Source organism: Sardina pilchardus, chromosome 18 (genome assembly GCF_963854185.1).
Source record: "Sardina pilchardus chromosome 18, fSarPil1.1, whole genome shotgun sequence".
Classification (NCBI taxonomy): domain Eukaryota; kingdom Metazoa; phylum Chordata; class Actinopteri; order Clupeiformes; family Clupeidae; genus Sardina; species Sardina pilchardus.
Window position 1 is genome coordinate 14354784 of NC_085011.1, and position 138519 is coordinate 14493302.

At 41.0% G+C, this 138519-nt stretch overlaps 12 protein-coding genes across 16 annotated transcripts in view; 7 read left to right on the forward strand and 5 right to left on the reverse strand.

Annotated features, from left to right (window-relative positions):
• The window catches only part of pald1b (phosphatase domain containing paladin 1b), an 8751-nt gene extending 7902 nt beyond the window's left edge, over nucleotides 1-849 (reverse strand). The window contains exons 1-2 of the mRNA XM_062519728.1: nucleotides 659-849; nucleotides 164-266 (exon numbers count right to left, since the gene is read on the reverse strand). Coding sequence (XP_062375712.1) covers nucleotides 164-266; nucleotides 659-849 — 294 coding nt within the window. The remainder of the gene's footprint in view (nucleotides 1-163; nucleotides 267-658) is intronic.
• Nucleotides 850-5167: 4318 nt separating this feature from the next.
• eif4ebp2 (eukaryotic translation initiation factor 4E binding protein 2) lies at nucleotides 5168-15219 on the reverse strand. The gene is made up of 3 exons (XM_062519140.1): nucleotides 14923-15219; nucleotides 8543-8719; nucleotides 5168-7734 (listed from the first exon to the last, which is right to left on the reverse strand). Exons 1-3 carry the CDS (start codon nucleotides 15053-15055, stop codon nucleotides 7703-7705), a joined length of 342 nt encoding a protein of 113 aa, XP_062375124.1. The 5' UTR covers nucleotides 15056-15219; the 3' UTR covers nucleotides 5168-7702.
• Nucleotides 15220-15629: 410 nt separating this feature from the next.
• ppa1b (inorganic pyrophosphatase 1b) lies at nucleotides 15630-22775 on the forward strand. The gene is made up of 11 exons (XM_062520422.1): nucleotides 15630-15787; nucleotides 16368-16432; nucleotides 16870-16923; nucleotides 19953-20072; nucleotides 20319-20405; nucleotides 20589-20715; nucleotides 20878-21005; nucleotides 21158-21243; nucleotides 21539-21611; nucleotides 22309-22348; nucleotides 22453-22775. The coding sequence occupies exons 1-11, from the start codon at nucleotides 15727-15729 to the stop codon at nucleotides 22479-22481; spliced, it is 870 nt and encodes a 289-aa protein (XP_062376406.1). The 5' UTR covers nucleotides 15630-15726; the 3' UTR covers nucleotides 22482-22775.
• Nucleotides 22776-24589: 1814 nt separating this feature from the next.
• On the forward strand, nucleotides 24590-29337 carry sar1ab (secretion associated, Ras related GTPase 1Ab). Its single transcript, XM_062520424.1, has 8 exons — nucleotides 24590-24650; nucleotides 24779-24906; nucleotides 25962-26034; nucleotides 26163-26282; nucleotides 26370-26435; nucleotides 27343-27446; nucleotides 27639-27770; nucleotides 28246-29337. The coding sequence occupies exons 3-8, from the start codon at nucleotides 25977-25979 to the stop codon at nucleotides 28360-28362; spliced, it is 597 nt and encodes a 198-aa protein (XP_062376408.1). The 5' UTR covers nucleotides 24590-24650; nucleotides 24779-24906; nucleotides 25962-25976; the 3' UTR covers nucleotides 28363-29337.
• A 2016-nt stretch (nucleotides 29338-31353) lies between these two features.
• Nucleotides 31354-34599, forward strand: tysnd1 (trypsin like peroxisomal matrix peptidase 1). The gene is made up of 4 exons (XM_062520421.1): nucleotides 31354-32636; nucleotides 32835-32965; nucleotides 33108-33293; nucleotides 34098-34599. The coding sequence occupies exons 1-4, from the start codon at nucleotides 31612-31614 to the stop codon at nucleotides 34298-34300; spliced, it is 1545 nt and encodes a 514-aa protein (XP_062376405.1). The 5' UTR covers nucleotides 31354-31611; the 3' UTR covers nucleotides 34301-34599.
• Nucleotides 34599-55088, reverse strand: spock2 (SPARC (osteonectin), cwcv and kazal like domains proteoglycan 2). The gene is made up of 12 exons (XM_062520385.1): nucleotides 54928-55088; nucleotides 53898-53993; nucleotides 52164-52332; nucleotides 50703-50748; nucleotides 45091-45205; nucleotides 44219-44321; nucleotides 42224-42341; nucleotides 41239-41358; nucleotides 40694-40912; nucleotides 39217-39279; nucleotides 37863-38000; nucleotides 34599-37370 (listed from the first exon to the last, which is right to left on the reverse strand). Exons 1-12 carry the CDS (start codon nucleotides 55086-55088, stop codon nucleotides 37216-37218), a joined length of 1503 nt encoding a protein of 500 aa, XP_062376369.1. The 3' UTR covers nucleotides 34599-37215.
• Nucleotides 55089-61017: 5929 nt separating this feature from the next.
• dnajb12a (DnaJ heat shock protein family (Hsp40) member B12a) lies at nucleotides 61018-67547 on the reverse strand. Its single transcript, XM_062519766.1, has 9 exons — nucleotides 67373-67547; nucleotides 66492-66669; nucleotides 65503-65648; nucleotides 65218-65391; nucleotides 64995-65074; nucleotides 63302-63411; nucleotides 62962-63134; nucleotides 61901-62041; nucleotides 61018-61788 (listed from the first exon to the last, which is right to left on the reverse strand). The coding sequence occupies exons 1-8, from the start codon at nucleotides 67503-67505 to the stop codon at nucleotides 61920-61922; spliced, it is 1116 nt and encodes a 371-aa protein (XP_062375750.1). The 5' UTR covers nucleotides 67506-67547; the 3' UTR covers nucleotides 61018-61788; nucleotides 61901-61919.
• A 70-nt stretch (nucleotides 67548-67617) lies between these two features.
• On the forward strand, nucleotides 67618-69360 carry trmt2b (tRNA methyltransferase 2 homolog B). Its single transcript, XM_062519599.1, has one exon. It carries the CDS (start codon nucleotides 67699-67701, stop codon nucleotides 69139-69141), a length of 1443 nt encoding a protein of 480 aa, XP_062375583.1. The 5' UTR covers nucleotides 67618-67698; the 3' UTR covers nucleotides 69142-69360.
• A 2616-nt stretch (nucleotides 69361-71976) lies between these two features.
• Nucleotides 71977-77059, forward strand: scdb (stearoyl-CoA desaturase b). Of its 2 annotated transcripts, none has more exons than XM_062518910.1 (6): nucleotides 71977-72127; nucleotides 72445-72665; nucleotides 73530-73660; nucleotides 73804-74009; nucleotides 74768-75000; nucleotides 75307-77059. In XM_062518910.1, exons 2-6 carry the CDS (start codon nucleotides 72449-72451, stop codon nucleotides 75504-75506), a joined length of 987 nt encoding a protein of 328 aa, XP_062374894.1. In that variant the 5' UTR covers nucleotides 71977-72127; nucleotides 72445-72448; the 3' UTR covers nucleotides 75507-77059. The 2 variants fall into 2 exon arrangements, with proteins under 2 accessions (XP_062374894.1, XP_062374893.1); XM_062518909.1 differs by having other exon boundaries at nucleotides 72062-72219.
• Nucleotides 77060-79774: 2715 nt separating this feature from the next.
• On the forward strand, nucleotides 79775-84976 carry wnt8b (wingless-type MMTV integration site family, member 8b). 2 transcript variants are annotated; one of them, XM_062519543.1, is made up of 6 exons: nucleotides 79775-79845; nucleotides 80400-80433; nucleotides 81240-81378; nucleotides 82149-82274; nucleotides 82536-82678; nucleotides 83878-84976. In XM_062519543.1, the coding sequence occupies exons 1-6, from the start codon at nucleotides 79775-79777 to the stop codon at nucleotides 84439-84441; spliced, it is 1077 nt and encodes a 358-aa protein (XP_062375527.1). In that variant the 3' UTR covers nucleotides 84442-84976. The 2 variants fall into 2 exon arrangements, with proteins under 2 accessions (XP_062375527.1, XP_062375528.1); XM_062519544.1 differs by lacking the exon at nucleotides 79775-79845 and having other exon boundaries at nucleotides 80151-80433.
• Nucleotides 84977-93332: 8356 nt separating this feature from the next.
• Nucleotides 93333-112200, forward strand: hif1an (hypoxia inducible factor 1 subunit alpha inhibitor). Its single transcript, XM_062519779.1, has 8 exons — nucleotides 93333-93739; nucleotides 97547-97797; nucleotides 106929-107077; nucleotides 107983-108128; nucleotides 108346-108452; nucleotides 109655-109718; nucleotides 109916-110026; nucleotides 110651-112200. The coding sequence occupies exons 1-8, from the start codon at nucleotides 93560-93562 to the stop codon at nucleotides 110705-110707; spliced, it is 1065 nt and encodes a 354-aa protein (XP_062375763.1). The 5' UTR covers nucleotides 93333-93559; the 3' UTR covers nucleotides 110708-112200.
• A 955-nt stretch (nucleotides 112201-113155) lies between these two features.
• cuedc2 (CUE domain containing 2) lies at nucleotides 113156-117106 on the reverse strand. 3 transcript variants are annotated; one of them, XM_062520065.1, is made up of 9 exons: nucleotides 116937-117106; nucleotides 116069-116149; nucleotides 115833-115976; nucleotides 115645-115706; nucleotides 115410-115525; nucleotides 115061-115240; nucleotides 114911-114975; nucleotides 114766-114826; nucleotides 113156-114500 (listed from the first exon to the last, which is right to left on the reverse strand). In XM_062520065.1, exons 2-9 carry the CDS (start codon nucleotides 116143-116145, stop codon nucleotides 114354-114356), a joined length of 852 nt encoding a protein of 283 aa, XP_062376049.1. In that variant the 5' UTR covers nucleotides 116146-116149; nucleotides 116937-117106; the 3' UTR covers nucleotides 113156-114353. The 3 variants fall into 3 exon arrangements, with proteins under 3 accessions (XP_062376049.1, XP_062376048.1, XP_062376047.1); XM_062520064.1 differs by having other exon boundaries at nucleotides 116950-117105; XM_062520063.1 differs by lacking the exon at nucleotides 116937-117106 and adding an exon at nucleotides 116508-116889.
• Nucleotides 117107-138519: the final 21413 nt, after the last annotated feature.

Consider the following 138519-nt stretch of genomic DNA (forward strand, 5'->3'; position numbering starts at 1 on the left):
AGTTACTTGCCAAGAATAGTCCTAGATATTTTGGTTTTCTTCCTCCTTTTTTGGGCAAAAGCTTGATGGATGAATGCAGTTTCTAAGCTATTGAGCATGCTATGCAGATCTATGTAGACAGATTGATTTAGACATTTAAGATACATACAGTTTGTGACCTTACCAATATAAGGTAATGTTCTGGCATGGTGTCAGATATTCTGCCCACTGTGTAGTTGGCTGTGAGGAGATCATCATGAATCTGGAACTCCTCTTTACAGTTATACCTGTCAACATAGTGAACATTGTCTATGAGAATGAAAAGTAGTTCAAAAGATGTTGAATCCTGAATAATGCATGACGTCATGATTGTCATTGAAAGATATGATAAGGCATCCAAAGGTACATAATGTTCCTGTTGAATAAGGTCAGATATATTCAGAAGACATGTTTGTGTCTAAGACTGCACTAACCTTGACAAAGGACTAGACATTAGTTATTTAACTTTAGCGGGAACCTCGTTGATTGTGAATTTGTCATGTTACTAGGCTATAACTTTGGAAACTCCAAAGAACTGTGGATGCTGCTGATGACAAATTACCTTTGGGCATCCTGATTCCGGTCATGTTGCAACTGATAACACGCACCGATAACTTATCATAACTTGTGTGATGCTTACGTGATAAAGACTGGCGCCACTTTGTTGGTGATGATGGACTTGGCCTTGCTGTTCAGAAAGCTGACCATCTGAGGGGAACTGTTGCCAGGGGAGCGTCTGTCCGTGGCCATGCGTTTGGCATGTAGGCCTACGATGTCTTTTTGTTTGGGTGAAGAGAATGACTGCTGTGCTGCGCTAGCACTCGTGCCCATAATGCGTGCCCTGTTTTGAAAAGAGAAACATGAAAACAAAACAGTCCAAGACGTGCTAGGTGCGCTAATCAATTCTAATCACATAGGCCTATCACTTCTAAGTGTTAAGAAAAAAAAACGTTTTCATCACATAACATTTCAATGAAACGGTCCAGCGAAGAATAACGCATATAATTGACATCATTGGTCAGACACATGTCATGGGTACACATATCAGTGCAGTGCACCTTCCTTCCTCCCGCGTCCTCCCCACCATGACCAAGTTACATCATGTTGTGGACAGACTAGAGCCCCTGTACTGTGCCGTGCTCAGCTATGAGTCACTGCAGGGCCGTGGGAGTGCGAATGCGAGTGGGCTTCTTCAGCAGAGCGAGCTGCCACATTGAACGCACTGAAGGGTGAAAGAAAAAGAACAGCAACAACCCTAGCAGCAAGGAGAGGACCGCTTTGACAATGCATAAGTGAGGGTCGATAAGCAGTTAACACATCCAACGTTTTTGTTTTTACTGATGAATGATTTCACTGCAGTGTTTCTGTTTGCAGCAACTACAGTTTAGAAACTTAAGTAGCCTTACGAGGTCTTTGTGCTCTCATTTTGTCTTGGTTGTTTTTTCTTGATTTCAGCCATCTTCCAGTGTCCTGTTAACACATCTAAATGCAGTAATTTTTAGATGATGATGATAGGTGTCTTCATATAATCCATATTTCTGTGACAGATTAAAGCATAAACTGGAAACAGCTGAGTAACTAAAAATGGTATGCAGAATGATCCAGATATTCCTTCTATACCTCTCTCTGTATATTCTCTCTCTCTCTCTCTCTCTATAGATATTTTTTTTATTATCTCTGTCTCCGTGGTCTTTGTCTCACGCTACACGTCTCCCCTCTCTTTTATAGCCCTGTCCAACCTCTGTGGGGACATCTGGCAGCCAGACAGTAGAGTGGGTTGGATCAAGTGTTCACAGGGACAGCCTTCTTCTCATGGAGCACACCAGAAATCAACCCCCAAATGCCCCACACCAGGCTATGGAAGTCCCAGATGTTGTGAAGTCACAGATATCACGGTTTGTGATTCTGGTAGAAGATTCAATTGCCAAACAATACATCCTTCCACCCACCTCATGTGTGTTGATTGGGAATTGAAATCCAAACCATTATGGGGTTTCTTTTTGCAGAGCAAAAACTGTACAGTCACCAGAATTGTTTTGAGAGCACACACAAAACAGACAGCTAGAGGTCCATGAACAGCAGTTAGCTGAATTTAACAGAAAGTGTACTGCATTAGAATGGCAGATTGCACCTTTAAGTGTCTTGTAAAAATACAACATGTAGCTAACTGACAAATAAATGTTAGGCTCTAAATTGCGTTATGTCAGTCATGCAAATTAGAACAATTTTAGCCCCTATTTATTAGCCTCCAACACATGCATGTAGCGAGCTGATAAATAGCCCATGTCATCAGATGAGAAACCAGAGGCCTGGAAAAGGATTTCATTATGAGGGTGGACTTTCAGTATAAGGTCAAATTTTATTTTCAATGCTGTCCCTTCTGGGGAAATGTCCTGACATGGATGTAAGTGACACATTACACATCCTTGGTTTATTACAGTTTTGAAAGGCCATGATCATATATTTTTAAAGTAAGTAGAAAAGATTATGGGTCTTAGGACCTATTAACATATAGTCAGTGATAGAATTATGGTTCTCACTTCACGTTTGGTCTGCACAAAGACTGCATTGTTAGACCACATGCACTTTTGCCACGTCATAACAGAGTGAAGAAACAAGATGATAAATCAGAGACCATGCCTTTCACTCGATCTTATTTGTCGTCTTATTTCACACTGTTGTGGGATTGATTTCCCCCTCACAGAGTACATTTCACTTGACTTAAACAGTATGTTCATGTATAGATCAATAAATAAAGAGAGAGAAAGGGAAAAAGAGAAGAATGTATTGGGGGTAGCACATCACCTGTCTCTCTGCTCCGTCTCACACCATCCAGTTGTCCTGTGTTTGGGTGTGCCGGCCGGCCGGCCGGTGGAGGAAGATAAACAGTGGCAGTGCCCGGTAAAATTGGCGACTCACTGAGACATCCTCCTCTGGCCTCCCTCCTCACAGGTGGGCTCCGATCACTTCTACTGCCACCGGCCCCGAGAACAGGCTGTGACCGGACCGGCAGACATGCTGAGGACAGCAGACTGACTGGACGCCTCTAGCGGCCGATGACCGGGGCAAAAAGAGCTGGAGCCTCTGGGAGCCACCTCACCGTTGTGTGTTCTCTTCCACAGACTGACGAGGGACGACTGGGACTGTGAGAGGATGTGTGGGAGAACCTCTCTCTCTCTCTCCATCACACACACACTCACACACACACACACACACACACACACACACACACACACACACACACACACACACACACACACACACACACACACACAACACACATGCCTGGTCAATCACCCACTCAATCGCCTGGCAACAGACCATGTACAAAACAGGAGCTTCAGCAGAAGCTGCTACCACTCTCAAAATCAATAGTTTGCATGACAAGTCTGTTGTAACCATGCAAGCGTATTTATTTGAATGTGTCTAAACATGAACATGATCATGAAAGTGTTACCACATGTAATATTGGTGTTAATTACTTAACTGAATATATTGGTATTGCATGATAATGAAACATGTAGCCACAGTCCTAATTTAAATCAGGTTGTGACAGGGTCATATATGAGATGATTATTGTTTACCATTGAAATTGTGTTAAATCTTTATCCTCTCCAATGAAAAAAACCTCCTTGCAACAACATGAAGGATATATCATTTTAAATACAATAATCCATGGCGACATCAAGGCCATATAGGTTAAGAGGGACAAGAGGGGCATGCATTGATATGCTTGTACAGCAAGATAACTTGAACATGGTTATTTGCTGTAACACAGCTACACTATATTTTAGAGGGAAGGTGGGCAATAGAATAGTCAGCACTTACCAAATTATGTCCACAAGTATAGCATGGTTGTAGGCCCGTTTTTAGCTCAGCAGTAGCTCCATCTCCCATATATTTTGAATACTACACAAGTGGCTATTTATAGAAATTACCTCCCAACTCCTGTGCATCACTGTTTGTCATGAATCCTCTTTCAATATAGCAAACACTCTGTGAAACATTAGTAACCTCGCAAGACATTTATGGCATCAATTGAACTGCTTTCCAAGAGGCTATGTATTTCATGTAACAAAAGGACTGCGTGCTCCAGCTAGGCCCACAGACAGTTTTCCAGTGAGCACAGCCTGTTGCCATGGGTTTCCAAGCAACCGGTCACTCTTCACACAAGTCCTTCATATAGTTTGATAATGCCAAGCTCAAAGGGACCGAAATGACTCAGAGGAAAATAACCTTTAAACGCACCAGTTCCCAGTTTCACTTATACTTGTAGGGTTGTATCTTAAATTATATATATATATATATACCGGTATATAAAACTGTATTTGAATATATAAACTATAACTGTATTTGAAACCTACAGCACAGGGCAGTGACTACTGTAATTATGCCACAAACCTCCATAGGTAGGCCTACAGTACATCACGATACAAGCTGAACCCCCCGTGGTTCACAGGTCTGTTGGACCCACATTATTGGTTCATTGGAACCATATTGGGAGCCACATTATTGGTTCATTGGAACCATATTGGGACCCACATTATTGGTTCATTGGAACTATATTGGGAGCCACATTATTGGTTCATTGGAACTATATTGGGAGCCACATTATTGGTTCATTGGAACCATATTGGATTCAAAGTAACACAATTTCTGCTAATATTTTCAACAGACTGGGTACCAATTTAGCAAGGGGTACCCAATTAATCCAAAACCAACATAAAGGGTCTTGCTCCTTCCTGTGCCGTTACATAGTGCACTGCCATGGCTTACAGGGGTGCATCGGCAGTGGCAGAGAATCCATTCTCTATTTTACACTATTATGACATTGCGTTAAACTGACTTTATCACATCTATTAACAAGAGTGACATTCAGGTTCTCACCAGACATTGAGTGGATTCACTCAAATTAAACAAACATAGTCATAGAGACAAAAAAATGGCCAAGGCCAGGGACTTTAATTGGAAAAAAATAATTCCATGATCCATTTGACATTGAAAACCAATCCTGAACAGCAGACCTAAACACAACAGGAGTCTTAAGTATGAAAGGTAAAGTGTTATTGGAAAAATTGAAAAACTGAATCATCGATCTCCACATGACTAAGGCAGCAATGCCTCAAAAGAAGACTTTAAAACATAAGGGTAGTTTTTATGAAGGAACTTTATTGATCTTGCTGTTACAGTGTCCAATGGCATTGGCATTTCATTGAAAAATAAAAGATAATTCAGGGATTTGAACAAAAACAAATATCTTTTTTTTTCAATCTCATATGCAACATACAAAATCTTTTGGACTTTACGGTGCCCTAGTATGGTTCAAAAATCCATCAATGATATTTCTGACCAAAAAAAAAACAGAAGGCAGCGAATGATTTAGAGTGTATTCACTGAGAGCAGTGGAATTTAAAACAAAAAGACATGATGTGATCATTCAATTACCAAACTAAGAGAGAAAAGTATTCCCTTATTTGCTTTGTAATGGTGTCCCATTTATAGTATTGAGATTGAAATATCACCGGCATGGCTGGCTGTTTTTTTCTTCAGGGGCTAACGATGATTAATAACAAACAATCTGAATATTGTTTGGCTTGTCAATTTTTGACCAAAATGTCAAATGGCTCATAAATGAAATCCTTTATAGAAATCTTAACACAAGAGCTACAAGCAGCTTCAATAATTCACCAAACAAACAACTGCCCATTACACCTCTCATAGTATAACCAGGAAAAAAAAAACATTCGGCCACAGAAAAGTTCTCCAAAAATATAATTTCTCAGATAACAGACACGACAGTGGCTTGATCTTTGCCTCAAAGGAGGAAGACAAGATCCTGGTGAGACAAACAATTCTGGAAAGGAATTCAAAGGAGCCATAAGTCAACAGATGAAATTCACAGCCTCTAAGCTTAGTAAAGTAAGGCATGGACACAGATACTTAGCACAAGTGCAAGAAGAGAAAACATTGAGAAAACATTGAAACAAATGAAATGAAGCACAGAAGGTGATGCAGGTTTTTTTGTTTGTTTTTTTGAAGATGACTGTTGGCCGTTGACCGTATTTAAATAACGGAACTCAATTTGAACTAATTTCATAGATTTTCACACTGAAAAGGTGATGGGACGTAATAAAGGTGAAAATGCATATAGAAGAGTTGGATAAAATTCAAGTTTTTCACAAAAAATGTTTTATCATTTTAATTTAATGAGTGTCAGGTCATTCAGCTTTTATTGTGTGTTGTTGTTGTAATCTCATGATCTTCAACTGCCAATTGATTGGTGGTTTTTCAGTATTATATTAATCTCTACAGATGACCTGACAACATTTCAGTGCTTGCCTACCTCTGACCCAGTATTCAAAGTTTGAATTAAAGTAGACATTCTAATTTAAATGGGCTTTGAATACTGACAGACTTTTGTCAGATAAGTGTGGTAAAGTCTGTAAATGTCATATTTACTTCAAGTGCATTTTAAGGCCAGTTCTTTGTGCCTCCTAACTATAGTGTGTGCCTCACTGGAACACAACTACTGAATTCAACACTCATGAAGTGCCTTCAGTTCAGATTGAATAGATATGAATTTAAAGGTCACTTTACCGTGACACTTAGGATAGTATATTATGTGTGAGAATGGTATTAAAGTATAACAATAATAACAATAATTTAAATTTATCTCATAAAAATAGAGGCAAATCATACATCTAGTGGGACTTCGGTCACATTCACCGTAATTTATGAAACAATCTGTAAAAAATAAGACTTCTATTTGACTAGATACAAAGGCTGACAGAGTGTCTTTGTTCTACATATATTTCAGCATGGAACTTAACAGGGCATGAATGGTGCGCAGTGGAATTGTCTGGAGTTACATGTACATATCACACGCATGAAAGGAGAAAAATGCCCGTAGAATTACAGTATGTTTATGCTGAGATAGAGATGATTCATTGAGCAACATCTTAAATCAAATATGAATAACTGAATATTCCTAGAAATTGATGTCAAACTCACACCAGCAAGTAATGGGCATAATAGGCTTGGAATGACAAATGAATTTGCTGTTGTTCATAGACCAGGAACAGCTGATTAATGCTGATCTCCCAAATTCACCAAATACACCTAACAGACTCCAACAAATAGCTTGTAGATACTTTAGGGTATGGTTTTCAGGTTTTTTTGTTTGTTTGTTTTTTTTGGATGCAATCCGAATTTGTTCATGTGGCAATCCATATCGTGTACCATAAATGTCCACTCAACTCATTCATTCTTCATGGATTAGACAGACAATGTGAGTAGCCAAAGAGTTATCTAGCAATAAAATGCATCCTGATAGTAAAACTGATTCTGTTTCAGATTCCCCCCCCCCCTCTTGAATATGTTACTTCTGGGCACTTCTGTCACCTTGTCACCTATTCCTTTAGTTTGTGGCCATGAAACAGGTTTTCTGCAGAGCCCCTGAAATCTAACCAGATGAAGGCAACATCTACATTAGTTTTCCTGGGCTGCGGCAACCTGACTGAAGTCAACTGTAATCCCCATGGGTGATAAAGAACCCAGCAGCTAAAGAGAGAGAGCAAAAGGAGATGGCTGAGAGGGCTTATGACATTGGTTTCTACAAGCCAAGCCACTGGCACACATGTGCCAGGTTAGTTCTTCTTATTTCTTCATCTAGTTTCTCCTTTGCTTAGATGTCCATCTCAAACTGAGCATCCTCACCTGAAAGACAATATCATTGATGTTGAGGCCCTAATGTAAGACACAGTGACACAGACACTCACATTTGATTGAAATAAGACACTTGGGACAGAAATCGGTTCAGTTAGCAGGACTTGTTAGCATTTAGTGGAACATGGTGGAGGCTAGTCAATGTTTTTTTAAACAAGTTTCACAGATATGGTCAGTCTAGAATAGAATAGAATATATACTTTTTTGATCCCGTGAGGGAAATTCGTTTCTCTGCATTTAACCCAATTTCACCGAATTAGTGAACACACACAGCACACACACAGTGAGGTGAATCACACACTAACCCAGAGCAGTGAGCTGCCTGCCCAACCAGCGGTGCTCGGGGAGCAGTGAGGGGTTAGGTGCCTTGCTCAAGGGCACTTCAGCCGTGGTGGACTGGTCGGGGATCGAACCGGCAACCCTCCGGAAGCCCTAACCAGTACACCACGGCTGCCCACTTTTAAACAAGTTTCACAGGAATGGTCAGACTACTGAGAACGTCCTCCTCTGTGTGCTGACCCACCCATGTTCGCATGAGGTCATGCACATAAAATTTGCTACATGATTTTGCCTGGTAACTAACTTAGCATTAGTTTGTTTGCATGCAACAGTATCAACGTCTTGTCTGATGCATTGCGAGTCAAACAACTTAAGAGTCTTTAACTGAAAGGCCACTTGGCAAATGGTTTGGATCGGCACGTTTCTTACCAGCTGCTAACCTTTGGTTGTAAGAGCACATAAAAATGAATTTCCCAAAGTAGTAAAAAATTGTTTTTTTTTAGAAAATGTGGAGGCTAACCTGTTCCTGGTTTGGTGTCACGGTTGTTAAAGTTATTAGCTTCATTCTTCTTATTTTCATTCAGGACATTTTGGCTGGTTACTCCAGGGATGATGGGCAGGTGCGCTGGTGGGGTCTGGGCTATAGGGGAGTTACGTCTATCCAACAGAAACTTCCGATCATAGATGATCCGGGTTCCTGCAATAAAACACAATATACAGCCCAAATCAAATTATTTCAGTATTGTATTTAAATTATACAACATTTTCAAAAGTCCTTTATTTGTTTACTAAACTGTCATAATACTATTACACTTTAAAGCAACACTAAAGAGTTTTTGTACCTTAAAATAATGTTTCCAACATAATTTCAATGGTTCATCAACTTGTAACAGGATGAACGGCACTCCTGCATTCGTTTCGCAGTCCTCTATCGGCTATTCGCTCTATGTAAGTTTACTAGATCGGGTTGCGGATCTGTAGTTCGATTGAATGAGACATAAGAAACTACAAATTGGACTTGCTTCGATGTCACAATACATGATACTTTCATAAAATCATGCAACATGATCTACCTTGTCTGTTGACATTGTTATTTGCAAAGCCAGCGCTGGATAAACAAATAGTGTGCGTGCGATAAGAGGAAAAGTGCTTTGGTGTTGCTTTAAGAGGCACTGTATCAAATACATACAAGTCAGTTCTTCCGACAACACAATGCTGTGTTCAAGATATTCAAACTCTACACAGAGCCTCATTATGACAGACCAATTTCAAGCAATTACCCATATGCATTCAGAGAAAGCTGTTATTCCATTGCAATTTGACTCTTGGACAGTAATCACTTGACAACAAACATGGGGATTCAAAATTGAACGCCTTTGCCTCGTTCTGAAGAATACAAGTAACAGATTCCATACACTGCCATCAAAATGCAATTCAAGGATTTTCTGTGTCCCAATACCTGTTGCCTAGAAACAGTATACTTAAGTTGGCTCTCAGGGAGGTATTCTGCAGGCCTGGAGTGAGTGATAAATTACCATTACCATTCGTCTTAGTGTATGCAAATGGCCCACAGTCCTCACTTCAGCTGGGCTCAGCTCCAGGGCATAAAACTAAGAGTGGAACTATAGCTGAGCTGAGCTGTAGACCTACAATAAGGGACATTCCACTTCAATCATCAACCATTTTTTAGAGGGGATGCATCCCCTCTATTGAAATCCGGTCGCTTCTTATTATTATAATTACAGTGCATGGAAATGCACTGTATTGTTATTCCTAGGCTTTTTCTTTTTATTATTTTTCTTTTTATTATTGGGTCATTCCACGCCAAATCAACCAGAGCCCACGCACTTGCGTCTCAAAAAAATCTGAAAAAAATACCATGTGTGCCTATGTTACCCAGGAGACACTCTGTAAAATGTTTTTGTGCTAAGATCAATACTTTTCAAGTAACAGCCAGTTTTACAGGGGGAGGGGGGTGTCAAATTTGTTCTGCCTCTTTTTTTTGTCAAAGTTCACAAGCTCATTGCTCAAGAACTAGAATCTGTAGGAGGCTCAAATTTTGCAGGCTGGTGCATAAATAGGAATAGTATGCAGTAAAATCACCACGAGTAGTCTGGATGATCCTGCATGGTCATAGCAGTCCCTCAAAGTTGATCAAAATTTTATTGGAGTTCTTGGCTGGGCTCTGTTTAGGCTTACAGAAGACATATTTTTACTCAAAATAGGCTCTTGATTTTTTTTTCTCTTATTGAGATCAGTAGAAACACTTTCCGAAAAAGCAATGAAGAGAAAAGAAAATCCATCAGGGACTGAACAGCAGACCTCACAAGTTTGAAAAATAATTTTGGATCTCATATTCAGAGCACCCTAACACCTTGTGGGAATATACAAAGATTTTTTTGATTTTTTTTTTGTTAATCTGCATTACCTCTTCTTTTTAAAAACACCAATTTGACTTGTCTTATGCAAATCTTTCTTTTTCATTTTCCACCCTAAACATGGACAAAATGCACCATTGAGATCAATATGTTTTGTCCCCACCCGGCAATTTCAGTGATTCAGTGATTTTAGTGGCACCTAGTGGTTACTCTATACAAAACAAATCTCTCAATAGATCTCTATGGTGCATTTTGCCCTTGTTCAGGGTGGGAAATGAAAAAGAAAGATTTGCATAAGACAAGTCAAATTGGTGTTTTTAAAAAGAAGAGGTAATGCAGATTATAGAAAAAAATATTAAAAAAATCTTTGCATATTCCCACAAGGTGTTAAGGTGCTCTGAATATGAGATCCAAATTTATTTTTCAAACTTGTGAGGTCTGCTGTTCAGTCCCTGATGGATTTTCTTTTCTCTTCATTGCTTTTTCGGAGAGTGTTTCTACTTATCTCAATAAGAAAAAAAACCCAAGAGTCTATGTTGAGTAAAAATGAGTTCTGTTTAGGCCTTCTGAAGGCCTAAACAGAACCCAGCCAAAAACTCCAATAAAATTTTGATCAACTTTGAGGGACTGCTATGACCATGCAGGATCATCCAGACTACTCGTGGTGATTTTACTGCATACTATTCCTATTTATGCACCAGCCTGCAAAATTTGAGCCTCCTACAGATTCCAGTTCTTGAGCAATGAGCTTGTGAACTTTCACAGAAAAAAGAGGCAGAACAAATTTGACACCCCCCTCCCCCTGTAAAACTGGCTGTTACTTGAAAAGTATTGATCTTAGCACAAAAACATTTTACAGAGTGTCTCCTGGGTAACATAGGCACACATGGTATTTTTTTCAGATTTTTTTGAGACGCAAGTGCGTGGGCTCTGGTTGATTTGGCGTGGAATGACCCTATTATTCTTCCAGGCCCTAATTTGACTCTAACCGCTTATCGTAGGAACTTGGTTCAAACGTTGTCACGTAGCTCTTGCATCAAAGTTTCGGCCTATTACTTTTCATATTTCTACGACTCTAACTTTTTTAAATATTAAATAAATACTAAACTTAATTTTGCCATAGACTTAACATTGGCTTTGTGACATCATAATTAGCTTTTAAAGAAATAGAATGGAATCAACTTTGCCAGTGTTCTCTCACTGACTTCAGCAACTTCAATGGAACTTCTTCTCTGTGTGTCTCTCTATTGAACTGGATAGCTCACTTGTCATCTCCACTTTCTTTCACTTCTTTTTCTTCACTTCCTCTCACTTTCTCTATCACTCTCTCTATTTCTCACAATTTTGATAACTTTTCAAAACTATATTTAAAATAACACTTTTTATAGCAAAGCAACCACTATAATTACTTAGTAACAACCTAGCAACCACTTCCATAATGACACCCTGGCAACCACCCTAGCAACCAATGTGATTTCCCTAGCAACCAACCTAGTAACCACTTTTTATAGAATAGTAACCACTTTAATTAACCTAGCAACATCTTAGTAATCACTTTAAGTAGCCTACCCTAGCATAATCCTTGCAATGACTTTCCATGCACGGGTATTTCCTTCAGGAAATGCTTTTCTAGTTAGAGGGGATGCATCCCCTCTATTGAAATCCGGTCGCTTCTTCTTCTTATTATTCTTTTTACCTTTTTGTGCGCGCTATTCAGCCCGAACCGCTTAACGTACAAACTTGGTTGAAACACCGTTCAGTAGATCTTCCAAATATCTACTAGACAATCTATTTGACATTTTTGAGAAGTTTATACTTTTTGAGATATTTGTAATTAAAAGTGTATTTTCCCCCCATTGACTTTAATGGAGAATGTGATGTCATAATGGGCCAGAACTCTCAGTTCCCAGTCTAGTTAGAACACTGCCCTGTGAATCCAACTGTCACTTTTAATCAAAGATTCTAGAACAGAGTTCCACTTTAGAATGTTTGCCTTTAAGCATACAATCTGGCTCTCCCTGAACTACATATCCTATTGAAGTGTTTCCTGTGTGTCAAAATAAAAGTCTACCCAACAGATTGCATCCCCTCGTGTAATTCCTCGGGAATTGCATTTCTAGTTATTATTATTATTCTTTTTACCTTTTTGTGCGCGCTATTCAGCCCGAACCGCTTAACGTACAAACTTGGTTGAAACACCGTTCTGTAGATCTTCCAAATATCTACTAGACAATCTATTTGACATTTTAGAGAAGTTTATACTTTTTGAGATATTTGTAATTAAAAGTGTATTTTTCCCCCATAGACTTTAATGGAGAATGTGATGTCATAATGGGCCAGAACTCTCAGTTCCCAGTCTAGTTAGAACACTGCCCTGTGAATCCAACTGTCACTTTTAAGCAAAGATTCTAGAACAGAGCTCCACTATAGAATCTTTGCCTTTAAGCATACAATCTGGCTCTCCCTGAACTACACATAGTATAGAAGTGTTTCCTGTGTGTCCAAATAAAAGTCTACCCAGCAGATTGCATCCCCTCGTGTAATTCCTCTGGAATTGCATTTCTAGTATTGTTCTGTTCTCCGATTAATCAAGGATCAAGTCAATCAAGTCATGGGAATTATGTATTAGCTTTCACTCCCCTCCCCCAGCTTTAATGTTTTCCTATAGTTAACTTTTAAGGGGTAATATAAAACTATATTTAAATAACCTATATCAATAATATGCAGGATATTCTTCTAGTTATATATAACATGTAGTGTGTGTGTGTTTTTAGGAAAATGACTGTGGATATATATGTGTGTCTGGATTTTATGCAACATATTGGGATATGAATGTGGAGGGGACCCTCTATTCAAATGATGTAAGTGTGAAATCTGTGCACTAAGCTGATCGGACTGTCTCTGAAATCTTGTCATCTAAGAGTGACGTGTGGCACAGGCAAAATGGGCGATTGCCTGAGGTGCAATTTAAAATGTCAAAGAGGTTTGTCTGAGGTGCAAATACAAGTACATGCTTGTGTTGCCCTTTTCCCTCAGAAAAACATTGTCAATCAAACAGTTCACTGCTATGCATAGTCTCTTGGCTGTGCTATTTCATTAGAAAATGACAAAATGTCTAACCAATAAAATGTATGACTTGTTGTGCAGGGATTGGTCTGGATAACTCCATGTGGCTAGCTAGTTTTTCTGTCACATCAACATTCAGAGATTAGCAATATTAATATCTGCCCCCAGTTAAAAGATAGGTTACTGTAAGCCAACACAGCCAACACTATAATGTCTGTAGCACCTAAACAGCTACAATATGTCAGGCATACTTGTTTCTACTCTAGATAATTGTGGTCAGTCCTGCCTAGTTTTATCATTTGCTTGCTATGGTATAGCTACTGCGAACTCTACTATCTTAATAATGCAATTCAGTTTAATTAAGTTTTATTCATATTATAGCACCTTATTATACAAAGGTGCTTTTTAGAGCTCAGCTTGCGTATGAACCTTGATCCTGAGCAACCACTGGCAAGAAAGCAAACAAGCAAATACAAAGGCAATAAACAAAAAAGTCCCTTGAAAGATGGAACTTTGGGCAGAACCACACAAGGGGGGTTGAGGGACTACTGTATGTGAGGCCAGCAACATAGAAAGATGTAGGCCTAGACCTTTACATCAGAGAGGCATGCTAGCATAGGCTACCTAGGCTACAAAATTCATACAGACATACATGCAGAGCTAGTGGAGGAAATGGGGAGAGGTTGCATTCATTTGGCTATAAAAACTCAATGTTTGATTTTATGGTCAAAGTTCAGCAGGCTTGTGGACAATTAACTCATTACCTCATCCAATATCATTTAATTTTTAAAACCCAAGATTTGATTTGCTAAGATGTCATCACTAGCCTATTCAAATCAACATATCTAGAAGAGAATGCAAAGAACAGCGCGAGTGTTCCTCACTGCACACGTTGTGAGGGCTGTAGGCAGAAAGAGCAAAATAATAAACATGTTCTAGCTGAGTAGATAATGACGTAATACAGTATCCGGTATTGCTGGTTTAGTTGGTTAAGAACACAAATTGTGCTGGAGTATGCCTTTAATGTTAACTGTAACTGGTTTCACAAAACCTGACAAATGTCACCTGCAAATGTCGATCTATTGCCAACTTAATATGACAGGCATAGATAGGCCTATAGCCTACTACTACAGGGCCATTTATCGACACAAAACTGCTGAGAGGAATGGTGGTATGACAGGCTTAATATATATCAGACTGTCATCAATTTCATTGTAATAATGTAACAAACAAGCTTCTCAATCACTGCGTTGATGCTTGGCCAATCAGGTTCTTCAAACCGACAGCATAGGCGGCGCAATAATGCTTTGTTTTTGTTTTGAACGAAGCTCGGGTTGTTGGATAAGAGACAGGCCACATAGTTGTGATCCAACAGACTATTTAAGTAAGCTTAACAATCGACAACCAACGCTCCCCGGTTCTCCGACATATCAAATGCACCATATGTTTGCATTACCTCCCGGAGTGGTGGAAAATAAAGTGCCTCCAGGGGTGGTGCAATAATCATGAGGTAGCTGCGTTGTGTCGTTGATCAGCACCGTCCTGGTCGGGATGGCCCGGCTCTCACTAAAATGACGACTGGTCGACATTGCATCGAACAATCACAAAACAAATAATAGCAAACTAAAGATGTTAGGCTATCTTGCGGGAAGTGGTATCCCGGACCCGTCCCCCTCTCTCGTTTCTCTCCAAAAGCCTCCCTTGTTGCTCAGCTCGCTAACCCAGCCTTCAGCACGGTCCCCTCCCTCCACCAGGCAGGAAGCGAAGCGTCTGCGTAGAGGATATGAGGTCATTAGCTGAGGCTTCCAGTGTTGAATTTGCCGTCTTCAACAAGTACTTTTTAATACTAAATGTAAAGCATACCTTTATCATTTGAAACGTTGTGTGCACTACTCGTAAATACAATTTCACGCTGTTAACATATTGCTAAATTATCTGAATGTAGCCCTGCAATATATTTTGATAACTGGCAATGAGTTTGTGACAATAAACACCACGGTATTATTAGACACAAATGTCTAAAATTATTTCCAATCATATCATAAAATGAGGGATAGGCCTACAATGTATCCGTTGAAGCCATAGACCTAAAAGGTTGAAGCCCTAAAAGATAGGTTGATGCAAGTGCACGCCTCTTCCTCTTTCACAACTGCGCATGCGGTCTTAGGTTCTTTCAAAGCCAAGTGCAGCCGTGTACGCTCCTGGTACGCTCACATCATTTACCAGTTGGTAGTCTGAAAACAGCAATAAAGCTAACACTATGAGTTTCACAGTCGAAGAGAGAGGAAATCCAAACACCCTAAGTTTCAGATTGTTTTTCAGTAAGTAGAACCATTTTACAGTGAATCGAGATTTGATTCGTGAGTAGCCAATAGCCTACTGATGGGCCGTAATGTTAAGTTTCCACGTGTCATTCATTATAGTGAAAATCATGTTCAAATCAGTAAATAACCATAGAGATTTGGGCGCATATTGCATCTGGGCGTTCAGTGTGCCTTAGTTGATAATTCAAGGATAAGCATGTTTTCTTCAGCGATATGCTGAGATGTTGCCCGTCCAGTTCAGATGGGATAGGGTGATGTGGACGCCTGTGTTCCTTGACGAGTCAAGGAAGGAAGTGGCGATGTTATCATTTTAATTTGCAGCAGAAACTGCACCTTAACTTTCAGTTTCAAGATGAGAAAGTTCTTTTCGAAATTCTAAAGCAACGGCAGACATTTCATGTCGACATGTCCATGTATGGTGCACACACTTTGCAGTTATTCCAGTGGTCTAAATGAAAGCTCACCAAGAATATTGAATAATGCCTAATCACTGAAGGTCTACGTCACGGTTGGCTACAGGCTCACTCAGATTGAGGGTCGAACGTAAGGTGACTGATATAATTTACCTGTTTTATAGAAAACTCTGAAGGGAAGTACATCTCGCCATTCCATGACATACCTCTCTATGCTGATGAAAGCCAGGTACAGGTTCATGTGTTTAAATTGACTTTTCTTCTTAAGAAGCTGACGGAAAATCTTTTAGTAGCCTACTTTAAAACAACACTCAAGTGCTTGTTTTATTTACCACCTAATGACATTGACCATGTCTGCCAATAGACCATATTGAAATCTTTAGATAAGAGGTCATGTTATAGGGAATGGTAATAAACCTTCCCAGTATTATAATATAACTGATATAACCAGTAGATTGTCTACTTTCTTATCATTTATGATAATATTGACCTTATTGAATAAAGCCACGGACATTATAAGGGATGTGATGTAGCTTACCTATCCCCCATTTAACCAACATTAAGCCGTAGGCCTTTATGGCACAAAAAGTCATTGTATTCTTTGAAGTGTTTGCTGTGCTTGCTGTGCTGAATACAAGGCCTTAACCCACATCACTTTGTCTGTAGAATATTTTCCATGTAGTCATTGAGGTACCAAGATGGACAAATGCCAAGATGGAGGTAAGTGTATCTTTAATACCGTATCAGTAGTAATCACATTGATAGGATGAATAGCCTGGCATTACCTGACAGATATCAGTCCATTGGCTTTTGATTTTGGGGCATGTGACAACTGATACAGGGGAAAATGCCTCTGCACACAATTGGATAGACCTAACCAATCAGAGCAATGAAATATGTGGATCCTGTGGGTAGTACAGCTACAAACATCCCTCTTCTAGACAAATGCATCAATTGCTGTTTTCTGGGTGTTTTTTTCTCCCTTGTTTTAATTATCACACTGCACAACAGATACTCTTACAAAATGTAAACATGTAGGCTAGCTTCTCTAGCCAACAGCCTTTTTCTTTTGTAAACAAAACCATCTCCGGTGACATGAATAAGGCACTGTTGCCCATCTGTGTCCTCTGGTTTGGGCATGGAGACTTTGGGCCAGGTTGTATTCGGGTATTCTCGCGCTCAGAGTTTTTCCTCAATCCTGATGCTCAGTCTCTGCTGCTAAAAAATACCCCTGTAGCATGATTCAGTCACCACCATGTGTCACTGTTGGGTTGTATGGACAGTGCCTGTGTTTTTTACAGACGTGGCTCCAACGTGAGGCCAGCAGTTCCATCTTGGTTTCATCAGTCCAGGGAATCTTCTCTCACTGTCTAAAGAGTTCTTCAGGTGCTTTTTCACTCTGAAAACTCCAATGATCTGGGTTTTGTGGCAGTGATGATGATGATCTCTCCCGTCTTTACACAGGATCGCTTGAGCTCAGAGTGACCTTCAGGTCACCTCTCTTGCTAAAGCCCTTTCCCTCGATTGCTCAATTTGCCTGGGTAGGCAGCTCTAGGAAGTGGATAGTCCTATACTTCTGCCATTTAACAGTTATGGAGGTCACAGAGCTCTTGGCAACTTTCAGTACAACAGAAGGTTTTTTTTTGCAGCCTTCCCCAGATGAGTGCAACAACACATGTCTTAGTTTTGCTGGAAGTTACTTAGACCTCATTGTTTGTTTTTCTCTCTTGTATCTACAGTATTTTCAGCCCTGAGAATTGTAGAAACGTTCTTACCCTTCCAGTTAATGTCCAATCAATTGAATTCACTGAATTAAAAAGTTGAGTAGCATAACAATTGTATTGAGACATGATACAGAAAATACCACACCGTCTTATCTTGGCCTAAAATGGACTGAGGTAACATGGGGGGAAAAAAGGGTGTCTGCTACGCTTGGTGAGCTACTGCTAACAACTGGATGCTTTCGGCTCAGATTTTGAATCTGAATTAAGTTGATGTGCTGTTGTGGTGCGCCAGTTCTGCTTTGCAGTGGACACAATGCACCTTATCTTTTTTTAAAGTTTGAAATGATTAATTCTGAAATTGGTGTGTCAGTAGTAACAGTCAGTATGAAGCAATAATACCTGAGCTGAGCAGGCCACCACATAACGCAAGTGATAGGAATTAAATGAAGCCTGTAGGCGGAGAATTTTTTGTAATCAATTTATTCAAGTTACTTGAGTAATCATTTCAGCCCTAAAAGATGAATACATATTACAAGAACGAAGATACATGCTAAATGTAAAAGTAGCCAGGCAGCACACATTTTACACCACATGGTTATCAGTACTGGATACAAGATAAACACATTCAGTCCAAAGTATTATTCAGGAGCAGCCTGTCGTAGTGTAAGCGAGGTTCAGAGATCAGAGTTCTTGTCTGCGGTTGTGCAGAGCACTGTAGGGTGCGGTGGATTGTGACAAACTGGTATGGAAGGGTTGAAGGCGTGGGAATTTAGCAGCTCGACTGCCTGGGGGGTGACGGAGTTTCGGGGGGCGTGAGTACATTGTTCTGGTAGTTTTCACTTGCTTCCTTCCTTCCTGAGGACAGGAGGTTAAAGAAATGGGATTCATCTCTGCGGGTCTGTGTAGCCAGCGCGTGGTGGTGGTGGTGGTGGTAGTGGTGATTGATAACTGGCCCACCGATGATCTTCCCAGTGGTGTTTATTGCTCTGAAAAGATTGCTGCTTCTGTTGTGCAACTGGTGAGCTACAGTGATGGATGTCTGCACACTTCCAATGGTAATATTCACAGCTAGGATGCAGACGCCCCTGATTTCAGACTGAATATGATACTTGCATTTGAGATCATCTGACTGGTAATAAGGTAGTTTACCATTAAGATGACAATTACTATCAAAGTACACTGCATTTGAGAACTGGTTTTGTTTTCAGCAGATGCACTGGTGATTACAAAGAAAATATAAATAATATGAATATAACATGAAATTTACAACTGAGCTATTTTCCAAAAATAATCGGAAACCTTACCCATGGCTTTTTTGAAGTGCCATGACGATGTGGTATTGGTGCATGGTTTTGGAGAATTTGTATGAATATGAATATACAAGCACCCCCAATGAACGAATCTGGGCACTTTTTCAAGTATGAGAAAATGAACGTCTGGTTGCCAGACCACGTCTCATTTGAGAAGTGGTACAGTAGGTGCTAGCCAGGCTAGCGAGCACCCCAAACCCCTGATATTGAGGCATTCTTAGGATATCTCCCATTCTACGGGGCAGATGCTCTCCAGCTCCGTTGCATTGGAAGGGAAGTGTCTGACCTGCCACCTTCAGGTGTCATCAGACCAAGTTGAGACTAGTTGAAACACTCAAGGACCCTCAGACTGGTCCTGAAGCCTATTGTCCTGGCTACAGTATGTGCTTTGGTTCAAGGTGAACGTCTTATCATCTTACATGGCAGCCTTCATCCTTACTTCGGTTTGGTGTGAGAAACTGAAACCTGAACTATTTTATTTTATCACCTGTTTCTTATTTAATGAGATGTTATTGCAACTATTAACAAGCTGATAATGGATATTGGTTAGTAGTTGGAGTCCTTTTGTGTTTCTAAGGGTTGTTAATATTAGTCCAGTTTCATTTTATGCCCTAGAAGTAGTTGTGCAGATGTGTCAGGTAGGATTGATTTTCTTACCTGGATCTTGTTATGCAGATTGGGGTCAAATAAACAAATAAATTGATAAACTTCTCAGATTGCCACCAAAGATCCTCTCAACCCAATTAAACAAGATGTGAAGAAGGGAAATCTGCGGTACGTGGCCAACGTCTTCCCTCACAAAGGATACATCTGGAATTATGGAGCCATCCCTCAGGTATTGAACGGCTAGACAAAAGGTTCCAACTGAATGGGTCATCTGTGGATGGCATCATGTAATAATGTTAATGAAATGCAAACATTTTTGGAAATAAACTCATGGAACAAACACACACACACACACACACACACACACACACACACACACACACACACACACACACACACACCACCACCACCCACATGCATCAATGGCACTTTTCCACCTTGTCTTTCTTCTGATGACTTTTTGTCCCACTACTAGACATGGGAAGACCCAGGGCACAAAGATAAAGATACCGGATGTTGTGGTGACAATGATCCAATTGATGTCTGTGAAATTGGCAGCAAGGTAATAATGCACCCTCAGATTTTCACCATAAACACACTAGTAAGAGATAATATTTTGATTTAATTGTCACAGATTTGACGCAAATAACGCTGGTATACACCAGTTTTCATCAGTAGTCAGTTAGAGAAAATTTTACTGTGCAACTTTCTTGGAGATAAAATGTCATTGCCTCAAACATTTTAGGTATGCTCGAGAGGGGAAGTCATCAAAGTTAAGGTGTTGGGTGTGTTGGCAATGATTGATGAAGGGGAAACGGATTGGAAAGTAATTGCAATCAATGTTGATGACCCTGAGGCAAAGGACTTCAACAGTAAGTCAATATCAGTGACCTTTTCAGACCACTGTATGAAGTAATGTACAGTATGCATCTAATGCCTCTAAGTTGTTCTAATATTTAAACATGATATTTAAGCATGTGTATATAATAAAGATTGACACCTTTATGCATTGATTTTGTTATTCTGTGCACCAGATATTGACGACGTCCGAAAGCTGAAACCAGGCTATCTTGAAAATACAGTGGACTGGTTTAGACGCTACAAAGTGCCTGATGGAAAGCCTGAAAATCAGTTTGCCTTCAATGGAGAATTTAAAGACAAGGTTTGTATTTCCTTATCTGTAAACTAGGGAAATGAAAAGGTCTTTAAATGTGTATGGATAATGTCATCTCTGTGTATACACTCATTAGATACATTTTTTTTTCTGTATTATAAAACGTTTTGCTTGGTTTGTTTTGTTTTGCCAAATTTCAGGACTTTGCTATTGAGACAATCAAGAGCACCAATGGCTTTTGGAAGGATCTCATCTCTCAGGCGCCCAAAGAAGGGGGGCTGTGCTGGTAAGGAGACAATCATTTTTTACCGCTTTAATTGTGCCTTAGATCATAGCTGGACATATCTTGGCTTATGAAAGTATGTGTTACCATTCAAATGTACACACACTAAGGATGACAAGTTTACATTATATTCATAAAATTACTTCACATATCTATGATTCCTGAATGTGATCTAAAATGTTATGGGCTTGAAATCACGTGTGATCGCTGCACCTTTAAAATATTCCATGTTATTGATTTGTAACATCTTTACGCAGACTGCAGTGTTGATGTCTATTTGTGTCTCTCTTAATTGCAGCAAAAACACATGTGTCTCTGGAGATGGCCCCAACTGTTGCTCCAGCAGTGAAGCCCAAGCCGTTGTTGATGCTGTAAGACCAATTAGCTTTTCTCTTCTTTTGAGCAAACAGACACACACGGACACACACAACCCAAAAGGCTAACTATTTTTGTCTAGATGGCGAGTTTTAAAACCGCCTCCTTCATTTCGATGGTACGGTCAGGCCTGAAACCGTACAAAAATATGAGAATAACATGTTACCAAATATTTTGTGAAAATTCATTAGAAAGTTACACTAGATAGCTTCCATTGATACCTGTTGTACCGTTGTTGGTGTTTGCAAGGTAAGTCTGTTGGTAGTCAGTTAGCTTGTTGGTTTTAGATAAAAACGCCTTATTCACTAAGTGCTTATCCAAAAGCTGTTGGATAAGATACTGGTTGGTTATTTGACCAAGCTCATGAGGAACAGTTTAATTTGCTGATTGATTGAACTTTAACTGAAATGATTCTACACTGTACTTGAATCTCACACATGGGAGGTGGGCATACACGTAGATCAAAACTCCTAAAGCAATAAATCCTCTGGCTCAGACCTGCTTGCCAACAACACTGTTTGCTCCAGGTTTTGTGCTAATTGTAGCCAAATGGGGTGGAATGGGCATTGAATCATGCAGTGTTCAGTAATCTGGCTGTATGAAGAGACCGGTAGGTAGGTAGGTAGGTAGGTAGGTAGATGAGTAGATGGGTAGATGTATAACAATTATTTCTCTGTGTTTGTTCCCTTGCAGACTTCCCCCTGTGGAAAAGAAGAACCCATTCCATGTTCAGGTAAATTTACAGTTGATATAAAGCACTTTTTTCTCATGTGGTGTTTTGTATTTTGTTTTTTTTTTTAATATTATTGAACTGACTTTGTATGTTTCTCATTACAGTTGATAAATGGTTTTACTATAAGAAGTAAATGAAGAAGAGCACTTCGGGGGAACACAAATGGGTTGAACAGATGTACTTGAAAGTAGATTTATTAATCTATATAGAATTGAAGATTGAATGATAAACATATCATTTGTTTAGATATACTGTATGCGAGACAGGAGCCTAACCAATTCTGAAGTGTAATAATAGTTTTCATTTTATTTAACTTTTTGCATAATTAAGCTGTTTACCAGCACAGATAGGCTAATGCACTCTGGGTCACGCTGGCACTCTGTAAGAGAATCTTAATTGCTTTATTAAATAATTTGTTTTGATCGAAGACAGAATTTGTAAAATGTGTTCCATTCTTTTATGAAATCACGTCTGATCGGGTAAAACACATTACTTTTATAAAGCATCACAGAACAGTACAATTATAAAAGAAAACATGGCTACAAAGAAAACTGCATGCATTGCATAGCAGTACAAAATGTGGCCTTGCTCAGTCCTGCAGATTATCTGCATAAATAAATCACATTTGTCAATTTGTCTCTATCCCCTACACTAGCAACTCCTTCAGTGCGTGTGTGTGTGTGTGTGTGTGTGTGTGCTTGCTTCTGTGTTTGTGTACTTCTCTCTCTGTGTGTGTGTCCATAGGGTTTAATACAGGGGTGTCCAAACTTTTTGGCTCAAGGGCCACATTGGGTCTTGGAAATTGACCGGTGGGCCATAACCCCCCTCCCACCCCATTGGACATGTACACAATGCAGTATACATAACGTATATAATTATTTAAAAGATAATAATGACAAGGTCATTTTGTTGTAGAAAATTAATTTGTTAAGAAATACGGTTAATATGATGCTGTTTAATTCATTTAAATGGTGCACTGTCACTTTAAGACTCTTGCCGGCTCCACTCAGGTTGCTGTGCCCTCTCAACATTGCTCAGTAGTGAAACTACTATTGTCTTCGCGTTTTTCTTTTAAACATTACGTTTCTTATAAAAAGGAGATATCAGTTATCAACAATGACAAGCCAGCTGGCGCGCTCTCTCCCTTTCGTGCGCGCTCAAAGGCGTTCCCAATTACGTTATGAGTATGTAACATAACGCAAATTAGATTTGCTGCAATAGAGATTTCAAAGAGTATCATCTCTGTGTAACATGCTGTTTTGATATTGACATTGTAAAAGTTCTCTAAGAAGAGTGTTAAGCAGTTTGCAGTAATGTTAACCACAACGTCGTTGCTGGAAAGAGATAGCGAACAGCCAATGATAAGTGTGGCGGGCCATATCTATAATAAACTAATACATGCTCGGCGGGCCGCATTAAAGTCCCTGGCGGGCCGCAGTTGTGGGGACAAAGAAATCAGAAATGCAGACGTTTTGCTCCACACACTTTTGTTCTCTGCCTTCTAGTGGACACTGTGAATTTTGCTATCCCAGAGGTAGCAATGCAATGCAACTATCCATAGCTTCAATTAACACCCAGATATCTGGGCAAAGATGGCGGGTTTGGGTACTTTTTGTAGGCGAGCTTCAGCAGTCTAAGCAGACTGCATGGTGCCTGAACACACCTGTAGAAAGGTAGGCCTACTGATGAAACCCCAGGGCCAAGCATTCTGGCCAAGCATTCAAGGCAGTGGTGAGGTCTAACTGTAGTGGATATGAGACGTAGCCTATGTGAACTTTTGATCAGGCTCATCTGTGTGATATCAGTAATTATTTTTTAAAGGGCATAGAAGTAGACCTATATGATAAAACAGCTTCCCCTGACCACTCCTAGAAAGGGTTTCTATTTCTGTCATATTTTCCAAAACATGGCCAATATTTCACAAATTCTGCAAGCTAGGTAAACAGCCTATGAGCACAACTATTTCTGAACACAGTACAGTTAAATTCTAGAGGATTTAAGTTTTTTTAAAATATATTAATTATATTATATTAAAGGTCCTTTCAAAGTTTTCACTTAGGCTACTATTAAGCCTAATGATCAAGTACAGCAGCTTGAAGTTTAACGTTATTTGTATTTCAAATGTGTAGGCAACGTATTGAATTCTTTTGACAGATATGACTGTGTTGGAGAATTCTAGTTTAGCGCGCACAAAACTGTTTACAAAACCCGTGGCTCGTATTCTACATCATTCTACTGCTGCGCCTGACAGCCAGAAATAATAACCGTCTCTCATACCACCACCACCATAGACCTAAAACTCGTATGCATTGGGATACAGCTTTTGCAACACTGTAACAACACTGAGTAATTTCACAACGTAAACACGAATACCTGAAGTTTGTAAGCTCATTATAACTTAGCCTACACCACTCGCAACTTTTTGTGCAGGCTCGCGTCAACTTCGCCCAGTCTGGACCTCCCTGTTACGCAGATCCGGTTGAACGTCAAATTCGGACTTGACTGAAGAGGCTGACTGAATTTCGGACGGTGTTTTCTGGTTAGTCCGATAGATCCAGGTAGGCTACGGAAACGAAGTTTATTTCCTTTGATAAAAGTTGTAGACTAGTCGCAAGAAGAGGCTCAACTAGACGAACCACACTCCAGACCGTTATATTTAAGATTTCAGTAGCCTCCGGATTCCCATGCGAACAGTCTAACTTATTTTAGTCGCTCAAATGACCTTATACAGTGATTTTGTCATTTTAAATTTTTCAATTCTATTCCACCGTTTCCAGTATTGTCTGTAAATTACACACAACTATAACAGCATGGACAACGTCTTGTTTTCAGAACTATTGCTAAACGAACTGCACTATGCCGTCTTAGATAACATCATTTGTAACGAACTGCAAAGAGCTGCCCTCAAGCCAACAGTTTTAACTTCAGTGAATTTTCTGAAGCCTAGTTTAATTATTTTGACTTTCTTGATTCGTGTATGCTACCGGGTGCTCAACAGCAGGCCTACTGTTAAGTTGGATAAATCAAAGAGGAGAACATATTTCTGTATTTGTGACATTGACTTCTTCCAAAGCAAGGGACTCTCTGGCTATTGAGTGACAGTTGTGTCTGTGTAGGCTATAGATCCCCTCGGTGTCCAATGTCAAGCAACCACAACTTGTCTATAAAAATAGTCAGTTGCGAGAGACTGTTCACCGGCATACGTAATCATTCACAAAGAAAGTGAATCGCTCTCTGCGCTATAAATTATCTTTCCCATTTGCTTTCGACAAACACTAGGGCAGTACACCAGTGATCAAGAAGCAAAGGCCTACTCAGAGCATAATCCGTAGGCCAAGTCATGCAAAAAGTTTTAAACCTGAGCCTCTGGTTCATTCTGTATTGCGACATATCTCTTGCTGTAAATAAAATGACAAGCCATTTTTCATTAAAGTTTTTTTGAAAACGCCATTAATTTCTGTCCTTTGGAATCTGACCAATCATAGGCCAAGTATCCATGACAAAATACATTGTAAATTTGTTACATTAGCCAAATAGTTATATTTCATCTGGAGTGTTGCATCACTGTAAGCAAGTGGTGCACAAACATGTGTTTGTTTGGGTTTCTTTTCAGGTACCAGCAACAGAAATGTCTTTTATACTTGACTGGCTCTATAGAGGATTCAGCAATGTTCTACAGTTGCTTGGTAAACCAGTACTACATTCATGTTCTGAATGTTTGTCTGTCCTCTTAGTTTGCATTACTTGCAATAACATCAGGAGTTGTTTGTTATATTTACAAATTGACAGTAACTGCATATTTCTTATTATTTAGGTCTCTACAAAAAGACGGGAAAACTTGTATTCCTTGGTTTGGATAATGCAGGGAAAACAACATTATTGCACATGCTTAAGGATGATCGACTTGGCCAGCATGTCCCAACTCTACATCCGAGTAAGTGGTCTCTGCACTCGCCACCGTAGTAAAAACACAACTTAAAGGACATCAGTGTATTTTATCTTAATTTTACTGTTATCATAGCCTCAGAAGAGTTGACCATTGCTGGGATGACATTCACAACATTTGACCTGGGTGGCCATGCACAAGGTAAATATGGTCGTGATCTCTGTGTGTGTGGATGTTTCTGTAACTTGATGTTATTCCAGTGGAAGTGCACACACACAGTGAAATGCTCGCACAGGCTGTTCTGTTGGTGATGTTTTCTCCCACAAAGGTTGCTTTGTTGGTGATTATGTTTTGAATGGTAAATAGGCTTGGTTGTTGATTTGTCGCTGTGGCAGGCAAATCCCTATACCCATCATGCTAGGAATTTAATATCGCTTATGTATGTGTATATCTGAAACATGAATGAAATTAATGCAACGCCCATCCACGCTCATCCATCCAAATGGGGAGTTGACACTTATCAGTGTTGCATAATGGCAATCTTTTTAAAAACCTTTTGCTAATTTGTGTATTTTTTTAAACTCACTACCAGTTCATGGACACGTAACTTTTTCAACTGAGATGCATTTGATATGAGATTATAATGTGAGATATAATGTGATTATATGCCATCTTGCTTCCATAAAATCAGAGGACGACTGAGATATGGTGACCAGTAAATCGGACCAGTACTTTTTAAATTATGTGAGCGGACACACACACACACACACACACACACACACACACACACACACACACACACACACACACACACACACAGAAACACACATCCAGACAAAGATTATACCATCTTTCTCCTTCCAGGCAACCATAATTAACAGGCAAATTATTGCTGTTGCACATTTCATGCTCAAATTTCATGGGAGTCGTGGTGCAATTGGTGGCACAGAACAGGATACTGTTAAATGTTAAGTAACGTGTATTGAATATGAACATTGGATAGATTCATGGGGGGGATGTACAAAACTGAGAAATGGTAGCATTTTTTACTTTCTTTACTCTCTAGGATATGATTCTTTCTTTTAAAATCTACATTTATGTCCCCTAGCAAGACGAGTTTGGAAGAATTACCTACCAGCCATTAATGGAATTGTCTATCTTGTGGACTGTGCTGACCTTGAGCGCCTAGTTGAAGCTAAAATTGAACTTGATGTAAGATTTTTCATTTTGCTATTATTTCTAATAACAGCACCCTGTAATCATTGCACATTCTTTGCTTATACGATAGTAGTTCTTGGCAAGAATGCTCACAAGAATCATCATCTTGTTATCCTGTGTGTGGTAGAATGATATGGAATCTGTAGGCCTACTCGAATGTAAATGATCTCATCACTACATTGGCAGGCCCTCTTAACGGACGAGACCATCTCAAATGTCCCCATACTCATTTTGGGGAATAAAATCGACCGCCCAGAGGCTATAAGTGAAGATGCACTAAGAGGAATGTTTGGCCTTTATGGCCACACAACTGGAAAGGTAAGAAGTCACATCATGATATACTACAGTAGCCACGTTTACATGGACAGTTTTTTTTTTGTCATTCCAATTGAACTATTCCGATTGAAAAATGTGTGCCGTCTGTTTACATGGGGTATGTTCTTTTCCAATCAGGTGCTTTCAAGCGCTGTAGAATCTTTGATCGGAATAGGCTTGTTATCTACTTTTTATTGGGAGGCTATAGCGGACTACGCCACCTCTTTCATTCCAATTCAAATTCTGATTGGATCAGGAATTTTCATTCCAATTGAGGTCTTTTTGTGACCATTTTTATTCCAATTGAGCTGTTGTTCTGTTTCTAATCGGAATAGAAGTGTCCATGTAAACGTGGCTACTGCTTTCTAGATGCCCACATGCCATTGTTGTCTGACCAAACTAAAGTATGAGTATTACACAGTTAATGCAAAAGGAAAGGAAATTGTGTTCACGTTACTGATGGTCTGTGTCTCTACAGGGAAAGGTGAACTTGAAAGAACTGAACTTGAGGCCAATGGAGGTGTTTATGTGCAGCGTGCTGAAGAGACAGGGTTATGGTGAAGGCTTCAGATGGCTTTCTCAGTACATTGATTGATGTTGCCAGATCTAATTGAATTTGTAGCATCTGTCGTATCTTATGTATTTTCCTGAGTATGGAGAAGCCCCTACCTAAAGCAGTATCACATTTATTATTGTATTATAGTACTAATTATTATTGCAAAAAGTTTTAATGATGATGTATATAGCCTATGGCAATTTCTGTACAACCAACATGCAGTTCAGAACTACAACTCTAAGAGTTAATGGAGTGTGCAGCCATCAATGTCATTGTCTATTTACAGGGTAAAACAAATAATCACACCAAGGCAGTTTACATGGCTGGAGTTATTTTTAGGTGTTCATATAGAGTTACAGGGAGACAAGTATCTCACATGCTGTGTAGCTTTTTTCTTTTGTGCCTGTTATGACTGCCAGCACATCACTCGCCCTGCCAAAGACAATTACTGTGCCTTCAAAATATGTATTTTACAACATGCTTGAAATATCTATCTTGATATATACTTGTACTATCATTAGCCTTGTTTGAAAAATTAATTGTTTGAAATAGCATCCCAGTAATATTTATTACTATTTATTTTTGTGACATGGAACAATATACTTAGTATTAAGGTTTTATTTACTCATCCTGTGAATAAGACTTCATTCAATAAGGCCACTGAAAGCCACACAATCCTTAAGATACAACCGGTCAGTGACAACAATATAACGGCGAGGCCTAAACTTAATATGCTGACATGTGTGTCTGCCCATGCTAAAGACCTCATTTTATTCTAGTGACCTAGAAAGGACTCAGGACGAACAGTTAAGTGTTACCTGGTTCCAGGTGCTGTACATGCCAAGCAGTTCTCATTAGTAGGCTATTTGAGTTGAACGTATTCTATTTATTTGTTTATGATGCAAGATTTCTTTTTATATTTATATTTAAATATAATTTTGGTCAAAAATGCTTACTGTACACTGTAAAACCGTGTCTGAACTTCCATAAGCAAAAGTATTGATATATATATATACATATATATATATATATAATTTTTTTGTGTGATGTTAATGTATTGAGTACTTTTTGACTATCAACTGCTTTTGGTATGCAGTTCAGATATGAGAGTACACAAACAATAAATGTTTAACCCTTGACTAAATAAGACAAGGCTTACTTTTTATTTCATAATGCCTGATTAGATGCAGCCACAGCTGTGTGCTAACTTTCAGGGGTGTAGTGGTTAAAAAAAAGACAGTATGAGTAGCCTTATCTGTGAATTTCGTGACCATGGTAAGGTGGAGCACAATGGATAAAACATTCAGAGTATGTTCAATAACGGTGGAGGTTATTGCCTAAGGCTTCAGTTGTTGAACCCCATGAAAACCCTGTGTAATCCTATCACAATAAAGACAGTATGTAATGATGAAAGACAGCATAAAAGAAAAAAATGTAGCCTAGTGTGGTGTCACCACCTACAGTATGGTGTGTGACGGTCACAGTCACAATCAGAGAGAGTGGGCTATGAAAACATGAACGTTCATGAAGTGCACAGGGTAAAAGAACATGAAATAGGCTTATGGAATTAGTAAAGGACCATCTGTAATCTGAAGACAACCAAGAGCAATTTCTCGATTTGCGAGTCCACAAAATGTGATCTGCACCTAGTGGGAACTGAACATTTCAGGTTCAATATTCATCATAGGCTTAGGAGCACAACGTTTAAACAAATTGCTGAAGTTACGATATATGGTCTTTTGGTAACCACACTGTCGATTTCAAGGCAGTGCTGCCTGGAAAGAACAGGGTAGGCCAGAGTTAGGGTAGGCATAGCATTGCTGTTTTGAAGTCGATGGTAGTTTGTTACCTTGATGGTGGGTTCCCAAAAGACCATAAAGGGAAGTTTACATGATAAATCTAACATGGCAAAGATTAGCAGTGTAAAGTGTGTCTATTAACCCTCTGGTTGTGTTATACAGTTACATTTCACAGATGTACAATTTTTTTTTTTTTTTTTAATGAGGCTCCATGACTTTCTTCCCATAGGACATGGATAGTCCTTTAACCAATCAGACCAAAAAGCCTGGTGCACCTGGTGGAAAAGCCAATTTTGTGATTGGTTCCAGCAAATAAGCAGAAGAGATAATGTGCCGGTTTCCAGCCTAAGATGCAGGGCGAAATCCAATTGGCGGCAGATCGGGCTGGGTTTACCCAGTCTGCAAATGTTGATCATTTCCTTAACAATTTGGGTATTTTATTTAACTTTTGAACACCCATGTGAATTCCCTGTCAAAAATGATCAACCATTAGAAGTTAATGGGTGAGACCATTGTCAGTGGATTGAGACTATATTGACCAGACGGACTGTACATGAACTTGTGTACATTCACACCCACCCACATCTATGCCAGCCGCCAACGGGAACCTTTCCCCAATATCATTTCCTTTCCTGAAAACCTTTCCCCCTGTTACTTGTATGATCTTAGGTCAATGAGGCCTGCAGACCATGCACATAGTTCAAACTGGTAATATTCAAGAGGATAAAGGTCTATCGCAACATTAGACAAAATTATATTCTGTACTTCTTATAAATTGTAATGCAACAGCCATTTTTGACAGGGAACACAAAACCAATAAACATGAAACGAACACAAGAGGAGTAAACTGGGGGCTAATCATGGTGCACAATTTCAGTTAGACCTGGCAGGATCTATACAGTAGGCCCGACCTATTGCCAACTTTGTAGAGGCCCTTATACTGTATTTGACAGTGTTATTTTGGTCACTAACACAGACTGGCCAATGATTGCAGATTTTTAGTGGCATGCACACGCCCATTCGTACAGTAGGTTAGCAACAAAGAGAAAACTACCTCAAACGCCCGTTGCACATTTCACAGAATGCACACCGTTGCTGCCACACATTACATTTAAACCGGAAAACATAACCGCAAAATTAGAACATGCCCCAAATTTAACTGGGGACAGCCTTGAAAACAAGCCAATAGGACAACCTCACTCACACCACGTGTCTGATGCGATACCGGAAGAAACCATTCGTTGCAGGTTGTGGAACAGTTCAGACGCGAATGTTTCGAAATATTAGGAAACTTTTACTGTAGGCTACTTTATTCCAAAGTGACCTACAAAATATCGTGACATACAGAACAGAAGTGCTTTACAGCGTCGTTTGTTGAACAGTAGGCTATTGCTACAATGTGTCATCTTTAATTCGTTACAACAGACTAGCAACTGTAACAGCATTACTGTCACTGTAACATTAGTGTTAGACTAGAACACCGAAGGTCATGCAATCTGTTGAGAAGTCGTGTTGTATTATATCAGTGCATAGTTTAGATACAGGAAAGCGTTTGAGTTGCAGCGGTACTGTTATAAGTCGTACAGGGATAGTGGTTTGTAGTGGGGTTCTGTTTAGGTCTCTGGAGAAGGAAAATAGTTTTTCTTCGAATAAGAGCTTTATTTTACCAGGTAGCAGTAGACGTAATCTTGACATACGCGTAGAATATCATGAACCAAATGTTGGAATGAATGAATGTTCAGCCGAGGCTTGTGTCAGAGAGAGACCCGTTTCGAGCCATAATGCTGAACTTTTAATGATAGTCAATTGTCCAGAGTTTCGCTCAGCATTCCGAAATTTATTTAGAGAAACCGAAAAGTGGAGTTTAATAGACAGCGAGGATTCTGAAGCCAGAAACTTTGACGTTTTGTCTTGGTTTGCAGTACTTACCGTGCCACACTGGAATGGCAGCAACATCATTCCTCATGTCACAAGTGGTTCTTTGAAGAAAGGATGCACGGTCATAGCCTGTGGTTCTCCGTTTGGCTCTCAATGCCCCGACCTCTTCATGAGCACCCTGAGCAAAGGAATTGTGAGCAACCTTTGTGGAGAGGACAACGCACTCATACTCACTGATGCGCGCTGTCTACCTGGAACAGAAGGTGGAGGACTATTTGTGAAAGGTGGAAGACATGTTTACCTCGTTGGCCTCATTGTGGCTCCTCTATGCTGGAAGTCCAGCGATTGGATTGGGTTGAGTCTTGTATGCTCTCTTCATGCCATACTCAGAAACATAAAACATTCGGCCTTGGGAAACCAGGCGATCCAGAAAGTTGTTGGAAATATTTCCAGTAATGAGCATCAACTAGGCCCACAGCCCTCTGAAAGTCTGGTCAAAAATCCAACAGTGGCATTGGTGGAGAGCGGCCAGTTTTGGGGATCAGGGATACTCTACACACATCGTTTGGTTTTGACTTGTAGGCATGTGGTGGATGGGGAATCTGTGGTTAAAGTGAAATTTTCTGTGGATGGAAGGTGAGTGCTCTTTGTGGAAAGCAAGAATTGCACTTTAGCACTATTACCAAAGATCCTTCAGTACTATCTGCTCTGCTTTAACCCTCTCTGCTATGACTACAGGACAGCTACAGTACCAACAAAAATAGCCTACTAACTGATAACAAGGTGTTTATAATAATAACCTACTGATAAAGGTTGTGGATCCTCTCCCACCAGATTTCACACTATGATGGGTGATGTGGTGTTCTCCACTAAAGCATCCTCTCCCTATGATATTGCTGTGGTTCAGCTCAGAACTGACCCTCCATATGAATCTGTTCCACAGTTTGCCTCTTTTTTCCAACCAGGTAATCTTCTGTTTCTATCTGATCCTCATCATATCAATGATCCATGATGATCCTTTTTAGTTTCTAAAACTGCAATCATTACATTTGTACAAGCTGTCTTGCAGTTCGACTTTTCTTACCCTCCCCTTGCCATGTCATGTAGGTGAAGATGTCATCGTCATTGGTTACGGTGTTTTCGGTGGGCTGTGTGGGCCGAGCGTGTCCTCTGGGATCCTCTCCAGGGTGCTGACCAATAAGTCCCGGCCTGTGATGCTCCAGACCACATGTGCAGTGCAGGCAGGGGCCAGCGGTGGAGCTGTAGTGCGTGCGGACACAGGAGAGCTCCTTGGTGAGGCACATCACAGGGTGCCTCTCAACATGCCTACTCGATCCTCGATGCTCGATCCTCGAGGGGCGTTCCCACTGATCTATAACTAACACTGGATAGACTATCCCATTGTTTCCCCCCCCCCCATCATTCTTTATGTAGATCAGTGAGGATCGAGGCATCGAGGAGCGAGGGAGGACGTATAAACGCTGCATGAGAGGCACCTACAGCCCCCCAACAATGTAGTGGTTCACCTACAGTGGGAGCATATGTATTTTGAACCCATGCTAAAGTTGACTAAAAAGAGGAATATAAAACCATCTTTTGACGGTTGATCGTAATGCCTTAATTCAAAAAATGAGTAAAAATCGTAAGGACACCAATGCTCTTTGTGATTGAAGAATGTATCGTAAATAAATACATGTTCTTCCTTAACTACAGGGGGCATACGTATTTGACCCCTATGTTAAATTCCCATAGGTGCAGGAGGATTTTTTATATACCGTATATTTATATTTTGTATGTGTCAGTGTCAGCATGGGCTTTTTCCCGGTGTATTTATTTGCTTGTTTGGTAGTTACACCCCAGTTCCATGTCTGAACAGCAGATGGCACTGTGTTAACACATTCTCTGGTCAACAACATGCATTTAGCCTACTCTATATTGATATGATGAAATTCTTTAGTGTTTGTATGTACAGAAGAGTGTTCATTGACACATTGACTCTTTGCATGATGTATTCATTAATTACACTAGTGTGACTTTTGCATACTGAGAGGGGACTTGAGAATTTGATTGGGAATTATTCTCTTTATCTTCCTCCAGGTCTTGTGTCCAGCAACACGCGGAATTTTACGGCTGAAGTGACATATCCACACTTGAATTTCAGCATTCCAGTTACCGTGCTAGAGCCCCTGCTGAAGTGCTTTGCTGTAACAGGCGATACAGAAGTGTTTGAGGAACTCAACAGAGTGGACAAAGGAGTAAGGACTATCTGGAGACTGCAAAATACACAGAGCAAACTATGACCTTGATAATGCCTTCCTCAATTACACGTGCCTTAATATGGAGAACTGACAACTATTTGGAGACGTGAATGGTATTCTTTTATGTCTATATAGTGTACCAGTGTGGTTCACCATACCTTGAAATCAGTGTTGTTCTTTGTGTAATCCATGGCAGACAAAGGACCACAATAATTTAAATACAAACAGTTGATTTATCAGCCTCGCCATGCATTATTGATAATATCTAATATGATATGTAGTCAATCTACCTTATGTGAGAATATTCAATGATACAGAAATGTACAATGACATGTCAAGCCATGGTTCCACTACTCTTTTATTATCAACTGCATAATACTTTGAGTATGACACGGTTACATTGAATTTCAAAGTTTTCAGTAATTTATAGAGTCAATGGAACCAACATAGGCAGGGAGTGAGTATCTACACAAGGAATACTAGACCACCTAAGAAAACATTATGTGCATAATCACACCGTAAACAATGACATGCTGTCTTCATCCACTGATCTCTTGAGTTTCAGACCTCTCCATAGATAACATGCAATATGGTCAAATAACTTCCAGTGATGGAAGAACAGGAAAGAATAGTTTTATCTAAGAGATGCAATAATTCATGCATAGGAATACATTAATAACACATGTTTGGAGATTGTGAGGGGAAACTGTTATTTCCATAAAGCCTTAACAGGCCATTTTACGATTTTACTTTTTTCTAATCCAGTAAACCCTGGAATAGTAACCAATCTGAAGAAATGAGGGTCAGTTCCCTCCAAATATTTGTGGAAAATGTTTTTGTATTCATGCTGGCCAGCACCAGAGCCACCATTGCCTTTTCCAGAGTCTCTGTTTGGATTCCTTTTTGATAGTCAGTTGTATCACATTTCACTTTCATTCATGGTCAGCCAATTACAAAGCTACAAAGCAATACAATGACTTAGACTTCTTTTGTGACACCAGTATCTCAAACACAGATGCCATTTTTGTTGTAGGTGTAAACAAATACAAATAGGAATAATTGGTCCCTTTTTGGTTTCAAAGATTAAACATGTAAATATGAAGCTTTATCTCAAATATGCAGACTCTAATGTTGATATTTTGTTTCAATGCAGAGCAACATGCTGTTATTGAAGTGAAACTGAGATGTGACTAGCTTGCTTTCTATCTGAAAGCAAATAATGGCCTGGGCTGAAGTAGATAACCGAGGATGACTAAAAAGTTACTAATCATTTTGTTTCAGTAGGATATTGATCAAACATTTTGAGACTGATCTTGCAGATATTCTGTACCTGGCACACTGTGTCAAATGAAGAGCTCTTTTCCAAAACGCTATAAATCCATTTTTGAAAATATTAAAAAGTCATGTTATTTAATTGTGTATTTCACTTAATTTCAATAAAAATGCAGATGTTTTGTTTTGATTTAGTAAAGATAAATCCACTAAACATAATCCAATACAGTTTCACTGAAATTACTTGAAAAATAAAATAAAAAAAAATTATTTGTGAAAATGTATTAAAATGGTGGATATAGCGTTTTGGAAAAGAACTCTTCAAATCATTTAGAGAGAATAGCCTCCATGCATGACTTAGATGTATGCACAAGTTTGGAGAGAAAATTCCAGATTTGAGTTGATTGTTGAGGTGAAACAAGTAAATAAAATCCCCTCAATGAAAAACAAAAGTCAAACAAGGATGCTTTCTTCAAATTGTAATGCTATTCTTGTTGTATGAACATAACAACTGAATAAACATAATTCTGGCATTCTACTCAATTTCAAGATTGTTCTCAGGAGTGCCCAGACCTTTGTATACACCTGTATCATTAGATTCATGTTGAGGAAGCCAGCCTGTCAGCACTGGACTTCAACAGAATAATCTGGATTTTAAAATTGATAGCAACATAGAGGTCCACACTGATGTCTGGCTCTTTATTGTAGAGCATAGTGGCAATTCACTTTTGGTACACTAGACGTCAAAATGCAAATGTGATGGATGCCTTTCATGGAAATAGTCATGAAGGTTTGAGACCTTCCCAACCTGTATCTGTGATATTTGCGGTATCATTAACAGGACGTGTAAAGGATATGCTGTGTGTTGGGGTTGTAAATTATGAACTGTGCATACAATGGAGCCCTCCTGTCATAAGACCGGTACTTACACTTTGGTGTCATAGTTATCTAGTCCTCATACACTCTGGAAATGTTAGCCACCACAGAAATATCATTTAAATGTACAGAACTCTAATAGTCTCCAGAATCAATAACAATAGTAAATCTACAAAAACAATTTTTTTCTTCAAAGGTGCTATGTGGAGTCTTTTTTTTTTGTTTAAAACATTCAAAATTACCTTGAAATAGCAACAGAATGTGAAGAAACAACTATTTTGATGTAACGTCAAAAGCACCGATGCTCTGTGTTGTCCACTGAAGTTAGTGGCAGGCCTGCTCTCTTGTAATACCACCGTGGACCATGTGTGGCGCTGTATTGAATACAATGGAAGTCAATGGAAGAGTGCCTCGTAGCTATGTTCAAGACTATTTGAATCCTACGGAATTCCACATAGCTCCTTTGGGAGTGTAAAATATAAGTGTAAGGGTCTGATTCAGTAGTAGAGGCTTCTAAAGACAGCCGCAAGAGCGGAAAACATCTTGCACATAAAATACAATGTAAAGTCATGAAGTTTCACAAGAATTTAAGACAAACATATTGAAGTTCTTTCTCCTGTGTCCTATTTCCACTGTAACTAGCCTATGTCCTGACCTCACACCAACCCGTGCTGCTCTTGAGTGTTGTAGTAGAAAGATGTCCAGACGATCACTTCCCCAATCATCATTTTGTGTCAAGAGATTGAGAGCTGTCCCTGTAATGCTCGCTAACAGAGAGCTTGGTTACGTCAAGCAGCCATTTGGAATTTCTACCAGATGTATCCTCCATCGTCTACTTCTCCCACCTCCTCCTCTTCCTCTTCCTCCTCAGCTTCTTCAGCGTTCTCTTCTGCTTCTTGTTTGTCCTCCTCGTCCTCCCAACCCACCCCACTGCCAAAATCTCCTGAGTACGCCACCACTTCATCTGGAGAAAGAGAGAGAGAGCGAGAGAGAGAGAGAGAGAGAGAGAGAGGGAGAGAGGAGGAGGATGTGGGTAAACAGGATTGTTGCTATTGCAGCAAAAAATATATAATAGCAATAGAAAATGCAATAAGGTCTTTACTCTATACCTAACACACCATGAATTAGCCAGGGGCCAACAGCAAACAAGACTGCATGCCTTTGATTTCGTGGTTTTCAGTCTCAGCTTTTAAAACCTAGCCAGGGGCTTTCATACTCATCACCTGCAGGTCCAGTGCAGCCAGTTGTAATTAATCTTGAAAGAACCTCTTTATCAGAGAGACAACCAGTCTTTTAGGATGCAAATGAGGCTGGCTAAACTGAATGTGGCACTTGGTCCCGCGTTTGACTGCAGAGCGATATTCTGGTGGATAGCCGCCCTGTCCAGAGAAAAAAGGGGGTGTTGTGCTGCCTGCATGGGTCTGTGGGAGGCTGCCCACTGCCCTGCCTGTCTTACCACAGTCGGGGTTGCCATGGACGCGGGAGCCCATTAGCTCCCCTCCGTGCGGGTCCACACACCAGCACTCCCCTCGGCTCTGGTCACACTGCAGCTTACGGTAGTAGCCGTCCTCGTCACAGCTGGGGATGTAGGCTCCTGATCAAAACGCACCCCGCACAACACACACACACTTGTTATTTACAGCAGCATACGCAGACACGCAGACACACACACACACACACACACACACACGCACACACGCACACACGCACACGCACACGCACACATGACTACACATGGATCTGTGACAGATCATATACATACAAGTTAAATATACATAATGCGGTGAGATGTTACGGTGGCTGTCTCCCAGTCTATGAATAAATATGCATAATATACAGTAGATCCGGTGGAGCCTGCAGATGGCTTTGTGTCGTGGTGGAAGTGGTTAATCATGTGACGGCTGCCACTGACGCTGATGACGGGCACACGTGACCTTGAGGAGCCTTGAGGGACAGGAATGAGGTGTGACTACGCTGACACATGCACATGTGCTGGGACATGACAAGCCATTAGCAGCCAGGGTCGTCCTCACTCAAAAACCAAAGCTATCCATCTGGGGGAAAGATCACTGGTCTTGCCCGTGGTTGCCATCAGTGTTTTTATGAAGTATCAGAGAGCATCTCCGTTTGGTGGTGGTGGTGGTGGTGGCGGCAGCGGCGGGCACGGAGGCTGGCGGGGCGGGCGCATCTGTGGCATGTCCTTGGAGAGTCCGGCGCGCAGCCGAGCCAAATATGAGGCGTTGTCGGCCGCTGCCAGCCGCGCACTCTAATCCCCGGGCCTGATTAGGCCATAATCCCAGCCGCGTGCTTGTCATCTGTTTAATGAAACTCCTCCGCCACTGACTCCTGCCAGAGCCGCCAGCTCTCCATCTCTTCGCTTCGCCCTTTCCTATCTCTCTCTCTCTTTCTCTCTCTCTCTTTCTCTCTCTCTCTTTCTCTCTCTCTCTTTCTTTTAGTGCTGTTCTTCTCTTTCACTTGCCTCTCTCCATGTATGCCGCTTATCTCAGTTTCCGGTTTCTGCTTTGTCTAATGTGTTCCATGCCTTTTTTCCTTCCTCTCCCTCTGAAGCCCAGCCGCCTTTGTCTTCCAGCCGTATTCCCAATTCTCCATCTCCATTACGTTCACCTCCATGCTATCTTCCTTCCAACCTCCATTTCTGCGTTGGCCTCCCTCCCCCATATCACCCACACACACAGACACAGATACACACAGACGCCACATTACAAATACACAGGTGTGTTTGTCGTGCCCTAGATTGTGGCTCCTCCTCCATCATGTCCCCATCTCCCCTCTGGGGATTCCGTACTTACCCAGCTTTCTCTTGGCACCCTCTTGCACTTGGAGCCTCTGCAGCTCAGCCAGACAGGGAGGCTCTATGGACGGAAAAACAACCCCAGTGTTCAGAGCAGGGAATCGGCGCACTTCACATATCACCCCATAGGATTTCACTTAGAATTGGTTCACTCTAAAAGACAGGTGAGATGAGTAAGGGCAGTCCGCATAGACTGAATATAGACCTATATACACACACACACACACACACACACACACACACACACACACACACACACACACACAGTATATACTGTATATATATATATTATACAGCCTATGGGGCATTCAACATGAATGAAATAGTTCATAATAAATTGGCTAATAAACCTCCATCCACAGACACAAGTTTTAAAAAAGCGCCATGCGTTAGTTATGCAGTCTTAGCCCTGCTGGTAAAGTCCGATCAGAAACACGGCCAGAATTTCTGCTCCAGTGCCCAGTACAGTCCCCCAGCGAGCTGAGGCAGGGCAGGCTGTCAACAACACACAGGCACGTTGTTGCTCAGCACCGGTGATGTGGCCAAGCCGCCGCAGAATCACACGGGGAATAACGGTACACGACACGAGCGCCGAGGAGCCGTGTCCATCACTGGGCCATGGAGGGAGGACACAAGAGGGGCTGACTGGACACAGAATCACATAAAACACGAGCCCGGACACTAGCCGAGGTCACACAGACATGTTAAGTCCACTCCACGGAGAGTAGGAGTGAGGCATATGTCAGAGATCCACATCACGCTGGGAGACGTGGGCACACATACAAACCCATCTCTCATTTCTCACACGTACGTACAGTACACGTACGCTTACATAAACACAAACACATCCGTGTCTTACGTCGAACGAGGTAAGCAAGCATTGCACACACATATTTGTGTGCACACAGCAAAAACACATTAGTCGGTAAAGCAGATCTCTCGGTAGAAGTGCTTATCTTTTTTCTCAATTGCATGGAGAGTTTTCTCGGAATCACTCACAATAAGAGATCAACAGTCAAAAGTAAATCAAACTGTGCCACATGTCCCGCCCCTTTCCCTATTCTCTGTCTGGAGGGGGTTGGTGTGTGGCAGAAGGAGATGAAAGCACTGGATTACTGTAATCCAAACACACCACATATGGTTCAACTTCTCACTCACTGTTTGAGTATATTTAGAAAACCAATTAAGAGAAATACACTGGAGGCTAAATGAATTCTGCTGATGTGGGGAATACATGTAGTCTCCCCAAAAGTCTTTCAGAGTCGGCATCTACAGTATGACTCATTTCAGGTGAGAGAAATAAAAGCACTCCAACTACTCTTTGTAGCCCTTTTGGCCATAGCTAACCTCTCCCTCTTAAAGGGAGAGCCTCTGAACTCATGTTCTGTGCTGGCTGGCAGTAGAATGTGGGGTTTCAATCAGCTCTGAAAGTGGCATCTTGCAACGTGATTGTTGGCCCTTGGACAGGGACTCACTCTCTCTCCAGAAGCACAGGCACCACTCAGCCAGGGACACTCTGCCGTCGCGGTACGTGTCGCACGAGTTGAAGAAGGGTCGGATGCAGATCTCGTACTTGTCCAGGTTGATGGCCGCCAGCTCGGCCTGATCCAGGTAGAGGTCACCGCTAGTGTCCAGCTTGGAGAACATCCAGCCGATGGAGTCCTTGCAGGTGGCTACCAGACTCCTGTCTATGACTGGAAACAATAGCACTGTCACTGGAAAATTAACCCTGTTACACGTTTGTGACAGCTACAGATTGCTATTTAAGGTTAATCTCAACTTCAATATTTTTATTTAGCTTAGTTTAGATAATTTAGTTTAGCTTAGTTTAGTATGAATGTATGTCTGTAGAACACATTCAAAATTATGACATTGGTGGGGGTTAAACTGCAGGCTATGGCTAGATTCAATGATGGAGTGAGAGGACAGGAAAGAGGCGGAGCAGGAGAGAGGAGGAGGAGGAGGGGGGGCAGAGGACTACTGGCATGGACTGTGTGCTCCGAATGTGTGGGCTTCTCACCGGAGCCAGAGCTGGCTGCTGGGCTGCCCGTCGAGTTCTGTTTGGCGTTGCCCTGGAGCAGCTGGAACCAGTCCCGCAGCCGATCGCCCAAATCAGCCAGGTCCTGCCCTGTACAGCTCTCTGATGGGCGGAGTGGGGAGGGAGACAGGGACACAGAGAGAGAGAGAGAGAGAGAGAGAGTGATAAAACAACAAAAAACCACAGAGCTGTGCGATTTTGTCTGCAAAAAAAGCAAAGGAGACAGAGAGCGTGAGTGCAACAGTGTTTTCCACTCAATTCCACACTCTCTGTTTACTAGTGGGATCTGGGATGCAGGAGGACATGGGGGGGGGGGGGGGAGAACACAGCAGGAGCATGTCCTGGTGCAACCTCAATCTGACACAAGGCTCTACGGCTCCTCGTCGCAAAATACCGGGCCATGAATTTAATATCGTACAAAATCTGCTTAACCATTAAGCTGTGATTGTGTGTATCGTAATTTCAATCTCCCCCGTTGTCAGGGTTCATCTTGTTCCATGAAATTGGACATTGTGGCATTTACAGTTCATCTAGTACATGAGCCACAGTGCTCACAGATATCTCTTCAGACAAGAGACAGAGCTGGAGAGAGGACAAGGAGAAGATGAGGAAGACAAGATGTGTATTAGAGACAGCATAGAGAAGAGGAGGGAGATGTTTGTTTTGGCTCACAGCATTACAGTGTGGCATAGAGTATTACAATACTAGTGTACATTCATAACACATACACTATGTTTTTATCTATATTTTATACATTAAGCAGACCTATATATGCAGAATATGTGCATAATTTATTTTGACTAAAATGAGCACATATTTGAGAAGTCTGCGCTGGGTTGTGATCTGTACAATCTGTTCATAGGCTGCAGGAGAGATACAGTATGCGTATGTGGTCACCACACAGAGGTAACACAGCGGCGATAAGCACATGTCTTCCAGCAGCAGGCCGCTGGTGGCGTGGACTTGCCGTGCTTGCTGCTGTCTGTCTTGTCGGTGGGAGGGGCCGGTGTGGCACAGGGACAGGAACCAGAACACTTCACGCTCAGCTCCTTCCCCATGTGGCAAGCCTGCTGTTCCAGCTTACACTGCAAGTGCACACACACACACACACACACACACACACACACACACACACACACACAGACAAAAGAGCCCACTGTAAACACATACTACACATGTGAAAAGAAGCAAACCTATGCAGAGATGTAGAAAAAACTAAAAAGACATAAAGTCCTCTGCGCTCCTGAGAATCAGAATCACTGTCTGGTGCATCAACGGGAAAGGACAAACTGTAGTGAAGAAACAATGTTCACCGGAGCAACTCAGGTGTGAGGTTTTTGATATTTATTAAGGTGCCAACATAGTGGACTTATGCAGAGGTGTGCTCTAGCCGTGACACCTGACCGCGACCATAATAACAAGTGCCATTAATCCTCCTGAGTGCAGCGCAATGACGTGCAGCTGTAACACGGCTCAAACATTTACAGCGGTTACTGCAGGAGAGAACAGCTCACTTAGACGAGACGAGACGCCACGGCTCACTGATGATGCCGGTGATGAAACATAATGTCCCCTCACCACCTCATGTTTTCAACAAGGTCAGCAGTAGAAGACACGAAACATAAACCAACGACCGCTCTTTGTGCAGTCTCCTCTGCTGCGGTCCAGTCTGACTCACAAATTCAACACAGGACTGCACGCCATCTGCACAAGAAAAAAGCTCTGCGCCTCTGAATCCCTATTGTAACCCCTGCCAAACCTGTCCACATGCTGGATTTGGTTTGTGGGCAATATGGACCAGAGAAAGCCTATACAAATACCAAATGAGCCTTTTGAGACCTGGCCTTCAGCATGTGTGGTCCACAACAAGCCCTCCATGGCAGGCCCAGCGCAGGGGTTTTGTAGGAGTTGTGGGTAAGGGCAACCACAGAGCAATAATATAGTACTGTGGGGTGGCCAGTATAGTGCCCACTGTGGGCCTACCCACCAGTAATATAGTGCCCACAGTGGGCCTACCCACCAGTCATTTGGGTACTGTGAAGAGCATAATATGCTGTCATCGGCTTTTAAAGCAACAGTCTGTAGATGGGTTGGTTATTGGAAGCTATTACACTCTTTTCTACTAAAAGGCTAGATCATTATGAGGGGAGTTTTTTGTAGGCCTACTAGACCCATGTGCAAAGCTATTATGTCTGAGCTTTATGCTTTTCAATGAAATGAGCTTTAACCAAGTCTTTATACATTTTGTTTTCATAGAGATGTAGAGAGCTCACAACCATTAAAGATCTATACAAGGTCCACAAGGGTCTCGGTTTCCCTGGCACTATTTCAATATTGTTTGGAGAATATGCTGATTCACTGGATATTGTAGATAGACAAACAGAGGAAAAGGGCGAGTGAGGGAAAATGATGGCAAATTTATCAGGACAAGGCATGGCTAAGACAAGGCAATGTGCAAGGTACCTGTAATATTACGGGCCCTTATATGAAATGACAGGGAAATTCTAAAATCTAAAATTCTAAAATGTATCACGCGCTTACTGTATATTAGCCCAGCAATGAGAATACAGGCTTTGTCCATATAATATAAACATGTATTTCAGACCAAGATGAGAAAGGTGTGGAGAGGTGTAAAGCGGCATTCATAAGAACAATAACGATAACGATGACTATAACCATAACAATAAAAACGTTCACACTGGCCAATGATAAGAAAAGTTTCTCTTCGTGTTCATGAATGTGATGTCTAAAATATGATGGATTCTGATTGGTTGTTGGCTTTTTATCGTTCTCAAAATCGGTCTGATCGTGATTCCCAACGATATCGTTCTTCATGTCGTTATCATTATAGTTTATGTGTGAACGTCGTCATTAATATTCATAGTTATCGTTATAGTTATCATTCTTTGGATGGGCTCATAAAGAGAGAAAGGGGAGTGTATAGAAAACAGCGGTGCCTTACCTGGGAGGCATAGTTATGGCCATCAGAGCCACACACAGGGGCCGCAGTAGAAACAGGGCATGGGCTACAGCTATGCTCAGACTTCACCAGCGGAACTTTCATTCTGTGGGACACCAGGGAATGAGGAAACAAACACAAAACAGCAGCTCATCAGTACTAAAATGCTGTATCAACACAGCCCACAGAACAGCAAGAAATAGAATGAGCTAAAGCTAAAATTAGGGAAACAGCTAGGACCTATAAAACAATGTTACACCACTATACCACAGGGTGCTTTACTATCTATCACTGCTCACTTTTTTTTATCACAGCTTTAGCTCTGGACATAATCTTCCTATGTCTAATGAGAAGGGGTATTTTGACTTTGGGCAAAACCATCCCATAATTACTCACTCAGTTATATCTCAAGATGGAACCATTATCGAGCAGGGATGCTATGTAAATGAGTTATGTTCTCGGAATATTGACTGTGTAATTAAGAATGAGCAAATACTGAAGGATCCCATGGGCAAGCCTCAGAGGTATTCTAAAAGAGGTAGGCTGTGGGATATTAAAGACCTCAGGGCTGAGTGTAGGAAAAAAGGCTTTAGCTGAGGAGGGGCCGCCACTGGCAGAAATCAGCACCAGGTTAAGATATCAGCGGAAAAGATTGTGTGTGGGTAATGAGCTCTGCCTTCCCTCCTCTTCTGCTTTTTATGTTCCTCTCTCGGCACTCGATGGGTGAGTGTGTGGCTAGTTACGGATTCAGCAGGAGCCGTCTTCCAAGAAAGCACAATCGCCAGCGCCAGCGAGCTCTAATTTACTCTGGATTGATGAGCGTGGACAGCAGTTTACTGTCTGCATGTTAACGCTGACCCACGGATGACACCCACCTGTGCTCCAGCTTCTTGCGGTTCACGCACACGGCGCGCTGGGATCCTTGAACCACGCAGACCTTGTGCTGGCTGCACTTTACTTTCTGACACGGGTCCTTTGTGGTGTCCACGTCTACAGGGAGAGGTAGAGAAAGAAAGAGGGAGAGATTCAGCTTAAGAAAAGCAATCCATTCTCCCTTTATCCATCAGGGACCTGGAAGACTCATCCTCCCCTCCCTTCCTCCCTCTCTCTTCTCCTCCCTCCTTCAGAACTGGAGCGTGTGTAATATGTCAGGGATGCCTGCTGGGAGCTCCAGTGGCAGCGATGCTACGTGCTATACCTCCCACTCTTCAGTCTTCCCTCTTGCGCGAGGATGGTCAATATGGTGCCCTGACGGCGTGTGCTTGTTTGATAACTTGACTCAAATTAGGGATGCAACGGTACAGTTTTGCCACGGTTCGGTTTGTATCACGGTTTTTGGGCCACGGTAACGGTTCGGTTTCAATATATCAATATTATCTTGGCTCTAGCATACAGGAGGTTATATTTGCCTTTTCTATTTCAAATCAACAATGTGCTTCTACTTACACTTGCAGAGAAAATATTAAATGCATAGCCAGACACAGATGAAGCAGAATCACAAAAATGTATTATAAGAAAAGAACACCATCATTGCCTCTGTCATAAACAGGCAATATTATCCATAGTGAAGTGCAGCATAAAGTAATGTGTAATTATTTATTTAGCCTATTATACCACTGCTTGGTCAAATTTCCTATTGTGGTGCGCTATTTGAAACGTGCATTATTTTTCTATATAGGCTACCGCACGGCTATGATGTAGTTCCCTTCTTTTGGGCTTATTACACTTGAATATTAATTCGCCAATGTGAATGTAACGGTAAAAACAGCAATGTTGCATCTAAGACAGCGGCAATATAGTAAATGAAAATGATAGTAGCAGTGGTATAAGCGGGATAATCAACTACGCGCCCTGTGCGTTTCTAAGAAAATAATGCACTTATCGAAGTGTCCGCCTGCGGCGTCGGGTCCGACCTTACCACTTCGAACGTGCATTATTTTCCTATAAACGCACGGCGCGTCGTTCATTATCCCTTACCTGTTGTCTTACAGAACATACAGCCCTTTTGTAATATTAAGTAGGTTGCATAAAATGTAAACTTTAAAAGTCACTTTCAACTTCTCTCTTACACACTTCGTACAGTTCAGGAATCTTACTGCTGAAATGCGTGCCGGAGGGGATATTGAAGCGATGATCGAGAACATTTATCATGTAGCGAAATCCCATACCCAAAACCACCGTATAGGCAGGGCATCATGTCTTTTCCTATGAACACGCCAATCGCATTCGTTATGTCTTTGTGTTTTTGGGAATTATAGGAATATTGTTGCCGAAAGGCTGCAGCAATGGATGGTTGGGTTTTCGGTGGCAAACCAGCTCTCCGTGCTGCTCCACTTAAGGTTACAGCCGGGTGATGATGGCGCAAATGGGCCGACATGTTGGATTTGTTACCTTTATTAGGTGATCGTTGTGAAGCAGTGCTTGCACACTGTTCTTTGTTTACTGACGGTCTTTTTGACTTGTTCGTAAGCTACTTCGAATGTCGCCATGATCGTGCAGCCGCCGGTAAAGTTTGTTTCTTCTCACATGACTCCTTCATTTGCATTTCAACGTGCTTATTGGGTCTTGGGAAATTCAGTAAAATTCTGATTGGTTGTTGCAAGGTTGACGAGAGGCAAGCTGAACAGTCAGAGAAAACTCATCCCCCGGGTCCTAAGCACTCCTTGTTATCGCTCCCAGGCTACGCGCGTGCAATAACCTTGTATTAAATAAAAAGTTTAATGTCGCGTATACCGAAATATTGCGGTTTAGGTGAGTCTATTGAACCGAACAGGCCAAGCCGAACGGTTCAATAAATTATTGAAAACCGTTGCATCCCTAACTCAAATGCGAAAATCTTTACACCAGTGCTCCCAGTTGGGGGGGGGGGGGGGGGGGGGGGGGGGTTCAGACAGCTCAGTGGAGGAAATGGATTCTTTAGGTGGAGCTTCACAGCAGAGGAGGCGACTGCATGTACCCACATCTCATCATTCACACTCTCCCGACCTGAAAATACTCAATCAGTGAATGGGCAAAGTATAGGCTACCCAACAAACAATATATGAGTCTGATATAAACAGCTAGCAGAATCCTTGAAATCCACTAACCATACGGACAGTAGTTTACTGACATCAATCATTTGAATCACATAAAACAATTCAGTAATACTAAAATAATGATGGGATTATCCAAAATGGCAAACCTTCAAAAAGTGAAAATCTGATTTGGGATGTAAATCCGGTTGGAAAAAATGCTGTATACAGCACAAATATTAGAGCTTTTTTCATTTCAAACTCTTGCATAATGCGATTGGAAAGGCCCTGATTTATCCCCAGTGATACTTTTTTTTTTTTTTTTTTTATCTCTTCTGATAGTCTTTGCCAGTGAAGGAAGAGACAACAGGCCTACAGTATGCCTTGTGACTATCCAGTGTGTACAGTAAACAAACTCAGATACCAACCTGACAATTACATCATCTCTCCTAAATGAAAGGCTTTGGGAATTAACCTCTTCTTCTTTTCTGTAAACAACTCAGGATGGTTTGATGGATGAACAAAGTGTCATCGAACGTAAAGAAGAATGAGCCTCATATTAACATAACGGTCTCAAGAGGATTGGAATAAAACAGTATGATGTCGTTACCATAGCAACAGGCATGGCAGCACCACCACCACCACCACTATCTCCAGGCACAGAGAGACTATTTCTGCGAGGTGATTTGTGTGCTCCATCGTGTCTTTTGAAAATAGAGAACCCCTCTCATCACTCTCCCTCTGCTGCTCCCTGTCCCCTGAGTACATCTCGTAAAGCGCACACGCAATGGCTGCCGCTCATAAAGCACATAATTAGGCTCCCTGCACCGTGCGCTCGTGCCAAATCTAGCTTAAGGGGAGTTGGAAATCCCAACAGATTCCGTGTCGACCACCATTTCCACGCCGACCCCTCAACCACCTCCTTCATCCGCTGTTTACACGCGAGCGTCAGTGGCGCGTTGTCAAAGGGAGAATTACCTCTCAAGCGGAGGAAGGTGAAGCTGGCTGGAAAGCCCTACATGATGGGGCTACTGTAAAATGAACTCCAGCTGTTTTAGTGCGCGGTGTAACTTTAGCTCACTGACAGTTCATTAGATATGCTGTGTTCTCTGCCATGCAAGCCCGGGCTTTATTGCATGACCAGAGAATGGGCATGCAATTGCATCAGCCTGATAAACATCCTTAAACCAGCATAATGAGCTTTCATGAGGATCTGTTAAAGCTTTTGTGGATGTAGGACAAGCAACATTGTTGTCAACATCCATAGATGAGGTCATACAGTACAGTGGATGCCTCACACATCTGGTTCCCCAAAACGCACGAGCGATGTGGGACTGTGAGGATGATTACTCTGGACGACGCGAGAGCATGTCAATACTGTAATGGACCCGTAATATGGGGCCATGAGATTCTCTGAAGACAGGGGAAATTCACCACAACAACCACCCTGCCCTGATATGAGTTAACATGAAGACAAAACCAAAATAAAAGCAAAAACAAAATATCAAAGTATCTAACCTCATAGTTTAACAAGAACAGACATGTTTAGTGTCACAGCCATTCATGTACCTGTGATAAAGTGTCTTGCGAAGAGCAGTCTGGCTCTGGAGACCAGAGGGACCACTGAGTCATAATACTGCTGGACACACAGGTCCGGCCCTCCCTCTTCAGATGTGCTAACAAGGCCTGGGGGCCACCGATGTTGGTGGGCAGACTTCAAAGTGCAGACATCACACTCACTTAGTCATGTCTGAACGTGACAAATCTTCCCGCTGCCCTCCTCTGCTGCCTCATTAATTCTGTCATGGAGAAGAGGGGCAGATCAATGGGCTAAGGTGAATGGGTCTCCTTGTGCTGAGCGCTGAGGGGATCAATGCCATTAAAATGCTGCATCCCCAACGGCTCATAGCCTACCGAGCCTTCCCTGCCAGGGCAAATCACTTGAGGCAGGGAAGTGTAGAGAAACTCGGCTATAAGCGGGTAGGCAAAATTAGCTAATATTAGGACTGCAGAAATATTAGAAGGATACAGCTGTTTTTTTTCCCTAATATGGGTTCTCAGAATAGAGGCAACACAACTGTATTACTGGGTGATTCACAGTTTTAAAAATCAAAACCCATTGCAAAGCCTAGAATTTATTCAAAAAAACTTTTACGATGTGCTTGAGACGCCCATACTTGTGAGAGCTTTTGGGAGACTCACAATCTCTCATGTAAGTGGATTTCTGTTTCACAGGAAGAATGCCAGTGTCACTCAGTTCTAAATCATGGCCTCAGGGCTCTTAGCAGGACCTCGCTAGAGCTGGCAATTACCCACTGATTACATCTGAAGATCTTTGCTAATGGACTTCCTCTCTTCTGAGGACTTCATGTTCAGTGTACATCAAGGACAGAGGAGTCTGATTTGAGGTTGGTAACATGGAATTAAAATGGATATTCAACTTGTACAACTTATATCTCTCTATCATAATTCTTACATTTTGTTTTTGTTTACAAAATATCAACTCCTGTAACAATTGTATTTTGGTAATGTATCAGGGCCATTAATACATTTAAAACTGTAAAAAACTGACTTAAAACTGTAAACAAGATCATACATAAAGATGTAAATGGCTATAAATGTCTAAAGAAATATGGACAAATACTTTTATTCAAATAAATATAAAGAAATATATATCTTTTATCAGTCCTTCTGAGTTGTACCCTGGAAATTCAGAGTTCTCGCGAGAGCACAATTTGAATTGTGTCTGCAAGATACTCTGGCAATGAGCAATGATGTACGTTACTTTTACCCCAGGCATCGGGGGGAACCAAAAAAGGAGTGGGTGAGCTAAACTGATGACAACAGCGCTACAACTTTCGTTTTTGGTCGTAGTGTTATCAAATTGCGTGCAGTGTGATTTTCAAATGCATGCTTGCCGCCCCTCGAGTTGGGCCATTTTCATTATTCGTGGCCAGACCCTTAATCTGAAAGATTCCAGGGTCTGGTTTACTACCAGGCTATCTGAGTTGAACTGTTGCTATAGATACGGAGACCTTTTGACCGTTTAATCAACATACACAGCACACTTTACCACTAAAGCTCCACCCATCACTGTGTATTCACTGAGGGACAATACAACTGAATGTGTGAGATTGCTGGTGAGTGTTGATTACTGCTGCAATTACCAGTGAGTGTCAAATTGCCTCATCTATGTCAAAGCACAGTCCTCACCTCTGATGCGCACTGTTATTAAACATCATTAGGTCCTGGTATTCTGTGGCACACACCTCACTCAGCATAACGCTATCCACATCTCTCTCTCCTTCTCTCCCTCTCTCTCGCCCTCTCTATGATTAGAAGGCATAGAAGCTTTCCATTGTTTGCATTCTAAATCCTTTGGCAAACAGGATGAAAATGAGGACAGATTCTGAGCAGGCAGAACACACATGACGGTTAACACAGAAAACAGAATTGGCTCCATACAAAGGACTTACTCTCAGTTGAAACCTGACCTGCATCCCATGATCGAATGTAGTCGTCCTGGGGGAAGGAGAGAAGGAAACACTGACATTCAGACAGTATTGAACACAATGGGAAGCACAGGAAGAAGCAAAGCTGTGCCTGCAGCTCTGCATGTTCTTCTAATTGGAGTACCATAGTTTAATGTCATTTTAGAGTGCTGAACGAATGTTAATATGATATAATATGTAATGCTTATGTGTTGCTGGAGTTTAACAGTAAACCACTGTCAAACATCTGATATAACACTAGCTTCGGTGCCATTTTGTGTTTAGCTATTGTTCAAATGAGAAAAAGAGTCTTCCAAGGTCTTATTATTAAATAGGCTATATCAAAGAACAATGAAGTGATTGAGCATATTTAGAAAATACATATTTACTGACCTCCACTTCCTGAAGAAACGCGAGGCACATGTGAGGAAGACAGAAGAGAGAGATGAGTCATGTATTGGGCACACAAGTCCATTCTTCCCAATAATTCCCTTCCCTAAGGTATTATCATTCTGACTGCTCACACTATTTACACTGTTTTTCCAGGAAATGATGATGGCTGTTTCTGCAAATTATTCTGCTTGTGCAGACAACAGGCTTTACAGGAAGGCTGCTCTTTACACAAAACAGGGTTTTCGACCCTGCAATTGCAAGTTAGAGCTCCTTCCATTAGAAATCGATAGAATTAGACATTGGAAAACAAATACAAACAAGGTGAATAAATGGCTTACTTGGCTTATGTTAGTTACCCCACAATAAATGTAAACCTTTTTAAATATGATGATGTTGTTAACATCACATGAAATACATCACTGAAAAGACCTGCAATAATGCTCGCTCATAAAAAGAGCCATGTTTTAGCATCTTAATACGAAGCCTGTCCATTTGCAAATATCCTTGCATGCACTCCCGGGATCGGATTATGACTTCTTGAGAGGGGAGCACCGAATAACCACTCCGTGTCTCAGACACGAAATATACGAATATCCTATTTGATGGAGAGGATTACAGCTTCAAACTTGTCTGAACAACCCAAAATGATGAGACTGTTCCATGCAGACGATTCAGAAAGTTTAAACTGACACTCACGATGAGCATGGCTTTTGACTCCAAAGCCCAAGAAAGGACATATGATCTCAGATCTGGGATCAGTGCAGTTTGGTGATTGAAGTGAAGATTGAGTGATGAGACCAATGCAAACCAATGAAACTGTTTACACCAACCAAATATAATGCTGAACATAAACACACACAGATCAGACATGTAAGATTTCAGAAGTCTTCACGGCAATATTTGGATGAATAAAAAGTTCCATTCTGTTTCAAGATTCTACCTGTTGTATGCCTACAAAGCAAAATAAAGACATCAGCCTCAGAGGATTTCTGGAGTGCTGTCACTCTTGCACCCCCGAACCCTAACGCCCCCCTCAGCTGTTCTGTGGCTTACGTAGAGTGCAGTGCATGGATGGAGTGTCATTATGATCTCCATAGACAGCAGATGCAGTGGCGTTATATGCAATGCCAACCCAGGCCCTGACAGGCTCAGCTCTGGACTCCAGCCCAGCTCGGAGCAAGCCCGCGGAGGGCTGCGGTTCTGGGGAGCAAGGCAGTCGTGCCTACAGAAGGCAACGGCATTCTCAGTGTGCCAGCAGCACAGAGCCCGCTGCTCATTTGTTAGATTAGCAAGAACAAAACAAAGCACACGGATATATTGTGAAGTCAGTTTGCTGTGAACTCTCACATATCCTGTCTTTACGTGTATTCGTAAGGACTGTTAGGCAACTGCAGTAGTGCTTGAAATGGTTGAGCTAACGACAGGTGGACTAATGACACATTCAGAGGCTATATGCTGCACAGAGGAGCTGATAGCATCTACAGACTCCTTAACAAGGATCTGCATAGCCTCCTGTAGACCCCACCCTTCTCAGCATCAGATATGGCAGACTTTATACCCCCTCGCCAGGCCAGAGAAGGCTGATTGATGATCCTCCAGATCTCCACATGGCACTGAGTGTGTCGAACGGGCTCTCCACAAACTGCACAGGGCCTCAGAGGTCCTGTCAGCATGGGCTTGTGTGCGTAGAGTGCATGGCGTTTGTCATTTTCACCTAACTCTTTGGCTCACAGCTGACGGTGTGTGTAAATAGAGTTTATATGAGTGATTATAGCTCCGCAGAATCTTTGTAATGTGGTTATGTACAGGATAGCAGGATATAATGGAGAGAATATTAAAATAAAAGCCATTGCATGGTTTTGTACAAAAGCCAATAATGTATAAAACATTATTTCCATAAATCATTGCCACTGGTAACTGACATTTTAACCTAACTTTTACATCAACCTCAGACAAATGAAAGGCATTAAGTCCCCAGAATGAACTGTAAATGAGATATTCAAACAATAAATGGTACCGTAGAACCCTAATTCACCCTGCCGAAATTGCCTTTTTCAACATTTACCCGTAAGAGCAATTCTACGTCTTCCCACAGCAACTTGCTCATCACCCTGGTGAACAACACTGGGAAGATGCTTTCTATTCAGTGGTCTTGATCATGACTAAAGTTTTGCAAGGTCTCTTGTGCCCTGAAACAGATGAGTCATTTCTATTTCAGAAAAGCGCCCTCAAACCACCTGCTGGGGCTCGCTCTCACACCATCTCACACACACTCAACTGTTCACACAAGTCATCATCACACACACACACACACACACACACATTTTGTTCTTGGACACTGCGCACATGTTGTTTCCAGTTAACTGAGAAATGTAAAAGGGGGGGGGGGGCACTCTTATATGAATAACTGTGAATGATTTTTATTTCTATGTGAGTTTTATGTGTTTTCTCAAATCATATTTTTTAGTACTAATTTGAATGCATTATGAGGCATCTGGCAGTGTGTTGATTGTATAGCTGCAGTGTCATCTCCAATGTGTGCGGCTCATTCTTTATTGCCAATTGAAAAGCCGTGTTTACAACTACACCCTCACTATCTCATCGTGCCCCAAGTTGCCTTGTGAATGGCGGCAACCCCATTAAAAGCACAGGGTGAAAAAGCACACCATTAACCACTCAGATGCATTTGTGATCACCTACAGTACTCCCCCCCATCTTGAACTTTATGGCCCATACCTGGCACCGGTGCTGAGGTGCTGGCCCAGGGGAATGCCAATTGTGTCCTACAAGGTCATGTCCGACACAAGGACGGAGAGATGGCTCATTCCTGCAGGCCAAAGAGCCAGGCTGAGGGGCCAGAGGCTGACAGTCGGCCCTGGGGGACTAGTGGAGGGGCATGGAGCCAATGACACTGAGCTCAGAGAGCACGTTGCAGTCTTGCATCCCAGTATGCCATCACAATCATAAGAGAGGTATACCATGAGGGATTTTGAAGGATGGATCTTCCTGTACCAATAAACACAATGCAGGTACAGACGTAGTCAAGGCAGACAGACCATAGAATCTGTTGCATTTGGAGGCAAATATTCAATAATTCCTGCAGTGAAAATACTCAAGTTTTACTCCAAAGCAAAATGTAAGGCATGCTTTTTCAGATTAGTTCCAAATGAATGGACCCGTTTTGCCAAGAACAGCAAATTGATTAATCACTAATAATTACTGACAAACACTAATACCTCTATCGTGACATATCCTGTAATGTATACATGGGATAAAAGGAGTCAAAATGTCATGCAGCACACATTCAGTAAGAGTGAATTACTCTCTAAAATCAAAATTAAAGTGCCACTGCTGTGGTATTTAAAATGATTTGTGTTCATTTAACATTCCGTTCAGTACCACCACTGCACCACTACGTTGTCTGTTTAGGTGGAATTCTCTGTTCTTCTTCTTCTTTCAAAGGACACCAGTGTAACTCATTTCCCCTGCACCTTTTTTCCACTAGACTCTTGGATAGATACAAATCTTTCACTTCTCAGAAATCTTTTCTACCTTGATGTTTGGACATTCCAAGAGTCACTGACTGTATGGCAGAGCCAGCCCAGAGCCGTGCCTTTGCAGCAGTCTCCAACTAAGCCTGGCCCACCACTCTCTCCACCTGCACTGCAAAGATAAAGCCTCCCATTGGACAGGAAGTGGCTGTAGCCCTGGAGTGGACGATAAAAGGCCGTTTCCCCCCCCCCCCTCTCTCTACTCAATTAAAGTCCACCTACTCTTTTTGGTGGTTCGCCTAGATGTCCTGCAGCAATGGCTCTACTTGTCTTTGTCAGATGTCATCTGAACAAGCTTTATCTGTCCTCCACATCGAGCCTCCTCATGGAGGCTTGTTCCACGCTTTTCAGCTCGTTCGATCGAGGAGGTCACATCCTTAGCGCTGGCTTTAAAAACAGCTGCACCGCACACATACAACAATGGCATTATGGGACAGCAGCAGTAGTAGTCAATGGCAACAGCTTTCCTTTATGTCCCATTTAGCTCTGCTGAGCAGGAGCGTGAATAATACACGGATACACCACGGCTTTAATAGCAAACTTGGCTGCCTCGTCTTAAATTGCATTATGCCTAATTATCTCCTGGCATGCCGTGGTGAAACAGGGGCCGAGCCACCTCCACTCACACACACACACACACACACACAGCCCACACCGCACTGAGCGCCGCTGTGTTTAAGCACATGCAGGACATGGAGCTCCAGCAAGTACACGTGGCCAGCCCCTGTCAGCAGCTGTGGTCACCCAGCGTTTGACATTCAGAATTGGCCCATCCCACGTCGAGGGTGAGGACAGGCTCCTGTGTGAGTTGAAGCTGCTCTGGCACCCAAGCCTAGCTGCTTAGATGAGCTTTTCGCTTCTTCTTGTAATGGTTTACGTTCGCATGCCACAACTCAACTGCAGCGAGCTGATATGCCGCTACAGCAACAAAGACATTTGAGAAAGACTGTCACACTATTCTGACATCTTGGGAAAAAAACCTTCCCCATCTTAATTAAGAAATCCAAGCAAAGAAAAGTCGTCCCCTTGAGCAACAACAGAAACCCCCCACCCTAATCTCTTCTGTGCTGAATTTTTAATCAGATGATAATGACTGGGGAACCGAGAGACCGTTTGAGCATACTCATGAAACATTTTTGGTTCATTAAAAATGTAGTGGTGGAATAACAGGTGCAAGCCGACACAACCTCTCCTTGGCTGAAGAGAAGCACAGCTTTTTAAATGAGCTCCTGCTGCACAACACACTGCAAGAGAGAGAGAGAGAGAGAGAGAAAGAAAGGGAGAGAGAGAGAGAGAGAGAAAGGGAGAGAGAGAGGATTGGCCGGTTCTGTTGGTTGTTTGTTTTCAGTGGAACAGATGATAGATCCAGTCATGTTTTTGCAAAAATCTTTGTCACAGAGTGGTTAACGTGAGAGGGAGTAGAACTGGATGAAGTTATTCTATCTGAACTGCTGTAATGCTTTTACATTAAGATGATGAGTATGAGATGTTCATTTGCGCTCACTTTCTAGAATGGTACAATAAATATTTATTTCTGTTAAAAAATAACTGGTTCCTTCTGAGTGATCATCACTACTGTACATTCAAAATTCGACGAGAGCATCATGAAAACATAAAATGGCAAATATAAGATACATTTCATAAGAATGTATAAAAGATACAGTATTTTTTTTGCCACAATGACCTTGGTGCCAACCCTGTGAATGCTATAGCCTTGGCTTTTATTTGTTTTTAAATGAAGTGAATATCTACTCCTGGCACAAGTTTCCTTGTTTCATCTTCTTATGGCTGCATACATTAGGGGAAAAAATAGGCTACTGAGAAAGGTATATATTCGGGAGAATATGAGATATGATGAATCTTTAGTTGCTGGACCAACGCTGATTATTTTAGTGAGATTATCTAAAAATGTTAATGAAAAAAAAAAATATCAATAAACAAAGATTTTCAACATTAGCACAGTCTGAATGTAATAAGACTGTATTACATGCTAATACACCATAGCAATTAGCATTTATTTTAGGTTAATGTATACATTCCCTTGCATTTGTTTGTCAGACAGGAGGCTTTTGATGTGCCACATAAAAGTGTTTGTCTGCCAGGAAACATAATGTATACTGTACCCTAAACTGACCTAGTGATGTCATGGTAAATAAATTCAGCGGCAAACCATATAAGGGCACACATTATGTATTCATACTGGAAAAGAATTCCCAAGGCAGGATGATATATGCATGTCTCTATTTTAGGCTCTTGTTGCTTTGCTAGTAATTCAAAGATGCAACAACATGCAACATTCAGTTGTTCCAGGGATTTCAGAAATGTTTGATGTTTGACTATTACGATAGAGATGGGATGAAAGATTTCCTGGGAGAAAGCGCAAAATTATTTCAAACAAACAAACAAACAAAAGATAATAATGCAACCCCGACTGGGACTGACTCATGAATAAGTTTATCAAAAGTTTGACCGATGGACAATGTGCTCTCGGGCACTTTTCAGCCGTAGTCCCAAGATTGTAAGTGATCTTTAGATCAGTTCCATCAGATTATTTTCTGGCCTTTGGGGCTACAACAGAGATGCCACCACCTAGTCATCTGTAAAATGAAGCGCTAAGATCAGATGATCAAAGCAGTCTCTGGAGGAAATGTACTGTATTGTACAGATGGCATGATTCTCCTCTGGAAATCCGCTCTTTTTCCACAGTACACAGACCAGCCTGGATATGACAGCGCTCTCAGGGTCCATCAAAGGAACAAATGCATATCCAACAAGACAACCCCCTCACCTGTGGCATGGCAACCATATAAGAAACAAAGCAATATGTGTCATTCAGTGGAATGCCATGCTGTCTAAGACGGTATCTGTCATCACTTTCTCCAGGAAAAGTCAGCAGCATCCCCCTACATAGGCTACAACGGCCACAGAAAACAACAGCTGCCAAGAGGACAGAGCTCAAAGATGCCTTTGTGAAGACAGACAGCAAGTCAACAATCCATCTTGTTCCCATTCACACTCAAAATCATGTCCTGCATCATTTAACACTCAAAGCTTTGATTATAGGCCTACCTTTCCCCCCCATGGAAGGCCTTTTTGTAATAAATTATGGGCACATAATACTCCATGAAGCCTGCAAATCAACTGTTTTCCTTGAACAAGTTTCAATGAGTAGAACTCACCAAAGCACCTTAATCTTTAAATATCTCCCAATATGATCAATTTACTAGGGGTAGCTTAATCAATGAAAAATAACGATCAACGTGCATCGCTGCACATTGACAATCAAACTGAATCAAACCTACAGCAAAAATCCAAAAGGTCACAGAAATACTATTCACACATCACAGCAGACAGGCTTGAATATCTTGAATTATGTACAGCGTGTCAAAACTTTTTCAAAACAGATTAATTTATGGTTTAAATGTGTGCATGTTAATGGACAGCATTGTCAAAAGCCACCTACTCAGTCTCCATCAATAATGTATCCTTCAAAATAGACACACGGTGTTGTGTTTGACCACAAAGCACTGTTTCCGTTTAGAAGCGCTAATGAACTTGTGGAGATGAACGGTACACTTGATGTGAGGGGATGCTGCCCATCTGAGCACAGCAAAGCTAATGCATATTCGGACAATTCACAGTCAATTTTCTCTCCAATGCACGACGCAAACTTACATCTCTGAAGCGATTCCAGTGTTTGATCTTCCGACTGTATTGGGAAATGGTGGATAGCCACTGCTCATCTCCCATGAAATTCCCCTTTTTCCCGGTTTCTTTCGCTGTCTTCACTTCTCCTTGTGCAGAAGAGGCGTTTATCATTACAACCGCGACCAGAAGGCACCTTAAATTGATGACCTCCACCATCGTTCGGGGCTTGATGATAGCTTGGTCAACAACGAACGCTGGTAAAGATGTTGTTTCAGATGAAGGAGATGGATACTGAGTCCACAGTGAAATGTGACCTGATTACGGGATGCTCTCTCGTAGGCTGCCGTGCACGAGAGAGTCAGAGGTAGAGAGAGAGAGAGAGAGGGAGAGGGAGAGAGAGGGAGAGAGAGAGAGAGAGGGGGGATCAAGTTCTTGAAAACCCCAAACAACAACAACCGTGTCTTATATGCTGTAGGCTATATGTTGATCAGAATCATAGCCTATGAGTCAATGCGCATTGACTACTTTAATGATTACCTATTGGTCACGATAAGAGCATCTCACTCTCAGGGTTGTGTGCCACTGCACTGCGCGGTAGGCTACAGACTGCAGCCTGCGAGATGTTGTGTAGGCTGTTTTGAAATGCCAGTGGATGTAAGTCATTATGTTTCTTGAATTAATCCATTGTCTAATGTTGTTAAGTCTAGATATTGTAAATAAATGCACACATTGTTGGTTCATGTTCCTCTACTGAGCTTGTGTTTCTTGAAATTATTCCAGCAGCTGAATAAGAATGAAACAGGCTAAAAATATTCATATCACATAGCCTACAACAACTGTGGAGGAAGGTTTGATTACTATGATGAAGGCCTATTAACGGATTCCAGCGCTGATGCCATGCTGGTCCATTTCATCCAAAGAGAGCATACAAATAAATTAACTGCTGACAGATTTTTCAGTAGCCTAGGTTCAGCACACATTTGTGAGTGAATAAGACATTTATAAGACAATATAAAATTACTGATTTAAACCATATAAGCTGTAGTAGGCCTACAACAAAGGACTGTTCATGATGTCATGATGTTCCCTTTCCTGGTCCTTTTGCTTTGGGGATCACCTAGTGAGAGGTTTTAGGTTTAAAAAGAGTAATTGTTGAATTTCTTCTCCGCTAATTATATTATCTTATGGACAATTAATTTCGCAAGGCATATAACATGCAGACCTGTGTCACCATGCATCGTTACTTTAAATCCAAAGATATCCTGCAAAATATTGAGCTTATAGGTTCCAGAGCACCACGTCTCCACAGGATTTATCCAACATCACAGCTCTGTCTCCACCTCTGGGAGCAAGGATCCGTTTCTGCCTTCTCCAGCAATAAATCAGGCCCTGAATGCATGCTGCAATGTTTTTGTTAACAAACAAGAACTGAGGCACCTGCCCAGACAGAGACAATAAAATAACACCATGGGGGCTTCCAAAAACCAACTCCGCTAATCATTCTCTCAGGGGGTGCCTCTCATTTGGGCTTTTATACGTCCTCTCTTGCTCCTCGGGCCTCGATCCTCACTGATCTGATGGGGCAAAAACAATGGGATGGTCTATCCAGTGTTAGTTATAGATCAGTGGGAACGCCCCTTGAGGATCGAGGAGGCATGTTGAGAAGCACCTATGGTGATAAGCTGGTGGAACTGTGTAGCCTACTGTAACCTAAAACATTCTAAAAATGATTGGCGGGCCACCTACCAATCATTGATCAGTAATCAGTTGTTTTTCACACTGATGTCAACATTAGCAACAGTGCATGCGGAACTGTAGAGTGCTTGAAAGACATTGCTGTGTAATCCCTGGGAATCGAACCCGTGACCTTGTTGCTGCTACTGACATCTTATCAGCCGAGTTAGAAGGACACTGTTTGGATTCAACGGCAGCCGCAGCTACAGAATAACTAGAAGAGGTCATTTCTCATGGAAGCATGTGGTTTCTATGGTTACAGCTGAAAGCAGCACTGGGACTCCAGTGCCACCTCCCTCTCACGGCGAGGCCCATTAAGAGTCCAGCTTGCCATTTCAAAACACCTCTCTGGCCGGTCATTCAGACACACCTGCACCAACTGCAAAACATCACTGGTCAAGGAGGACGGGTGATTCATCTGCAGAAACTAAAACTGAAGGGCGTTAAAAAATCATCTAAGGTGCACAATCATTAAACAAGCACCAATCCCTTCTAGCATCCAATCACGTTATTGTCCCTTGTCCAGATACATTTCTTTTGAATTAGCCATTTTCTGACTTGATGTCCATATCATCACATCAACACTTGTCTGCAAATATATGTTGAAACTAAGATGATGTGGTTGTAAAATGCAGAGTTTGAGAGAATAAACACGATTGTCCAAGCATCCCTGTGTCAGTGTTACATCTCAGTGGATACATCAAATCAAACATTTAAAGGCAATTCAGCAATCATTCATCATCAGATCAGTGGCTCACTATTGCCCTCTAGTGTCTAGTTGTCATTCTGACACACGCACACACCCCTTACATATGAGAGAGAGAGAGAAAAAACAAAAATGAGAGAGAGAGTAAGGGAGAGAAATAGAGAGATATTTGGACTAAAATGTAAAGAACAAATGATGACCTAGGCAAATTTTGTTTTGGTAATCACACTGTTTGCCAAACAAATAACAGGACTGGACTGCAAAGATCTGGACATCCCAAACATGTACTCTTTATTTGCCAAAAGCTGGCTATGCTAAAACCATACATGTAAAAGTAATGATTCATCAATTCCATTAATACAAAAATGTATTTTATAAAATGTACTTTTCAAGCAAATTTTGTGCAGAACTCCTCATGGATTGGCATCACATGATTATACTCATGAAACTCAAAACAGACTGAATTGAAAACAAAATTAAGATTCAGTGTTAATAAATATAAATTTCAGATTCAGCAATTACCGGTATTTCAAAATTTTGCTAGCTACAACCATGTCCATAGGGGAACAGTTAAACAAGAAATTACATACATTTAATAATTTAATCTCGGTTGCGTCCCTGCAGAGTCCAAACACTGTGTACATAGAGGTCATAAAAATCATATCGTTTCTATTGGCTCCATTGTCCCAGAAGGCATTGTGGTTTGAAGAAAATCTACTACATTTTCAAGAGAGAAATGGTAATATCAAAATGCTTTATTTGAGCAGGCTAATTTACCATCTCAGATGACTGATGCCTATATTATGCGTTCCTCTACTGTAGATCTCCTCAGCAGAGACCAGTTTGTCCATTTCTGAATATGACCGATATCCTCTCACATACTCTCTCTGATTAAAGCAAGGGTTGACAATGCCCACACATGAGCATCACTTGAAGTAAATGATTTCTGTGAACCGCTTCAACGCCTCGCTGAAGGCTTGAATACAGCCAAGGTGTTACCTTAATGCAGTCAACTCAGATGTTGGGAAATATAATCAATCTGTGAAGCAGAAGAGGCATTTAATTACATTTGTATTTTGTATGCCACTTAAGTATTTCAGGCAACATAATACGGAACTTCTACAGTGGTCTGATAACCGTGGAATACATACCTTTATTTCTGTAGCCAGTCTATCCATGTAGCAAAACCTGTACGTCTGAGAGCTTCGAGCAGCTGGGAGTGCCCATTTTCTGGGCTCTTTGGTACAGATCAGAATCTCCAAAATAACGTGCCCTGTAGAGAAGGCCCTCCTCTGAAACATAGACCACAGGTCAGGGTCACAGCAGGCAATGTCAGGGCAACGTGATGTCTACCTGCAGTGGTCAATTATTCCTCTGCTCAACCCAAACATTGTGCTACTTTTTCAGGTTATCATCTACATCTAAAAGATAACATGTCACAATATAGTGTACAGGTATTGCATCAATCAACTGAGATTCTGACACAATCAAGAGGGGGTGAGGCCTTAATGGATAGAAACACACAAAACGGGAGACTCAGCTGGCCATTGCCCTAAGCGGTGAGCTATATGCCGGGTCTCCGAGCTCGTAGTTTTGTAAACGTTGTTAATGTTAATGTTCTTGCCATGTTTTCAGTCTTTAAACCTGCCTCTGTCTGCTTGCATTGTATTTCTCTTACCACATGACCATGCATGATGGCAATGCACCAGATCACAGTAAGAGAACAATTCAACCCAATCTGCCTAATTATGATCTTTTAAGAAACGACCTGTTTAATGAGTTTGACCATGACAGAGTCTATTCATAAAAAGGCACTGTGCTATGTCTATCGTACAATTCAGAATCTAACATAGGCAATGTACAGCATTATCACACCCACAGCCGTCATAACTTCCCACAAACTGTATTCTGAGAAACAAAAAATGTGTCAAAATGCATGCGCTACAATTGTTGTCACTCCTGTGTTTAATACTCTGTAAGGCCTCCCTTTGCCAACAAACCAACTTGTAATCTCACATGGCATCTCATTGAGTCGGAGATTACAAAGTAACCTATGCTGTGTAGACTGACTGTGCAGAACTGAGGCACCTGCCTCTGGCCAAGCTCGAACTCACACACTGCAGTACCTCGGATTGGGAGGCGAGTGAGCAATTATCCTGATAGCTATTCCTCTGAATATAATTGAGATGTTCACATCCTCAACAGGACTTACTCTGTTGCTTCTCCTTCCAGCAGTTGTTCCTTAAGTTCGAGATGTAATCCTCCTCTACACTCCTCTCAATATTCTTACGGTCCTTTCCAGTGTACTCCTCTGTGAACTGGTCAGTCACATAGTAAGGCACCTTCAGAGTGTCAGTCTGTCTCTTGTTTACATGCCCCAAAGACCTGTTAACAGATATATGTTAGTGTCTGAAAAAACAAAACAAAATACATATGCAATAGTCGTGGACAACCGCTCAATAACTGCTACAGCATTTCATCAGAAATCAGGAAACATCAAGTACGTCTACACAAAGAAAGTACATGCAGAAACTCATCAGGTGAAGACTTACGGGCGGTAACTGAGGCTGTAAGGGGGATCGGACACCATCATTTGACTGAGAGTAGAGACGATAATGAGGATGAGGATGGGCATCAGCTGAACAAATAGGGCCAGGCCTCCCTATCGAGGGACAGATTGGTATTTAGTTGGCATCAAAACAGGTAGGTAACCCATACCTAATTTCTCCAGTGGCATGCACATTTTTGGGCACCCCTAGTAAAAATGTCTTCCTGTGAATGCTTATAAGGGAAACGTTTTTTCAAACTGTAAAGAAAAAAAACTGAAAACACAAAATTGTGGAAAAAGTATTTTTCTACTGTACTTTTTAGTTATTAACGTAAACAAAGTATTGACATACACAAGTGTAATTCTTTAGGGATCCTTTACATGTTGTCAGACACTATGAATATTATTTAGAGCCTGTCAATGGTGAAAATATTCAGTTCACTTTGCATGTTTGTCTAACAGGATTCCATTGTAGAAGTGTGTTGTAGTATTCTTTAGCTTTGTTTCTCTCCTGAGAGGCCACAGGTAACAGTGATTTGAGAAGGACTAAAGCCTACCTTAGACTGAGAAGATTTGGGAAAGATTCTTGAAAGATTGTAGTCTTTTAACTAATGCCCCTCATTCAAGCTTTACTCAAAAGACAATCTTTCAAGAATCTTTCCAAATCTTGCCAGTGTAAGGTAGGCTTAAGGGGTGATGTAGGAAACGACATGAAGCGGAGTGCCTAAAACCCGCCCTTAGCTATTCTAAAATCACTGTAACCAACAGTCAGATACACATCAAACTGTTTAGGTACAGGATGTTAGCTTTCGATACAGATGTGTACCAAATACAGACTTTAACAGTCATCAACAGGCAACATTTGTAAGTTTAGTTAATTAACACCAAAAACATATAAACAAAATACTATTCCTGCTTATATGTGTTGAGCAGTATTGACTGTGAATGTTAGGCTAGCAGCAAGCTTACTGTACCAAAAACGAATTGTGACTAGCACGGGTATGTACTGAATTGTGATTTCTGTTTACGATTGCACCCCTATCTAACATGATTACTGCATACAGTATATATGTGCCAAAGCTTCATTAAAGGGATGGTTCGGAGACATTTCACCCTAGGGTCCTTGCACCATGACCTCGAGCCAAACAGCATCCTGAGTGGCTTTTTTCCCTTGGTCATGTTAGTACGATCAGCTGAAAGGCTTAGTGCAGGAACTAATGGACCCAACGATGTATCTCGTAAATTACACCATTATTAAGGCCCAGAATGGTAGCAACCTTCTACAGTAGTACAAATAGGTTCTGTACTCATAAAAGGCATTGGGAAGTTTGTTATGACTTTTTAAGAGCTTCACATCGTGGAGATCTTTGTCTGTGACTATCGTTACCAAGCAACAGGGAGATGCAGCAGTTGACTATGGCTTGGTGAGGTAACACTAATGGAATGCTGTTGCAGGTGTACATTTGCAGAGTGCCACACAATGGCTTTGAGCACTCATAATCCAAGACCATTTTAGAAAACTGCTGCATTTCCTACACTAATTGAACCCTTGATACTAAGTGAACTTCTTTGTATGTGGTGTGCAATGCCCTGATGAAGGTCTAAGGACCGAAAGCTTGGTAGTAAATGCACATTCTTTTTCTGCATGGATCAAAGTGTGCAGAGATTTTTTTCCCTAGAAAACTGCTGCAACCCACCTCTCTCTGGTGCTCTCTTCGGTCCGCTCGGGGCTGATGGCCATAGCGCATCCTGCCATTACTATACACATGAACATTACCTACAATAAAAAAACAGAAATGGCATGTTATAAGTGTAAGAAAGCCTACTACAACCCTAAACCTTTACAACTATGCTTAAGTTTTAAAATGAGAAATTGGCATGGAAAATCCAAAAAGAAATGATTTCTGATTGGAAATTCACCGGACGGAAAGCCACCTCCAAAGAACATATTGAAAAGGTCTTCAGGAGAAATGTCCGCTTCAAATCCACGATGTGAATGTCCATGTCTGGACGGATGTACTTTCTCCTCTCCATACAGGTCATATTGTTTCCTTTTCTCTGCATTACTCAGTACCCCATACGCGTTCCCAATGGCTATAGCAAACAGGAAGAATAAATAACAACGTTATCAGAATACCACATTAAAGATTCTTAGGAAACAGGCATTGCAACTTGGACAAGTGGAACTTGGAAATTGACGTTTACCTTTAAAAGCCTCGGTGGCACCTGGTGCATGATTCTTGTCTGGATGGAATTTCAAGGCAAGTTTTCTATATGCTTTCTTCAGATCATCTTCTGCTGCATCTTTGCTTACTCCAAGGATTTCATAGTAATTTTTACAATTCTTTATTCTGCATTAAGCAAATGACAATGAAAAAAGATGTTAAGTAAAGAGAACACGTGATCATTCAAACACAAAGAGATACCACTTAATGCTAAAGCATATAGACTAATTACATTTTAGGTTTTACAATTACAATTAAAAAATGTGTGGCCGGAATAATTTAGGCTGGCTTCCAGGCTATAGAATATAAAAACTAAGAGAAGAGATCACATTACTTCTCAGGTCAGGGGACCCCAATAATATAACTCAAACGGTAGGACCACATATCTAGTACATCAGTTAAATGTTTAATGTTAAAAGTCTAGAGAACTTGGTTGGTTTCCTTCACAAATTATTCCCATGGAAACGGAAATATTCTTTGTGTGTACCATACTGTACCTCTCGGTGGAAACAAACTATTCAAGCAATTCTCAACATGGCTACTGTACTACTAGTTTGGGACAACCCAGTGTAAACAAACGCATCAACAATTGAAGTGAATTTAAAAATGACACCAAATATTCAGCCATTTAGTTGGTTAGTTCAGCTCATAGACGGCTCTTTAGGTCAAGAGAAAATAATGTGGCTGGCCGCAATGTCGAAACTTGGATGTGGCCAAGTAGTGGTGTCCAGAGTTAAAACCCTACTTTTACCCATTATCCATTCTTATGCTCATTTCCAGAACTAGACACCTCGACTGTATCTGTACCAACTGTACAGAAATACGATTTCATTTAATTTCAGTGTTCAGTTGTCTGTCATATTTTCCCATCTTTCCACTGCTCCATTTCCTATCATCATCTTAAGTTTTATTCCATCACTTGTACATAAAACATAAAGCATACTGAATGCACGATAAATAAACGTGAACCTTTTGACAGAATCAAGCTGTTCTGAAGTGTATGGTTTGGCAGAGTCTGTGGCACTTTCCCCTGAAGTGTTAGCCTCTGTTGCATGGCTCCTGTGTCTCACACCCGTGTCACCACTGTCCCCACAGCTGTTCTCCTGACTGGAAGGTCTACCATTCTGTTCGATTGTTTCAAGTAAAGCTGTAACAAACGGACTTGCTGTTATTCAGCTGCTTAGATTATTACATTACATCTGTGGGCTACCACTCGTGCTAGCTAACATGCTAGCTAAAATGCAGCACTAACCACAAACATCTAGCTTCCTAAATATGTCATTTGAACATATATACAGTACTGCCTACATTAATTTAACATTAGCTAACGTTACCTTTGCTTTAAAAGGAGTGACAAATAGCTTCGAGTTGGATTATTTTGGACAGACATTCGGTATGTGCTGGCCAAGATTACCAACCACATATGGAAAACGTGGATGTCGTGGGCTTAAATATATTTAATTTATGATAAGTATCTTTGGTTATCTGTAATTGAATCTGAGACTACATGAAAGTTACTTAGTGTCAATTTGCTGACGTTAGCCTACCAAACAAAGTAACGTTGGCTAGATTTTGTAACATTATAGCTAGCATAGCTGGGCTGGTAACGTTAATCACACTTGCCCACAGCAAACACAAGACATACACAAACATATTTTCTAAACATAACATTTGAAGCCACAACACATCTTTAACCTCCAATATATGACTTGGTTGAAAAGCTATAACTTTGGTCATATCAACTTAAACACAATTTTCAGGTCGGGTAACGTTAACTTCACTTAGCTGCGCCTGCGCATGTAACAGGAATGACCCTTCTAAAGCTCTATTTCCGTGGTGTCATTACATACATTGAGCTTTGTTGGTAGGAAACAGTCTTTGTGCCTTTTCAAGAAACCTCCGAGCCTTATCTGGATCATCATTCCTCAGTGCTTCGATTGAAATTTCTATGCAGCGTTCAGCTTCGTCCTTGTTTGAATCCATCGCGACAGCGAAACTGTTTACTGGTTGAGGGGGCACCGTAGAATGACGTTCAACTAGCGGCAATGTACGTCATCAATAAGGGACAACTTTTAGGTGGATGAGCATAGGATGAGGCATGTGAGAAGTTTCCAACAGTGCGACAGTGAACCTTCAAATTGATCAGTGACCAGTTTAGTTTTTTGTTCGAGGTAAGATGGCAAATATATCTCAGATGTATGTCAGATGTGGTCATTTCTCCGTTCGAGTAACATGTTCTTTCCTTAAGTGTTTTGGGAAACATTTGCCTCATGTACGTTGGGATTCAAGTCGTTGCATAGGCCTACCGTCTTCCAAAAAGATGAAACGTGCCAAGTCTAGAGAACTCTTGAGATCACAAAGCCTGTCATGGGAGGAAAGGCTGGCTGACACTGTGACCCCCCTGTGGAGGTTGAGTTATGAAGAACAGCTACGAATGAAGCAGGACCAGCAGCAGATGATCTTGCTTGAACTTTCAAAACAGCTATCTGAGATGTCAGGTACATCCCTTAATCTCCCTAGCATACCTCTATTACCTATAATACCATCTCCAGTGAAATATCATTACCGCAACAAATCGACCTTCTCTGTCAATAAAGGAATTGATGGAAACCCAAAGACTGTTGGATACTACATTGGGAGTCGAGGCAAAGTTGTCTGTGTTAATGGAGATCACCTGTTGAACATGCCCGAAAAACACAAATTGGTTGCTAGATGCTATGAGGGCTTTATTCGGCAGTCACCCCTGAATCCTTGTATTATTTTCAATGATGGAGGGCACTGGCGAGAGATTACAGTGAGGACTAATGCAGCAGGTAACACTATGGCCATTGTATATTTTCACCCTCAATGCCTAACCACAGAAGAGATTTGTATTCACCAAGATGCTCTCGTGGAGTACTTCACAAAAGGTCCGGGGTCTATTTGTGATCTGGATTCCTTATACTTTCAGAAGAGCTCCATGACCCGTGTTAGCCACCAGGAGTCCCTTTATCAGCTCCTTTATGGACAGCCACACATCCATGAGGAAGTGTTGGGCTATAAGTTTCGTATTTCTGCAGATGCATTCTTTCAAGTGAACAGCACAGCGGCAGAGTCTCTCTATCAGACAGTAGGGGATATCAGCCATTCCACGAAAAGTGACACTCTACTGGATGTCTGTTGCGGAACAGGTGCCATAGGGATATCCATGTCCTCCAGGGTGCAAAAGGTTATTGGCATTGAGATTATCGAACAGGCAGTGGCAGATGCAAATTATAATGCCATGCTCAATGCAGTGTCTAACTGTGAGTTTTTAGTTGGAAAAGCTGAAGTAGTCCTACCCAAACTCTTACCTTCTTTAGGGTCTGAGGGTGGACTCACAGCAGTGGTTAATCCATCCAGGGCGGGACTTCATTATCGAGTGATCAGAGCCCTTCGTAACCACCCCTCCATTCACAGACTTGTATACATATCTTGCAAACCGGATGGAGAGGCGATGAGAAACTTCCGAGACTTGTGCTGCAGCTCTGAGCCACAGAGGAAACTCACTGGGAAGCCGTTTGTACCCACAGCAGCCATCCCTGTGGACATGTTTCCACTGACGCCACACTGTGAACTGATTCTTGTCTTTGAAAGATGAGACTGGACACTTAGAATTAGCTTATGCTGTAAAAACTTCCCTCTCAACATGACAACCATAACACTTTTAAAGAGGCCTAGAGTAAACTGTGCTGTACTTATTCACAGAGAAGAATGATGATTAAACCTGTGCACAGCTTAACAGGATTGAGAAATTGCTATCTAACCTGTCTCCACATGGCAGGATTTACTTATGTGGATAATAAAGTGTATGACTTAAACTGTGAACCACTGTTTTTTTTAGGAAAAACACATATGTGTTTATTGATTGTATTTGCTGCACCCTCTCAGAAGTTTGTACCTATATTTAGGTTCTAAAACCTACAAAATATTGTTGTTAAATTCCATGTTTTCATACATTTTTGCACGTCCATTCATTTTATGTAAGCCCCTATACGGAAGTGCAGACTGGGGATATTGAGGGTTTTGTAAAGTTTAGCCTACAAACTAGTCGCTTTTCGGCGAAATTCGCCCTTTTTAATCAAAATATAGGCTATGATAGTCTGGAGTGAGATTAAATCGTCGATTCATGAGTGATATACTGAGAAAGCGATAATACGTAATGACAGGCAACACGTGATTGGTCTCTTTGTGCTATTTTTGCAGCTCTACAGTATAGTTTCTTACTTTCTGTTATGTAGCCTGACTGCAGCAGGGAAGTGTTTTTGACCATTGGCACGATGACGCATTGTGGCAACATTTTTCCTCTGATCTCGTTGGGATAAATGAAAGACTTGAGGTGAGCAATAAGTAGGCTACTTGCAAATTCACGCAGCTGGCCGTTTTGAATTATTTTGCGAAACAAAAATGATCCGCACTGGGTGCTATTCTGAATTTCTGAATTCGGCCTAATAGTTTTAACTATTGTCTTAGAAAGTTATTAGGCTACTTGTTCACGAGTTATGTTTTGCCGATACATGACGTTCGCTGAGACCCGCCCTTTTAGATGGATATGTAATCACTGCCTTGTCACGAGAGGTGCAGAAAGACACAATATGTATGAGGGATAGATGTATTTCTTCACAAAAGAGATATCACATAATACTGGATTGAAAAGAGATAGTAATAATAGACCAGCCGTGATCATTAGGCCACATCCACAGTCCCAGCACACCAGTGTTTTTAATTCTTTCACCACATCCCTTTCCAGTGTATTAATCAAGCATGCAGTCTATCATAATCTAGGTGCTTGATTTTATAGACATGTTGAAAGGGATGAAACATGAATAGATTAGGATTTTTTTTTTAGATTGTAAGGTTGGCAACTCTGAAAATGCGTTCTCCAACATGAAGTTAAGTTAGAACTCAAAATATCAAACATTAATACAATATAATATGTTAAGTTAAAAATAGTGATGGATACCACACGCGTACAAAAACTCTTTTTTTCAAAATCTAGGGCCTTGTAGAAAAAATACTGTCTTAATGGTCCTGTCATACTACTGAGAACATGTCTGTCTTCCACCCTATGTTTGGGCTGCCTATAACATTTCATTATATTAATGCCCAAATATGTTGTGTGTGTGTGTGTGTGTGTGTGTGTGAATATTTTACAATTTTTAAAAATCCATTCTTATGGAGCCTACAGACTTTGAACAAAATCTGAGATGGTGCAGCTACAGCTCACATTAACTGGACCTGGACTTCAATCTTTAAGATGTTCGTGCAAATGTCTTTGCTGACTACATGGCCTAAGGGATAGGCCTAGATGTGGAATAGATACCAGATACTACATTGGTCTCAATCACAATCACAGGTTATCAAAAGATAGGCCTAGATGTGAGTAGATATGATCTTAACATTCCTATAGATTTAGCCCAAGTTCCCGATTATAATGTTTTTGAGCTTTGATCTGTAAGGAGGGGTTTTCCTAGAGCTTGTGAAATTATATGGTGGTTGATTGGTTTATACCAGCAAGGTAGTAAAACATTGTATCTCATGTTCAGTTATGGAAATATATCTGAGCAGTGTATTACAATAAGTGGTTACTCAACTGAGATAGTGACTGGAGGATACCCATGGGGTGATTGGTACAGATGAGTCGGAGTGTTTGAGTACACAGTTGGCTAATAATAGAACAACAGCAGACCAAAGAGGGAGTGCAGGAAGGGTTTGGTTCTACTGGACATCATGTGCCCTAGTTTCAGCACTGTTGCTGAATTCCCCTCATAAGTGTTTCAAAATGAACTGAAATAACACTTTGAATGTCATTCACTCAAAGTCAACCCGCTGAAAAGAATTTAGTGCACAGTTTTACCTTATGAGGCCTTGTATGTTAGCCTTTCTTTCTTTGAAGAGGACTAGCCTACATTATGTGGTGACATTGGAAAAAAAGACAAATATTTACATAAATTCTGCATAACATTCTATGATAGGCTAATACAATAACAATTGTTGCCTGTGTGGATTATTTTCACATAGCCTACTCCATTCTACATCCTGGTGACAGCCATATATTTGCATTACATAGTGTAGGCTATTTGAATTGAATGCAATATTTTTGACCAAATAAATGAACAACACAAGGTGGGAATTTACGGTGAACTTACTCCAAGGAAGCGCTTCAAATAAAATATGGACACATGCGGATAGAATAGCTAATTGTATAATTAAGCATAGCCTGTATGTTGTAGACATGCAATGCGTTATTTTGTGGTTAAGTTCATCAGAGTTCAAACAGTTAATCAGCCTAAAATCAACTTTTTGTCTTATCAGCGATTGTTTGCCCATCTTTGGCGAAATCGTTTGGGCCACCTCCTATCTGTGTAAAATTACACAATTTGTGATAACTGCGAGGAGGTGGTCCAAATTAAACACAGACGCAATCGTGAATTGTCCATGCCATCGTCCGAGAGATGTTGTTACCAAAGCCGAACATGAACATCAGATAACCAGGCGACCAATGAAACTGGCAGACCAAGGTGGCATCCATTACGCTTCAACCAATTGCGATCTTTAAAATCGACGTCTGAGGAAGAGAATCGGAGGTAAGCGGAATTCTTCAACAAGGACTGTATAACGTTACTGTGCGTTCGTTGTTGAGTTGTAACGTTATATCGAGCATCTACATCAGCCAAAGGTAGGCCTAGTTGCTTAGCGTTTACAGACTATTTCCACTACTGGTTGAATCGCCAGTATTTAGTCTGCATCCGTGTTGTATGGTAGTCCCCAGGAAGGGGAAAGACCCACCCGTTTCTGACTGTGGTCCTCGCATAGGCTACGTTTCTCTACAGCACTCGTCTAGCTGTTGTATTTCACGTGTATAACCTAATATGTGGTCATTTGTTGCTTCCACAATCCACAGTGAAATGACGAGAAATTCAGAGTTCACTAAGAATACTGAAACAATGACTGAAACCAGGACAGTGGAGGATGTATTTGACGATACTTACATGGAGAAAGAGGGTCCAAAACCCCCACGGCAAATCGTGTGGAGAAATGTTATTTTAATGACATTTCTGCACATTGGAGCTCTGTATGGACTGATAATTGCACCATCTGCTTCCATTCTAACTTTACTTTGGGGTAAGTACGTCACATTCAATCTGTTTTCAATTTTCAAACTTCGATGTTTTAGCCCGTGTGGATCCAGTGTTAAGTACATCTGTTCAAAACTATGCTGAGTAATGTTTAGAAAGAGATGACATGATAGGCTATAATGAAAACGGTTTTGCTCTTACGTCACACTGTTCGAGGAAACACTATAGGCAAACATTTGTTTCATTTTTGGTAGGTTGTTACACTCAGTCTTGCGATGTCTATCAACCAATTAGGGAAACGCAACAGGTTTTGTTTAGTTACATTTGTTTCTCACTGTTCTCAGCCTTACCTTGTAGGCTAATGTAGCCTAACTGAGTGATAAGCCTACCATTCATTTAGATGTTGAGGTTTTGCAAGATGGCATGTAAAACAACTTGGTGGCCATTTACATAGCCTATGCTATACATTTTCTGTTTGAGACTGTTAGAGCAATGTTAGAACAACTGTTCGAAGAATGCACGGGACAGAATGTGACTCGAGTGTCTAAGAAATCATCCTGCCAAAACTGTGTCGCACTGTTTCATACATTTTTGCATTGCCGAACTGCATAATATTTCAGGCTGAGAACAATGAACAATTGCCCATTGCAATAGGCTTTCTATTGTGGGCTTGTCGAGCTCACAACAGTCACAACAGTGAGGCCTTCTTCACTGGTCTGAGGCCTTAAGAGCTCAAAGCAGTGTCTGACCACACATAGAAAGACATTCAGTACATAGAGAGACATTCAGTTGCGAAAGAGGAGACCCCCACCCACACCCACCCCAGTGAAAATGGACATAAATACCCAAGAGACAGCTATGTTGAGAACATTTATGTAAGATATTAATGCTTCTCCCCATCCTCCCACAGCGGTTGTGTGCTTCTTCATCAGTGCCCTAGGAGTGACTGCTGGGGCTCATCGGCTATGGAGTCACAAGTCATACAAAGCCTCACTGCCTTTGCGCATCTTCCTTGCTTTTGGAAATTCTATGGCCTTTCAGGTAATATAAACAAGTTAAACATGCACAGCATCAAACTATAACAACAAATCAAGAACATGTACACAAAACGGCTATTGATACGAAAGTGGTCTGGTAGAACAATGGTGTAACTTTTTACATTTCTGATGTGCTTGACCATCCAGAATGACATCTATGAATGGGCTCGAGATCACCGAGTACACCACAAGTACTCTGAGACTGACGCAGACCCTCATAACGCTGTCAGGGGCTTCTTCTTCGCACATATTGGTTGGCTCTTAGTCCGTAAGCATCCAGACGTGATTGAGAAGGGGCGCAAGCTGAATCTTCATGATCTGAAAGCAGACCAAGTCATCATGTTTCAAAAAGAGTGAGTATGATGTGAGTTGGAACTGTAATGCAGCCATTAAAGTGGTTGTAGTATCGGTTATGAGCCCCTTCTAAAATGCCAGTCAATAAATCAGTCCACACTAGCACTTCAAGTCTTTGAATTAGTACTATCTGAAAAGTGATAGTAACATCTGTTGAGGTTGGCTTTGGCTGTGCGAGTTCTTCGAGTGAGAGAAGCAGTGTGAGATCCTTATTTTCATCTCTTTAAAGAGGAAATGGTCGTTGGGGTCATTATGCACCTCACATTCTGATTCACTGATAAGGCTTATCGCAGCTGTGCCAGAGCAGAGATCAGCCCACAGGCATTCAGAGGGAGGTGCATTGTCACATTGCCTATGCTATCAGATCCTGCCCCGAGTTGGGTCTAAACCTCCCTCGGAAGAGGATTAGCAAGTCTGATGTCAGCAGTCATCAAAACATAATTCATTTGAAAGTACAAATGGTAACTTGTTAGCCACTGCAACTACTCGATTGACTGTGTATTGAACTTCTTCCTGGTATATTGTCGTCATACTTGATGCACAACAGATGCACGGTTTTGATAAGAATCTCTGATTGTTATCAGAATATGTTTCCCACCCCAATGTCTTCTTTTTGGTAAGCACAGTGGCAGAAACTGTACATGGTCTGAATCTGTACCATCATACACAAACACTTGTTACCATGTGACTTTTTTTCTTCTAGACATCTATGGAAAGTCTAATTCTTGACCTATTGTTTTCCTCCTCTCCTGTCAAGGCATTACAAGCTTTCAGTGTTACTGGCATGCTTCGCCGTTCCCATGTTCGTGCCTTGGTACCTTTGGGGTGAATCTCTTTGGGTGGGCTACTTTGTCCCAGGACTCCTGAGGTACACCATCGTGCTCAATTCCACATGGCTGGTGAATAGTGCGGCCCACATGTGGGGGATGAGGCCCTATGATCATCACATCAATCCCAGAGAGAACAAGTTTGTGGCCCTCAGTGCCATAGGTATGACATTAACATTTCATGTATTATTTTTATTCGTGCATTCTTGGCATTATGGTAATATGAAAATGGAATGCTTACATGATTACATCATAAAATATTGCCAAGTGTTGAGAAATGAGTGCTCAGAAACGCCCTTAAAGATGAACAGTTATTAGAACAGCTTATCATAAGTCAGTTAAATGTAACTATAAAAATGTGTCTGTCATCCATCCATTTGTCGTGCGTTTTTAGGATATCCATACTACTGTTTATGAAAAACTTAACTTATAGTGATTTCTAACTGCTTTCCTTCCATTTCATTTCCAGGAGAGGGGTTTCACAACTATCATCACACATTTCCTTTTGACTATGCAACAAGTGAGTTTGGTAGCAAGCTCAACTTCACCACCGCTTTCATTGACTTGATGTGCTTCCTCGGCCTGGCGAGTGACCGCAAGCAGGCCTCCCCAGAGGTAGTCAAGGCCCGTGTTCAGCGCACTGGCGATGGCAGTCACAAGACTGGCTGAGCAATTCTCAGATTTGAAAACTCCTATGCAGTCACAACAGGCCAAAACCATATGTGAAGCTATATATTCACAGAGTTTGTGAATGGATTTCAAACATGCATAGTAATGTCTCCAAATCTTATCTGAGATTAAAAAAAAAAAAAAGAAAAGAAAACAAAAAAAAGGTGAGCCTCACGAACTAATACTGGTAATAAGATATATATATTTTTTGGCATTGAGATTGACAGTGAGAGTGGTTCGTGGAAAGGTGTGGCTCTAAGTCTAGCTCTGGAAAGGCCCTGGAAGTCCGTGGTTAGGAGGCCAGGTGTCTGGAAGTGACACTCTGGTGTATCAGTTCCACTTCGACATAGCACTTTCTTGTTAAGCATTCAAGTCTGTTATGGATGTCATTCCAATGCTATGCAATATATACATTAACATATATGTGCTATTAATCATTTTTGGCACTTTGAAAATGTTGTGAGAGATTAGTAGTTTTACATGTGAAGCTTAACATTGAGAAGCTTTGCATATAGTGTCATTTATTACCCTTATTTGGATAATGGTGTGATACTGGTTTGGATTTTCATTAATCCTTTACATCATCCATGAATAAGGAAGAACTGCAAGTATTGATTTACAGTGAGATTGATTTAATGTTTTTTTTCTTCTTCTATTCAACTGTTGCACCAGTCAACAAACATACGTGCTCAACAGTCAAAGAGAAAGAATATTGCTTGGTGCTCTTAGTCTGTTTGTGATTGGACGGTTGGAATTTATTTATTGATACATTGCACAATACATACCTCTAATTATGGATTGTACCTGATTCAAGCACAACACAAGATGATCAGATTTGAACTGACTTGTCATAGTGCATTGCACCACTTGGCCTTTATGGTCAAATCGAAAACAGAATGGAAGATTTGAATACGGTAATATTTCTTGAAAAAGAAGTATACTAATCTCTGCCTATATTTCACAAAGGGACATAGCCTGTCCTTCGGAGAAATAAAGATGGAAAAGATAGTTGTTTGTCGATATATTTATATGAACATATCCGCAAGAAGTTCTTCCTGTTGCCTTACCAAATAACATATTATTATAGGTGCCTGATTATAGTAATAACAAGAATGATTATCCACCAAAAAGACCTTGGGTCTATATCAGACCAAATTACTTACCATACATTACCAAATGTCTTAATTAGTCCAGGTGAAGGCTGTCACAGATGAAATGACACCGTTTTCACTGAGGTAATGATGTACGCCTACATCATACCTTTACATTTTAAAGGACCACATTGTTATTCTGACACAGTAATGGCAAATGGTTAGTGATTTGTTACTTTTGTATCTTTTTTTCCCTGTAAGAGTAGCCTATTTTTTATAGTGTTGGCTTCTTGAGTTTCCGAATGCCTTAATAACTGGCACATTTTGAAAGAAATGTTGTGTTTATTGTAAGTACCAAAAATAAACAATTTTACATGTAAATCTGTAAAACTTGTATTGTGACTTTTTGCTATTATACAATTAATTATTTACCCTCAATAAATTGCTTACCTTAATTATGCATTTACTGTGTCACTTGGTAAGTTGTCTCCATCTTGTGGTAGAGAAGTGAGTTGCGCAGGTCATAGTCCTGTGGCAAGATATCCTCTACAACCGGCTCTTTTTATATTACACTACTTGTTGAAGAACAGCTCAAGAATGTTGCCTCTGCCTATTGTTCTTTCATTTGTTATTTGGAGTTGAGTTTAAGTTTGATCATTACATGTAGGGGGACTAGAGAAGAGGATACTGATGATCAATTATTTCGCATTAGTTTTTGCTGAATGCTTACACTAAAAATAAATAATTATTAGACTAAAGCTAAAAAAAAAAGTAGATTATTGTAGCAAAAAAGGCATCAACGGCAAGCATGCATGCAACACACAGCATGTTCAATGCTGCACTTAGCTTGCAATTTTGAACCACATTTATTGCAAAGCACTGATCTGTCTAAAGCCAAACTTCATCCGATTAATGAAAATTCCATCATTGATATTAGAAATGCAATATCTAGTTAAGATACAAAAAACCCTCATGAAAACATACACATGACAAGTCATTGAGCATCTATCATTTGACTATAGACCACAGGGGAGCTCACCACTTTTGTTAGAACTTTTGCATACATGGAGAGTATATGGAGAGAGTGAGAGTGCTGGAAGGTGGAGGACAAAAGAACAAAGAAGGCTGCACTGGGGAAATATCACCTTGCGTGCTATTGGTCTGCAAGGATGTACCACCTATACTGTATTCTAGATTACAATACTGCATGTCCAGCAATGACACATCTGGATGCACATTTGCAATAGTTGTGCAGAACAGACCAGAGTCGTGCAGGTTGTTTGTCTTCTGGGATAATGTTGGTGTCCACCAGGCTACTTACTGACTCATCAACCACAGTATACATGCACAGTTGTAGGCTACTCACCCCCTTTCCAATTTTACAAGCTGGCCAAGATATTATTTTCCAGTGTTGTAAAGTACTGTATATGACCACTGTAATCTGTGCAATCTTCCATAAGCCTGCATGAGTAAATATAATATAATAATAATAATAATAATAATATAAAACTAGAGACAGTGTTTTGTACACCGGTGTGTTGTTGCTGATTTGAAGGAATGCAAATGTATGATTTTGTTGCAAGAATGGATCAAAAACCTAAGTTTTGATTGCAGTTTCACTTCGAGAAGTGAGTTGTTTTGCTTTGACTTATCTAGCATGTGTTTTGCGCCAAACTCAGCAGAGCATCAATGAGATGTGGCATAAATGGCGAAGTGTAAATGAGATGTGGTTCCAGGAAAGAGACGTGGTGACAAGTGCAAATCAGACAAAAGAGACCAAATGCAATACGGTAAAATATCACCTGGGTCTAAAATGCAAAACAGGCGCTTGAAGTTTTGGAATCCCTTTAAATGAATTGAAATTCGAATGGATGTGATCCCCGTGGGGTCACAGGCGGATCTGCGTTTGATTTTCTTTAAAATCTGGTGAATCTCAAAAGACTTAATCCAAAAACATCCCGCAGAACCTTGCAAATAACTTTCTCTTAATCCTAATTTGCACACAAGAAGACAGGCGAATGTCAAAGAAACAATTGCTCAAATGAAAGGTCAGACAGGGGAAACCACAAAAAAGGCAAATGACACTTGAATATGCGCTATTTGATATAGATATACGCAAACAAGCATTCTTATCATGTCGGTGATGCACTTTTGAATTTAGCCTATTTGTGACGCTTTAATGTCAGTTCAAATGTTGTGATTGATCTTTCATTTGCTTAGCCTATTTGAGTAGTGACAAAATCCCAAGCCTGAACTAAATAACAATAGCCTATAGCCTAGGCTGAAAGTAGCCAAAGGCCTAGCAATAATAATAATAACAATAATAGTAATAATCTGATGATAATAGTCTATAATAATAATAGGCCTAATGGTAATAATAAACAAATCGATCAAGTAGGCCTAAAATGATGCATGGTGAGTCTCGACTGAAATATGAGTCAATAAACTAGGCTACATATTTTCATTGAGAATGCTAGGTAGTCTGTTTTTATAATAGGCCTAAATAGTTTTAAAGGTTGGACCAAATGGTATTTTGATGTCGAGAAAAGCCCAGCATATCACGTTAAATTGCAGGCTATCGTAGCCCGTGTGCCTAGGCTATGTGAGACGTTCATGCATAAGTTTAACCCGAATGATATCCTCGACTGTTCAATTGGCATAAAGACATTTTTCTATCAGGCATAGCCAATCTTGAATCCACGACGACGAGGTCCGTCTAATTAATTGATGTCTTTCCCACAAGTCTTTAGGCTAGGCTTGCCAATCGAAATAATTTTATGTCAGGCGCAATGGCTGTTGTTGGATAATATATATATATATATTTAAAATAAATTATTAAAAGTTGATATATAACTATTCTGGTTTCATGCCATTTCGATTTAACTGTTAACATATGGACGCTTCCCAGCTATTTCTCTTCTGGAAACCCAGGGTGCCCGTTTGATCATTTCAAACTCTCCGTGCTATAATAGACCTGATTGGCTGAAGGAGTAAGACGGGGAAAATCTTTAATTAAGCAGATAATCTCTTGTTGGGATGAGAGCAGCTCCATTTCAGAACCCCCCTTGGTTCCCACATGCGCCCCTTAGCTTCCTGAGGTCTGCATGTAGGTATATACCCTTCTTGCAGAGCGCTCGGGTTTACGGCACATAGCATTCTAATTCCCTAAATCTCAGGATGCTTATGCATTTAGAAGTCTACTACTACATTTTCATTTTGATGACTCACGTGAGGTCCTGCTGCACCTGGTAAGTAAAATGATGTTCTGTCTGATTTCATTGTTTCTTCACGTCACGATTTTACAGTAGGTTTCATAGATAGAAATACCCGGCATGTGATTGCTCAAGCAGTCGATGATTTGATGAAATATATCCTTTTTTATCCTGTGTTTTTATATTAGGAGACCTAAATCATTATGTGCTGACAAATGACGCGACCTTGTTGTTTTATTGATGAGTTCCATGTTGAGTATTCAGTGAATCAGATTTAGCTTTGTTGTTATTTTACTCAAATATTAATTTACAAAACAATTTTGTTTATAAAATGTGTGTTTTGCCTTTTCTGGCACATGTCCTTCTTTTCTTGTAGCCTATAAGTAAGCAAGTTATCTATTGTTTTAATCAAATCAAGACGTTTGAATATTTCTGTGAGGTCTCTAAACTGGGAGCTATACATTTGACAAGAATTTGAAAGAAAGGGTAGACTATTCACAATGGAAACAAGTAAAATGTTTTGCATCAGTGTTGCTGTCTGAGGATGGGTGAGAAACATTTTTGAGTTAATGGGCTGCTCTGTTTTCCAGGTCAGTGAATAATTTCCTGATGACTGGCCCAAAGGTAAGCCAACTTCTTTTGATCTTCCCTGCTGATCTTTATCTAAAGTACATCCTTCAGATTGCTTCACTCCTTTGAATTTATGTGTGATATCTATTGAGCTTGATCCTCATCCACAAAACAGAGCAGAATTATCTGAAGTCCTGACCTGTACCTCACACACCAAACCCCCATTTGTCCAAACTATAAACCCTAACATTCTTATCCATTCACTGCGGCATGTAAATCATATTCTGGTTTGAAAATGCGGGACCATGACTCTAGGGATTGGATCAGACAGGGCCCTCTTCCTTAAACACACTTGAAATCATTCACTTTATTGCATTCTGAGTTGTAGAATGGCAGGCTAAGACTCCTCTGGTGGGTGGTCATCATTAGCAAGCCAGACACCAGTGAATGAGGTTGAGGTTCAATCCATCCAAGGCCACTTGAGACATATTAGGATATATCTCTCAGACTGAACAAGCAACCTGTCACTCAAGATGAAGCAGAACTCTTGATATTTGGAAAATAATCAGTATGAGCACTTGAGAGTCTCCAAACCCTTATTAAATAATTATGATCTGTACGGTTTTGCGTATTAAATCTGCCATTAAACCAAACCTTTTGGTAATCAGTATAGCAAGGCTTTGAATGATGACAATTAAAGTGAGAATTCAGATGTTCTTTTTGTTTGACCAAACATTTGAAGTAATTCCTTTTGTGTGTGTCTTTATTCTTTAAAGAAATGGCAGTATATCTCTAACAAGACTGATGTTGTTGAGCTAAAGGGCTCTTCTTGTAACCCTTGTGATTGTTCCCCCTTTCAGGCCTATCTGATCTACTCCAGCAGTGTTGCTGCGGGGGCTCAGAGTGGGATCGAGGAGTGCAAGTATCAATTCGCCTGGGAGCGCTGGAACTGTCCAGAGAGAGCACTTCAGCTGTCCACTCACAGTGGCCTCAGGAGTGGTGAGAAAAAGAGCAAGCAAACACATGCTCCCCCATTAATATGGACCTAAAGCTTTGCTTTGCATGCAGGATTATCATACCATTGCATCACTCAGGTTATTGGCCCAAACTGAAGAGCGCATCTCTGGGATATCTTCTATCAAAAGTTTAAAATTGCTCAGAAGAACTGAAGACATTTTCTCACATCTAGTGGGAAAAATACCATTTTTTTGCTATTTGAATGTCCAGCATCCTTAAGACTCAAAGAAAAGTGTATAGTGTAGTTTTGTTTAAGTGTATTTGCTGCGGTCTGAACAAATGTAACAAAGCTCAGTTAATCCAATCACAAATGCAAAAGAACAAACACTGTTTACAGACAACGACAGAACAAGATTATTCCGTCTTTTGAATATTGGTTAATTCCCTCAGGACAAAAAGAAACCAGGGACTAGGAAGGGATATCAGAGAGGCGTGGAAGGTGAAATAGACGCCTCGTCAGAAGATAAGGGGTTTAGGTCAAAGGGCTGCCTCAGGCTCCCTTCAGAGGGCATTCCTGGAGTGCCACGGAGGGCAAAGTGAAGCTGTCACAGTCCAGAGCTGACCTGCTGTCTAATTGTGCTCTTTCCCATCACTTGCACCTTTTGCTATTGCTTTCTCAATTCAAGTGAACATGCCGTGCAACTGCAGCAGTGCAAATGGTCAATGGTGCAATGGTATGGGATAATATAATTGTGTGATTTTGCCTGTGTGCTTTAAGACTGATTTTTATTTAATTTTTTTTTTTTCCACAGCAAACAGGGAAACAGCATTTGTCCATGCTATAAGTTCCGCAGGTGTTATGTACACCCTTACGCGCAACTGCAGCCTCGGGGACTTTGATAACTGCGGCTGTGATGACACAAGAAATGGCCAACGAGGTAAGGAAATTAACTTACATTCGGCAGGTGTACTCAAAATGTATAGCCTACCTTAAATTAACTTAACGGCGAAGCCTAGAAGGCTATTCTATTCTTGATTAGGTTTCTCATTCATTTATCGTCTCTTAAAATCCTTTAAAATTCCTAAAAGAAGCAACACATTAATTATTTCCCGCTGTTTTGTTTCCAGTCGTGTAGTCTAAGAAGCAGATTAAATCAAATCTAACCCAGACTCTCTTTGTGTCCTCCACTGACATGCAGGGGGCCAGGGCTGGCTGTGGGGAGGCTGCAGTGATAACGTTGGCTTTGGAGAGGCCATCTCCAAACAGTTTGTTGATGCCTTGGAGACAGGGCAAGATGCACGAGCGGCAATGAATCTGCACAACAACGAAGCTGGACGCCGGGTAATGTTTTCATATTTGTAAATAATAAAAAATAAAAAAAAACCTTCCAACTCTTCAGACAGAAGGTAGGCTCTCCAGTAGCTTCTATAGCCTGATCTGAAGTCTGGAGAGCCGATTTGAAAGGAAGGCGCGTAATAAGTAGTTGTTAAAACTTAGTCTGAGGTGGGGCCATAGACTTAGGAATCTCACTTGGCCACCAACAGAATGTATAGTGTCCTTTGAATCATTATTTTTCCTTTTCTGAATTATATCCTACCACCCAAGAGTTTTATTCAGTCTGTTATAAGCAAGGTGCCACTCGTCCAAATCACAGTGTGTGCGCTGTACCAGAAGGGCCTATTTACAGATCCTGAATGTCTTTTATGATGAGACCTCAACTCAAGACTCTTGGGATCAGTGATGCAAGCTTAATTAGAAGACCTAAGGGGCCACACATAGCAAAGCTTCTGTATAATGTTGTTCCCAAACAAGTGTTTAGTTTTATTCTTGCAATAAGGTTCTTACATTTATTTTGGCCTTTGTTTCACTTGAGAAACCCAGGGGATCATGGCTATGCAGCTGAAGTGGTCTTTGTTTTTGCTGCCGGCACTGCCTCCTCCGTTTTTGTCAGATCCCCATGGCACCTGGAGCATCATTGTAACAGAAAAAATACCAGAAAGAGACCCTTTTTTATGTCCTCTTCAATGGAATTTCAATTGGGTCCACTCCTAACAGAAAACATGTTGACAATGGTTATACTAAATAAACACGCCCCTTTCCAGAGCAGAACAATCAGACCCAATGTGAATCCTTGATACTTACTCACCTTCAGTGAAAATGCTTTAGTCTGAGAAAAGAAATGTCCTTTTTCAAGTGACAGCTGCTTATAACGACCAAAGTCAGGATATATTGAGTGGGCACAAAAAGCTGAAGAACAGGAGAATTGAACCTTGAACTTGGCCCTCTTTCACACGTTGAATTCATCCTCTTCTCCAGCTTCAAGCCATACACTCAGTTGGAAGCTGTCTTTGTAAAGCAAAATGCATACAACTGAAAATCAAACATTGACATAAAAGCAGTAAAGGCCGTGTAAAATAGTCGTTCACATAGATTTGTACACCTATAGATAGTGGAATCATGAATAGAAAAACATTTTATAGGCACTGGTGCCTTTGTGCCTTTTTTTTTTTTTTTAATACGAGACATGTTTTGTTCTCCAGGCTGTTAAAGGTACCATGCAGAAGACATGTAAATGCCATGGAGTCTCTGGGAGTTGCACCACCCAGACGTGTTGGCTGCAGCTGCCCGAGTTCAAGGAGGTGGGAAACTATCTGAAGGAGAAGTATCAGAAAGCCCTGAAGGTGGACCTGCTCAGAGGAGCCGGCAACAGTGCAGCCAGCCGCAGGGCCATCGCCGAGACCTTCAGCTCCATCTCCCGCAAAGAGCTGGTCCACCTGGAGGACTCCCCTGACTACTGCCTGGAGAACAAGACCTTGGGCCTGCCAGGCACGGAAGGGCGCGAGTGCGTCAAGAAGGGCAAGAGCCTGAGCAAGTGGGAGAAGCGCAGCTGCAAGCGGCTGTGTGGCGAGTGCGGCCTGGCGGTGGAGGAGCGCAGGGCGGAGATGGTGTCCAGCTGCAACTGCAAGTTCCATTGGTGCTGTGCCGTCAAATGCGACCAGTGTCGCAAGACTGTCACCAAATACTACTGCGTGAAGAAGGCCAAGAAGCCCAAGAGTGAGAGCAGCGGCCAAAGGAAAAGTCTCAGGCTCAGAAAAACCCACTAAGCAGCAGCAAGTCGACAGCTTCTGAGCTTTCCATACAAACGTTCCATTTTGTTTCCTCTAAGATAGTATCCCTCGTATATTTCACAAAAACTGTAAAAAAAAAGAAAATATGGGAAAGAGTGTAAACTAAAGGGTATGTTGAAGTTTTGAGAGTATGGGGGAATAAGCCTTAGATATATTGGAAAGCTTTGCATAAATACGAGAAGCATTGCAAATATTAGTTGTTTATAGGTACAATAATCTGAATATATTTAAAAACTATTTTTCTACTTTTCTACAGGACCCCATTTATAGATGTTTACCATTTGAAATGTGGGAACACTTTTTAAAATGTGGGAATTCTCACTCTATAAGATGACACGAATAAACAAACTCTATGGACTAGACGAATAAAAATCCATTTATGTTTCCATTTCCAAAATTGCCATTTTTATAATAATACAGCAATCAGAGCCTCCAATCAATGTGATAGAGGCACCTGCAGGTGCCATAGGGGAGAGAAGTAAGTTGTAAGCCCCTCTACAGTCTGTATTTAAATGTAAATAAAATGAAGCACTTTGTTAATTTATTGCACAGTCTGTAATAGTTTACTTTGTTTCATTCATTTCCAGTTACAACACAAGATCATCAATCCAAAACAATTTAATAAACCTGCTATACAATATTATTTCTGGAGTTATTAAGAATTATTCACATGCTGTTCATTGTTACTCTTACATTTAACTGAATTAATCAATCCGTCTAAATAGTGAATTGACAGTGAACTTACTTAATTGCTGAAGGCTTTATGGAGCAGATACTTTACAGTTTCAGAATTAATTTAAAGGAATAAATGTGTTTCAAAGCAAGTTAAACATATTTATACAGAAGATCATCTGAGTAATACGCATCAAATAATTTCTGCATTGTTCATTTTAGTTTCAGATAACCCTGGGGCAATGACACAATTAGGAGAGAAATGTTTAATTACAGTCTTCCTTTTTCACACCTTTCTCATTTTCACCTTTACAAATTCCTTCTTTTTATGTCATTGTAATCTTTAAAGAACTCTCAATGGCCTGGCTCTTGCTTGCTTCTTCACTGTTTAATACTAGTTTAATTAACTCCGTCGAGACAGAGGGAAAACATGAACCTAGTTGCCCTCAAATCAGCCTGCCTCTAATTTTGTATGCTAATCTCCTTTTTCACTCCACCATCATGGGAAAAGAAAAAAAAATGTTGGGAAAACGTGGTGTTGCCTGCACAGGGCTTCCTGTGGCTGTTTTATTCCTGGCCCACCTATTTGGCTCTTTTCACTCCTCTAGGGCTTCCTTTGCTCGATTTAACAATGAATGCCGAGCTAATCAGCTCCCTCGGAAATGCGCTGCTGCTGGAGAAGCTAATCCCCCCTCTCCTCCTCCTTTCAATGGGGCTGTCGTCTTCAAAAGGACTTTGGGAAAAGGCTTTGCATGGATTCACACTGTTCGCTGAATAGAAGTTAGTTCAAGTATTGTACCAAAACAAGTGGGTATTATAAACAAATACTTGCCAGCAACCAACCCACCTGTAAAAAAAAGTGCCAACCCTTACAGTAGCACATGGCAACACAACCGGAGGCTCTCCAAATGTGATGCAACCTCAAAGAGATTAAAGGCCCATTGAGCTCGGGGCAGCTCATTTCTCCACCACCTTCTTCATCAGAAAGTGTCAAGGAAGCCCCTCGTTGACATCTTATTTAAAAAATAATGGTCAAAATCAAAACCTCCCCTTGACACTATTACATCCATACCCTATAGGTTGAGAGCCATGCAGTCAAAACATTATCACTGTTGCTCCAGGTTAAACAATGTTTCAATTAAACAGATACAACATAGAGATATATCAATGTCTGAAATGTTGCAGTTGTTGAAACTATTCACAATAAACTTAAAGGCTAAAAGACACAACGAATTTAAACAAAACACTAAACACACTATTGTGTGCATTAATTGTTGTCAAAGTGATATAATACGTTCATTCAACAGAATATATTCAAAGGCAACTACTGAGAAATGAAGTATTCAATTAACAAGCATGTGTAACATGCATGCACTTCATGTTTATTTAATTAAGGATATAAGATCTCAACTGAAAGAATTCTGTGAGTTTTGGATTTTAACAAATGCTCTCTCAGGGATGAGTACAACATGTTCATGAGCAAAAACTTGCGACAAGTGACCTTCAACCTTGTGGCTAAACTTCCGTGCCTTCTGCGTCCAGACTGAGGAAGGGTCATTAATAGAAGGTTGGCCTTGCCACTTGCAATTTGCACTCAGGCATGAGGCAGAGGTGACTGAACGAGGTGACACTTTAGATGAGGGGTATAGAAGATTAAGAAAATGTATGTTCAAGACAAGAATGAATTCTTTAGAGATCAGTGGTCAAACTTCCAGGAGTCACAAATTGGAATTAACAGAGCCATGCTACTTAAAGGTCTTCTATAAAATCAACATGCTTGTGGTTGTCTGTTGTGGAATAGATAGCCTAATCTATGCATGCATATCATGTCTCAAAAAGAGTTCACACTATACATCACTTTGGGTAAAAATTTCACTCACCAACCGTCTTTACATCCTCTCAGAAATGGATGTTGTTTTTTTTTTTCTTTTCTTTTCTAAAGGCCTGGTACCCAGCTTCTGGCCATTTACATTATGGAAAATATGTGAATCAATAAATGAAGCAGCCATTTTCTGAGAACATGTTGAAGGTTTATTCATCCAATAATTTGTGACAGAATTGTTAGCTTTTATATTGTATTGTATTTGTTGACACCAGTAGAGAGCATTGAGCAGAGGGCCAGATGTGAAAGCTTCACATTATTGAACATAGAAATCAATGTATCCCAAATAATACAAATGTTATCAATTTGGCTGCAACCTGTGGCAAGTCCACAGAATACAAGGTAAGTCCCTAATATGTTCTATATCCTGATGTCTAAAGACAATCACAAGGATACCATTAGTTCATTGCTATTAGTCATGGTAGAAAACTACCAATGCTCAATGGGCACTTCAGATCCCCATAAGAACCGGAGCACACCAATGTTTATAGAATGTTTAATACGTGCAAATGATGCTTTGCATTTTGAGGTCAAGTGTGTGTGTGTGTGTATGTGTGTGTATGTGTGTGTGTGTGTGTGTGTGTAATTTATGCTGCAACTTTAATGTCTCTCTAGCGGGGGCATAATACAAGCCAGAATTCTGGAAGGAGACATGGAAAGCATGGGGATGGGGTGGCGGGGTATATGGATAGTAAGTTCTAAATAAAGTTGGGATTATGTCTGGTCATCTTTTCCTTAAATTGTTGTTAGAATTACATAAAAAAGCTTAAAATGTTTTACCATGTTGTAAGTCGCTTAGGTTTTGGTTCAGCCAAATGTAATATACAATTGTTAAGTTTGTAAAAATAGCCACCAAAATACATCACAGGAAGAGTGATCAGACAGAATGGCTATCTAGTCATAGAATGTACATGGTTCTAGATATCAACAACTGTTGCATAATTCTGACTGGAGACAATGGGACTTTTGATGTTTTGAAAAAGATATTTTCATCTGCTGATATTGACATTTTCCTCTGTATCTGGACCTAGAATCCAGTGTTTTTCAGTGTTAGTGGTGGTAAAACTAGCAACGGCATATTACATAGCCATAGCACAAGTATATGGATGGGACTTCAGCCAGAACCCCACTAGATTGGAGATTGAATGTGGGTTGACTGGGATGGTTTATAGTGACTTTCACCAAGGCATCGAAACTATGAGCAAGATTAAACAGCACAGATACAAGATCACTAAATACACATGCATCCCTTTTGCCTCTGCTTGGAATGGCAAACCTGGAGGATCTCTCACCACCTTACAAAGTAGCCTATCTCTTGCTTGCCATTTATCCTAGTTGAACTGAAGGAAGTAACTCCAAGCTATAGCTGGTAGATAGCCTTGTGTCCAGTAAGCCAACCATCACCACTCCCCTTAATCTTACAGCACCCTTAAGGCACTGTCCTAAAGAATAGGACACTTACTGAGTTTTTGCTTTGAAGGTTACCCCCTTCCAGCAAGTGTGGCTGCAAATAAGGGGGGTGCTAATTTACCATAACATAGAGGTAATTGTTATAAGTTAGACAAAGGGGGTGGCTGGTCTGGACAACTTGTTTGTTCTTTCATTCTCACACTTCAAATAATACAATACAATAGCTGTCTGAGTAACATGACTTTGAATATCACACAACCAAACTGGTTGATAAAATTCCAGAGCCCTTGATAGCATTGCCATTGGAAGCAAATTCCTATAGGAAAACTACTAGTAAACTGGTCCACACGCATGCTCACAGTCTGGCCTTAGGTGGCACCTAAATAGTGGGCTGCAGAAGTGGAGTGGAGTGGAGGAGTGGAGTTTTCACACGGTTAAGCTCCCAATACTTCAGATACATTAGGTCTAGTCGAGATGTAATGAATGGTAAGAATCACGGTTGTGCTGTGCCTCAACAGTGTAGGCATGCTCACAACGATGAATGCTGAATGTTTTGGGTGTGCATATGCTAACCTCGGATACATTGAGTCATTAATAAATGAATTGATCACTACACTGGCTGCACTAATTCGCAATGGTTTTAATAGGCAGCAACTCTTTTACTACGGGAAGAGGCATGGGACAGTGACTGCAAAGGAGGTCACGTTTGTCTATGTTTATGTTTATATTTCAAATCATTGGCAGATTTTAACCAAGGACCAAACAAAACGCATAAAAAAGGTAACTAACCCCTCCTTTCAGTATTCAGAGAAACTCCACACAGTGTTTAGTTTCTTGTCTGGGTAGCATTATTCATTCACAAAGAAAATTGGTGTCTGTAAAGGTTGGATTTTTCCTCATTTTATTACTTAAGCCATTAAAATCAATTTCCAAAAGATGATTTTATATTTCACTTTTTAGTGAACTTTAGCATGGGTGCCAACAATTTCAGCCATGACTGTAGCTTATTGCGTGGGTGCATGAGTTTCAGTACGAATCCACTGTCTTAGTTTGTAAATGAAGTGACACAAAACAAGGGTGGACAAAGGGGACGTGCAGTAGGCCAAGTTGGTTTAGTTTTAGAACTGGCTATGGCTGACGAGCTTTGAGTATGTTCATGAAAGTGTCATGTGCAGGGGGGCGTGACATTAAACTTTGAGTATGTGCACGAAAGTGGCAATGACTGACATAGGCTACGAGTCTTTCTATCACTGCAACATTCACACTTCCCTTTGCGATTCAATACTTCATGGTATTAGGCCTTATCCTCCTGTGTGCCTGCCTCTCCATGGTGCTGTCACGGTGAGAGCGCGCCCTCTGGTTGGTTTGGAGCACTTCCGTTGTAGGAGCTGTACTTGCAGCGTTTAGTGTTTTGCAGCGTTTCTCTATCAGTAGCACATTTCATAAAGATGCAGCGTTTTGTGTTTTGCATCATTTCTCTATCTGCAGCGCATTTCATAAAGATGCATTTGTCTTTGTTTCTTGCAGTGCGTTTTTTTCCATTTGTACCACGTTTCTCTGTTTGTACTTTTGTTAATTTGCATCGTTTTGTATTTGAAACTGTTTTCTTTAACTGAGCGCGTTTGGCCCTTCTCGGCCACCGTAGAGTGGACACTGTGATCTTTGGTAAGTAAAGACGGCATACTTTGATCTAACTAAAGCCTACCTTGCACTGACAGACTTTGACAAGATTTTAACTGCCCCTCATTCAAGCTTTACTCAAAAGACTGCAATCTTTCAAGAATCTTTTTCAATTAACATCCGGATCTCCTTATATGGACAAAGATGGCAGCTTTGGTTCCTTTATGTAGGTGAACCTCAGAGGTCTATGCCAGACCGAACTTCCCGACCTCAAATGTTGTGGGTGGGGATAAAGTTTGGTTGGCACCTAGGTAGGGATGTAACGATTACCGGTGTGACGGTAAACCATGATAAAAATGTTGATGATAACAATTACCGCGTTCATTTTGAATATCATTATTATCACGGTTGATACTACGGTGTGGTAACCGCGTGTTTAATTCCTCCCAGCTTCATCCGAGCCTGCTTTTGACACAAGCTGGAAGGCTACTATGAAACACAAGTTTACACAAGTTTACCTTACTAATTCTGTTTTCTAATTGATGGATTTAACCATGATTCGGATAAGGCTACACCTGCTTTTAAAGGGCGCAACATTTTCACCCCAAAACGTGCGCTGTATCATGTAGCCACTCTGCGTCTTTTTATGTAGGCCTAGGCTACTACACGTTCACATTAAATCTAGGCTATTCCACTAACGTTATCAGGAGAATGCCGTAAGTTTTATGTTGAGCGCTGGGTGTCACTCATTGGATATAACAGATATACGAAACTCCAAATCATAAGTTAAGCTATAAGCAGCCAACATTTCCAACCAAGGAAAAAGTGAGCACAATGCCACGGTAACCTACCTACAGTAGGCTATGGAATTTAGTTCATTTAGGCCTACTGTAGTGTTTAATTCAATTTCCGAAAAAAGCTACACAGCCTATTGGCAATCTTTTCCATCAACTATCCCGTTAGCTCACGCGTCATGTCTATCATTAGGCTAATGTACAGTAGCCTAGTGCTCACCAAAATCATAGAAGTTAACATTGCAAGACACTTATCTTTTCTATGATCCCAGCAATATTTTCTTTGACTTGTTGATTTTTTGAACATACATTTTATTCAATGAAAACGGATATCCTTGAACTATGCGTGACTACTTTCCTAAAACCGAATGAAGGTTAATATAATTAGGCTACTTCACGTAGGCTATCTCTTAAAGTGACAGGCTCTCAATTAGACCTACACAACACCCCTGTAATGCCATTAAAGACAAGTGTAATAGTTTAAAAATCAATATGAAGTATTCAAATTACTGAATATTTTTATCTATAAGTAATTATGCAGATCCTAACATATTCTAAACTATTAGCAAAATATATAAAGTTTATGAATTCAAAATATGCAATAGAAACAAGACAAGCCATTTTCTGTGTGTGTGGAGGGTTGAGCAGAGACTAGGATTGCCACTGCTGTGAATGATCGGTATCCTGCTGAAGGTAATAAGTAGAGATGCACCGATTGCAATTTTTTGGCCGATTCCGATTTCCGATTTTTCATAGAATTTGACCTGCCGATACCGATTTTAGCCGATTCCGATTTGCATCTTCTAACCACTTTACAGCACACAAAATTATTTAGAGTTATTTTCTATCCTTTCTTTAATACAACATGTTAATATAGAAATGTAATCAACTTATCAATGGCTGGTAAAAAAAATGTGAATAGACAGATTCTTCTTCAAGTCTTCTTCAGCTGCAGTAGGCTAGGCTATTCCCAGTGTGGGACATTCATTTCATACACTACTAATAGAAATGCACTGTAGGACTACTATTTTTTTCTTCTCACATACAATATCCAACTGTAAATATCTTCAGACTACTGATGTGTATAACTGGAAAGTTTGTATAGGTGCTACATAGGCTGAGATGTTGGAAAATTACAAAAAACTGATTTTGAGATAACAGCCTTGAAACACAGCCAATGGCATGCATACTCAGTCTACTACACTCTTCTTTGAACTTTCGCGATTGCTTGCGGATACAAAGGAAGTGTCCATATTTGGATGGCATAACGTCATGGAGGAGAAACACAGCTTTCCAACGACACCACACATGATATGTTTTGTATCACGGTCGCGATAGTGTATGACATGTTAGAATGCTTACTTTTGGCGAATTTAGAAGAAACATACAGGCGTGAGTAGACAAAAGGTAATGAAATAAACCTCTAAATGTGTAAATCGGACTTTGTTGTTGTGTTAGTGTGATAGAATACATGCTAAGGTGGCAAACTGAAGCAAAACAATGTTTATTCCTGCCGTGGCTATGTTGCTGCTTGTTGACAGCGCTTGTGGTTCAGCTGTGAGCACGCAATTAGCGGCAAAGACGGGCGGTGATGTGCGCTGTTTACGTAACCTAGTGACAGCTTAGTAAATTCCACGCAATATGGCAAAGCACAGCGTTCGCTGCATAGAAAAACTCAGCATTAGCGCTTTATCCAGCCCTGGGTGTTAGCCTTTGCTAGCTTCATCAAACTTTGCTAACTCAGCTGTGTGATGTTGTTACAAGTAGGTGCGAGTGCATTTGACCGGCATAAAATCGGCATGTCTCAGACTGACCGGCCGGTCGCCGGTCGTGGCCGATCACGTGAAAATCGGCCGATTCTGATCGGCGGCCGAGCGATCGGTGCATCTCTAGTAATAAGGGTTTGCCTATATTTTTAATGTAAGAAACACTTTTTAAAACTAAAATATTTCAGCTTGTCTACACCCATCAGCGCTTTCTTAACATATTGTACACACAATTTTTAAAATACCGCGATAATACCGAAAACCGTGATAATTTTGGTCACTATAACCGTGGGGTTAAATTTTCATACCGTTACATCCCTACACCTAGGCTAACTGTCTGTATCTTGGAGAATATACCCAAATAGTAAGAGGCTGGCAGACCATGCCAACAGCAGTCCGCTATCTGCTAATCTGATTTTGCTATCTGGGTAGGTCAAAGGTGTCGCCTGACTATCATGGGTAGGCTATGCCTACAATTGGCAACCATTTTTTTCTGAATTTTATGAGACCTGTGTAAATGTCAAATTCAAAATCACTGCATTCTTTACATTAGTAATCATATGCATGTGACAAATAAACATCCTTGTAGCCTATCCTAAATTCTTCAAAATGTTGAATGACTCACTCTTGCACAGGAGAGCTGAGCATGCCTCTCCAAGTATGGTGTACACCCAACCACACGCAAGATGGCGCTGTTCAAGTAAACGGTCTCGAAATGATGGCTGCTCTTTGAGGGCTGAGCTCCCGTTGTTTGGGTTGCTGTAGCAGACTTGTCATTGCTGTGTTTACGCTGGACAGTCAAGTGCAGTGCGGGCGCCGTTCTGTAATAGCCCAGTTGGCGAGACGGGCGCTATAACTGGTCCGCAACTCGCTCTCAGGACAACTGGAGAAAACGAGAAGGTCTATTCACCCTGTTCTGAACTTAAACGTTACCTTCTTACTGTGCAGACATGGCAGCAGCAACTGTGGTTGAAGCTGATCCGACGGCGACCGACGGGGGCACAACGTTTTCTGAGGTCCTCAATTCGAACTGGACAGAAAGTCAATTGCGAAAGTACCCTTTTCAAACGAGACCTATCCCCAGATTATCTCATACAGACCCACGCGCCGAGATGCTAATAGATAATGAGGTACTACGTTCAATGGAGATTTGCTATTCATACTAAGGTTTGATGTAATGACTGCTGTTAGCATGCTAGTTGACCAGCTAGTACTGCTGGCGTTACTTATGGCTTGTCCGCTAATTTAGCTAACGTTAGCCATCTGACATTAGCGAGATGATGACTTGACTCATGATACATAACGTTATTATATTAGGAAAAAGTGTAAGGACTTATGTTTGCTAACAGATAAATGTGATATCCATGCATAGCTGCTATATTTGCTAAAGTTGTTTAGGTAATAACATCGGCGTGATAAGGTGAGGTCCGGAAGAATTCCAATGCTTGACAGGCTAAAACTAGGTAGATAAACAGCAAACTAGTTAGATAAATAGCAAACACTTCCACTGCTATACACATATTTACTTGAATTAAGAACGAAGGGTCTGTGGAATACAGTTCTTGACATATCCATAATGTTTTGATTGCTTTGATAGACGGTCAGACATTTCTGTTATTTGAACACCTAACGTTAACGTGGCCAGCGTTAGCAAAGTTAACCTAACTTGGGATTGTTGTTTACTTTTTATCAGTGCGTTACTGCTATTTGAGTAACGTGAACATACTGTAGGTTTGAAAGAAGACGTTACAAGAGTGGCGTTCATTGTTATACATCCAATTTTGTGTTTATGTGCCTTAACGGGATATCTTTCTGCAGGTCTTATCAGTCTAACGTTACCTGTAAGCTAATATTAACGTTAGTTGTCAAGGTGCATAATAATGGCTCTGCCAACTAGTCAGTTTCTCTGCATGCTTTATAGAATAGCCGGTTCGGTAAACGTATGATATTTATCCAGATGAACCTTTATGAAAACAAATGCATGTGGGCACGGTGACGCATCATAAGCCTAGCACTACCAGTTGTGTTGGTAGCAGCTACCCTGGATGCTGTCACTGCATCATATGCTATTTAGTTTAGTATTGGATTACCAACCACATGCACATGCAAGTCTCCAGCTGGCAGGCGTTTCGGCATTGGATTGCAGGAAGTACGGGCTGTTTGCCTCAGTAAAGAGCAACGGTAGAAGTTTTGAACTGGTAACCTTAGATGTACTTTTGGCACAGTGCAGTAAGCACTACCGAGATGCTCAGAAACACAGAGAATCATCTAAGACCGAACCATGTTTTTTTTTTTCGTGTCATCGTAGCACTAAGGGTACACCTGCGTAGTAATCTGTCACACTGACATATATCTGGACAATGTTCTCGTAAAGCTAGTTGAAGTAGTGTTTGTGTGAGCCATGCTCGTTTGTAGCGCATCTCTGAAGTGGTGGCGTAAAGAAATGCAAGGGATCTTGCCGCTAGATCGCCCACGTGTTGGTGGAGTGTACGTTCCTTTAGTCACGTAGCACTCACTGCTTACTTTTCTGGCGACGTTTGACTGTAGGCCAGAACAAGTAGGCTCATTCGACTTCAAGCAGTGCTGCGCAGATCTAGTTGAGTGTGATGCATGCTGGACTTAAACATAATGCAAGCATGTAGTATAAGTAGTTAGACAAACACAATGGAACGAGTAGTAGGCCTATGTGTTATGAAAGTAGCATACCTTAAGTTTAAATCATTTTAAAAGCTTAAATAATAGGTGAACACCAGCCAAATTCCATTTGAAGGCCTATAGACCTATGTCAGACACTCCCAGCACCACACCCCGTTTTAGGGGAAAACAAACTACTCAGATAGTAAGCACACGTTGGCCCAAATCTGGTATTGGCTGGCAGTGTCAGTGGTGTAATTTCAATTTCACTTCTGTTATCAATGCAAGAAAATATTAGTTTGAGGTGCCCCCCTGTTAGATATTTTTTTTCCCTTTGCTTTCGCTTCTCCATCAAGTTGCATTAAACTTGTGCCGGTCATTTTCTTACAACACTGTATTAAAGACAATACACATTCATTGTCCCCATTGCCCTGTGCCTCCCCTGAGGCTCTTTGGTGCCCCCATGGGGAGGCCTGCCGCCTGTTTGAAAACCGCTGATGTCAAATCAAATCAAATCAAAATCAATGTAGGCTATGTCTATGCTATAGGTTATGTGATTGATTGGTCCGCACACTGGGTATAAGCTCCAAAATACACTTTTTATTTTAATACATAAAAGGGCCTGAGGAAGATCCCACTGGAGGATCGAAACGTTGCCTTTTATGTATTAAAATAAAAAGTGTATTTTGGATCTTATACCCAGTGTGCGGACTAATCAATCTCATTGTCTACCACTTTTGTCCAGCACCTGGATTATTGTTTCTGTGGATGTGCGCACCTCAACCAAACGCCTAAGCTATAGGTTATAACATTACCATGTTTCAATGATGAACATAATCTACTTGTGTTAACTCTCTGCTGTGACTCCGATATGTATGTTGATGTTTTGCGGATTATGAATGATTTACTATAGAAAGGTCAACATCGCAACAATGTTACTCCACCGGCCAAAATGATGTTAGCCCAACGTTAGTAAACATCATGCCAACAGCTGCTATGTCGTTGAGCCAACGTGGGGCCAATGTGTGCTTGCTATCTGGGTAGAGTCTACAGTAAAGGAAAAACAAACACAAAATGCAAGATCAGGAGCAGTCACATTTTATATAGTTTTTAAATTCACAGGAGATTCAGTCTGTTTACTAACGTGTAGATGTGACTGACTCTCTGAAACTGAAACAGAGATCAACCTAATTCGTTTCCAATATACTGTCTAGGACAAAATTAGCTCGTAGCGCATGTTAACCATTTACCATTTACTGTAGCTCCAGTGTAAAACCGTGAGTTTGCTAACTGTGCACCTTCAGTATACATAGCCAATTACCTGGCCTTAGTTGATGAGGTGACATGTAAAGTAAAGATCTTGTGTCAATAACCTGGACACACAGGTAACTCCCACACCAATCATATAGTGTTTATTTATATGTACAAAATCAAGATAGCCAAACATGTTTGTTAGTAGCGCATCTTAACATGCCAAAACCCAGCTTGCCAGGAAATGTAAAGGCATTGGCCATTTATAACAGTTCAACAATGACTTTGTTATACTTTTGTCTTTGTCATTTAACTGGGAAGAGCAAAAAAATAAGAATGTTTTTGTAGTCCAGCATGCATATAGATAACACAAAGTTATATATGTTTATTCGTTTTTGCTCAGAGAGTTTCCTTTGCTCACCTTATGTCGGTGCAGCACAGTTGGTTTATATACAATTGTATATAAATTCCGCTTTCAGGGGAAGGGGAGGTGTTACAAATCAAAATTCCTCGATATGCCAGTCTAACGAAGGTTGGGGGAGATATGGGGAAAAAATGGAATGCCACAACACACAGAGAATTATAATTTACAATTACTTGAACATTGAAGCTTAGTAGCATAGGCCACATCCCGCCGTATCCCACATGTGTCTTTGATGTCAACACATTTTATTGATGGTGTGTAGGTCTAATTGAGTTCCTGTCACTTTAACACTGTCTTGATGGTGTCTAGGTCTAATTGAGTCCCTGTCACTTTAAGACGTTTGTGAGGGAGGAAAGTTTCCTTATTGTTATGGGCTAATGATGTGTGGATGCAATTCATAATGTTTTTTAATGTAATCAGTTAGAATAAAGGTTTGTACATCTCCATTGGAAAAGCCATTTGTAGAATAGTAGCCCTGCATGAGTAGCCTAGTCGATATTGACAAGCAGAAACATTGTTCATTGACTATGTGCTAAAATGTGACACATATCACCAGGATTAATAGAAATAACCCTGCTAGTGTTTGTCTGTTCCAATGAAGCTTAACCTCCTGTTCCACCTGTTTCAGGAGCCTGTTGTCCTTACGGATACCAACTTGGTATTTCCTGCACTGAAGTGGGATGTAAACTACCTGCAGGACAACATTGGAGATGGAGATTTCTCAGTGTATATCGCTGAAAACTATAAATTCCTATATTATGATGAAAAGAAAATGGCTAATTTTGAGAACTTTGTACCGAAGTCCCAACGAGTTGACATGAAATTTTCTGAATTTGTCGACAAAATGCAACAAACTCAACAACATGGAGGAGAAGAAAGGTGCGAGAAGTTAATCTTTTCTTTTTATATCACGATCTTCAAATGTATTGTGTACTGTATTGTCTCTCTCAGAGCATGATATAGCCCATTTGTTATATAACATAGCAACAGCAAAAGCATATTTGGGCAGTAGAATCAACTAAAAATTAAAGCTGCGAGCAGCAATGTGGGGGCCAAGCTTTGGAAATTTGGAAAGACAACCCCCCCTCCGCCCCTCCCCCTGTGACCACCATAGAGGAGTATTTGTGTGCTTTTGTCTGGGCTTGAGAGAGAGAGAGAGAGATGAAAGCGTTACTGAAAAATGAGCTGACTTTCTGTGATTATAGCGCCCCCATAGTGGTCAAAAGACATGACATGGGAGAGTGGGCATGTGCAAATGGAACCCCCCCCCTACGACCACCATAGAGGAGGGTGTGTGTGCTTGTGTCTGGGTTAGAGAGCGAGAGATATGAAAGCATTAATGAAAATTGAGCTGACTTCCTGTGATTCTAGCACCCCCCTAGTGGTCAAAAGACATGAAATGGGAGAGTGGCCGTGTGCAAATGGAACCCCTCCCCCCCTACGACCACCATAGAGGAGGGTGTGTGTGCTTGTGTCTGGGTTAGAGAGCGAGAGAGATGAAAGCATTAATGAAAAATGAGCTGACTTCCTGTGATTATAGCGCCCCCCTAGTGGTCAAAAGACATGAAATGGGAGAGTGGGCGCGTGCAAATGGAACCCCCCCCCCCACGACCACCATAGAGGAGGGTGTGTGTGCTTGTGTCTGGGTTTGAGAGAGAGAGAGATGAAAGCATTAATGAAAAATAAGCTGACTTCCTGTGATTATAGCACCCCCCTAGTGGTCAAAAGACATGACATGGGAGAGTGGGCGTGTGCAAATGGAACCCCCCCCCCCCCTCGACCACCATAGAGGAGGGTGTGTGTGCTTGTGTCTGGGTTTGAGACAGAGAGAGAGTGGATGTGAAGAAAATAGGCAAAATTAATTTCTATTTTTTTTTGTTTTTGTGTGTGTGTCCTTGGGATGTGTTCCTAAGTCCACTTACCAAGTTTGTTGTCGATAGGTGAAAGTGTTGTTTATTATAGCGCCCCTAGTGTTCAAACGTCACCAAATTTAGTGAAGGTCCTCCGGATGTGCTCACAAGTCCACGTACCAAGTTTGGTGTTGATACGAGAAAGTTTTACTAATTATAGCGCCCCTAGTGGTCAGAGTGCACCAAATGTATTGTACGTCCTCAGGGTGGGGTCCCAAGTCCATATACCAAGTTTGGTTTCGATACGTGTAAGCATCGCTGAGATATGAGCCTACTTCCTGTTACTACTTCCTGTTATTTCTCATTAGGTTAGTGCTTAAAATTATTGTTTTACTGATAATATTACTATTCTCCCTAGTTTGTAATTGTTCACTGTTAATTTGATTTGTATTGTTATTTGTTTGTATGTCGCTTTGGACAAAGGCGTCTGCTAAATAACCATAGCCATAGCCATAGCCATAGCCATAGCCATAGCCATAGCCATACTATAGCGCCCCCACAGTTGTCAATGGGCACCAAAGTTGTTGAGGCTTCTCTTAATTGGGTTCTGAGCCCATGTTCTAAGTTTGGTCTTGATACGTGAAAGCCTTGCAGAGATATAGGTTCACTTCCTGTGTGGCGGCTTCGCCGCCAAATTGGATTGGCTGTTACAGGCGAGCACTTCCGTCAATTGTTCCATAAAGCAATGCAATGATAAGTCATGGTCTGAAGACTGTCTGTGCAAATTTTGGTGAGAATGGGATGAAATCTCTGACCTGTGAAACTTTTTGAAAGTTTTGATCTTGGTCTATTGGTGGCGCTACAGCGTTTGTGGAAAAGTCTTGTTAATTGGTGGGTGGGGCTATACCTATTGCGTTAATGTACTGAGCAAGTTTCAGCTTGATAGGTCTAAGCATTTTTGAGTTATTTGCATTAATGTTGTTGAAAAATTGATGAATTTTGACCTGTTGGTGGCGCTGGAGTTTTGGGCTCTGGGGTCTGAAAATTGAGGTATGTGGTCATTGGCTTAGGGAGAATAAGTGTACCAAATATCCCAACTTTTTACTGTATGGTTCTTTGGTTACATAGAGAATAGGTTCACATGCTGTTTTTTGGTGCGTCACCAACTTTGATTGGCTGTGACAGGCAAACGCTTATGAATATTTATTAACAAAGTGATAAGTCTTGAGTGGCCTTGTCTGAAGGTCATGTGTGACAAGTTTGGTGAGAATCGGATGAAATCTCTGACCTGTGAAACTTTTTGAAAGTTTTGACCTTGGTCTATTGGTGGCGCTACAGCGTTTGTGGAAAAGTCTTGTTAATTGGTGGGTGGGGCTATACCTATTGCGTTAATGTACTGAGCAAGTTTCAGCTTGATAGGTCTAAGCATTTTAGAGTTATTTGCATTAATGTTGTTGAAAAATTGATGAATTTTGACCTGTTGGTGGCGCTGGAGTTTTGGGCTCTGGGGTCTGAAAATTGAGGTATGTGGTCATTGGCTTAGGGAGAATAAGTGTACCAAATATCCCAACTTTTTACTGTATGGTTCTTTGGTTACATAGAGAATAGGTTCACATGCTGTTTTTTGGTGCGTCACCAACTTTGATTGGCTGTGACAGGCAAACGCTTATGAATATTTATTAACAAAGTGATAAGTCTTGAGTGGCCTTGTCTGAAGGTCATGTGTGACAAGTTTGGTAAGAAATGGACAAAATGTGAGACCTGGGTAACTTTTAGAAAAATTCAGCCTGACCTGTTGGTGGCGCTGGAGTTTTGGGGTTTGTTGTCTGTAAATGTAATAGATTCGTGCAAATTTGAAGTTGAATGAGTGTGCCAAATTTCAGAACTCTGGAGTGTATGGTTGGCTGGGAAATGGGCAATGTGTAATAATAATAATAAATATAGCTGCAAGCAGCAATGTGGGGGCCAAGCAGTAGGCCGGAGTAACCACGGCAACTCGACGCTGTTGGCTCAATGCGGCAATGAGACATATGGCCGTAAGCAGTCAGAACAAGTTTCATGTCAAACACGTCAAAAGTTACAAGCCAACTTGCATTTTTGCTAATTGAAGCTATCCTAAAGGTCAAAGGTCACCAAATTTCTTGAGCGTCCTCAGGATCGGGTCACGAGTCCATGCACTAAGTTTGGTTTTGATAGATTCAAAGGTTGCTGAGATATGAGCTCACTTCCTGTTTGGTGGCTTCATACCCTCGAGGTCAAAGGTCACCAAATTTATTGGGCTTCGTCCCAATTGGGTCACAAGTCCATATACTAAGTTTGGTGTTGATAGATGCAAAGGCAGCTAAGATATGGGCTCATTTCCTGTTTGGCGGCTTCGCCGCGAATTTCGATTGACTGCGACGGGCAAACGCTTCTGTCAATTGTTACAGAAATCACAACACTAACAAGGCATGGTCTGAAGATGGTCTGTGCCAATTTTGGTGAGGATCAGTTGAAATTTGTGACCTAGGGAAATGTGTTAGTGTTTTTGATTAAGTCCAATATGGCGGCCGAATCAATTAGGTTGATGTCACAAGTTGTCATCTGTCGACATAAGTATCTTCCAAAGTATTACTAGACATCACTAGTACATTGTAATTCTAAGCACAACAGCAGTTATAGGCCAAAAAGCATGTTTCTGAATAACAGCGCCTCCTAGAGGTCAAAGGTCACCAAATTTCTTGAGCGTCCTCCTGATGGAGTCACAAGTCCATGTACTAAGTTTGGTTTTGATGCGTGCAAGGTTTGCTGAAATATGAGCCAACTTCCTGTTTGGCGGCTTCGCCACGAATTTCGATTCGCTGTTTTGAGCAAACGGTAATACTTCCGGAGAAAAAAAGCAATTCGTTGGCAAAACATATTCTGCGGATTCTCCACGTCAAGTTTGGTGTCGGTCGGACAAAATTTGTGACCCCTGATACATTTTGAGTGTTTTTGACAAAATCCAAAATGGCGGGAAATCCATCATGGCGGAAAATGACGTCATAGGGTGCGTTGAACTCGGGCAGGTCCAAGGATTCCAATGATACCTGACTTTTGAAAATCGGATCAACGGGTCAAAAGTTACGTGCATGAAGGCACCTCTAACTTTGACCTGTTGGTGGCGCTAGAGGGTTCGAGGTGCCGACATGAAATTTGGTGACATGAATAATGGGACTGTCCCTAATCAGTGTGCCAAATTTTACAACTTTTCACCAGTCGGTTCTATGGGCTGCCATTGACTCCCATGGCGGATTCATAATAATAATAAATATAGCTGCAAGCAGCAATGTGGGGGCCAAGCAGGCAGATCAAAAGGCCAGAGTTGCCCTGGTAACTCAATGCTGTTAAGTCAGGTATGTAGTTTTAAGCAGTCACAAGAATTTTGATGTCAAACAACCCAAGATTGCCCGAGATGCAAGCCCACTTCCTGTTCGGCGGCTTCGCCGTCAATTTCGATTGGCTATTGCGGGCGAACGGTTTAAGATATCATTCCGAAAAAGCAAGGCCTATATTAGACTCGGGCTGAAGATCATACGTGTCAAGTTTCGTGCAGATCGGATACATTTTGTGACCTGTGGAAATGTTTAAGGGGTTTTGATTAAATCCAATATGGTGGCAATATCAATTATGTTGATGTCACAAATTGAGCTGGGCTAGCCTAAGGACCTTCCACAGTATTACCAGACACCACTAGCAAGTTTTCATTCCAAACACATCAATAGCTACAGGCCGAAATGCCTTTTGGCTAATTGCAGCGCCCCCTAGAAGTCAAAGGTCACCAAATTTCTTGAGCGTCCTCCTGATGCGGTCCTGAGTCCACATACCAAGTTTGGTTTTGATGCGCGCAAGGGTTGCTGAAATATGAGCCCACTTCCTGTTTGGCGGCTTCGCCGCAAACTTTGATTGGCTGTTACGGGCGAACGGTTATAGTTCCGAAGAAGAAAAATAATTTCAGAATACAGGATGGTCTGTAGATTATGTGTGTGAAGTTTGGTGTCGATCGGACAAAATCTGTAGGAGGAGAAGGCTTTTATGTGTTTTTGACAAAATCCAAAATGGCGGAAAATCCATCATGGCGGAAAATGACGTCATATGGTCCGTTGAACTCAGGCTGGTCCAAAGATTCCAATGATACCTGACTTTTGAAAATTGACCAAAGGGGTCAAAAGTTACGTGCGTGAACGCACGTCCAACTTTGACCTGTTGGTGGCGCTAGAGCGTATGAGGTGCCGACATGAAACTTGGTGACATGAATCATTGGACTGTCCCCAATCAGTGTGCCAAATTTCACAACTTTTGACCAGTTGGTTCTATGGGCTGCCATAGACTTCAATGACAGAGGAATAATAATAATAGTTTGTTAATAATAATAATAATAGTAAGAATACTAAGAAACACAATGGGGTCCTCGCAGCTTCGCTGCTTGGCCCCCAAATATAGCTGCAAGCAGCAATGTGGGGGCCAAGCAGTAGGCCGGAGTAACCACGGCAACTCGACGCTGTTGGCTCAATGCGGCAATGAGACATATGGCCGTAAGCAGTCAGAACAAGTTTCATGTCAAACACGTCAAAAGTTACAAGCCAACTTGCATTTTTGCTAATTTAAGCTATCCTAAAGGTCAAAGGTCACCAAATTTCTTGAGCGTCCTCAGGATCGGGTCACGAGTCCATGCACTAAGTTTGGTTTTGATAGATTCAAAGGTTGCTGAGATATGAGCTCACTTCCTGTTTGGTGGCTTCATACCCTCGAGGTCAAAGGTCACCAAATTTATTGGGCTTCGTCCCAATTGGGTCACAAGTCCATCACTCTGTCTCAAACCGACTACTTCCGTGAGTACACTTTCGTGCAGCACCCTATGTGTGCTTACTGGCATAGTGTGCACATTTTAACAGAATAGTGTAATCTCATATCAAACGCTAACCCCCGTGCACTTCACGGAAATGACGATCGTAACGTTTAAATATGTTTTTATTGGTGTCCTCAATTCCACCGTGACATGGTTGTAGCCTACTGTGTCAAAACATGAACAGTTTATGTTATAACTTGCTTGTACCTCTGTAAAGTGTGTTTTCCACCGCTGCTGCTTCAGATTTCTTTACCGCGATTTCTACGAGTTTGAAAATACTCCCTCCCCTTCCGTTAGTTAGCCAACATGGCGTCCGTTGAGGGCGAGAAGTGTCCAGCGTTCCACACTCAACTTTTTGACTGTTATGAGTGCACCATCCGGAGACTTGCAGTGCCCTTCGTATCGTTCGAAATTTCAGTGTGAACGCCCTCACGCACTCAAATTAAGTATTTTAAGTGCAGAAGTGTGCGGTTTGAGACACAGCCCATATACTAAGTTTGGTGTTGATAGATGCAAAGGCAGCTAAGATATGGGCTCATTTCCTGTTTGGCGGCTTCGCCGCGAATTTCGATTGGCTGCGACGGGCAAACGCTTCTGTCAATTGTTACAGAAATCAAAACACTAACAAGGCATGGTCTGAAGATGGTCTGTGCCAATTTTGGTGAGGATCAGTTGAAATTTGTGACCTAGGGATATGTGTTAGTGTTTTTGATTAAGTCCAATATGGCGGCCGAATCAATTAGGTTGATGTCACAAGTTGTCATCTGTCGACATAAGTATCTTCAAAAGTATTACTAGACATCACTAGTACATTGTAATTCTAAGCACAACAGCAGTTATAGGCCAAAAAGCATGTTTCTGAATAACAGCGCCTCCTAGAGGTCAAAGGTCACCAAATTTCTTGAGCGTCCTCCTGATGGAGTCACAAGTCCATGTACTAAGTTTGGTTTTGATGCGTGCAAGGTTTGCTGAAATATGAGCCAACTTCCTGTTTGGCGGCTTCGCCACGAATTTCGATTCGCTGTTTTGAGCAAACGGTAATACTTCCGGAGAAAAAAAGCAATTCGTTGGCAAAACATATTCTGCGGATTCTCCACGTCAAGTTTGGTGTCGGTCGGACAAAATTTGTGAGAGGAGTAGGCTCTCAAGTGTTTTTGATGAAATCCAAAATGGCGGAAAATCCATCATGGCGGAAAATGACGTCATAGGGTGCGTTGAACTCGGACAGGTCCAAGGATTCCAATGATACCTGACTTTTGAAAATCGGATCAACGGGTCAAAAGTTACGTGCGTGAACGCATGTCCAACTTTGACCTGTTGGTGGCGCTAGAGGGTTCGAGGTGCCGACATGAAATTTGGTGACATGAATCATGGGACTGTCCCTAATCAGTGTGCCAAATTTCACAACTTTTCACCAGTCGGTTCTATGGGCTGCCATTGACTCCCATGGCGGATTCATAATAATAATAATAATAATAAGAAGAAAACTTTGTAACACAATGGGGTCCTCGCAGCTTCGCTGCTTGGCCCCCAAATATAGCTGCAAGCAGCAATGAAGGGGCCAAGCAGTAGGCCGGAGTAACCACGGCAACCCGACGCTATTAGCTCAATGCCGCAATGAGACATGAAGCCGTAAGCAGTCAGAGCAAGTTTCATGTCTAACACGTCAAAAGCTACAAGCCAACTTGCATTTTTGCTAATTGCAGCTATCCTAAAGGTCAAAGGTCACCAAATGTCTTGGGCGTCCTCACTATTGATTCACGAGTCCATATACTAACTTTGGTTTTGATAGATTCAAAGGTTGCTGAGAAATGAGCTCACTTCCTGTTTGGCGGCTTCACACCCCAGAGGTCAAAGGTCACCAAATTTCTTGGGCATCGTCCCGATTGGATCCCGAGTCCATATACCAAGTTTGGCTTTGATAGATGCAAAGGCTGCTAAGATATGTGCTCACTTCCTGTTTAGCGGCTTCACCGCGAATTTTGATTGGCTGCGACGGGCAAACGCTTCTGTCAATTGTTACAGAAATCAAAATACTAACAAGGCATGGTCTGAAGATAGTCTGTGCCAATTTTGGTGAGGATCAGTTGAAATTTGTGACCTAGGGAAATTTGTTAGTGTTTTTAATTAAATCCAATATGGGGGCCAAATCAATTACGTTGATGTCAAAAGTTGCCATCTGTCCACATAAGGATCTTCCACAGTATTACTAGATATCACTAATATATTGTAATTCTAAGCACAACAGCAGTTATAGGCCAAAAAGCATGTTTCTGAATTACAGCGCCCCCTAGAGGTCAAAGGTCACCAAATTTCTTGAGCGTCCTCCCGATGGGGTCACGAGTCCATGTACTAAGTTTGGTTTTGATGCGTGTAAGGGTTGCTGAAATATGAGCCAACTTCCTGTTTGGCGGCTTCGCCGTGAATTTTGATTCGCTGTTGTGGGCGAACGGTAATACTTCCGGAGACAAAAAGCAATGCGTGGGCAAAACACATTCTGTGGATGCTCCGTGTCAAGTTTGGTGTCGGTCGGACAAAATTTGTGAGAGGAGTAGGCTCTCAAGTGTTTTTGATGAAATCCAAAATGGCGGAAAATCCATCATGGCGGAAAATGACGTCATAGGGTGCGTTGAACTCGGGCAGGTCCAAGGATTCCAATGATACCTGACTTTTTAAAATCGGATCAACGGGTCAAAAGTTACGTGCATGAAGGCACCTCTAACTTTGACCTGTTGGTGGCGCTAGAGGGTTCGAGGTGCCGACATGAAATTTGGTGACATGAATAATGGGACTGTCCCTAATCAGTGTGCCAAATTTTACAACTTTTCATCAGTCGGTTCTATGGGCTGCCATTGACTCCCATGGCGGATTCATAATAATAATAAGAAAACAGAGTAACACAATGGGGTCCTCGCAGCTTCGCTGCTTGGCCCCCAATAATAATAAGAATACGTACAATCACTATGGGTTGCCTCGCAGCTTCGCTGCTTGGCCCCCAATGATGAGGTTTTGAGGTACAGTAAGTAAATAATATTCATCCTCTACTACAACATGACCAAATTGAAATGACATGTATGTTTTCTTCTATATCTGTAGCCTAAGATATAGAATATCTGTTAGATTCTGCATTTTGTATGTAGACCTATTCAGATCATTTCTGTGATGCTTTATGGGATGTGAAAGTGTCATTGTTCAAATCCATTTTATGCAAAGTTCTGTAAAGAACTTGATTGTGCTCTATTAATTTTTAAATTGTTTTATACATTGTCTATGTTTTGTCATTTTTTCTGTAGGGTGTACTTGCAGCAGACCTTAAATGACACTGTTGGAAGGAATATTGTTGTAGATTTCTTGGGTTTTAATTGGAACTGGATCAATAAGCAGCAGGCCAAGCGGAATTGGGGACAATTAACTTCAAACCTTTTGCTCATAGGCATGGAAGGTACGTTTCCTGCCATTATCATCATCAGGCCTCGTATTTGTAGCCTACAGTATATTGCCTCCAACTGTCAAGAGAATTAAGCCACACACTGCACACATGCACACTGCACACTTCTATATATTGCAATATTGGCAATATAGTTGTGTGGAGATGTTTTTCCATACACAAAATGGTGCCCAGTGCATTTTTTTGCAGAGCTGTGAGTGAGATTTCTTTTGTAGATTTGAGACATATGGTAGAATGATGCGATAACGTATAACCATATGAACTTTATTTGATAAGAATTTAGCATATCGTAGATACATTGCTGTTTTTCTTCAGGATTTGGAGATTAGCTTTTTCTTGCTATATCACCCGACCTCACTGCACACTGTCAGCATCTGAAACTGTGATCACTTTGGGATAAAACTAGACCTCTTATTTATCGTTTTTGCCAACATTGGCTAGTTATCAGCATCTAATATTGTGTGCTCTATGGCAATGTATTGGAGTTTATTTTTAGATGTAAGTAACTGTCCTATCCTGAAAATCATTGATGTTATAAAGACATTGCAGCTTTCCCCACTGATGTGAGTGAATGTAGATGTGAACTGTAAATAATTTATTGCCAAGTGGAAGGCAATACGGCACAGGTGTTTTTTGTCTGTAGGAGTGTATAACTTGTGTGTACATGACTGTCTGGTAGTTAGACAACTTGGTATGGCCAGAGTAAGGTCAGTCTAACTGGTCACTCTGCTTGGGTAGATTCCAGGATGATTGAACCATTATACGTGTTAGTAAAAAAAAACACATTGCAGTCTTGGTCAGCATAATTGAGAATAGATTGTTAAAGTTGGAATACTGACTGTAACATGAATTACTATTTATAAATAACTATTTATGACCGTTTTTTCCTCTGTCTACAGGCAATGTGACGCCAGCACATTATGATGAACAGCAGAACTTTTTTGCACAAATTCGAGGTCATAAGAGGTGTATCCTGTTTCCGCCTGACCAGTTTGAAAGTCTTTATCCCTTTCCTGTTCACCATCCCTGTGACCGACAGAGCCAGGTAACTCATGTAACAGTGGAATGCCATACATACTGAGGACTTGAAATGGCTATGCTGCTATAGCTGAAAGTGGTCTAATGTTCTTGTCAGTTATGTAAATCCTTTTAAGTATAAAGCTAGTCACTGCCCTTGTGGTGTTTGGTTAGCCTACATATTCTTTTATTTGAATATCTTGGCCACATCTTTTTATGCTCATCTAATGTTCTCTCTGTTGTAGGTTGACTTTGCAAACCCTGACTATGAAAAATTCCCAAATTTCAAAAATGTAGTTGGACATGAAGCTATTGTGGGCCCTGGGGAAGTGTTGTACATCCCAATGTACTGGTAAGATTTTCTTTTTATTAAAGTGTCATAACATAATTTGGTTACATTGTACTTGACGGTATCTGAGTGATATGACACTGTCATGAAGGTGTCATAAACATTATAACAAGCCATAAACATTTATGACATTAACGCTTCTGTCACTAAGTGTCGTTCGGTTTTTGTAATGACAAGTCAGGGTTAGTATTAGGGTTCAGGTTCATGTGTCATATCAGTCTTATGTAGACGCCTTCAACTAAAGTGTTACCCATAGTTCTTTACCCTACAGGGGCATCCTGCTATGCTTTTTGAGCCTTATTCTTAGATGTACACAAAATAGACAACATTCCGTTCAATATAGAGCAGCTAAAGTAACTGGTTAAGGGCCTCCAAAGCATTCATATCTGGCCATCTACTAACACCAAACACCCCTACAATTTACTTTATTCATTTATTACCTATAAATGCTCATGTGTATATCAATAGGGTTTCTGTCCACGTTGGCTGACACTTGTAATGACATGTTGAGCTTTGCTGTGGCAAAACAAACGTTGATGTTGACCAGCCGCTCCATTATGAATGTGTTGCTGGTAATGGCAGGCTGACTGGTTCAATACTGAAAGATATCTAACAATAGGACCTCGGGTTGAAAAATTCCGCTCTAAAATAAAGGTTTCAACCTCATTATCAAGATCGAGATTATCAAGAAACTCGATCGAATGCGCCTGCTGATTTGAGGATACCAGACCAGGAAGCCATGGAATTTTCCTTTTTTGGACATTGAAAATGGTCAAATAAGGGAATCCCTGTTACTTTAAAGATAGCCTCACAAGTGTCTGAAATCTGCAGTGGCTGATGTTCATGGGTTAATGTGTGAGTGAGGTTAAAGGGAGGGTTAATGTGGCAGAGTATCCATACAGCAGAAATCATTAGACATCTTCTCAAATCTTGAACATACAGAATAATAGTTGAGTTGAAGACTGGTAATATTTTTGGCCACAAAAGAGGCATGCACATATATATCTCAGTTGGCAATTGGAATGATCCTTGGTGACCATCTTGGAGCATCTCCTAAGCATGTGTTTTGGTCAAGAGTCAACATGTGCATGATCAATGTTTGGTGTGCATTCTATGCTGATGGGGCCGAGGGATACTGTACATTTGTCACTGATTACTGATTGAACATTTTCCTAATTTGTCTTTAAATGCCTCTTTTTATTTAGGTGGCATCACATTGAGTCCCTTTTAAGTGGAGGAGTTACAATTACTGTTAACTTCTGGTACAAGGTACAAATACTTATTACATTAACAGTGAATTGAGTGATATAGAATTGTTTTCTGGATGTAATTTAGTATTGTGCAGTAAACCACACTTAATTACCCAGGAGAATATATCAGTGTAACACATGATGATTTTGTAAAATAATGAATATACTTGTGTCTAGTGTCTAGAGGTGTGTGTAAACTCGGTTGATCTTTTACAGGGCGCTCCTACTCCACGGAGGATAGAGTACCCTCTTAGGGCTCACCAGAAAGTGGCCATCATGAGGAACATTGAGAAGATGCTAGGAGAAGCTTTGGGAGACCCTCATGAGGTATAGACAAATAGTATAGACAAAGTATAACCTTTGCATGTCAATGACAGTGATACATCTTAGGAAGGATTGTCCCAGGCATTTGGCCATATTGTCGCATATTATAATTACAATATTTCTGAACAACTTCACTTTAGTGCACAAAGAGTAACAAAAGCACAGATGAAGGTGTCCTAAACACATCACTTAATTTCTTCACACTGTGGACTGCCATTACAAGCAACAAACAACCGTGACCCATACTTAGCAACCAAAATGCTTGGCTCTTCGTCCTCAGATGCATACCAATCTTACATCTGCTCTGATTTGTCACATCTGACTCACCCACCTAGCCTCTGTTCCATTGTACATTGGTAGTTGCCACAGATACCAAGCTCTCTTGGTGTGGTCATGGTCACAAGCGATCTCCGCTATAGACTTCTATAGACCAGAACCATGTCCAGCTACCAAGCCAAACATGCCTATCCTCAGTGCTTTATAGCAAGCGTTCTAATGTGCAAAATAGTGTAAGCTTTTTGTTCACCTGCTGGGTGGGGGAATGATCGCTCCCTCCACCTTTAATCTTGTTTTAGTTGTGGTATTGTTGCAGTATCATGTTTATTGTATTTTTCTTCTCTCTTCCAGGTTGGGCCATTACTGAATATGATGATCAAAGGGCGTTATGATCAAGGTCTTAGTTAGTTTACTCTCCACTTAACTGGATGCTGCTGGATGTCTTTGGTTGTGTGTCTGGTCTGACTGCAGAACTGCCAGTGCAGTGCTTCAGTACGTCAAGCAACCAATACCTGCTAATGGCCTTTTATTCTTTCTTGGCTTAAAACTGGGAAATTGTTGACTTTTAGGAGAGGTGTTTTAACACAAAGCAGTCAACCTAGTTTTGGTTGAAATGGAAAGAATTTAAAGTACCAAAAGCTTATAAACTAGTGGATTGGATTAGAGCCCTTGCCTCTTGCTTCAGTATAACCTGGCACAGTCGTTGGGTTCATTTTGTTTCAGAGAGTTTGTTCTGCTTCTGAAAATTGCTTTGATGACATTCATTCTTTGATTATAAATGAGTTTACAAGCTTGGCGACCATGGATATTCAGTATTAATAACATGGTTTATAAGAATGGCCAAATATTGTGTTTTACAAACACTGAAGGAGTATGAGATCATTTGTTAGAAGTCGGTTGATTAAAATGTAATTGCTGAACATTTCTTGTTTGAACATAGATTTGATGGTATTTTTATATAATTATTTTGTGTACACTCTTGCTAAATTTTTGTGTTTTGTTTGTGATATATGTTTTTCCCCAGAATGTGGTACATCACAACAGTGCACTCAACTTTATTTTAACTATGAAATAGTTAAATATGTTGAAAATGAAGTGTGAGTGTCTTAGATGGCACAGGAGCTTCTTATTAGTTATACTGAATGTTCTGTCAATATTTAAGTTGATGGTTTCCCTGTTTTGCCCATATTGATACACATAATATGGTGTAGCATTTCTATAAAATGCATGGACAAATACCCAATTATGTGTCGCACAATGCATATTCAAAGCCTGAATCAAAGGCAGTGAATAATCAACCATTTTTTTTTTTGTCATGATCACAAACAAATGTCTAAGTTGGCTTTGTTGACTTTGTCTCACTTGTTTCTGTTTTGCTGTGTTGTATAAAAGGGATGTCTGTGTCAACATTCAGGAAACAGCTGCACCTACAGGACGTACAAGTATTGGATTTTTTTTTTTTTTTTCATTTGAGATAATTGACCAGAATGCTTTGTATGTTTTTGTTGGTCAAATCCCACATCCCACTGGTTGATGTCCTTAGACGGTTTATGTACATAAACACATATTAATATATTTAATATTGTCTATTAGAGGGCTGACAATTAAGTATGGTTTAAGTTTTAACCATCCTCATAGTAAACTTTACTGTGTGCCAAATACTTTTTTGTACAAACTGCAAATGGTTCCCAAAAACAATACCACTTGAGACTAATGGAAAGGTCAAATGCATTTATCTCTTATGCACATATGCTGGTCTAAGGTTAGGCATATTCATCTGGAAGACTTGTCCTCAGTTATATGGAGCATATAAGCACTTTTTGAAGTATCTGAGGGCTTCTGTGTAGTTCTTGTCAAACAAATAAAAAAAAATCAGTTTTTTTTTTCTTGCCTGAATCCTGTTTCTGTCTCCTTAAAGACTTTGTTGGGTTTTCCCTGAATACACACATTACAAGATGTATTCAACTTGTGAGGGTTAGGGTCATTGAGTATAAGTAAATGTCTCACCCAAGGCCCCAGCCGTGGCGCGACTGGCTGGGGCACCTGCACTGCATGCCGGCGACCCGGGTTCGATTCCCGCCCCGTGGTCCTGTCTGGATCCCACCCCAATGCTCTCTCCCACTCACTTCCTGTCTCTCTCAACTGTCCTATCATTAAAGGCATAAAAAGCCCAAAAAATATACTTAAAAAAAAAATGTCTCACCCAATAACTCCGTTGATTAGAACTCACATGAATTTATTGTAGGCAAAACGACCCCTAGTTGGTCATTATGGATAAGGGATCTATAATTGTAGATTTATTCGACCATATGGTTTAGATATCATGGTCATGGGCAGGAAATTAGAGAATATATGGACAGTGATGATTCTGGGGCACAAGTTAGGTTTGAAAATGCTTTAGATACTACCGTAACAATTAAGTGGCTAATGCCAGTACCGTAATTTCCCGACTATTAGCCGCGGCTTATACATTGATTTTGCAAAATTTCGTCCGCTATGAGATTAATACAGGGGGGCAGTTAATATGGTGTTAATATGGTTTTGTTTCTTTTAACTTACATAAAACACTGTCCTGCGGCTTATACACAATGCGGCTTATATGCGGGAATTACTGTAGGTAAAGATAAGCTTCACAGCAAACAGTTGAAGGTATGGCCTTTAGTGCAGTTCGTAGTAGAATACAAAACTAACAGAATGTTTTGTTAAAAAGGTACTGGGGTAAGTATAGTAAGTGCAACTATGCACGATCTACATAGTGACTATTGTGTAATTTCCCCAGAGATCTTTGGAAATATTTAGCATCTCGATGAGAAGAGTGCAACACACAATAGAAAATACAATGTGTAATTCTTTCACTTCAAGGTAAACAACATTTTGATTTTATTGAACATGTTAAGTATGCACTACATACCAATTTAGAACAGTCTTATGTTACAGAGGCAAGAGCCAGCTTCACTTGTGCATGAGTATCATACTCACACATGTGAAATGACAAAACACTAGAACCCATCAAATTAAAAATCAGTTTCAAAACACCACCTTCAGCCCCTCAGTAAATCTTGCCGTATTTAATACAACAAAATAAAAGCTTTACAATGTCACACACACAAACATAACCAAACTTTAAAAAATAAAAAATAAAATAAAAACATAAAACAGTGTAGTGAACTGAGACAATATGAAACACTATGCATGATGAACTTTGAAAAAGTGTTGCCAGCTGTTTAAAATACATAATTTTCCAACAGTTCTACCCTAGGCCCTTGTGCAAAAGATGGACTTTTAAAGAGTATCCTTGAGAGTAGTTCATTGCAAACTTTTCAAATCTATATATCTGTATATAAAAATAAAGAGCGAGTCATTTGAAACGTTGAGGAGATGATGATCTGCTATCAAAACACTAAAACGTCAAAATAATTAATGTAATTTTGCTCTTCAGCAACATGGTCCAATGATGATGACACGTCATTCAGTAGTTTACCAAATTGATGGAACCACTGCATGCAAACAGGCATTAAGTCAATCTCTACTATTCCTAAAATTGGTAAAAGTGAATGGTATCACAAAAGTATATATACAAATAACACAATAACACATCAGACCTGCTGAAAGGAAAACAGGAGTATGCATACATTAGTTCAAGTTTTGTTAAACAGCTACGGTGTACAGCCTTATTCATGGATAGGTGGTCTGAGTTTAATCATCTTTCAACACTTTATAGAAGGAACAGACACATCTGGCTTGATAATTGGTTTGAAAACAAGACAATGCAGCCGAAACCACCATTACGTAACACTAACTGCTTTAAGATGTGTTTCTGCTGGGATACAGTACATTGTTATAATGATAATAAAAAACAAAAAAGTCAACATATTTCCATTAACTAGATGCTTCAAAAAAACAATATTTGAATAAATATGATTTTAATGGCTGAGGTTTGCAAAAAAAAGACACTCATTGCAATATGGTTAATGTTTACATATTAAAATGGCAAAAGACAACAAATGCCTAAATAAAGCACACAAATGGAACTGGTCTTCATTCACAGTGTTCTTTAATGGAATCTGTATTTTCGTGCTGGCTTCAGACTTACATAGGTTCTTTTCATGTCATCGGCTTCATCTTTCTTGACCTGGTGATATCGTTCTCCTTTTGTTGTCACAACTTGATTATCGTGATAACGAACCAGCTTCTTTGGAGCCTTCACACATCAAAAGCAAGAAATACAAAATTAGTCTAATTACAATAAATTATTTTATATTGTTATCGATATTGTTATTATTACTATCATGCTTAATGTACACCTACTCATCTTTATTTGACACTATTGCTAACTAATGTAGGGTTCATACTATGACCATGACCATAGCCAGAGAATCAGAATCTCAATATTGACTTCATGACATATCTATCACATTCTCAACTTTCAGAAACTGTGCTGAATTGCATATACAGTAAATGCTCACATCTTTTGGAGTGACTGGCCTGTGAGTTTTCTTATCTTCTTCATTGTCTACCATCATGTATCTGAAAAGTGGCACAAAACACTGTTAGTTACAGTACTGTTAACAGATCTGGCCTTGTCTGTCGGAGGGTCACATTTGTACTCACTTCTCTAAAATGCTTTCTTTCAACTTCTGATCTGCTTTTGCTGATTGAGGTTTCCCATGATTAGCCTGAAGAACAAAAATATAGTAATTTGGCATTCAGTGCTGACTGCTAACATCTTGTAATGGTGGAACTGACTGTGGGACAACCTACATTAACAAGAGGTATGGAACTAAGTTGGACATCTCCTTCAATGATGAGTCTCACTGCTTCCTCCATGTCTCCTTTAGCGATGGACAGGGCACTTCTGGCTTCAGTCACACTACACTTTGGGAACATCTCAAGTAGCAACTGTTCCTGGCTGTCCCACTCACAACTGTCATCTTGTGCAATCTAAAACAACCAGAGATGTTAGTGACCTTGTAAGCAAATACTTTTAACAATTAAAATGGACTCAAATTGCTCATGCCACTGGACCCTGTCCTAAATATTTTCATAACGTAGCTTATGTACAGTGAGAAGTAAAGCATTGCCTACAAGAAGGGTGTTGCTAATAACCTACCTTGGCGGTCGCTCCATCTGTTGAGTTAAAGTGTGTGTCTCTCACTGGCGTCTCAGAGTTAGAGGAACTATGTGTGAGACTCCAGTTGCTCTCCACATGCTTTGGTTCAGTGGTTTCTACAGAACCACAATAAAAAAAATCTAATTAAAAGAATATCAAAGAACACTGTATGTTGCCAAAACTACAAATGTGTTCAGTTACCCAAACACAAGATCATTTTGCAAAAATCTTTCACCTGTGTCCCGAGCTGAGGCTAGTTTTGCAGCCAAGCTGAACATCATTTCACAGACTTTGACACTAGCACAAAAGACAGGAAAACAATTAACAACACGAGATCAGACAACAAGAAGCAGGATAGGAACAATGGGCACCAACGAACTGACTTTGGAAATAATAATAAAAAAAATGTTGACTGCGCCTTACCTGTCGATTTCCGCAAAACCAGGAATGTAAGCTTCCAACATTTCAACAAAATCTTCCACATCAAAGTTCTCTTCAGCACTTCCCTGAGATCCCAAGTCTTCTAGGACACCAGTGATATAGGATAAAAGTACTTCATCTAAAGTGCTGAAACAGAGTAACGATAAGATCACAGTTCATTAGCTGTCAAGAACAGAAACCGACTTAGTTCACAGACTACCGGTAAGTAGTTTACGTACCTTAAATCTGCATCAGGAATATATGACTGGATGAACTCATAAAGGGCATCTTGGATGATTTTGTGAAGGTCCATCATTTGCCTAAAATTATGAGAGTTAACTTTAATATATCAACGCAGGCAGAAATATCGAATAAACCAAGTTGTTGAAAATATTTAAGCTTATTGCTTGTTAACAAGCAAAACCCTTTTGACAGATATTTCAGTCACACTCAACGTTAAGCGACGTTAACAACTGACAGTCTTCGCACCAGTTATATGATGTTAGACAAGTTCGTTCTTATGAAACTTTAAGTGCCTCGATATGTAACCAAGACATTCCTAAAACGAAGGCCAGCTGTTCCTCTGCCTCAGTTGAGTAACATTTAAGATGGTTTAAAAAAAACTCTGTGTCATAATGTACAAAGACTAGCATATGTCTTTGCCGTTAGCATAGTCACCAAAATATCAGGCACACTTCGATGCGCGGTGTCAATGTGTATTTCATGCAAGGAATATAAAACAAGCAAGAGTAAACAGCTAAAGTGTAAACATATCCAGTTAGCTAGCAAAGTGCAGTTGTTGTTTTGATTAGCCTAGCACATTGTCCAAAGAAAGCCATCTCTAGACTCTGCTGATTCTCAACAATGGCCTAAGGTTAGTATTTTATTCATAGCTTGAATACTTCGTATGTAGTGTATTATAGCACACATACGTTTGAATTTAGATAAAACCGGGATCATGATAAGTGTAACGTGTGTCTCACGTTACTAGGTAAGCTTGGCCAATTAACGTTAACGTTAGCTGACATAACTAGCTAACGTTACCGTTGCCAACATATCAATGTCCTGTGTTCATATAAGCACAACGCAAGCTATTTGTTTGACAACCTTTTCGCTTTACCTTCTACTCGACCGGTGATATTATTATGGAAATGAAACTCCGACTGCTTGCTCAAAGTACGGTCACTATCGCTAACGGTATCAGTATCGTAAGTGCAGCTGCAAGCTAACCAGCACTCTGAGAAGCTAACAGCTAAATGGTAAACAGAACCCTGCTACCAGACTACCCGCCGTCACTCAAGTTCAAAACCTCTGACATCATTTCCTCGTAAACATAGTAGCCCGTTAGAGATACATTTTTTTGGAGCATAGACGGTACGGTGGGCCTCAGGAGGGAAAGGTGATATTCCCGATTGGATTAGTCTACTCTACTCTTAATTCAACAGCATACTGAATATTTCTGCATTGAATTAACTGTCTGGAGGAGACTCGCTTTGGTGGGACTTTGGTGGGAGACAGAATAGTCCAAATTCGCAATCACACATTACCAATCGGTCTTTCAGATAATTAAAGATCCATTTCATGTTTTCAGAAATTATGAATTCCAAGACTCAATCATGATTTATAGCCTACCCTGTTCCTTGCTCAATAGGCTGTGTCTCTTAGAGTTGGTAGTGTGGATAGAAATAATTGGACTAGTTTTAGCCAGTGTAGCCTGTCCTGAATCCTACTTCACCTTCTGAACAAATTGATGTGCACTGAATTATTAATGTGTCCCCAATTGTTGTTGTTTTTTTTCAGCTTGCTAGTTACCTGTGTGGGTCACAAAAGTATGTGGAATTGCCTTGATTGAAGGAAGTCCATGATAGCCTACTGAAATTGACTGAGTAGACTAGCCTGTCAGAATAGGGAGTTGGACTTAAATCAAGAGAGAAAAGTGAGGACAATTTTCATGAAAGTGAAAGGACATTTCGCTTTGGACAAATATGTCTGCCATAACCATAACCATTTCAGTTAGAGCGTGTGTGTGTGTGTTTTCTAGGAATGTTAATAGGCAGAAATAGTCACCTTTGAATAGGCCTACATTCAGTCAAAGGTAAGATATGCATCTTTTCTTCATTCTTGTTCACTTTACTTGATCATTTTTAAAAAAATGTGTTCTGTTGTAGGCTAATTTGTTCTTTCGGATTTTCTGTTATTATGCAATCTGGCGGGACAAAGTGCAAGAGTTACCAACTAATACAACACTGAAAAAGTGGCAATGAAATCTAAAAGACCTGTACAATGACAAACACCATACAGAGATGCTTTTTCATATTGACACAGATGCAATCATTGAACAGTGAATGTTGATTGTACATTAATGATTTCTGATGATTTCTGTTATAAACCTGAAGGGATCATATCATAACTTAAAACGTTATGTGTCAAAAAGCTTGACCCTTACAACAGCTGCACTTGCCTTTACTTTGATATGCATGCTCGATTTGCACTGAATGGATTTCCTGGGCACTAAACTAAAGCAAAGTCTGCAGTCCTCTGTCTTTCCACAAATCATTTACCATGTTGTATATTGAAGGAGAAAATCATGTTGATTCAAAGCATGAAATACAACATGGACGAGGCAAGAATTTTGTTTTGTTTTTGGATAACTATAGGGAAATTATCTGGATGTGGATGTATCGTCAAAAAAGAGTGTGATATAGGGGGATTAGTTTATCTGTGAGTGTGGTGACTGGTCAATAGAGAGCCAATGGCCATGTGTAGGTTTGAGTGTATTAGATTATCATCTATGATGTCACGTTTGCTTCCTTTTCCCCTGATAGAGGGAAAGAGGGTATTGTAATCAGTTCTGTCCATCCAGTTATGTTTTGTATCTGCTCAAACAGCTTCAACTATATATGGGTCTGATATAAACTAGATGTACCGCAAAGCGATACACAATATGACCGCCGCTCAGTCCTGCACATTCTCTCCGCAAATATCAATCACGCTTGTGTTTCCATCACCTACTCCATCCCTACTGCAACTTTTATGTATGTAAATGAGTGTGTGCATGTGTGCGCTTGCTTTTGTGTATGAGTGCTTCTCTGTCTAGTGTGAGTGTGTGTCTGCTTGTGTGTGTGTTTAATGTGTCTCTGAGTATATGTTCACTGTGTTCTCTGCCGTCACTGTCACTCCAATATCAGATAACACACACACACACACACACACACACACATGCACATGCGCACATGTGCACACACACACACACACAAACACACATACACAGGCACACACTCACACACGCACACAAACACACACTCGCACACACACACACACACACACACACACACACACACACACACACACACACACACAAACACACACACACAGGCACACCCAGAGAGAGAGAGAGAGAAAGAGAGAACACACACAGAATACACACAGATAACACAGACACAGAGAGAGAGAGAGAGAGAGAGAGAGAGAGAGAGAGAGAGAGAGAAAGAAAGAGAACACACACAGAACATGCACATACACACATATACACACATGCAAACACACAGATGGGCACACAGAAACGCACCCACACACACAGGCTATAGTACATCACACACACATTCACTTCTCAGCTGCGGTGGTCTCACAAAATGTAGGTGTGTGTGTGTGTGTGTAAGGGTGTATGTGTGCATGCGTGTGGGCGTGTTTGTGCATGTGTTTGTATAATGTTTTATGTACATGTGTGTATGTAGTGGTGCGTGTGTGTGTAGGTATGCGTGTGTGTGTGTGTATTTATGTGTGTGTGTGTGTGTGTGTGTGTGTGTGTGTGTGTTCCTGCATGTTTGTTGCACCCAGAGCAACCATTCTCTTTTAAAACATATTTGGAAACTAGTTGATTAAAGGTTTCTAATGGTGTCACTTATATGTTTCTAGGACAAAAACTAGCAGAGATTGAGATGTTTGGAACAGTTTTTGAAATCCCCAGGGGGGGATTTAGACTCCAGATAATACCACCATCTACTGGCCGATGGGTATACAGTCCTGAATGTACACATAAATCCATTTATTTTATAGCCCCCCATGGATGAAATTCCACAAAACTTGGCATACTCCCAGAGGGTGTCAGGTTAATCATACACATGAAATTTGGTGCAGTTCATAACATCTCATCTGAAGATAGGGGCAATTAAAGCAATATTACATTGCATTTTCAATTTTTACGATGGGGGGGCAAATCACAAATGACTGGTTATAAGCTAAGTTGATGCAAGCTCTAGAGAACAACATACCATAAACATTTTGTCATCCTCGGTGCCACGGTTCAGGTAGTTATGTAGGAAAAACTGTCATTTTTGGGCTTCGGGCGGGGGCAGCGCGGGGGTGGAGTGACCCCCGGGGACGAAACGAAAATTTTCCATAGAACTCTACTGGGGCTACATGCCCACCAAGTTTCATGCGCTCCGGTGTTACGGTGTCCCGGGAATCGTTGACGAAAAATGACGGGAAAAAAGAATAAAAAAAATAAATAAAAAAACTTTGACAACAACTATATGACCGCTTCGCTAGCTACGCTAGCGGCGGTCATAATAACATTTTATACAAGCTACAGGGTCCCCATATTTTGATCCTCCTATACATAATGGATCTGAATCAGGCTCCAAAAGCAGATGCTGGAATTTAATTTCATTTGAGAAATGTTGGGATTAGGATACTCTTATATATTTCCTGATCAATCAAATACTTTCTCATAAAACATAGATAGATTGTATTTGTTTCTCATACCTTGTATGAACACCATCAGGATGTAACACCAATTTAGCACTAGAATCAGGTAATGAATTTAACACTAGATGGCTGCATTGAGTCATTTATTTCCTGAGACTTTGGTCAGTTACAGACTTCATGGTTGTATATAATGCAGGAAAGGATTGGGGACTTGGGTTAGAAATAATGCATTACCAAGTGGCTTTTTTCAAAACAGTAATTTGACCTTAGTTTAAGGCAGAGATCAGACAAAGACTTATTGTCATTTTGTTTGCCCTTAGTTGCACAACTTGCCCCATTTGCATGTGGCCATGCGTTCACTCTCGATGGCTTCCAGACTGAACCTGCATTTTACTAAATATATCAACAAACAGCACACAGACTTGACATACTTTGACACTTAGCTACATTAATTGACATACTATAGTGTTATATTCTTTGATTTGGCCATTTTTATTTGTTTTCTTTGGTTTTCTCAGATACATTTAAGTATGTCAGGGGCGTTCTCACTTTTTTGCTCCGATCACTGAAAGATGCAATCTTTTAAGGAAAGTTATAGCATACCAAGTTCGTATACCATTGTTCAGTTGCAGTGGAGTATATCAGGAAATATTCACACTGTGTAGGATTAGACAAAAACCTAATATGTGAACTGATATCACTCAAGGTTCGGTTCTTTTGTGATGTAAACAATGTTGTTTGAAATTATTAGCTACATACCTTCTGTGAAATTATTCATATTAGCACTTGAACGCTGCAGAAGTAGCAAAGCAGTGGCAAATTACTGTAAATGTACATTCTGTTGAGAAAATGAGTTTTTGCACTTAAAGTTCTGTATTATTAAACACAGAAGTGTGCTTTCACCTTTTATTGTGCCACGTTCAAGCATTGTGCACAACAGTGCTGGGTCACCATGTGCAGTGTTTATTGTATAGGTTCCAAAGAGATTTTCATTTGATGTGGGAATAAGGGGGTTGACTAAGTTCTGATGAATAATTTCCTCTCCCTCGTTAGACAAACTAAACTGAGTCAGAATAATTTACTGCCACATTAATTACCTTTTTCTCAACTTTAGACAATAACACCATGAGCTTTCTAATGGAACCTTTTCTAATTGTGTTATTACTGTTTGATTTGCAGTTCAGACACAGTGACTTCACATTTAATTTATATTTAAAGTTATTACATTTTTCTTGTGATTGTGTATTATTGCATCAAAAACGTAATAGCGCGAGTTCATTTGATATCTTGGATTAAATCACTCGTGTGCCAAAAAAATCAAATCAACATTTTTGTCTCTACTGGAAGAGAATGGAGTTTGTTCAGATCTGCTCGGTAATTGAATATGCAGAATGCCAAACCCAAAGTTTTACTTTCCTTTCGAATTAGACAGAGTTACATTCTTCTGTATATTATGAAGTTTAGATTAGTATCTCACCTTTATCTGTACTTTTTAAATGTCAAATTCAGAGATTACATGGATGTATGTGATATTGATTATATTGTATTAGTGATATTACTTTTTATGTATGTCAACAATATAGCAAGTGAAGTGTTGGCCTAGTGATGTGCATACGCACTCTTGTTTAGATCAATATTCATCTATTTGTCCAATACTTATTTTAATTGAATTTTATATGCTTTGGCAACGAATTATCGTCTTTGAGTAGACTTTAAATACGGAATACCTAAATCACAATAGACTTGTGCAATGAGGTTCCACACCAGCACACTCCTGCCCTGTTTTCAGGCCAGCAAATCAAGCTTGTGAGTTTGGAGCTGTATCAAAGCAGCAGAGCTCGCTTATCCGGTCTCCTACAATGCCATGCTTGCCTGTCCGTCTGGCTTCTGGTCAGATCCTGTCTAAGGGAAATGGGCACTTACTAGGCTCGCCACTCTTTCCCCTTCTTTGTAGCAGCCAGTGTGAGCATGGTTGGAATAGCACAGCAATGCATTTACAGTAGAGGAAATTAGTCCGCTCATGATGAAGCTTGTGGGTCAGTGCATGTGTGACTTGTATAGCCATGCCAGATACGACTGAGAATCTGCTTTTTATACACATAAGTAAGTGCATAAGTAAGTATTTTATACCATGTGAGATAAAAAGAACATGATGAGAACAATGCATTCTCATTGAAAATAAGTAACACTTTTGGAAAAAAATAAGATAGAGTTTATTATTTTTTATTAGGTTTATTAGGATTAAAAGTAAAACAATGAATTAGAATAACAACAATACTTGATTGTACACCTCATTATGTCACGTTGAATCATGACAAACAATGTTTACATTGGCTTACTGAAAAAAACATTTGTAAAACTAAGCACTGTGTGCCTACTATATATTGCAAGCTCTGGCTCTTGAATGTGTTGCTCTCTGCTGCTGTAAGGCATGCAGTCAATAGGTTAACCTGCATGTTGCATCCATCTTGTGGAAGTCCCTTTACATTAGCATTGATCTGCAGGAAATGAAGAGCGTACATGTATAAAGGTGGTGGGAAGAGCCTATAGTGTTCTGAGTGATCATGCAACTTATCTGACATATGGCTCCCCAGCACATTCTGTCTTCCTGTCAATACCGTAGCCTCCTTCCACACAGTCCAGATCAATAGGAGCTTATCTTTTTTATGATAATGCCGATGATATTCCTCTTGTTTTTTTCTCTGACACTTTTATACTTTCCTAATGTCTTTATGTATATATATAATCTTGTATGAAGGAATCACGGATCCTCCCTTTTGCCAGATTTACACGTGACGTTTCAGGGGTCTAACAGGAAGACTCACTGGGACATTTCATGGGTGATGTCCAGGGCTTAGGGGTGTCTCTGATGTGTGAGACTTCTCGACGGTGGGGAGACTCCCCTCGGTAAAAACAGCTGTTGTGGAAGGTCTGTGAGCTTCCCTTTGGTTAGTTCAGTCGGCCCCATAGACTAAGATTTGTCATTGTGGTTGATCATTTAGTCGGTCTAATGAATACCTCTGAAATATGACACATTTTTAATAGCTGAACTGTTTTACTTTAAGAGGCATAAGCGTTCTGTATATTTGGAGAAAGAATAGGAAATGCATTAACTTTGGTGTATAGCTTCTTGATACTTTGAGTCCTTATCTTTTAAACAGCAAAACTAAATTAACAACAGGGATTCCTGTAAGATCACATATTTGCATTGTCTCCAGTACAGCAGAGATTAGAAGATATAAATAAATTAAGGAAGCTATACATTTAAGTCAGTAAATTCAATTAGAAGCTTAGTTGATTTCAATTGTAAGTCACACAATAAATATTCAGTTTATTTCCAGTTCCAGAAAGTGCGTCTCTGACATTACCTAAACCATGCCTCAGATTTGGAGTCTAAAACATGACTCTTCCCAGTCTTTTAATGGCGGGGTGAAAGACTCTGGGCTGTGTAGCTATGGCAATAACCAAGAATGTTGCAGGAGAGGGACATTTACTTTGTGTCAGTATCAAAACATGTGTCAGTGTATCAGCGTGTCTCTGGCCCACAAACAACATGTAGTCTACATTATACAGTATAAAGCAATGATAAACTATATAAACTACATATCCATAAGTATACACATCCCTAAATCAACCAGTCAGCTATCATCAGCATGCTTTGTGTGCCAGGTTTGGTATTGATGATTTTGGAGTAGGCTACAGATAAGCTATGTAAATAATCACCAATGACTACAGCACAATAGCTTCTCTCAACGCCGTGCAATTAGACCTAGCAATTGCATCCTGGAAAAAAGGTTTGGCCTCTTTGAGAAACAATAATACAGTACCTGATCAATGGAGAACATAGGGCATCGGCAGGAACACCACACTAATTACCAGCCATAGTAAATATAGACTGAAATGCGTCTCATTTTTCAATTGATGACGATTATTATAATCGCACAGGAGAAAAAAAAAATTGAGGTACAGTAAATGTGTAGTCCGTCATTCTGATGAAAAGGTTGTAGATATTTGAATACTGTAATCAGTCCATCAAACCCCTCTGTGCTGCTGAAGCAACATGAGTTGCTAGAATAGTGTATGAATCTTTTTTTCATTTACAGAGCAAGAACTTTGTTTCTGGAGATACTCTGAGTGCACACACAAAATGAACAACTGGGGGTCCCGGAGGGGCAATTAGTCGAATTTGACAAAAAAGGTGTTCTGGATTAAAATTATGGTCTGCGCCATTAATTGGAACATATGGAATGATAAACAGTGTATTTAACCTTTAGGAATATCTTGGCAAGGTAGTCACGTAAATACCACTTTACCACACTAGACCCATTATGTGAAAATACTCATGTTGTTGTTGTTGTTGTTTTGAAGTACCTATTCTGATGAAGGCTTGTGTTCCCCAATTTGTCCATAATACCAGTATTAGGATTAGTTTATGAAATGGAGATAAGCCACATTCCTATCAGCTTGACCCTGTCAAAGACCCTTGAATCATGGTGGTGTTTTGAATAGGAAGGAATGACATACAAATCAGTCCCTGTCAATAAATAAAAACCTAGGAAGCAGAGGACAAGATTCAGAAGACAAGCCCTTAACACATTTGTGCCCCCCACAAACGTACAGTACTGTAACGTACTGTGCGTCAGGATGGAATCCCACACTCCATGTTTTTTGTGCATTGGTCTCAGCTCTCCAGCGTGTGTGTTTTGTTCTGAGACTGTATTCCATTCCTCTAACTTTGTTCCATTGACTGACCTGCCATGAGCGTGGTATGAGGCATTGGGTTTCTGTGCCAAAGGTATGCTGGTATTACTGTCGGTGGAAAATAAAGCTTGCCGTTTCGCTTTGTTGCCACCAGATGCAATTTTGCTGCAAGAAAAACGGGTAGTACTTCGGTGCACTGGTTTGAGTCAAGACTGAAAATGGCCACACATTTTGAACACACTCTGAAATTGCCTCTGTTGTACAATGTTATTTAATTACAGAACAGTGGACCAGTTTGACAATATTAATACTGTGACAATATTAAATAAGGCCTAAGGCTTAAGATGATATCCTTTTACCCTTTTGGACATATCCGTAGGATAGTCGTGAAGGATCATTGTGGCTGATTGATCATTAATACAGGCAAATGTTTACAAAAGCCTCTACCTTCCCAGTGGCTAGACACACACAGGCGTGCGCGCACACACACACACACACACACACTCATACACACACATAGACACACACACACACACACACACGTAATAATAAATTCTGAGGTTGTACCCCAGGTCAGGTTCAAAAGGATGTGTGTATGTGTACTTGTGCATATAAAAATGATGCTTCTGTTTAATAAACCACATTCTAAAACGGGCCCACTTTTGACAGTGATTTATGTCATTTTCCTGTTAGTTAATTACTATTTTCTGTAATGTTCTACCAATGAACTGGCCCCCTCTCCATATCTGTGAGTCTTTTTTTTTTTTTTTTTTTTTTTTTATCTCCCTCAACCATTCGTGTATGCATTTACTGGATGCTGGGACCCCTGGATTCATCTTTTGGCCACCAGAGAAGCATAACTAATGGCAACATTACAGTGGCTTTCTGAATGAGGCGGCCGGATGTGAGTTAACCAAGCAAGAAATAATCTAGGATTTTATATTCTGCATGAATGAGCATAGGATATGTTCAGAATAAATTTCTCTCCAAAAATGATTTGGAGCTAGCTTTCATACGGGCCATTTTTTGGGGGGAGTGTGTGTGTGTGTATGTGTGCATGTGTTGGAGGGGGGCGGTGGTATAGGGGGTGGTTGCAGGGACAGATATGTAGGACATAGAAGTTGTGTATGTGTGGCATTTTAAGCAGATAATCACTGTCGATTTAATGCTCTGCCAGGGTCAAATTATCTATTTTGTTTCAGACCATAGGTCTAGACTGCCTTCAGTCAGATCCACGGGAGTTTTAGCGCTGGCTTCTGTTTCTTTCTCTCGTGCCCAAAGAAGGATTTTTGGTGGAAATGGGTGACATTGCCACACAAGCTGTCCTCGGAATCCTCTCTCATTAAAGTGACATCTGAAGCTTTTTTCTTGGACACTAATAAACCTCCCAAACCATTAAGATCTTCCTAATTACTCTGTGTGGGAGGAAGTGGAGACCCATGAGCAGCCAGCGCGGGGGTAAGCCGGCTGGCATTTGGCCCCAGAAGCTTAACGTCACACAAAAGAAAATGTCCCCTAGGTTACCCATCTTTCCCAGCTGAGTTGCCCTCCCTCCCCTCACCATCCGTGTTTTTCCCCTCTATGAATGGAGCTATATGACATGTCAGCCAGAGTGGCCATTCATGGAGTTGAGGGAATGTGTGAATGACGCTCTTAATTAGAGGGTCCTTACTGAATCACCTGACACATCTCTAAAGTGGATTCACGGCTCTTGTGGATGAAGGGGGGGCGGGGGGGGGGGGGCATCCCTTTGTCTGTGAGACAGCCACTCAAACATCATTAAGGAAAACATGTCATCTTTTTTATATTTCAATAGCATTTTATTGTTGTTTTAAAACTCATCATATAAAGAAAAGTGCAATGGCTTTACAAACTGATTTGCAAAATGTGGGTTCCCTTTGTCCAACTCTCTCTTGTTTGTTTGTACTCTTTTCCTCCCTCCCTGAAATTCCTAGTCTGCCCGTCATATGAGAGGTAGTAAGTGACAACTGAGTGACATTTAGAGGCAGTGTTCATTTGAATATTTGAATAGTCACGCTTGAGAGGCTGCACTGTTATGGGAACAAGTGAACACTGATGGCTGCTGTTTATCCTATTCACTTCTGTTAGGATGTCTTAGAACTTTACCCATGTTTCCCCTAATTTTTGCAATTATTATACGAAAAAATATTTACAGTGCCGTGAAGAGGTTTAACATTTCTTTCAGCGTCAAAGCTTGAAGCACAACTGTTTCAGATATACTTGATGTGTGAGAGGCAGTCAGTAAACAAATGAAAGATGATGGGATCTCGTTATTGTCTCGTGTCCAAACACCCTGGCAGACCGACCCGCTTCTCGCGTCTCCTCGCCCCCCATTCCCAGCCCAATAAAAGCCGGCCCAAATAGCCCGATGTGTGTTTAGTACATGTCTTAGTCCACAGATTAATGACATTAACGAAGTTTCCATTAGCGTTGCGATGTGGGGAGACAGGGGCGCTCATGCGGAGAGCCACATGACTGAAGCGCTGATAAGAGAAAATGAAACACATCTCTGTGGGCCAAAAAGGGCCAGGAAATGCCACTCCAAATTAGCCGCCAGCCCAGTTTGTTGTTACTTCATTAGCCCAACAGCCTCGGGAAGCATAAAGGGGAAGGTTGCGACCTCTCTTGTGTCCAAATGGGAGGTCCGAAGGAGTGACTCTCTCCAAACTTTACCTTCTCTCTCTCTCTCTCTCTCTCTCTCTCTCTCTCTCTTTTCTCTCTCTCTCTCTCACTCACTCACACACACACACACACACACACACACACACACCACACACACACCACACACACACTCTCCCCCTCTCTCTCTCTTTGTGTGTGGCAAAGACAGGTGGCTTGGAGAAATGGGCCTGGCACTAAACCAGATATGACAAGGATTTCACTGGATAACAATTTATTTAGCAATCTAACATGAGCTTAGGGAGAACGATGGAATAGTCCACTGCAAGTTCCGTACAGACATGTGTTGCTCTTGTTGGTTTATTATATGCATTTTATTTGCTTTTGGACATTCTTTTTTTGTTGATAAAAGGAAAAACTATATTTAAAAAAAATACTGGTATGTGTCCCTAGGCCGAGCATAACTAGAGAATAAGTAGACATCAAAGAAACAGTGTAGAATACTGTACTCGAATATTTTGTGAAGATTTAAAGTATAAACTATTTAATTGTTCACAAATAATCAAAACGCTGCTGTCATCATTTTGAGTGCAGAATGCTATTTTGGAATATTCCCATGTGTCCTTACTCTTAGTTTGTGAGTTATTCTGTCTATAGCATAGCAAGTTGCCTGAGGAAGATCCCACTGGAGGATCGAAACGTTGCCTTTTATGTACTAAAATAAAAAGTGTATCTTTGGAGCCTACCAGTGTGCGGACCAATCTATCACACAGCATAGCAAGTTAACCACTTTTATAATCAACAGTTTCTAGTTGGTGTCCCCCCTGTTGTGAGTTCAGTGAGTCAGCATTCGTCTCGTGTGTAGTGGAGGGGTAGACACAGTGCACTGCATGATTTCAGCTGGTAACTGAGCATGTATTCACCTCGGGCTGAAAGACAATCAGTGGCAAAGGGTTGGCAAATTACCGTGATGAGCAAAGCAACCAAGATCCAGCCTCTTACCCAAGTTCACTGGGGACCGATGAAGCATGGTGGGAAACAGTGTGCTGGTAGATACCCAACCCAAACGCTCTCACCTCCAGCTAGCCCACATGTGCACAGCAAGGTGTTTCTCACCTTAAATTTGAAATATGCTCCTTTAGTGTTCCAAGTTTAGACTCTTATAATCAAGTGTCAATGTCAGAAATGAGCTGCCTGTGTTATTGGACTACAGTTATGAGAGTGAGCGTTCTTTCAAGTATTCTGTTTGTTTGTCACTATGGAGGTGTAAAATAGGAGAGTGAGATTCTTGCTGGGTACTTAGCCATCAAGGTGTGAGTGTCGCCAGAACAGCACACCAGGAGATGGGGGGAGGGGGGGGGGGGGGGGTACCTGGCAGGACTGTGTTCAGATCTTAGTTATCACACTGCGCAGACACAGAAGTCTGCCATCTTTTTATAAGTTGTATGTTTGTTCATTATATTTGTTTGTTAATTCATAATATTCTTTTTTTTAATTGCTGTATTCTCAAATGTGTTTTCTTTATGGTGAAAACTACAGTAGTTGACAGCATCTTCTTTGTTTGATATTCCGTGTGCTATGAATTGCTGGGTGTTACAGTTAGGGCCAGAATAGTTTTATGAGACAGCAGTATCAATAAACAGCAGGTTCATATATTAGCATCTTCATATCTTTTCCTTTGAGGAAACTCACGTAGATGCATTTTATTGTATGTATCTTGCTTCTATTGCCTACTCTGCAGACTTCATACACACACGTACGCACGCACGCACGCACGCACGCACGCACGCACACACGCACAAACACACACACAACCAGTACTTCTGCAAAAATGTAGTAAAACAAAACAAATATTTCAAGACTGTTTACTATTTTCTTTCTGTCCCCATCCATAAAATTGTAGATTATTGATTTGTTCCAGGAGTGGCCATTATACTGTGTTGTGATTCTCCGGTACAGGTAATAAAGACCAGCTCCCTGCAGGGATTGCCTCAGACGGCCTGCTGGGTAGCAGAGAAAATGACCTGTTCTCACCATTTGTGCTCAAACATTATTTACCTTTGTTTGTAATTTAAAAAGGAGGGGGAGCTTTTAGTGGGCAGAGATGCCCTCTTTATTGCTGCTTTATTGCCCTCCCCACCGCGGCCACAGCAGAGGATCAAGGTCATGTCATGTGTGGCCACACTGGCCAGTGCAGGACTGATGAGCCACCGGTAGGACTGATAGAAAGGAGCCTTTTATAGAACGCTCTTCTGTTAAACAGGTAGCCATGGGACCTGGTAAGGTCTGGACACCACCCCCCCCCCCCAACACACACACACACACACACACACATACACACTCACTCTCTCTCTTTTTCTTCTTTATTACACACACACACACACACACACACACACACACACACACACACACACACACACACACACACACACACACACACAGACACACACAACACACGCACACACACACACACACACACACACACACACACACAGAGAGAGAGAGAGAGAGAGAGAGACAGTGTGATGTGTTGGTGTGACACCCCTCCTGGTCCTGCTCCAGCGTGGGACGGCTGGAGGAGGAAGCGGTGTCATGCGTGATTTGAGTGCTGGCGACAGATGCCGTATGGCCGGCTGTATTCCCTGCTGAAAGCAAGGGCCCCGTGGGTCTGCAGGCGTCTGACAGTACACACGGGACTAGCACTGATACAACACGCGCTGCGCTCCCCTCTGGGCTGCTCCCTGTCTGAAGGCTGGCTCATATTATACATGCTCATTAGTTCAGAGGGGTAGGCATTGTTTTTGCCCCAACACCACGCATTTTAAAGTTAAATGTTGTCTGATCCATTAGTTAGTCCTTACACCAGCTATGTGCAATGCCACATGCTGAATGTGTCAATGTGCTCAGAAAGCCTTGGGATTTCCTGGACTTTATTTATTTATGTGTTAAGTTTTGCATTTGCATTGACACAAAGGTATTTTTTTTGGCTTGGCCTGATGGTGCCTGTAGACTGGGGGGAGTCGCGAGAGCTGCATTGCCTGCGTTTGGCCAGTTGAGGCCATGCTTTCCTCAGTGTGGGCAGCAGCCTCCTGTCTGATCAGCAGCTCAGTCTTGATATTACGTACAGCACTCATGCCCATTTTGATGTTGAATTACCAAAGAGATAAATTAATCACATCGTAAGTACTGTCTCCTATACCGTTCTATTTTATCTATTAATAATGTTAGCAAACCTTTATCATTTATTGAGGTTAAAAATGTAAACATAGCCAACTTTGAATCAAACACACAGGGCTATTTCAGAAATGGAGAAGCAGGGGAGGCCCATGCAGGGACCTCCATGCACTGAGTGGCTCGGAGACAATTTCCCTGCTGAAAGGTGGTCTACCTGCGCGGCCAGCTCAGGGCCCCGGCCCAGAGCAGCTGCATGTCATTTCTGTCAAAGCTGGCCAGGGTCTGTCAATTAAGCAAACACAGGGCAATCTGTGGCCGCTGAAAGAGATCCCCTCGCCCGACTCTGTGGCAGAGAGACGGCCCTTTGTTCCCTGGCATGTCTCACATACTTTCGGAGGCTAGATAAGCCCGAGCGCCGTGAAGCCCGGCTTTATATTTGGTCACTGTAATGCCCCTGTGGGGGCAGAAGCGTATTGAAGCAAGTGCAGCCAGTGAAAAGGTAATATTCACCCCTCCCCTCATTACGGGGTCAGCAATAAAAGCCACAGGTTAGGTGGTCCCACAGACTAGCTTTGGAATATTTGTTGAATGATGCAGCGCCCCCCTCTGCCTCTCCCCCTCCTCCTCCGCTCCTGGCCACTGTGGTCCACCCCCCCCCCCCCCCCTGCCCCCTTCCCGCCACTGGTCCTCCTCACAGCAGTAGAGTAGTAAGCTGGGAAGCTAGAGGGTGGCTTGGCTGTTTCCTGAAATCGGATTAGTGGCTACTCTAGACTTAGATCTGCAGGGAAAGGGGCTTTCTCTTAGCCAACTCAAGACCACCCAACAGGTAAACAGGTACATTTACGTGAGCCTGAAGAAGAGCGAGGGAGAAAGTGACACAGGCGGGGGGTGGGTCAGTGAGACTGAGGGCTCTCGTGTGTCTGTGCGTGTGTGTGTGTCTGTGTGTGTGTGTGTGTGTGTGCGTGCGTGCGTCTGCACGTTTAATTTAGGCTTAGGTTGAAGTGTCTAAGTTATCCTATTGTATACTTGTACAATATGTAACCCATTGTAATTCATTTTAATAACTTGCCTGTCAAGTGTCAATGAAACATAATTTAGGAATAAATACATGGTCATATTTTGTTATTTTTAATAGGTTAATTTTATTTTAGTAATGCACCCTGATATACATGGAAATCGTATAAATTTATATTGTTATATACAGTTAAGCTCATATGTTTTGAAAAGGCAATTTCTAATTTTTTTGGCACCATTCATGTTGTTATTTTAAACTCGGCGCAGCAGCAAATCCCCCTGTGCCAGTGTTATCTAAACCCTGCTATGGCACTGTGCAGGCAAAAGCATCCTGCCAAAATCCCTGAGCGCTCCTGAAAATGAGTTTTTGGCAACTTCCTATAACACACGCTCCTCCTGCAAGACACCAAGGCTTTGTTAACATAGCCGGGGCTGAGCCTGGAGCCTTCAAGACACCTATTATGCTTGACTCAGTGGGGCAGAAAGTAGCAAGGAGCCTCTACAGTAGTCATGTGGGCACACGGGCATTATACACAGTTCAGTATGAGATATTTTGTGAGTCATATAAACAGTGCAGGGAGGCTGAGAAGCTGCTTGGAGAAGTTTTGATAATTGGGAGTTATATAAGTGTCCAAATCCTCAGTGGAGGATTGGAGGGTTTTTTTTTCTCCCCCCCTCTTTCTTTTTTTTTTTTTCCTATTGTGTGTTTTTGAAAAGCTGAGAAGGCCTCACAGTGGAGGTGACAAATCCTTTGACACAAATAGTTGTGTAAAAGGTTCGAGGAGAAGAAATAGTCTTTAGGAAGAAGTGACGCTAATTGCCTCTTCCAATTATTATTATTTTTTTTGTCAGCGTTTTAGAAATTAAATCATGGCCTCTTTAAACCGCAGAGTTAGTGTTGCTGTTGTGGCTAGTACTCTTAATGGCTTGTTGTTGTTGTCATCAGCTGACAATGAGCGTAATACCTCTCGGCTGTCTGTTAGATCAAGATTGGTATTAATCCAAACTGTTAAGTAGTCCGCTGACAAATTGTTTTGTGAACGTGGTGCGTGCGTGCGTGCGTGCGTGCGTATGTGTGTGTGTTAGAGATGGGAGGCGCACTTCCTCATAGAAGCTCTCACAAAGCAGCTCTGATTTGCAAGAGTGTGTTGATACAACGCGGCGGCGGCACATGGGAATGTTTGTGTTTGAGATGCAAGGATGTGTGTGGGGTCCTCCCTTGTGTTTTAATGCATGACCTGTCAGCAAGCTTCTTTCTAGCGCTACTTTATATGTTAATACCATTCAGATAAGGAACGAACACAGATGTAATTCAGAGACCAACATGAGTATTTTCATGATGTACATTTAGAGAAAGAGAGAGAAAGAAAGAGAGGCTGGTAAACTTTAGATAAAATTGATAAAAAAAATAAAGTGTTTCAGCCTACTTTATTTGATATTTTGGTCTTGATTCAAATAATGTGAGGCTTGTCCAGTAGAATGTCCTTATAACTTATGATCATAAATTGCTACTTCATTTCCCCACATTGAATCACAGCAGCTTTCTAAACCTATATCATGGTGTTTGTACACCACACATCCATCCCTCCTGTCCTGAAGACAGAAACAAGTCTAATGCTCTGTTTTTTGGATAACCACAGAAAGACTCTTTTCATCCCTGGCCCAGACCCCTGCACCAATTATAAAGAACAAGTACATGGATTTACCAAAGCAAGTGAGTCCTCCTTCTGCATTTTACAGTTCCTCTGTGTGAGTGTGTGTGTGTGTGTGTGTGTATGTGTGTGTGTGTGTTTCTCTCTCTCTCTCTCTCTCCCTGACTGTCTGGCTCCCAGTCGCCCCTGTGAGAGTGTGTGTGTGTGTGTGTGTGTGTGCTGTGTGTAAATCTGCGGCGCGCCGGACTGCTCAGGCATGACCCTGCCCATGTCAGGCCCTGTGTGTTATGGGCGCTGAGCAAAGTGCCTCCAGCAGTGTTCTCTCCGCAGCACGCCTGGCCTCACAAACAGGGATTTAGCTGCCAGTTGACACGGCTCTTCCCGCCCTTTAATAATGCTCACGTTTGGGCCGCGCTCGCACCGTGTGCTCCTTGGCTCACATTTTGCACCTGCGTGTTGTCTTGGCCATCGTAGTCGGGGCTGGTGTGCCCAGGCGTGTGTGTGTGTGTGTGTGTGTGTGTGTGTGTGTGTGTGTGTGTTTTTTTTTTTTTTTTTTTCAGTTTGAACAATGCATCCCACAGTGTGTTGGATTTCGGCGTTCGGCTTTGTAGTAGAGGGCCAGCCGCTGATATTTTAGTTGATTTGTTTGTGCGATTTGTTCCTGCTTTTAAAGCCGTGCCCATTGTGGAGTCAGTCTCTTGCCGTCGCTGTCGTTTCCTTTCACACTCCCAGGGAATGGAGGGGATGGATGCCGGGCCGGGGCTTTGTGGCTGCATGGGTGTCACCCAGTGGGTGACCATTTGGACTGTCATGGAAATGCTCTCAGCCAGCAGGTGGTGGGGGGGCCTTACCCCAGCAGCCACTGGTTAAACATTTTCATGGTGGATTTGAAATCAGATTATATATGGGTTTGCTCAATTGACTTAATGGATTTCAAGAGACTGGATCCTATTAATAAAGTGGCGGTGCCCTGGAGGCCCTGGTCTTACCAGTGGCAGGCTAATCTGGCATGCAAATTAAATCCTGCCACAATATTCCCGCCTGTTTAATATGATCCGTTACATACTTTTTTTTATTTGTATTAGGTCCAATATTGTTACTAATATGGGCTTTAAGAATGCCCAGGCGCCCCATAGAATAGGCTGTGTAATTACAAGGGGAGATGAGATGACTTTAAGAGGAGGCTTTGACTATCTCCAGAGAGGAGATGATCGCACAGTAGGCAGTCATGTCATTTGTTACCTTCTTTCCCAGATATGCCATCATCTCTCCTCTATTCATGGACTCCTCTGTAAGGATTACTAAGCAGCAGCCACTTTGGACTTTAATCTAAAAGAGTGGCACTGTTTGGGCTGTAACTGAGCTTATCTTGGGTTTTTTTTTTTTTTTTTTAAACTTTCTTTTCTTTTTCATAAATGAGAAGGACCACCGGTGTATTTCCTGGCATTCTGTTTCCACACATCTGTCAGAAGTGTAGGTATACTGGCGCACGTGTTATATGCACTAAGCGGCTTTGGTCTTAATTATGGAGTGATTATGCAGCATACAAAGCTTTGACTCTTATTCTCCTGTGTTGTCCTGAGCAAGGTTCACTTTAGCCCCGAGTCTGCGCATGGATGTTTTACACCGCAGACATATTTCATTCTAATCAGGAATTAAAGACCAAAATCCCCCTGGAACAGTTGCATAAGTGTTGTGGTACCTTGTGGAAAATTCCTGAACTGCTCACAAATAAGTCTACACCTCTCAGTTAATAGTTCTGTCTCAGATGTATAAGATGAGTCTCTGATAAAGCAGCCCACTTAAAGGTGGTGTTATGCTGAATAGGGAAAGTCAGTCATCAAAAGGCCAAAAGGCCCCCATCTGTGACGAGATATATCTCAGTTCATAAATCAGTCGACAAGGCAGTAGTAGATTAAATCTCCAATTTAGGATTGTGGACTGACAGGGATAGGAGGATCATTATTGTTCGGTGATGGTCAGGGGAAGTCCCTTCTGAACATTAAAGTACTTTTTTCCCCCTCAAACGCTGTTCCTGATAAAGCCAACTCACACACATCAACAGCAATAATACTAATGTCTCAACCTATAGACAACCTGAGATGGTGCAACACAGCGCCGCTGTTTGAACGAGGGAAATAGAAAAATGAATGAGATATGGAATATTTCCTGTTTATCTGATATCAACATCCGGTCGAATAAAATAAATAACCACCTTTCAAACAAACGTATGCTCGGGAGTGTGCACCTCATTTCAAGCACAATTAACTTGAAATGGAGTGCTGCAGGATCAATAGTCCCCAGTTGATCCAGAGAAGCTGTCACTCCATGGAAATAGCACACATATGGTAATACCCACAGCTTAACAACAACTTAGAGGATTTACTGTTGCCGTTTTCAGACCAACATGAATAGCAAACAGTGGGCCACCCCCCTGGGAACCACTTTGCTTTGTTCCAGCTTCAATTAATCTTTTTGGGGGAGGGTACCATTTAAGGTAAATGAAGGGGGGAGGTCACGAGGGAATATGAAGATGCATGAATTGAAGTAAAAAGTCATTGAGTATACATATTGGATCATATCAAATGTTTGTCATAATCTTGTACATCACTTTAAATCATTTTGCATGATCTATGGGAGACATTTCTCTGAAATGGTGATTATGCAGTTTTGCTTGTTGTGAGTATGACTAAGATATTTATCCTGTCAGCCAGGAAACATACAAAACCGAAATATTTTAATTTTGCACTGGTTTGCACAGATTTAGTCTTTTAGTTTTTTAATTATTATTATTATTTTTTTTGGTTTACCCCAGTAATTTTTGGTGGACAACTCCCAGGCCCCCAGGGTGCATCCCAGATAGCAAAACTGCACTGGGACGGAACTGGGCCACATGTACCACAACATTCGGCACGGATCTTTATAATGGATCTGATCCGGCGTCCAAATGCACATCGGTCCAAAATTGTTTTGGATCTGTTTGACGGATTTGCGGCACATATGAACTTGCGCTCGTCCAGGTCCGTCCCAGATAGCAAAACACACCTACCACGACATCCGGCATGGATCTGAATAGTGGACCTGATCCGGCGTCCAAACGCACATCGGTCCAAAATTGTTTTGGATCCGTTTAACTGATCTGGTGGCAATAAGGGCTAAGACTGCTCCCAACAAACAAGATAACGTCCCGGCGATGATTCAGAGCATTTTAAAAAAAAGTATTTTGTCACTGCGACGTAAAAAGAGGAAAAATCTAATTTCACCCAACTAGCTGTTCACCGTTTAGCATTTGCGCGATGTAGATTACCCAAGTCAATCTGTCATGAAGTTTGTGGCGTTAGGATATTATGCATGTGAGTGAAACAGCTGTCAACATTGTTTAGCAGTAATTGGTATGCAGTAATGATTTGCAATTACGTCTAGCATTTCATTTCACACATTTATTTATCTTACCAATGAATGCGGCTTGGAGACTGATGATCACGTCCAGCTGAATAGTCATTAGTCAAGTTAGCTGGACATTTATACCCGGTTAGGTCTAATACTTTCACGACTACGGTGTATTTCCCCCCTAATAAATTACTAAGTCAATGGTCATATCTGGTAATGTTGTTGTTCAAAACATCAGTGGAGTAGGTTAGCCTATAAGCTAAAATGTCCCAACCACATTGTTTCAAAATTCAAAACTAATATTTGCAATGCATGCTGGGAAGCAAACAAAGCAAACAAATAAGCAAACAAAGTAGGCCTACACAAAATATAATTAAAGTTATCAGAGAATGTCTAGGTTATATTTTATATCTAAACCATGAGGTTTATAAAGTCATAAAATTGTGATAAGCATCCTTAATTCTTCTGCAAAGTTTTTTATAGTGGTGACCAGTTGGGGATGTTGTGAATGTCTGCTTAAAGTCATATGTGATATGGGACCTGCATTGCAGATCCGTACCACACACAAGAAGCGGACCTGTACCACACATAAGAGGCGGAACCGCATTGCAGATCCGTACCACACACAATAGGGCTCGGGCACACGACTTGCATTCCAGGAATATTGCCGCCATGTTGGTAGCGCACTGAACGTGATGTCCATTCATTCAGATGCAGAAGACAAGAAGCAGAAATATAGTATTAGCTGTGCTGTGCCCGCAAAGTTTTCACGTCATGATCCCGAGCCCTATAAGCGGACCCGTACCACACATAAGAGGCGGAACTGTATTGCAGATCCGTACCACACACAGTAAGCGAACCCGTACAGGTCCGCTTCTTGTGTGTGGTACGGATCTGCAATACGGGTCCGCTTATTGTGTGTGGTACGGGTCTGCTTCTTGTGTGTGGCAGAGCCATAGAGAGAGCAGAGAGAGTTGCGACACGCTTTGATGTAGCCGCCACGCGATCAAAAGTTCCAAAAAACCTGCGCTGAATGGCTGAATTCCAGGAGGGTGGGATGTACTTCTAGATGCTGGAAGGTGTAATAAATAAACTCATTAACTACTGACCAAGAGATTGGCTGTAAATAGTTCCAAAAGTCCCATAACGAGGAAATAGCCTGGAAAAAGCACTGCCATTTTTTCCTATGGAGGTCTATGGGAGTGTCGCCACTCTGTTTTATCTACCGCTCTGGTGTGTGGTATACGGATCTGCAATTCATGGGTTTCATCAGGTCCCTTTCCACAGGTGTATAAAATGAAGCACCTTGATTATCAATGCAGACTGCATGGTGATTGATGCACCTGTGCAAAGGGACCTGATGAAACCCATGAATACGGGTCTGCCTTTTGTATGTGGTACGGGTCTGCTTC

Bases quoted from the DNA above. Each gene is read 5' to 3' on its own strand.
- dnajb12a (XM_062519766.1), bottom strand. From the start codon at position 67,505: ATGGATTCAAACAAGGACGAAGCTGAACGCTGCATAGAAATTTCAATC. The intron at 66,670-67,372 runs GTATGTAATGAC...CGTTTGTTACAG, and splicing joins TCCTACCAACAAAGCTCAAT to CTTTACTTGAAACAATCGAA. The intron at 62,042-62,961 runs GTAAGTCCTGTT...TCTATGTTTCAG, and splicing joins CTGGAAGGAGAAGCAACAGA to AGGAGGGCCTTCTCTACAGG.
- ppa1b (XM_062520422.1), top strand. From the start codon at position 15,727: ATGAGTTTCACAGTCGAAGAGAGAGGAAATCCAAACACCCTAAGTTTC. The intron at 15,788-16,367 runs GTAAGTAGAACC...CCTGTTTTATAG, and splicing joins AAGTTTCAGATTGTTTTTCA to AAAACTCTGAAGGGAAGTAC. The intron at 16,924-19,952 runs GTAAGTGTATCT...TAAACTTCTCAG, and splicing joins GGACAAATGCCAAGATGGAG to ATTGCCACCAAAGATCCTCT.
- tysnd1 (XM_062520421.1), top strand. From the start codon at position 31,612: ATGCAATCTGTTGAGAAGTCGTGTTGTATTATATCAGTGCATAGTTTA. The intron at 32,966-33,107 runs GTAATCTTCTGT...CATGTCATGTAG, and splicing joins TGCCTCTTTTTTCCAACCAG to GTGAAGATGTCATCGTCATT. The intron at 33,294-34,097 runs GTGAGGCACATC...ATCTTCCTCCAG, and splicing joins GGACACAGGAGAGCTCCTTG to GTCTTGTGTCCAGCAACACG.
- sar1ab (XM_062520424.1), top strand. From the start codon at position 25,977: ATGTCTTTTATACTTGACTGGCTCTATAGAGGATTCAGCAATGTTCTA. The intron at 26,283-26,369 runs GTAAGTGGTCTC...CTGTTATCATAG, and splicing joins TGTCCCAACTCTACATCCGA to CCTCAGAAGAGTTGACCATT. The intron at 27,771-28,245 runs GTAAGAAGTCAC...GTGTCTCTACAG, and splicing joins ATGGCCACACAACTGGAAAG to GGAAAGGTGAACTTGAAAGA.
- cuedc2 (XM_062520063.1), bottom strand. From the start codon at position 116,554: ATGAAATACACATTGACACCGCGCATCGAAGTGTGCCTGATATTTTG. The intron at 115,241-115,409 runs GTAGGTTATTAG...TGGTTGTTTTAG, and splicing joins CAGATGGAGCGACCGCCAAG to ATTGCACAAGATGACAGTTG. The intron at 114,827-114,910 runs GTGAGTACAAAT...GCCACTTTTCAG, and splicing joins AAAGAAAGCATTTTAGAGAA to ATACATGATGGTAGACAATG.
- hif1an (XM_062519779.1), top strand. From the start codon at position 93,560: ATGGCAGCAGCAACTGTGGTTGAAGCTGATCCGACGGCGACCGACGGG. The intron at 93,740-97,546 runs GTACTACGTTCA...CACCTGTTTCAG, and splicing joins AGATGCTAATAGATAATGAG to GAGCCTGTTGTCCTTACGGA. The intron at 110,027-110,650 runs GTATAGACAAAT...TCTCTCTTCCAG, and splicing joins CTTTGGGAGACCCTCATGAG to GTTGGGCCATTACTGAATAT.
- trmt2b (XM_062519599.1), top strand. From the start codon at position 67,699: ATGGCAAATATATCTCAGATGTATGTCAGATGTGGTCATTTCTCCGTT.
- wnt8b (XM_062519543.1), top strand. From the start codon at position 79,775: ATGCTTATGCATTTAGAAGTCTACTACTACATTTTCATTTTGATGACT. The intron at 79,846-80,399 runs GTAAGTAAAATG...TCTGTTTTCCAG, and splicing joins GTGAGGTCCTGCTGCACCTG to GTCAGTGAATAATTTCCTGA. The intron at 81,379-82,148 runs GTGAGAAAAAGA...TTTTTTCCACAG, and splicing joins TCACAGTGGCCTCAGGAGTG to CAAACAGGGAAACAGCATTT.
- scdb (XM_062518910.1), top strand. From the start codon at position 72,449: ATGACGAGAAATTCAGAGTTCACTAAGAATACTGAAACAATGACTGAA. The intron at 73,661-73,803 runs GTAATATAAACA...TTGACCATCCAG, and splicing joins GAAATTCTATGGCCTTTCAG to AATGACATCTATGAATGGGC. The intron at 74,010-74,767 runs GTGAGTATGATG...TCTCCTGTCAAG, and splicing joins GTCATCATGTTTCAAAAAGA to GCATTACAAGCTTTCAGTGT.
- eif4ebp2 (XM_062519140.1), bottom strand. From the start codon at position 15,055: ATGTCGACCAGTCGTCATTTTAGTGAGAGCCGGGCCATCCCGACCAGG. The intron at 8,720-14,922 runs GTAATGCAAACA...GTTTTATTGCAG, and splicing joins ATTTTCCACCACTCCGGGAG to GAACCCGGATCATCTATGAT. The intron at 7,735-8,542 runs GTTAGCCTCCAC...ATTGTCTTTCAG, and splicing joins TGACACCAAACCAGGAACAG to GTGAGGATGCTCAGTTTGAG.
- spock2 (XM_062520385.1), bottom strand. From the start codon at position 55,088: ATGCCATTGTTGTATGTGTGCGGTGCAGCTGTTTTTAAAGCCAGCGCT. The intron at 52,333-53,897 runs GTAGGACACAAT...TGCCTTCTGTAG, and splicing joins CTTGTGTCGGACATGACCTT to GCACGACTGCCTTGCTCCCC. The intron at 41,359-42,223 runs GCAAGTCCACGC...TCCGCCCATCAG, and splicing joins GACAGACAGCAGCAAGCACG to AGAGCTGTACAGGGCAGGAC.